Source organism: Schistocerca nitens, chromosome 2 (genome assembly GCF_023898315.1).
Source record: "Schistocerca nitens isolate TAMUIC-IGC-003100 chromosome 2, iqSchNite1.1, whole genome shotgun sequence".
Classification (NCBI taxonomy): Eukaryota; Metazoa; Arthropoda; class Insecta; order Orthoptera; family Acrididae; genus Schistocerca; species Schistocerca nitens.
Window position 1 is genome coordinate 76,804,623 of NC_064615.1, and position 144,179 is coordinate 76,948,801.

General features: G+C 42.4%; 2 protein-coding genes across 3 annotated transcripts; both read left to right on the forward strand.

Moving 5' to 3' along the window:
* The first annotated feature begins 224 nt into the window (after positions 1 to 224).
* On the forward strand, positions 225 to 86,302 carry LOC126235748 (leukocyte elastase inhibitor-like). 2 transcript variants are annotated; one of them, XM_049944540.1, is made up of 8 exons: positions 225 to 362; positions 12,160 to 12,246; positions 15,748 to 15,927; positions 32,158 to 32,365; positions 54,028 to 54,242; positions 74,005 to 74,190; positions 80,181 to 80,322; positions 85,887 to 86,302. In XM_049944540.1, the coding sequence occupies exons 2-8, from the start codon at positions 12,172 to 12,174 to the stop codon at positions 86,036 to 86,038; spliced, it is 1,158 nt and encodes a 385-aa protein (XP_049800497.1). In that variant the 5' UTR covers positions 225 to 362; positions 12,160 to 12,171; the 3' UTR covers positions 86,039 to 86,302. The 2 variants fall into 2 exon arrangements, with proteins under 2 accessions (XP_049800497.1, XP_049800496.1); XM_049944539.1 differs by having other exon boundaries at positions 228 to 362; positions 85,884 to 86,302.
* A 10,992-nt stretch (positions 86,303 to 97,294) lies between these two features.
* Positions 97,295 to 97,907, forward strand: LOC126235749 (uncharacterized). The gene is made up of 2 exons (XM_049944541.1): positions 97,295 to 97,482; positions 97,568 to 97,907. The coding sequence occupies exons 1-2, from the start codon at positions 97,307 to 97,309 to the stop codon at positions 97,854 to 97,856; spliced, it is 465 nt and encodes a 154-aa protein (XP_049800498.1). The 5' UTR covers positions 97,295 to 97,306; the 3' UTR covers positions 97,857 to 97,907.
* Positions 97,908 to 144,179: the final 46,272 nt, after the last annotated feature.

The window sequence follows — 144,179 nt, forward strand, 5'->3', positions numbered from 1 at the left end:
AAATCAAGAAGTGTTTGCATTGTGCTAGCAGTGCCAATGGAGACAGGTTCGCGTGCGTGCATTAGAAGGAGGAGAAGGAAAGGAGAAGTAGCTGGAAAACTGTCATTAGCGTCCTGTGAAGTACGTGCTTTTGGAGGGAGAACATACCAGCTGACGGTTGCAGGGTTCCCCGGCAGCTAACCGACGCCGGCTGTGCGCCGTTGGCGACCTCCAGAGGCCACAGACAACGAGATTACGGACGACGTCATCCCCGCCTTCGGGCGGAAAAGTTTGTGCGCGCTCACTACAGCCCCACAGCTGCGGAGGCGTTCCAGTCCACTGCCGCGGCAGAAGCGAGTCGGTGAACTTACGCTGCAGCCAAGGTGAGCCCCTCTCTGGACAACACAGCACTCTTAGTTTTCTACTATCACTGTCCGCTAACCGCGTCTATGACAGGCACACACTGAAAACGAGTCAATAAGCAGCTGGTGTCATCTGTATACATTTTATTCTGCTTGACGAGTAATTTCTAATCAGACACACACTGAATTCGACAATTTGCTGTTTCCTGGCGAATTTTTAGTAATTTTAATCTCTGTCATTGCTGACGATCGTATCTCGGAGTCACGAGCCGTAATGTAATTTTTACGCGAAATTTCTCGAGTAATTTACGCATTAGACTGCAATTATTGTTTACTACCCACTTCTTTTCACAGTCTGGAACCGCGCAAGCGCTACGGTAGCAGGGTCGAATCGTACCTCGGGCATGGATGTGTGTGATGTCCTTAGGTTAGTTAGGTTTAAGTAGTTCTAAGTTCTAGGGGACTGATGACCTCAGATGTTAAGTCCCACAGTGCTCAGAGCCTTTTGAACCATTTGAACCACTTTTTCTCATTATCCACTAATATGCCGTTGTTATGCGGTAGTTGTAGACTACTCTATCTTGCCACCAGCAGATGAACGAGGGCGGGGGTTGGTGGTAAGTGAGGTAAGTCCACGGCAGGCGAGAAAGTTAAAAAATAGACGTATTAGCAACATATTTTAAATGAATTAGTAATTTCTCAGGTTTAACCTTTTGATTATTCATACAACATACATAGAATACGTGATCAGTTTGTGAATACATACTCCTTCCTCTGATGTATCTGGGAAACCAGTCGCATCTTCAGAGTGATTCTGTGCTGATGTTACAAATTTTATGGAGTGATTGAAAAGTGTAGATGTTTCAGTTTGAGCTAAGGGACACTGGTCAGGAAACGACTGAGTCGAAAGTTATAAGCGAAAATCGCTCTGGTACTCCTGAAACGTGCAGGTGCTGTTATTGGTAAGGTTGTAGGATAGACAACTTTCAGAGGTGGTACTATGGCCCAAAACATGAAAAAAATATCTAGTAAACAAGGGCCCTAAAATGCATGCCTTAAGAGCTACGAGCACGTGTTGATCTTCGCTATTGTGAAACGCATCTCTTGTCCTAACCAAGCGCCCTTACCCCTTGAGAGGGGGTGTTAATGAAAAACACACGCTATTTAAAAGATGCACCAAATCCACAATTTTGAAGATACGGCAATGAAATTTTGTACCACGGTTTACATGGAGTTAAAACATTTACTGTTAAGTTTCTTGGATTGTGTGTATATAACTTTTTTTATTATGGAATTTAAAACTTTCGTTTTCAGAAAATAATATATGTATCTTTTTCTCAGAAACTATTCAAGGGATTTCTATTAAGGGGCTCCGGAAAGGCTCAAAATCATGAAAAGTTAAATTTTTACTTTTTTGCGTTTTCTGAATCTACAGACTATTACCTTTTAATAGATATATAATTTATTCAATTCCGAAGACTACAACTATTTTTAATTTTTTTTTGAAATGTGTTCTACATGGGCGTGACCCACTGTGGCGCTGTTAAACTGCTGTCAAATGGTGTTATTATTAACGTCCGTGTTCATCAAGTACAGTTTAGTGATGTGAGATAAAGTATAAAACCTATTTTCAGAGACTTAGCAGCACCTGAACTGTTGAAAAAGTGTATTCACGGAAAAACTGAAAACCCCAATGAAAGTGTAAATAGTGTTATATGGTCGAGAATCCCCAAGACTGTATTTGTTGGAATAGAAACACTTCACTTTGGTATGTATGATGCTGTTGCGACTTTCAATGATGGCAACATTGTAAGGTGCAAGGTATTTAGAAATATGGGAATGAAGATAGGTTCTAACATGGTACGAGCGATGCTTGCTTTAGACAAGGAACGCCTTCGGGCTGCAGACAGGGCTGTAAAGAGTCTAGAAATACAAGCAAGAGTAAACAGGAGGAGGAACAAGAGGAAGCTGGAGGAGGAGTTTGCAGAGGATGAAGATAATCCATCCTATGGACCTGGAATGCACTAAATAGTTAATCCAATCTTTGTCGCTCGATTCCGAAAACTTTTATTTTCTCATACTAATTACAAGTTTTCTAAGGATCTTCCAAACATATTTGTTTCAAACTTTCAGTAAATGTTACACAGTACCTTCTGCATAATTTAACACAGCCTTTTTCCAAAAAACTGTACATTTTTGAATATATAAATAAAAAATTGCAAAAAAATTTTGTGAATTTTCATTACAATTGAAAAAAATCATCTTTAATAACTGAACTAAAATTTTGTAAAATCCCTGTGTTAAGTTGTAGCCCATATTCCAATAAATAATCTGTAAAAAGTTCAACTTCCTACCTCAAATACTTTGTGAGGAAAGATGTAATTTATAAGCGTTATTTTAACATTGCAAGTATAGGGCGTTCCGGAGCCCCTTAAAACTTTCTTTGTTTAATCTCTTTGCATATAGTGAGTTTCACTCATGAGGCACCGAGCGAGGTGGCGCAGTGGTTAGCACACTGGACTCGCATTCGGGAGGACGACGGTTCAAACACGCGTCCGGCCATCCTGATTTAGGTTTTCCGTAATTTCCCTAAATCGCTTCAGGTAAATGCCGGGATGGTTCCTTCGAAAGGGCACGACCGATTTCCTTCCCTATCCTTCCCTAATCCGAGCTTGTGGTTCAAATGGCTCTGAGCACTATGGAACTTAACATCTGAGGTCATCAGTCCCCTAGAACTTAGAACTACTTAAACCTAACTAACCTAAGGACATCACACACATCTATGCCCGAGGCAGGATTCGAACCTGCGACCGTAGCAGCAGCGCGTTTCCGGACTGAAGCGCCTAGAGCCGCTCGACCACAGCGGCCGGATCGAGCATGTGCTCCGTCTCCAATGACCTCGTTGTCGACGGGACGTTAAAGACTAATCTCCTCCTCCTCCTCCACTCATGAAGCTTTTTGAATAAATCGAGTAGAAGAATTGTAATAATTTTTAAGTATAATTCTGTGAGTGAATATAAAATTCACCCAAAATTCCACACACTTTGCCCATATCTCAGCTTACACTCATAATCTCAATATTTATGGGGCACCATTAATTGGCTTTATAGAAATAAGTGTACAAAATTTCATAATTATAGTCTTCATAGATTCTAAGAGGATGGTACATAAACTTTAAAAAGACATAATTTGCAGGAAATGGAATTTAAAGTTCAACCTAACGTTTCTTTTGTCACCTCTTCAGAAGGCCCCCCCCCCATTTGTACTCAGGGTCCTCTTTCCCTTCAAGGCTTCTCTCCTGGTTTCTTGTTTTCTGCCCTCTTTACTTTACCAGGTCTTCAACTGACTTTTTAATTGCACAGAGGCGCCGAATATCTATTTTTCTCAAGAAATCTTGAGTGAAATTTCCTGTCTTGAGTCCGCCTGCTTAACTTTGTGGTGACGTGCTCGCCTCCGATGCAAGCGGGCCCGGGTTCGATTCCCGGCCGGGTTGGAGATTTTCTCCGCTCGTGGACTGAGTGTTGTGCTGTCCTCATCATCATTTCATCCTCATCCCGGCGCGCAAGTCGCCTAATGTGGCGTCGAATGAAATTAGATTTGCACTTGGCGGCCGGACTTCCCTGACTAGGGTCCTCCTGGCCAACGATGCCATACGCTCATTTGATTTTTTTTTCCTGTGTTGAAGCCCCTTCTCTCTAACACCTGAATCCTCCCAAGGTTCCCATCAATTACAACTCTGACAACTATAGCGGATGAAAATTGGTTTTAGGGCGTCGTTTCTATATGAGTGAATTTAGAGACTCATTTGGATTCTGGTTTTGCCATGAACACGGTTTTTTAGAAGTCCATGATCGGTCAGAAACCTGTAAGTGCGCTATCCCGCGCAAGGCTGCTTGAAAATAATCCACGGAATCGTTGCTCACTGAGCTAATATTAAAAAAATTGCTTAAAAAAGTGGGCGTGGCATAAAGATTGAGTCGTACATTTAATTGCTTTTCAGGCACTTCGGATGCGATTTGGTCATTGAAACTTTGGGAACTATTCGTCCGTGAGTTCTACTAACAAATCAAAAAGTAGTTGATAATTGACATATTCAGTCAGTTCTATGAACTTCCCCACTTAAGATCTGCATTTTAGAGCCCATATTAACTAGACTTTTATTTCTTGGTTTGGTCTGTAGTACCCCCTCCAGAAATATGGAGACCAAACATCTAGGATTAGAAGAAATACTTCCTACTATCGAAGATCAACAAGCACTCGTAGCTAGGTTTGCATTTTCTAACCAACATTTACTACGCATTTTTTCTAGTTTTGATTCACAGAACCACCACACAAAGTTGCCTACCCTACAATTGTAGCAGCAAAAATACCTATTATGCATTCCACTGTCGGAGTACCGATGCTACTAGTTTTTCATGGTATGCAACTACGTTCCGTTGGTGAATACCACTGTTTTATTCCGACCTTTTTCATTATTCTATTTGCTTCCCAAGATTCCGGCTGCTTTAAAACAATCTCGGAAATTTCTGTTAGGATGGTTCTCTTACTTTTACATTTATTAAAGTAAAAGCGCATCTCTTTCCAAGTTTCCAGAAATATTACCCTTCTCCCTGAAAATTATCTCAGTTTGTGAAACTATAAGTAGTGCCGTGGGGCGAGTTGATCTCTCACGATCCTTCAGATAATCAGTCCACGTCCCTGGATAGGTTTCAGACTGTCTGCCATTTCACTCTTGGTTGGCAGATACAGGTTTTGCCGAAAAACATGGGTAGTTAAACTACCAAGCGTTCGGAATTCTTGCATGACTCGTTTGAAGAAATGCCTAGAATTCCCTTTAAGTTGGTTTATGTCTTTAAAACACGTAAAAATGGCTGTAAAGTCCGTATTTAATATACCGACATCAATTATTCATTGTTATTGACTGTGTGTCTCTGTTCACTCGTAGTGACCCGCGACTTCTTGCGAGTTCACACATTCTGTTGTTCATTAGGCTTCTTGTAAGGAAGTGCTCGCCATGATGTAATTTACACGAAACACACCGCGCGGAGCTTATGTCCAACGTTCACACGCGAGTATTTCCTAAAACAAACCACTCACAAAGCTCAAACTTTCACAAAAGACTCACTACTGTAGTCGCCTGTCGTCAACGACACGAGAACCGATCAAACGCGCAAATTCCTTCTTTTTGTACAAATTTTATCAACGCGGTTTAACTTATGTGTTTGCCAGAAAACGGCTCCCGAGCCATTATCTCGACTCATACAGCTGAGGCACAAGGCCCTACAGAAACGCACGGGAAATTCTGAATTCGTATTAGCTAGTATGTTAAGCAGCTAGTCAGATCAACTCGAGCACTTCCACATTTGCGGTATTTCTAATGTCAGTCAATCAAATTACCACGAGTAATTTAGACTAGAAAACTCGTAACTGCGAAACTGAATAAAATTCAATGAAAACAAAATACGATATCTTTCCACAAAATAAATTACTAATAAATTTAAGTCTCAACACCCCTTCTGGCTGCCTTTTACAAAATCAAGCTCATTCGGACATACGTCACAAATTCCCCTAATGCACAATAACTTTTTCACGCATACATTTACATTCTTTTAATAAAATATCACATTCTCACTTTACGTATGTCTTCCATTCACTCTCTCAGTCTCTCCAAAACACTGACACAACGAAAACACGATGAAATAATAAATTTCCAAAGTACTCCTACTTACGTCAGAAATATGTGGTAATGAAACTAAAGAAAATTCCAGAAAATTAGATTGTATGAACTCATCCTCTCCGTTGCAGTTTCGGTTGTTGCTATAGATGAATACATCACAGTCCCTAACTCAGTTTCACAATTACATCACGTTTATTATGTGTTTTAGATAAAAATTTATGTCTCCGAAAGTACTGAAGTTATTGATTTGAAATTTTAACTGTATGGTTGTGTTATCCATCGAATTTGGTATACTAAGTATGAAATAGGTCGATTAATACTTACTAGTACTTCTTCAGATTCGTAGAGAGTATGTGTAACGCACTGCACGCAGCATTAGGCAAGTACACAGGTCGCTCACCCAGTAGCCAGAGTCAGCTGTACCAGCTTGGGAACCAAAATCTGCTCTTCTCCCTCTTCATGGAAAGCTACGATTATAATGCAGGACGACAATTCGTAATAATTTGTTACGCTACAGTAGGTTTATCAGTGTTCGGATTTCCTTCTTCTCCTCATAATTCCAAAAAAAGATTTCGTGAAGGAAGTTCAAATGTCTCTGAGCACTCTGAGACTTAACTTCTGAGGTAATCAGTCCCCTAGAACTTAGAACTATTTAAACCTAACTAACCTATGGACATCACACACATCCATGCCCGAGGCAGGATTCCAACCTGCGATCGTACCGGTCGCGCGGTTCCAGACTGTAGCGCCTACAACCGCTCGGCCACCCCGGCCGGCTTCAAGGAAGTGCTTTATGGAAGTCATCTACGGAAATTGCTTTTCTTGAATACCAATATTTTGTAGTTGTTTTCACTGTGTCCCCAGTTTCTTCATAATTCGTTTTTTCTGACATTCCTACCATTTTTGCCACCTGAAAGGTTTTTTTCTGTAGAGGCATATTTACCTGATTCTGCTTTTTCTCACCCTGATAAAATTGTATCGCTTTGTACATCAGTTCTTTTAACAGGAATGTATCCATTTTCGCGACATTTTCCTTCGTTTTTCACTCTCAGATGTATTCACGATTATGGATAACACTACACTGCGCTACTGGCATTATTTCACTAATGCACGCTGTACCACTTTGATACTATACACACAACTGTCATGAAAACATTGACAACGCGGAGCGTTTTACTTGGTCACCACTGTACTTATTTGCTGCAACGTCTTTGTGTGTTTACAATACGTCACTGTAGGTCAAGTGGAATAATATCATGTTTAAATAGTACATACTCTTTAACGGTGACTAATTTTGAAACAGTACGCTCATTTTCGATCCCTAATCAGCGTCTTTATTATGTTGTTTGTTGTGGTCTTCAGTCCTGAGACTGGTTTGATGCAGCTCTCCATGCTACTCTATCCTGTGTAAGCTTCTTCATCTCCCAGTACCTACTGCAACCTACATCCTTCTGAATCTGCTTAGTGTATTGATCTCTTGGTCTCCCTCTACGATTTTTACCCTCCACGCTGCCCTCCAATGCTAAATTTGTGATCCCTTGATGCCTCAAAACATGTCCTACCAACCGATCCCTTCTTCTAGTCAAGTTGTGCCACAATCTTCTCTTCTCCCCAATCCTATTCAATACCTCCTCATTAGTTACATGATCTACTCACCTTATCTTCAGCATTCTTCTGTAGCACCACATTTCGAAAGCTTCTATTCTCTTCTTGTCCAAACTGGTTATCGTCCATGTTTCACTTCCATACATGGCTACACTCCATACAAATACTTTCAGAAACGACTTCCTGACACTTAAATCTATACTCGATGTTAACAAATTTCTCTTCTTCAGAAACGATTTCCTTGACATTGCCAGTCTACATTTTATATCCTCTCTACTTCTACCATCATCAGTTATTTTACTCCCTAAATAGCAAAACTCCTTTACTACTTTAAGTGTCTCATTTCCTAATCTAATCCCCTCAGCATCACCCGATTTAATTTGACTACATTCCATTATCCTCGTTTTGCTTTTGTTGATGTTCATCTTATATCCTCCTTTCAAGACACTGTCCATTCCGTTCAACTCCTCTTCCAAGTCCTTTGCTGTCTCTGACAGAATTACAATGTCATCGGCGAACCTCAAAGTTTTTACTTCTTCTCCATGAATTTTAATACCTACTCCGAATTTTTCTTTTGTTTCCTTTACTGCTTGCTCAATATACAGATTGAATAACATCGGGGAGAGGCTACAACCCTGTCTCACCCCTTTCCCAACCACTGCTTCCATTTCATGCCCCTCGACTCTTATAACTGCCATCTGGTTTCTGTACAAATTGTAAATAGCCTTTCGCTCCCTGTATTTTACCCCCGCCACCTTCAGAATTTGAAAGAGAGTATTCCAGTTAACGTTGTCAAAAGCTTTCTCTAAGTCTACAAATGCTAGAAATGTAGGTTTGCCTTTTCTTAATCTTTCTTCTAAGATAAGTCGTAAGGTTAGTATTGCCTCACGTGTTCCAACATTTCTACGGAATCCAAACTGATCTTCCCCGAGGTCCACTTCTACCAGTTTTTCCATTCGTCTGTAAAGAATTCGCGTTAGTATTTTGCAGCTGTGACTTATTAAACTGATAGTTCGGTAATTTCCACATCTGTCAACACCTGCTTTCTTTGGTATTGGAATTATTATATTCTTCTTGAAGTCTGTGGGTATTTCGCCTGTCTCATACATCTTGCTCACCAGATGGTAGAGTTTTGTCATGACTGGCTCTCCCAAGGCCATCAGTAGTTCTAATGGAATGTTGTCTACTCCCGGGGCCTTGTTTCGACTCAGGTCTTTCAGTGCTCTGTCAAACTCTTCACGCAGTATCTTATCTCCCATTTCGTCTTCATCTACATCCTCTTCCATTTCCATAATATTGTCCTCAAGTACATCGCCCTTGTATAAACCCTCTATATACTCCTTCCACCTTTCTGCCTTCCCTTCTTTGCTTAGAACTGGGTTGCCATCTGAGCTCTTGATATTCATACAAGTGGTTTTCTTCTCTCCAAAGGTCTCTTTAATTTTCCTGTAGGCAGTATCTATCTTACCCCTAGTGAGACAAGCCTCTACATCCTTACATTTGTCCTCTAGCCATCCCTGCTTAGCCATTTTGCACTTTCTGTCGATCTCATTTTTGAGACGTTTGTATTCCCTTTTGCCTGCTTCATTTACTGCATTTTTATATTTTCTCCTTTCATCAATTAAATTCAATATTTCTTCTTTATTATATGGTTGTTAATATTTTACAATGATATAACTAAGATGCAGACAATGGTTCGAAAATGAACGGACTCGTCACCACTAAGGAATATGTGTACAAATGCGACAGGAGTCTAAATAAATACTGAGTTTCCGTTGCTATGCTGTACAGTGAGTTTGGATTCCGTAAGAAAAAGGTAAAGCTTTATCAACCCGAAGGTTAGTTTCAACACCACACTGCTTTACTGGGCATGGTACTATTGAACTGACATAGCCAGCTACAGAAAGACTTACAATTTAACATACGACTCCGAAGCACGGTACATCTCGACATTTTTCACATTAAAAAAAGTTGCCCGATGTGAAAGAACTGATAAGGATAAAACTCAAAGGGGGTAACCTGTAGTCGAGGATGAGACCCGTGGATCCGTAGTCGTACCCTTTTCCATTTTTTAATTTTATTGAGATACCGATTCGCGATTCGTTTATTTTTGTTTAGGGGGTGGGCGGTGGAGGATTTGTATGTGCTGTAAAATAAAACGTTTTCGCATAATATTCCGTTACTTTTAACCACGTAGTAAAGTGTTGAGGCATGACCCTGGTAGTTAACGGGTATACATGTACAGGTGTATTTCACTCCATCATTGTAGCTTTGTTTGGCTTACCAGATACGTACGATGATGTAATGTGTGTCCCGAAATCAATAGTTACATTGTAAGGATAATAAACAATAACAAAATGCAGCATGAAGAAGTCTGGAATCTTTGACATAATAAAATAATAACTCATTAATTCTCTGATTGGCAGCATCTAAAACATGTTACTGATACATCTACGTTTCAATTCTCTCGTGTGCTGTTTATTTATGTGTAGCTACCGGAAGAATCGACAATCGAGGATGTGTGTTTGCGGATGCTTCATGCAAGAAGCTATTTCGTCTTAAGACTTGTCCTTTCTCACCGGAACGTTTTATATAGAATTGTCGTCTTCAATGGTCACTTCGACCGTGACATGCTCGTTTCAAATAAATGTTGATTAAAACGGGTTCTTTAAAGGGTTGAAACAGTATTTACGGGTATCAATGTTACCTGGTAATAGACTAAATTCTGGTACTTCCACAATGTCTGCCGTACGGCAATCTTGGGTCCAGCGCTTTCTGTGCCTGCATGGTGTTCAAAGTTGTCCCTTTGAGTGGAAAATTCAATTTCATGTTTTTCCATAGTCACTCTGACACAGACGGCCTGAAATAGTTGCCTGAATGATGGTAGTTTTATCTCAATATGATATAGTCAAGCATTCAGAAGAATTTTATTTAAATTTTGTTTTCATCTTCACAAATTATTCACTTAAGAAAGATTGGAACTGGACAGAGATTCTCTACAGTGGCTTCCGGGGTATTTGGGTAGCTGGGGATATAAAAAAGCTAAATATGTTTTGTACGGTTACAGTCTTTCGGCGAGAACGACCTTTCGAGCAACTACTGTCTTCTGTCTAAAGCGCCACTATAGTCCGATGCACGAACGATGGCGTTTCGCGCCTGTCGAGACACGGACGGGATTGCATTGTTGACGATTTCAAGCGATATAGTTAGTGTGTAACTAGACACACGGAAAATCAAACATGAACACCCGGAAACAACGGCCATACTCGAAAGAAATTTTGTATGTTAGTTACACAGCCTGTGCAATGTATACGGTTTTAAACAGAAGGTGGTGATGCATTCATGGGCAGACGGTGTTGGATAACAATTCCAGCATTTTGTATAGCCTTCACTAGGTCGTTGTATAAAGTTCTGCCTTCGTGTGTAGTTGTCGTCTTACAGGTGACACTAGCTCCATATCGAGAAAACAACGCCATTTAAAATCGTTTACCACGAACTGCACGCATGGACGCCCTTCTGGCTTGTTTTTAATGTTAGCTGACACAAGACGAAGCTGGAAACATGTGGTCAAGCTATTCAGGCTCAGTTTGTGGTTCCAGATGCCTGCGCATTCAGTCATTGCATATATTTCCCGTTCCCACCGCCGCAAAAAACAGTGTTTGCCCCCAATATTTTCAAAAGTTTTCTCTTTGCAGTGTCCCTTCGTAAATCGAAGATACTGAACGTATGAAACTTGTACATACATTAGCTATAAGTAAACCAAAATACATTGTATTTCTAGAGTATTTTTCAAGCAGTAATCTTGATCATTCTGTGCTTCAACAAATGAATAATGTAAATGTTAACAATAACCACCATTGCTGGATTTCAAATACGTTTATTACGCTACAACAGCTTATGTTACAAATGAAGATCTTCATATGACCGAAATTCAACTGTCTTCATAACTAACAAAGTGGCGGAAATGTGCCGATGCCATGACTCAAAACTGTCTAATCACCGTACATAATGCTGAAAGGCAATTTAGAAACACGGAGATCACAGCGAAAAATTCTCCATTGTCGGGCCCTAGCACAGCCAGTTGTATTTGCAAGGAGGATAACATGCCGCCCTACATGGTTCTCTACAGCGCAGAATGTTATGTTCCTTGCATATACCGACGGATGTGTTTGTTCCAGGCAACTGAGCAATTTTCATTGTGCTCGTCGTATTCCAGAATTTGCCTTTCATCGTTATGTATAGAGAGTAGACAATCTCGACTCACGGCACTGGCATATTTCTGCCAGTTTGTGAGAATTAGGTGCGGGGACTGTTGGTGAACTTTCGGTTAACTGAAGACGTTCATTGAGAGCGAAACAGGTTGTAGCGTAATACAAGTACGTCAAATACAGCTATACTTGTACTTATTAACATATGTGTGCAAGTTCTCCACGTAACTTAGTTCGCAGCATCTTATGGGTATTTTGATACAAAAATATTTTGAATGTTTATCAACTTACGCTGTTCATTCTGATAATAATTCCTTTATTTTTACAGACTGTCGAAAAAATGGCAGAGGAAGTGAACGTAGCCTTGCAAAACATATCGCAGGCAAATAATCTCTTTACTTTCGACATGTATAAGGTTGGTATTCAATTAGTCCAGTACATGATAGCACGAAGTTACGTGTTGGAGAAAAAGATATTTTTGATATTTCAACTACTGTGTATGTTTCTGTGTTTCTATTCCCATATGATTATTCTTGTTTATATCACTAGTGTTTGGCTGTGACAAATGTTTTTGTTAGCTGTAGTCCACTGAAAATACTCAACGCGAGCATAACCAAAAGACCCGAAGAACTGATAGACGTACAGTTTCCCAACCATGCCATCGTGTATATGGGCTTTCTGTGACGGGTAGACCACCATATAATAATATAACGAGGCATAATTGGAGGATGAGTTAAATTTTTTCATATGCTGCAACAGATAAGTACGACTGAGTGCAGTTTGTGTAAAAGTTTACAACACTGGTTTCATGATAATGGCTTCGCCAAACATGGCGCGGATGGTCAGTTAATTGGATGTTCTGTCATATTTTTTTTATTATAATTTATCTAACATATACAAAAACGAATAGTTGTAGCCGACCACTTACAATTTTCATTAAAAGAACGAAGATTTAGCGTCATTATGTGAATCTCTTTCCTACGAAGTTATTAAAGGCGTAACATCTGTAATAGATACGTACGTAGCACTGCGAGAAAATTATAAATCTGCCACCTAATCACGTGAAGGAAATCGTGGAAGTGACATTTACAGTGCTTCAAAATTACGTTTTCAGCATACTTTCGCTATTAAGAGCGAACATGTTTCTTCTGAAACTGTTATGCAACATTACCTGCAAGAAAATGTAATCTCCCGTGTCTGACATGACGCTACTTGCTTGGTCGTGGACAGCTACAAACCCAGAGAGCAGCCACCCAGGTGCTCATTAACTCCAAGAAAACTTGAGCCTTATTGCATACCGAGTTGAGACATTCTCTTTTTATTCTTTCAAACCCGTCTACACTCTCAGTCCAGGAGATGGAGGCCTCGATGACAAGACCAAAGATCTGAAAAGATTCACTCATTCTCTAAACATTCACTTGATGTGAGTCTAGTAAATTATCAGTCAATAAATAATCTTGATCATTCTTTGTACTCCACAGCTGATTAACGTTAATGACAATAAAAGCACTGCAGCTATATTTAAGGTACGCTTGTTACGTCACAATCGTTTCCGTTCAATGAACATTATCTGATGACCTACAGTTTAACATTCACAATGCTACTCGAGGCGGGTGTAAAAATGAGTGTGCCCAACGGAAAATAATAAACGCTAAAATGATGATTTGGCCCTGTCTGACTATCCCCTGAAACAGATGTTAGGATCTCTTAATGCTCTTTTTTACATATAAATTACAATCTAAACATAAATGAATGATGAAAGCAACTAATACTAGTAAATGATAAACGTTGTTGTTCAGTATATATGTATTATAGATTAAAATCAACCCTTTAAGTACGAGAGTAATCCCAAAACTAAGGTCTCCTATTATTTCTACAACGGTTTACATCAGTTTACAGCTTGAACATTTAGGTATTTTTCGACATAATGTCATACCAGCTCGCCACCACGTTGTTCAGAAAGTTATGAACCTCTTCTTTCACATCGTCGTCGGAGCTGAATCGCTGGGACCACAGTTAACGGTGAAAGGTACTGTGAGACCCTGAAAAAACTCAAACGGACAATTCAGAACAGGAGACGAGGAATGTTGAGCAAGGGCGTACACATTCTGCATGACAACGCTCGCCCACACATCGCTCGGCAAACCGTTGCTCTCCTGCAACAGTTTCAGTGGAACATAATCACCCACCCACCCTATAGTCCTGACTTGGCACCCAGTGACTACTATCACCTGTTCCCTAGGTTAAAAGAACATTTGGCCGAAAAGCGATTCAGCTCCGACGACGAGGTGAAAGAAGAGGTTCATAAGTTTCTGAACAGCATGGCGGCGAGCTGGTATGACATGGGCATACAAAAACTGCCACAGCGTCTACAGAAATGCATCGACAGAAATGGTGATTATGTCGAAAAATAGCTAAATGTTCAAGCTGTAAACTGATATAAACCACTGTAGAAATAAACAGGTCTATGCACTTATAAAAAAATAGGTGACCTTACTTTTGGGATTACCGTGGTACAATTGTCTATATTTCCTAACTGAAATTATTAATCAATTGCCCAACTCTGCCCCTTATTATGACTGCGCGTTCTAATATCACTAACGCGAAATGACTGCCATCATCTACGTTCCGAACACTAAAAGACACTACTTTCAAAGATGGTCTACGGTGGTGTGAGACCTCAGTGGAAATAAACTAACGTTATCACAGCTCTTTAGCTTTTATAGCCATAATAAGCCGAAGCAGTTTGCGATGTCACCGTATGTACTGCGTCCGGTGCGTCGAAGTGATGGTTCTCGTACTCGTCTGCGACAATGGAAGAAATCCTGCCACAAATAAACTCTTTCAAACAGTAGGACAGCAGAAGGGGGTCCCCTGACTAATATACTCTAATACTGTCTCATTCTCTCTGCGTTCTACGGACGAGAAACGCGAACTCCCAGACACAAGGACGGAGTTCAGATAACGTCTCAACGTTAAGTATAGGCAAAAGAAGTGCTGTCAATTACTGAACGCTGCTTACTCAACGACAACTTCCAACCCGGAGGTGAAGTTCAGAATCGTATAGGTTCGCAACAGTACAGTGCCTAACTGTTCAAACTATAAACTCTCCTGAGAGCAAAGACAGCAAGTCCGTCCGTACCAACAAAGCTGATACGGAGCGACCATCACACACGGGGGCTCGCAATGGAAGACTTCGTCTCTCCATGGCTGGCTTCCCAGCAAGGCTTGGCTCCCCACCATCGTAATTCCGAAAACGAATCATATTCCCGAAACCAAGGAATATTCTCCCTCTCTACAGATTCTTCCGAACGCCGACCAACAATATTTTAGTCTTTTGTCGTCCAGCGCGGAAAGTTTGTGAGGAAAAACCTATACTCCTACAATGGTACGCTTCTGAGTAAAAATCCTTGGAAATAACCCAGCCTGCGTGGTTTCCGAGGTGCCGCTCCTTCGTTCCTCTCACCTGCGTCCAAGATTTGCAGAGTTCCCGGTTATCCTTTCGGTCCTGCTACAATAGCGGCCGGCCGTCACCCTATTGTGCTCCGGAGTTCAGGTGCCACGACGTCCGTCTAGCTACTTCCTGTTCTTAAGCAGGACCAACACCTGTGCAGGCCTTCCACGCAGGGATTGAGTTCTGCCTGCCGTTTCATTTCCACTGGCGTTCCAACCTCTACTAATATAGGCCATCATTCTTTGCGCCATTCTGATAATAAAGATACCAGTTTTACCATTGTTATGTAACGAATTCGCGTTAGTATTTTGCAGCCGATAGCGTACCTTATTCCTTATATTCTATCATTAATTCTAGTAATGTCTATGAAGACATTTAGGATTTACAGTCTTAAACTCTCATAGCAAACGGGTCTTAAAATTACATTAATATATAGACTGTGACACATGTGTTCATTTTTAGGTTTTGGCAGCAGAGCCAGGAAACCTGTTCTTCTCTCCTATCAGTATACAGGTAATTCTCGCGCTGACATTTCTTGGAGCCAAAGGCTATACTGCCAAAGAGATTGCCAGAGGACTGCGCCTACCAGAGGATAGAGCTGTCGTTGAGGATGGTGTTGGGGCTGTAATGAACAGATTACAGGTGAGTAATGCTCGTGCAAGGGACGTATGCACGCAGATCACTTATCCGATAATATCATAAGAATGGAAATCATTCTCCTTGATACACGTTTTAAAACTGTTTCTGTAAATGTGACTTCAGTAATACCTAATGAGGCAGCTTGCTTAGTGTGGTAGAGGCAAAATTTGTAAATTTTCGCTTCTAAACAACAGTAAGTGCATGCTTGCTTGTTCTTATTTGCGTTTAACGCATTTTTGAAGAGCATGTACAGATCTGGAGAATCTGACAAAAACAGAAATAACAACACCAAAGAATAATTAATGTAGAGTAAAGAAATTTTGGAAATATATACGTTTAGGTAGCAGTTCATGTGATTAACATTGCACAATCACAGTTGAATGTAAGGGCGAGATAAGCCATTCAAAATGTGAAATGCTGGTACATTAATAACCGGTGTAGCCGCCAGAACGTTGAATGCAAGCATGCATACGTGCTTGCATTGTGTTGCACAGCTCCTGGATGTCCGTTTGTCTGGTGGAGTTCGATCACTGTTGTGCTTGGGACGGATAATGTTGTTTGTGGATGACGCTGGAGTTGCCCAGTAATGTCCCATACTAGCTCGACTGGAAACAGATCTAGTGTTAGAGCGAGCCAAGGCAACATGTCGACATTTTATAGAGCATGTTGGATTACAACATCGGTATTTGGGGGAGCGTCATCCTGCGGCAAACACTTCCCCCGGAATGCTGTTCATGAATGGCAGCACGACATATCGAATCATCAGAATTTGATGTAGCCATATGGAGACAGGTTCCGGGGGATAATAACGAGAGTTGCCGAGAACTCTTCCGGGTTGTATGGCCGTTGTATGGAACTCTTCTATCCCTGACGTTCCGTCCAAAGCTACGTTTGACATCTTTGGAGGTCCTCCTGGTTGTTTTGTCTTGCCGACTGGCGACTCCTTCGTCGAAGAACGGCCTAAATACCGTGGAAAGTGGGCATGGTCTGGATTTCATGTGATAGCAGAGATAAACCTTGTCAAGGATTAAATATAACTATGAATCATAGTACGTCAAAGATAAAAACCTCTCATCGATTCTGTAGCGCCACTGTCCATATATCGCTGAGTTTCATGGCTTTTTTTCTTTTCTGATAAAATTATCCCCATGTTTATATATTTCGATGGCTTCTCTATATAGCCGTGGATAATAGTTCGGCATAGGGCATAAAACTTCAGTTTCCGAAAATTTCACTACGTTATGACCCGACTGAAGAGTATGTTCCAACACGGCTGTCTTGTCTGTTTTCCCTAGTCGGCTGTGGCGTTTGCTGTGTTATTAAGTGGTTTGGTATTTAATATGTAAATGGAAATGATGATCTTATTTCATTACAGTGAATAATCACTAAATAACTTTTTCTCCCGGCTAAAGATTTGGTCAAGTTGCTAAAGAACTCCAAGTTAACGTTGTGTTAAAGTGTTGCCCGTAAGTTGTGTAAGTGTCACTAAATCACAATTCATACAACAGATTCTATACAACTATTGATTATGATGGAAACAGTTATGATCATTAAAACCACCGAATATCAGCCGCGCACAACACTGACGTATATTACCTGAAACAATATTCTTCGCAACTCGTGCGTAATTAATTTCGGCTCCATACATCAGCAAGAAACGTTTGTAATTTGGATCGGTCTATGAGCACTGTTTTTTAAGAACCAATGTGATTCGAATTATTTTCGTTAAAATGAGTTCGGAACCACCGGTGCACATTTATTTTTACACATTTTTATTGCCTTCGGCATTTATGTTTGCAGAGTTGCGTAATTTGAATTTACCGCTGTAGAGACTGTATTGTTAGAGCAAATTTCCTTTTAACAGGATAAGTATTTGAAATGCTTATTAAACTTTACTTTCATATTGTGCACTATTTAGACTAATTTTCATAAAGCAAACCTTTGATACTTTCGTAAGAAACACAGATAAAAACGCGATACAGATCATCAATGGCTGCTGTCCTTGCAGCGGAAAGAAATAATTAACACATATAATGCTTATTGAGAGAGGAATTTAAGTTACAAATAATTATTCACTCATATTTATAATAATAATGAACTCTATTCTCAAGTAATAATAAACAAATAATTACAATTTCTTAACAGACCTCAATTTGATATGCGTCTTGCGTCCGCAATCTACAAAAGCCAACCAACAAAAGGTAAAAACAAAGGAAGACAAACGCAGATCATAAAAGGAATTTACAATTATCATTGTCTTTATATGACACACATCGATATGTCCAATTACACCATAAAATATTATATTAATAATTAATATTTATCATCGTTTTGTTTCACTGTTTTTTCATATGTCGGATAGATAATGTTTATAACTGTTAGAGCCATAATTTCCTCTCGTCGCACTGTAGCTAAAATTTATCTCGTGGATGTTACACGGCAGAGACTTTTATGTTCCTTCAACCGTGTATTCACACTTGTCTTTGTAGTTCCAATGTAGATCCTACCATATGTACACGGAATGTTGTATACACCACTTGCATGTCCATGATCACGTATACCTAATGAATTTGATTTTGGACAAGGCCATCGTCTCCGAAGAAATCTGTGACCGGCTAGTGGTGAGGAGCACACAACACGTTGTTGTTATGAGCAGCCTACTCTACTCCCTCATTCTCTACTTATTTAGATTTAGTTTAATGCTTAAACAGTGCGACTGCTCACGTAAAATATGAAACAAAAGGCGAATCACTTGACTCAAAGAGCCTACAACAAATCGAATTGAAGTAATACAGAAATTAATACGGTCGCCATCCCAATGGGACACTGTCCGTCCAATAACTGATCAATAATTCGGACGGCAATGAAAACGTAAATGTTTGGGTGTACCTGTGGCGACAGAAGACTGACACACGTCTCTGAGAACACAGTAAGTTACGAAATAATATTGAATATAGAAATCAGTTGTCTTAATACTCAGATACGTTAATTTTAAGAGAGTATTTAAACTAGTTATACAGAAGTAAATGATCGACTGGAGGTAGTTGTTTTGTTACGACAGTAATTTACGTAACCTCAGATTAACGTTTAGTTACGCGCTCTAATTTCCTGGATATGGCAAGCTACGAACTTTGAAAATGATGAAACTTGCTGGCAGATCAAAACTATGTGCCCGACCGAGACTCGAACTCGGGACCTTTGCCTATCGCGGGCAAGTGCTTTACCATCTGAGCTACCGAAGCACGACTCACGCCCGGTACTCACAGCTTTACTTCTGCCAGTATATCGTATCCTACCTTCCAAACTTTACAGAAGCTCTCCAGCGAACCTTGCAGAACTAGCACTCCTGAAAGAAAGGATACTGCGGAGACATGGCTTAGCCACAGCCTTGGGGATGTTTCCAGAATGAGATTTTCACTCTGCAGCGGAGCGTGCGCTGATGTGAAACTTCCTGGCAGATCAAAACTGTGTGCCCGACCGAGACTCGAACTCGGGACCTTTGCCTTTCGCGGGCAAGTGCTTTACCATCTGAGCTACCGAAGCACGACTCACGCCCGGTCCTCACAGCTTTACTTCTGCCACTATCTCGTCTCCTACCTTCCAAACTTTACAGATGCTCTCCTGCGAACCTTGCAGAACTAGCTCTCCTGAAAGAAAGGATACTGCGGAGACATGGCTTAGCCACAGCCTTGGGGATGTTTCCAGAATGAGATTTTCACTCTGCAGCGGAGCGTGCGCTGATATGAAACTTCCTGGAAGATCAAAACGGTGTGCCCGACCGAGGCAAAGGTCCCGAGTTCGAGTCTCGGTCGGGCACACAATTTTGATCTGCCAGGAAGTTTCATATCAGAGCACGCTCCGCTGCAGAGTGAAAATCTCATTCTTTGAAAATGATACTTACTATGAAAATTTACTGGGTCAAATAAGCACTTGTTGAATTGCAACAGATTAACAACGCCGAAATACGAACCGACCGAGTACACAATAATATTACTACAATAGATACATATATAAAATACGTGAACGTAATTTACTCCTTTCTTGGAACTGAAATTGCCACAATTACTCCGATTTTAGGTTACTTTTCTTTGTTTTCACACAATTAGCAACAAAGACATTGCCTTTGACTATTATTGAACAACAATAAGGCTTCATTATTACTTTCTTCAATTATCCTTTTAGCAAACAAACAAAACCGACAATGATAGTCTCTTATTACTTTTCTTTTAGCTGTTTAAACAACGACACTCTGGTACTCACTAATTGGAAAGGGGTGAGGCTCTAAGTAGATGACAATCAGTGAGGATAATAACAAGATCAGGTACCCACAGGTTTTACGTACAGCACTTACTATTGAAGTAAAATTCACTGGAAATTTCACTGGGTAGTATCTCACAAAGTTTACTAAGATTATGAAAGTTTTCTGAAAGGCATATTATCATTGATATTGTACTGGAAATATTACAACTGGTCGCATTTATTGGATGTAGCACGTATGTTTAACATCAACATGTTGATAAGTTTGGTAGCTATTTCTGGCCTATGACGCGTAAAATATTCACTGATTACCACTCTCCATGAATATTTCTGAAACGTCTGACCGATAATAGTTATGTTTCACGTTACAGAATATATAAGCGTTGGATACATATCGTTTATAAACAGTATATACAGTATTAGAAACAGTATACACTTCATCCTTTTTTGGCAAATCAAAATTATAAAATAAAAAAAGTTCACCTAGTCTCTTCTAACTGAAGTATTCTAACGCAAAACTGTTCCTATTGCACTAAGTGAATAGCACAGCTACGCCGTATTGAATGAACATGCTTGTCGTACATGCGACTGTAATGTTGCTAAATTGCCTTTCTTTAATTTCTCTTTTGTGCCAAATGCGACGACATACTGTTAGAGACATTTTCGTGCTGTTAGTATGCAAGGTATCACACTGTGGCGTCACACTCCACGAATTTTAGTTACTCCTGTTAATTCGACTCTTCGAATCATCTCCTTAAATTTCTTATGATATATTATTTTTCGTACCTACGACGGCTATTCCTGCTGAAGTTTTACATCTCTGGACTTAATACCGTAACATGGGCCCCCGAACCGAGATTTCTGTTTCACACTGTGATTTTCGTTGTTAAAACTGTCTTGTTTTGATGTAAGTGCGATATTACTGTTGACAGTATTACACGTATTGTGTCTTTATTCTGCAAAACCAGATGAGGTACTAGGACTTAGTAAATATTAATGTTCGTATGAAACAGAATAAGAGACGCAAAAGAACGATGATAAAGAGTTCAACTTCTCTGCGTCAGGAACAGGAGAACAAGGAGGGCAAGTTAGTACTAAAAACGAATGAGGAAGAAGATATGAAATTGAGATAAACCATAATATGTTCAGATCCTCATGGCTGAACGAGCTTTCGAACACTCACAGTTATCAGTAACAGTGTGGACCCCTTGGGACAGAATGGTTCGAATGGCTCTGAGCACTATGGGACTCAACATCTGTGGTCATAAGTCCCCTAGAACTTAGAACTACTTAAACCTAACTAACCTAAGGACATCACACACATCCATGCCCGCGGCAGGATTCGAACCTGCGACCGTAGCAGTCGCGCGGTTCCTGACTGAGCGCCTAGAACCGCGAGACCACCGCGGCCGGCCCTTGGGACAGAATATGATTTATTTTTCAATGTGATCAGATGACTTGGAATTATCGTTACATACATAACGTCCTATATGAAGCCCAAGATGTTTCAGTCAGGTATGCCTGTAAATGAATCAGTAGGTGACCTTTAAGAGGCAGTCAAATGGAAGCCGAACATCCCCCACAACGGAACCATGGAACGGTTCCATTAAAAAGTAATCACACCCGTTAAAACTTTTATTCCATTGGGACATGGGAACACGCGTTAAGACTGAAACCTGGTTGGTAGCTACTCAGAGAACGCACAGGATAAGGTTACGATTGTGGATGGGGCCGTAAACTGTTACTGTGAGTTGCACAATCAAACACACAACTTTATTTTTCGAAGAACCACTTATTTACATACTGCTTTAAAAGATCACAATTAGACATACTGATGAAGGCCCAAAACCACATCAAAAACAAGAACGGCTGAAGGCCTGGCTTAGAAATCAAAACCAATTAAAAATAGAAGGTAAAAATTTTGTTGAAAACAATGAGCGACTGAAGGCATACACTACACGTCTGAAGGACAACTATAATTAAAACACATTAATAAAAATTTTTTTAACCAAGAAATTCTTTTTAAATCTACATTAGAACAGCCGAAAGCCCAATTAATGGAATATTAACTCATTGCACAGCTGAAGGCCACAAACAAATTTGAAACAATGGGTGAAGTCCGGAACACCAAGTCAGACAAACAATTTAAAATAAACCCCTTCCTTCTGATAAAAATATTCTCCTTTAAAGAATACACGGGGCTGAAGGCCATATTGAAAGGGGTTCACATAAATCCTCTGCTGAAGGCCACACATAACAGATCGAGCAACTAACGGCGTAGGGCCTGGATTACAAACAATTTCAGATAGAACAAATTTTAAGAAAACAAATTTTTTAAAATAAAATCAATCTTCAAAATTTTAATTTAACATGGCTGAAGGCCCTTATGAAAAATTAAAAAAAAAAAGAACTGAATTAATACACGGCCAAAGGCCTCGCATAATACTTCAAACTAAAATGAAAATCACAATCTAAAACAAACATAACAAGTGGGGCTCAGAAGTGTTCCAAGGGTCCGCCTGAGAAGGTAGCTCAAACGTAAGGTGAGGTGAGACAGGCAGCCAAGAGTTGAAGTTAAGTAATCGGATGGCAACCCAAACTAGGGATGGCCCAAGGACCGACCAACAGTTTAACCAATTCCCTTCCATCCGACCAATGGCACAACGAAGGAAAATGTTGGCCGAGGACGATGATACGAACAGCACTACGTTTTCAGAAATTGGCGTGTAAAAACAGCCAAGGGAACAATAACCACTCTAAGCAAAATATGAACCAAACAACCTAAAAGGCTGTAGAACTACACGCCGTGCCGGACAGCATCAACATGACGAGGAAACGCGGATTGCTGGAAAAGTACACTAACGACCAGGGCAGGTAATTGGGGTGTTAACGACCACAGGGCAGAAAATACCGCTGGTGCACTTCACTGACAAGTAACAGTCAATTTAATAATTAATCACAATATAGGAAGACGGCTGCAAGATTTCGCCGACTCCAACGCGTCATACGTTGCTGCTAGCCCGAATGGCCCAGGAAGCAACAACCCGCAAATGGACGAAGAGATGTCACAATAGTTGAGGTTTCATAACAGGTTAACTGATCACTCAACTTCAGCGTCCAGGTTCGGTGGGCAACGAACTTTGTCGCTATCACAGCTAGCTCGTCACGATCCAACAGTGCGTGCATGCTGCCAGCAGTCCCGGCCTGGCCTCGCACTGCGGTGACTTCCTCGCTGCAGTGTCCCAACCGACTGACCACCACACACACCACCACCACCCGGAAATACTAGCGGTCACGCCAAAGATAGTACGACAGTACTAGTATCGATAAGCGCTGCTGCTGCCACTCAGGAGGGCAAGCCAGCAATTTCGTTACGGCATTAACTACGGAAAAAACAAGACTCCACTCAGTGTGACAAAATGACAAAGAACAAACGGCGTGAACGCGAGCCGCACACGGCTCATAGACGTTTATCCCACTGGGAAATTAGATGATCAATTCTTGATTTGTAGAACGCGGTCGGCCGCTGGTGCATCCACAACCGCAACTCTTACACTTCCTCGTCCGACTGAAGACGACTTCCACATAAGTCTCTCTACAGGTCAAACATGTGACAATCCCACGACGACGCATACAGGCCGTATGGACAACGCAGCATTGTATCCGAAGCAAATCGCTAAAGCGTAGCCCTCATCCGATTGGCAGTGTGGGGATGGGCGTCATGGGGCAACATGACACTTCCGTCCGTCCTCCAGCATTCCCAAGCATTGTGACGTTATGGCGCGTCGCAGTTTCTGCAGAGTCTCCATGGCGCTATGCATTGTGGTTCCACGCTCGAGGATATTGACGAGCAGAGGGCATCTGCAGTAGAAGAAGTTATCATGAACTTATACGAACTTGCATTAACAACTATGGATTTATTTGGCGGGGGAGATGGAGGATGTTTCCACCGCTGACTTTGCCGTTTCCCCTTAGGCTGTCGTAATGCTGTCGGGCGGAATCATTCTGTTTGCACGATAACGCCAGCCTCTACACTATCAATCCCACCAAGGCTACACTTCAGCGGTGCAACATTGTCCGTAAAGCCCGGATCTTTCACCGTGTGATTTTCACGTCTTTGGCGACCTGAAGAAAGACATGCGTGTACATCGGATTAAGTCGGAGGAGGAAGTGCAAGAGTGAGTGCCGTTGTGGATCCGTCAGTTATTCCCTGAGTGTATTAACACATGCCCTATCATCCTGTCCCATCTTGTCAGTGTTTTCCATAACTCTCTTTCTCTCCTCGCCACTTCTCCTCACTTCTTACCGTATCGATCTACATAATTCCCAACATTCATCTGTAGCACCACATCTCAAATGCTGCAATTCTCTCCTTTCCCGGTTTTCCCATAGTCCATGTTTCACTACCATACAATGCTATGCTCCAGAAGTATATTCTCGGAAATTTGTTCCCCTAATTGAGGCCTATGTTTGATACTAGTACACTGCCCTTGGCCAGTAATGCCCCTTTTGCCAGCATTAGTCTCTATTTATGTCGTCCTTGGTCTGTCAGTCAAGCGTTATTTTGCTGCCTAATTAGCAGAATTCCTTAACTTCATTTACTTCATGATCCCGTGTTCTGATGTCACGTTTCTCGCTGTTCTCACTTTTGCTATTTCTCAGTACTTCCGCCTTTTTTCGATTTACTCTCAATTCATAATCCATACTCATTACACTGTTCAGACCATTCAATACATCCTGTAATTCTTCTTCAGTTTCTACATCTGCATCTACATCTACATGGATACTCTGTAAATCATATTTAAGTGCCTGGCAGAGGGTTCATCGAACCACCTTCACAATTCTCTATTATTCCAATCTCGTATAGCGCGCGGAAATTATGAACACCTATATCTTTCCGTACGAGCTCTGATTTCCCTTATTTTATCGTGGTGATCGTTCCTCCCTATGTAGGTCGGTGTCAACAAAATATTTTCGCATTCGGAGGAGAAAGATGGTGATTGGAATTTCGTGAGAAGATTCCATCGCAACAAAAAACGCCTTTCTTTTAATGATGTCCAGCCCAAATCCTGCATCATTTCTGTGACACTCTCTCCCATATTTCGCGATAATACGTAACGTGCTATCTTTCTTTGAACTTTTTCGATGTACTCCGTCAGTCCTATGTGGAAGGATCCCACACCGCGATGCAGTATTCTAAAAGAGGACAGACAAGTGTAGTGTAGGCAGCCTCCTTAGTAGGTCTGTTACATTTTCTAAGTGTCCTGCCAATAAAACGCAGTCTTTGGTTAGCCTTCCCCACAACATTTTCTATATGTTCCTTCCAATTTAAGTTGTTCGTAATTGTAATACCTAGGCATTTAGTTGAATTTACGGCTTTTAGATTAGGCTGATTTATCGTGTAACCGAAGTTCAACGAGTTCCATTTAGCACTCATGTGGATGACCTCACACTTTTAGTTATTTAGGGTCAACTTCCACTTTTCGCACCATTCAGATATCTTTCCTAAATCGTTTTGCAGTTTGTTTTGATCTTCTGATGACTTTATTAGTCGACAAACGACAGCGTCACCTGCAAACAACCGAAGACGGTTGCTCAGATTGTCTCCCAAATCGTTTATATAGACAAGGAACAGCAAAGGCCCTATAACACTACCTTGGAGAACGCCACAAATCACTTCTGCTTCACTCCATGACTTTCCGTCAATTACTACGAACTGTAATCTCTCTGACAGGAAATCACAAATCCAGTCTCATAACTGAGACGATATTCCATAAGCACACACTTTCACTACGAGCCGCTTGTGTGGTACAGTGTCAAAAACCTTCCGGAAATCCAGAAATACGGAATCGATCTGAAATCACTTGTCAATAGCACACAGCACTTCATGTGAATAAAGAGCTAGCTGTGTTTCACAGGAACGATGTTTTCTAAACCCGTGTTGACTGTGTGTTAATAGACCGCTTTCTTCGAGGTAATTCATAATGTTCGAACACAATATATGTTCCAAAATCCTGCTGCATATCGACATTAACGATATGGGCCTGTAATTTAGTGGATTACTCCTACTACCTTTCTTGAATATTGGTGTGACCTGTGCAACTTTCCAGTCTTTGGGTACGGATCTTTCGTCGAGCGAACGGTTGCATATGATTGTTAAGTATGGGGCTAATGCATCGGCATACTCCGAAAGGAACCTAATCGGTATACAGTTTGGACCAGAAGACTTGCTTTTATTAAGTGGTTTAAGTTGCTTCACTACTCCGATGATATTTACTTCTACGTTACTCATGTGGGCAGCTGTTCTCGATTCGAATTCTGGAATATTTTCTTCGTCTTCTCTTGTGAAGACATTGTTTCCCGTAATTCTGTTTCTTTCCTCGCCGCTTCTCCTCACTTCTTACCATATTGATCTACCTAATTGTCAACATTCATCTGTAGCGCCACATTTCAAATGCTGCAAATCTCTTCTTTCCCTGTTTTCCCACAGTCCATGTTTCACTACCATACAATGCTGTGCTCCAAAAGTACATTCTCCGAAATTTGTTCCTCTAATTATGGCCTATGTTTGATACTAGTAGACTTCTCTTGGCCAGTATTCCCCCTTTTGCCGGCATTAGTCTCTATTTATGTCGTCCTCGATCTGTCAGTCAAGCGTTATTTTGCTGCCTAAGTAACAGAATTCCTTAAAGTCATTTACTTTATGATCCCTTGTTCCGATGTTTCGTTTCTCGCTGTTCTCACTTTTGCTATTTCTCAGTACTTCCGTCTTTTTTCGATTTACTCTCAATCCATAATTCATACTCATTACATTGTTCAGACCATTCAACACATCCTGTAATTCTTCTTCAGTCTCTACATCTAAATCTAAATCTACATGGATACTCTGCAAATCAAATTTAAGTACCTGGCAGAGGGTTCATCGAACCACCTTTACAATTCTCTATTATTCCAATCTCGTATAGCGCGCGGAAAGAATGAACACCTATATCTTTCCGTGCGAGCTCTGATTTCCCCTATTTTTCGATGTACTCCGTCAGTCATACCTGGTAAGGATCCCACACCGCGCAGCAGTATTCTAAAAGTGGACGGGCAAGCGTAGTGTATGCAGTCTCCTTAGTAGATATGTTACATTTTCTAAGTGTCCTGCCAATAAAACGCAGCCTCAGTTTCACTCAGGATAGCTATGTCATCAGCCAATCTTATCATTGATGTCTTCTCATCCTGAATTTTAATCCCACTCTTGAACCTTTCTTTTATTTCCGTCATTGTTTCTTCTATGTATGGATTGAACAGTACGGGCGAAAGACTACATCCATGTCTTCCACCCTTTTCAATCCATGCTCTTCGTTCTTGGTCGTCCAGTTCCATTCTGGTTCTTGTACTTATTGTATATTGCCCGTGTTTTCTCAGAATTTCGAACATCTTGCATCATCTGACACTGTAGAATGCTTTTGCCAGGTCAAAGAACCTATGAACGTATCTTGATTTTTCTTCATTCTTGATTCCATAATCAACTGCAACATTAGAATTTCTTCTCTAGTGCCTTTAATTTTTCTGTAGCCAAACTGATAATCATCTAGCAGATCCTCAGTTTTCTTTTCTATTTTACGAACTAGAAAATGATGTGTGCCGGACCGAGACTCGAACTCGGGATCTTTGCCTTTCGCGGGCAAGTGCTCTACCAACTGAGCTACCCAAGTAAGGCTCACGCCCCGTTCTCACAGCTTTACTTCTGCCAGTACCTCGTCCCCTACCTTCCAAACTTAACAGAAGCTCTCCTGCGAACCTTGCAGAATTAGCACTCCTGAAAGAAAGGATATTGCGGAGACATGGCTTAGCCACAGCCTGGGGGATGTTTCCAGAATGAGATTTTCACCATGCACCGGAGTGTACGCTGATATGAAACTTCCTGGCAGATTAAAACTGTGTGCCGGATCGAGACTCGAACTCGGGACCTTTGCCTTTCGCGGGCAAGTGCTCTACCAACTGAGCTAACCAAGCACGAGTCACGCCCCGTCCTCACAACTTTACTTCTGCCAGTTTTCGTCTCCTGTGAAGGTTCGCAGGAGAGCTTCTGTTAAGTTTGGAATGTAGGAGACGAGGTACTGTCAGAAGTAAAGCTGTGAGGACGGGGCGTGAGTCGTGCTTGTGTAGCTCAGTTGGTAGAGCACTTGCCCGCGAAAGGCAAAGGTCCCGAGTTCGAGTCTCGGTCCGGCACACAGTTTTAATCTGCCAGGAAGTTTTATATCAGCGCACACTCCGCTGCAGAGTGAAAATCTCATTCTAGGAAATGATCATTTCATCTTCCAGTGGGACAAATGTCTTGACGCCTGTGATCATTAAGTTTGAATGCAACCATTCCATGATCCCATTATGGCAGGTGCTCGGTTTTAATTTTACTGTCTCTATAAAATGGAAGGTTGCTGTAATTTCATGGGGGATTCAGCTTTCAGACGTGCAGAGAGCGTGGGAGTTGCTTGCTGGATGTGGCGCCCATTTAGGCGCCTAATGTCGCTTCGTTGACCCAGGTGCTGGAAACGATGACCTGTACCAGCAGTGGTGATGCGGCGTGGGTGGCAACGATAGCACGCACCCCATCAGCTGCCGACGGAGCATGACGCAGAGAAGAAGGAAGTGTCATGCTCTGTAAAAAAGAACTGAAAACTGACTAGGTCACACTGACAACCAAAAACTGACAAGATCACGCTGCATGGCACAGCTCCACTGTCCGGTGGCAAAAAATTTTTTATCAGAAAACCGTAACAAGTTCTGACTTCTTCATATGTATTATTGAGCACTCCGTTGCACGTTGCCATAAAAGTAAACCATAAATGCATTAACGAAAATCTGGTCACTTTAAATATTGAAAATTAAAAAGCAGCACACAGAATGGACGTAAACAAGCATTCACCATCGAAAAGACACATAGATAACGTTTCTGTCCGTGTCCAGTTAGTAATCCAAATTAGTACAGTTATAAACAGCGGCCGTTGTAGTTCACACCCAAGGTTTCTCAAACTAGTGAACTCAGGTTTAGTATCTTTATTAGCGTCGCGCCAGTTGGGACTATGGCAACTCGCCCTTATAACCAACTATAACTGCTCTTTTTGGCACTAGCCGTAACTTAAACCAGGAGTTCGGATCGAGGTGGTGAACGAACCGCTTCAAAAACTAACAAGCACTAGCCATGACAGAAAATCAGACGTGCTGTAATATTAAGGCGCGCTTTAGGCTACTCAGTTATCACCAAGTGAGAACCATTCTTGGTGCAGGACTTTACTAAAGAATTGTAAGTACCGCCACAGAGAGAAGTGGACGACGACGACGACAACAAACACGTCCGTTGTTCCTTCAGTAAAACATACCAAACAACGTGAACAAGCATAAACCATATCCATACAACAAGCCACAAGGCCCTCGACTTTTAAAGGCACTTAAAATGCACAACACCAATTATGAAACAACACATCAATCAATGGACATATCATCACTAAATTAACAACGGGAACACGACGGTGACACCATTAAACCTGCCGATGCTCGAACAGGCAGGAACAACAAGATCATAGCAAACAAGAATATAACCAGACAAATATAATACTGTGTCGGACACAGCTCTCATAGGCAACATGTCCGCACATCACGCCACTAAGTTGACAGCTAACCAACAGTGGTACCTCCAGTCTCAGTTCAGTGACTGGTATTGTGCAAGGCACACACACGCGATACTTTCCAGTCATCGTCTCGGGAACGTGCAAACTATTTCTTCGTCAGTACATACTCCTCGTGTCGTATCTACAAGACACTGACCAACCAGTAGCTACACGGTCTTAACACAAGTCAATGCAACACAACAGACAACCAAATTATACGTCCACTATCTTTCACATGGTTGAACTAGAGAAACAAGCGACACGTGTGTTCCACGTTACCGATCACACGTCATAGTGGAACCACTCGCAGTGGAGCTGTAACTGTTTCCCGAATGCACGATACCAACAACGAGGAAGCGCACAACTGCGGACCGCACAAAGTCCCAATTTTTACACAGTCCAATCTAGCGACTGTCGCGAATGATGATGATGAGGATAAAATGTTGAGGACAACACAAACACTCAGTTCCCGGGTAGAGGAGATCCCCGACCGGCCGGAAATCGAACCCGGGGCTCCGTGATCCAGAAGCAGCAACGCAGGCCACTAGGCCATGAGCTGTGGACATATATGCTATTGATAAGATTGTGGGTGCCGACCGCAGGAAGAATTCTAACCGTTGGACTACCACCGCACACCCGACACACGTGTACCTAATCGACGCTCGCAGGTCACAGAGGAACCACTCGGTGTGGAGCTACGCTCGCGATCCGAACGCACGACACTAAATGGACCAGGAAAACGTAACTCTTTCACTCTCCCTACAAAAGCACACCGACAATTGCGTATGAGGTGCCAGCCACCGGCAACAGCTCTAATCGAGTCCCCTGCCCTTCCCCCCAAGGCTGCGGTCGAGTAGACCTCACATTAATTTTTGCAGTCGTGACGTCACTTGTGACCTTTCTACTATCGACTTTTGAGAACGCGTGTGAGCGACCAATGTGTGAACTGTGCGCATTTTGATTATTCATGTACTTAGTAGAGTGTATGGCGCCGTATGCTTTTTCAAAGCAATGGCGCAATGAAAATGTATCACAAACGCGTCACCCTTAGCATTCAACGTCAGTTAATAACACAGCAACAATACAAGGCTTTAAGAGCTATTATGACAAGTAAGATCTGAGGTAACATTCGCATGATTAAGCCTTTGCGTAATGGATAACGTAGTGGTTTATGGAGTGAAACGATGTGAGTTCGCAAACCACCACATGCTATGCGTTAAGCACAGTCTCGGACTTCGTTATTACTGTAATACACGTATGTTAATGATTTAAAATTTCCGTCTGATTAGAGGACGAAGGATCAAATAATTATCTGGCTTTTTATTTTCGAATATGTAGTGATTTCCAATTGTGTAATTGGTCAACAACCTAACAGAAAAACTCATATTCTACCTTGTCACAAATACTTCGTACGTTGCGCAACCACAAACTCATTCCTGGAAAGAGTTTTGCGAAATGCTCTTCTCACTAGCACACCCGTAAACATCAACTCGGCGCTATAGCGACTGACATATCGATAGCGTCGTTTTTGTTCACCTTCACCACACCGCCCCTAGGTCACGATTACGTCAGTTCCTGCAAAGAATAATGTGAAACATACTCGATCCTCCCACACAGCATCACCCCTCACGGAAAGTGGCGAGATTTTTCAATGGTGCTCCAGGCGGGACCGCACGGCACAAGCTTTATACGACCCTGTTCAATGTATGAAACATTTAATACAAGACTATAACCAACTCAGTAAGGAACCTCTGTTTAACCTAACTCTCCATTTGAGTGATATTCGTCTCTACATAAACATGTACTCCTTGTTGTGAAGTGTTAGGCTCAAGAGCATTCCTTAGTACAAAATCATGCAATATTACTTTCCACATGTAGTGACAAATTTTTCTGGCACTGTGCTAAGTTGCCTTTCATTTTCATACATGATCTGTTGTCATAGCTGTGTACTTCCGCTAGAGGCTAGTTCTTTCAAGAAGTAAATAAATACAAATTAAAATTACCCCAGAAAATGAACACAAGGAATTCGGAACACCTAGTGCATTGTATAAAGCACAAACCATTGTGATCGTAGGTATTTTCTCGCACACTCCCCGTTTCTTCATACGATTAATTTAGCCAAGGTGAGTCATTATATTAGAACTCGGAATTAGTCGTAGAATTCGATAGCAGCTACACACTGAAAGTTTGATGTAACAGCCCTGTATTTCAGATCTGCTGCGTTTATTGCATAATAGTGCCATGTGTGCTGTTGTTCTGTATATAGTGACAACGAAATTCTTTGTGTTATTGTCATAATATCGACTGAATATTGTTTCAGGACAGTAACAACGTGCTGCTTGACATAGCCAACAGGATATTTCTGAAAGAGGGTTATGGCATCAAAGAAGGGTTTAATCAGTCAGCAATTAGGTTCAAGGCTGGAGTAGAAGAAGTCGATTTCCTACAAGAAGCACAAGCAAGAAAAATAATAAATGACTGGGTGGAGTCGAAGACGAATAATAAGATAAAAGACATAATTCCACCAGGTGAGCAAGAATCATTGACATTATACTTAAGTCAGAATTCGTAATCAGTAACTGATCAGATAAATATTTCAGCTAAACTAATTACGCATACATAGGCTGGATATTGGTCACCAACTGACCTCGAATATCTTTTCCTTACGATGGTGTGTGTAACATTGTACGTAGACCAAATACATGACTTTACCGAGCTGCATGATATTGTCGAAGGCTGTCATTTCGAGACACGGAAAGCTACTTTTATATTTGATAGCCCATTTCGTGTGTGCCGGAAACAGACCGACAAATGTCTCGCTGTAGATCGTTCTGCATATTATGAGCAAGATTTGTTGCCGCTTAGGCATTGGCCAAATAGAGACACGACCTCTGGACCTCTGAACAGGACATATACAGCTCTAACAGTCACGAATGCAATCAAAGCTTCATGTTCCCTTTACTTCTTTCTTACGATCAACATTAGCGTATGTAGCGTGTTGGAGTGGATGTTCCTTGAACAAGGGGACTCCAATGGCTGTTCTTATTATACATAGAAGCTACTTACGACCTGCAATTCCTGTTCGTAAATTGGAAAGTAGCAGAGCTATTCTTTACCTTTTTGTGTGCATTACTGTTTTATCATTTGCTTAAGCAGTCTTTCGTGGATGGTGGGATCTTTCTAGAACGTTGTTGTTACGCCATAATATTCTAAATTTAATGTTCAGGACTCAGTGGGACCAATCCCTGAACCCCGCCTCAAGGAATGAAAACAATCACACACAACACTTCATGTTATGTTATACGACATTCAAAGTAAAATTTCGAAGCACAATACGATTTTTAGAAAGTGATGAGTCAAAGTTCTGTCAACGAAGTACGGTAGGATGCTTGCCATTGCAGGATCTGTCGCACTTCCTTGACCCCGAGCACTACCTGTTTGACTGCCCTTAAAAAGGCTCAAGAGTGCGAAAGTGAGGGGCGCTCCATACTGAACGGCACAGAACGTACATCTAGAAGAATGGAAACCGGTCGGTAGCTATGGGAAAGATATTCGCTATATCTTTAGAAGCAAGGTCCGAAAGTTGTTTCCAGTTAAGAGCATCTTTCCTCTAGTGGCACTCTTGTTTCTTCTTCTTCGCTTTTCAGTGATCATGGGTATCGTAACTACCACGATGTAGTACACTACTGGCCATTAAAATTGCTACACCACCAAGATGACGTGCTACAGACGCGAAATTTAACCGACAGCAAGAAGATGCTGTGATATGCAAATGATTAGTTTTTCAGAGCATTCACACAAGGTTGGCGCCGGTGGCGGCACCTACAACGTGCTGACATGAGGAAAGTTTCCAACCGATTTCTCATACACAAGCAGCAGTTGACCGGTGTTGCCTGGTGAAACGTTGTTGTGATGCCCCGTGTAAGGAGGAGAAATGCGTACCATCACGTTTCCGACTTTGATAAAGGTCGGATTGTAGCCTAACGCGATTGCGGTTTATCGTATCGCGACACTACTGCTCGCGTTGGTCGAAATCCAATGACTGTTACCAGAACATGAAATCGGTGGGTTCAGGAGGGTAATACGGAATGCCGTGCTGGATCCCAACGGCCTCGTATCACTAGCAGTCGAGATGACAGGCATCTTATCCGCATGGCTGTAACGGATCGTGCAGCCACGTCTCGATCCCTGAGTCAACAGATGGGGACGTTTGCAAGACAACAACGATCTGCACGAACAGTTCGACGATGTTTGCAGCAGCATGGACTATCAGCTCGGAGACCATGGCTGCGGTTACCCTTGACGCTGCATCACAGACAGGAGCGTCTGTGTGCACGAATGACAAAACGTCATTTTTTAGGATGAATCCAGGTTCTGTTTACAGCATCATGATGGTCGCACCCGTGTTTGGCGACATTGCGGTGAACGCACATTGGAAGCGTGTACTCGTCATCACCATACTGGCGTATCACCTGGCGTGATGGTATGGGGTGCCGTTGGTTACACGCCTCGGTCACCTCTTGTTTGCATTGACGGCACTTTGAACAGTGGACGTTACATTTCAGATGTGTTGAGACCCGTGGCTCTACCTTTCATTCGATCCCTGCAAAACCCTACATTTCAGCAGGATAATGCACGATTGCATGTTGTAGGTCCTGTACGGGCCTTTCTGGATACAGAAAATGTTCGACTTCTGCCCTGGCCAGCACATTCTCCAGATCTCTCAGCAACTGAAAACGTCTGGTCAATGGTGGCCGAGCAACTTGCTCGTCACAATACGCCAGTCACTACTCTTGAAGAACTGTGGTATCGTGTTGAAGCTGCATGGGCAGCTGTGCCTGTACACGCCATTCAAGCTCTGTTTGACTCAATGCCCAGGCGTATCAACGCCGTTATTACGGCCAGAGGTGGTTCTTCTGGGTACTGATTTCTCAGGATCTATGCAACGAAATTGCGTGAAAATGTAATCACATGTCAGTTCTAGTATAATATATTTGTCCAATGAATACCCGTTTATCATCTCCATTTCTTCTTGGTGTAGCAATTTTAATGGCCAGTAGTGTACGTCTCCGAGCACACGAACTCCTTAAACCCCTCTCTCTCTCTATCTATCTATCTCTCCGCTTCCTCCTTCTCCCCCCCCCCCCCCCATTCTCTCTTTCCACCCAACCCTTTCTCTCTTTCATAATTGGCCGTTATGTTTAGTTCATACAACTATATGGCACAGGTACGTTTCTTCTTTAATCATTTGAATTTTTTGTTGCTGTCCCGTCATTACATTGTCCTTTGACTTCTGGTTGCACATGTCCGCCGAAGTCGCTGCGGAACGTACGCTGTGGATGAACTTACCTAGGACGCGGAAGTTGCTGCTCGTTTTCTTTTTGACACTGTCAAATTCTAAGCGGCTGCTGGAATATTAAGTTGGGCAGCAGTACTGGATAGTAACAGAGCTTGCGTATCTGGTCCTACCAGACAACTGTGTGGATTTGGCCGATGAGGCAGTCTGCCGTGTTTTCCCGTACAATCACCGTGTCCTTGGGTAACGTGTTTAAGAGGCGATCATGATCACGAATGAGGAGGCAGCAACGTCTATGTCGTTTAACTGTGGCAAAGGGTTTCTTAAAGTCGACAGTCGTCAGTAGCAGGTACCTGTGTGCAGCACTCCATGCAGACCACTGTCCAGTTTAACTCCAAAATCACGATTCCTCTGTTCTCGGAGGAAGGCTACCTCTGTTGAGGGTGGGCGACTGCACTGCAGGCACCCTCCACCCTCACTTTCAACGGTACTTGATTGTTCGCTCATCGTCTTAGTCTAACGCTTGTCTCGTTTGGCGCTCCAATAGGTGAACGTCACAGCTCTTGAATATCAACGTTGCACAGTGCTAGTTGAATACATGATGCCAATGATAGACCCATCATATAAAAGATTTACAGTATAGAATGAACCCCTTGGAACTGATTAAATTTCTAGGTTACAGGTACTCGAAACGCTCAGAAGAATGCAGCACTTGCCAGAAGCGTTGGCGGCTTCATGCAGAATCGAGCATCTACCGGCGCTTGTGTTCAAAAACAATTTACCTTCCGATTATTAGCACAGTTTTGGTATGATGGGAATTAATGACATTCGGCATTAAGGGGTTCAATATGAAACCCTACGGAACACAACCCTTTTGGCGTCACCGATGCGATGTCTCTTCAATTGCGCGTGCATAAAGCGAGTGGTCTTGCTTGTAGCTAAGCAGGAATCTGTTACGTTACTGAAACGAGTCTTTGAATAAGAAAGATTCACCGGATATCATAAGAGAATATATTCAAGTTTTGTTTTCATATGAAGCATCTGATTTTACGAATGCACTAACATTTTTGGGGTATTTTTTATGGTCACGTATAGGATCAAATTTTCATTTGTCTTGGACTAAAGACAATATGCCTTCCACTGGACGCACGACGAACATCCAGACGAGTCAGACTCGTCCCGTACTTAGCGAACATGCCTGGGGCTAAAGAATTCACTGCTGCTGCTGTGGAACGAGAGATAAGGTGACCTCGGAGGCCAATGGTGCAAAGCTAGATCCGATAAACTTCTCATGGTTGGGGTTCAGTCATGTATAATTTTTTTAAAGGGCATCGTATTTGCCGTTGACTATAGAAGTTATTTATTTCACAATTGAAATTTTCGGACTTTGGGCCATTTTCAAGTGGTACTGCAAATGATATTGTTTCAGCACATGTCATGCTTTAAAGTTCTCCGACTTGTATACATTCCATCGTCCATAGGCCTTTTCTCTTTATATATAGTCTGCTGTTGTTGCATTTCTACAGTGAAAAGGCCTATTTTTGACGATGACATGTGTACATGTCAGACGATTTTAAAATCTGACATGTGCTGAAGTAAAATCTTTTGCGGAGCCACTTGCAAATGACTCTAAGGCCGAAACGACAATAGTGAAATAAGCAATTTCTAAAGTCAACGACGAATGTAACGTCCTTTAAAAATATACTGGATCAATTCGCCCCTTTCTGGCTGAACAGGCAGCTCATTGTTCTAAAATGTTGGTACACGCAGATGGTAGTGCGGTGTTACTAAGCCGAGTTGAAAAAGGAAGGCATGTCGGATTGTGATCTGTCCTGGCGAAAAATAAATCCCACTTGTGTTGATTCTCTTTCCTGTTGCAAAATGAAGCCCAGTGTGTTGATGCTCTGCCCTGTTGATAAATGAAGCCTAATGCTTGGTGCTCTGCCCTGTTGAAAACTGAAGCCCAGTGCAGTGGTGCTCTGTCCTGTTGCAAATTGAAACCCAGTGTGTTGATGCTCTGCCCTGTTCCAAAATGAAGCCCAGTGTGTTAATGGTCTGCCCTGTTGATAAATGAAGCCCAGTGCTTGGTGCGCTGCCGCAGTGAAAATTGAAGCCCAGTGCGGTGGTGCTCTGCCCTGTTGATAAATGAAGCCCAGTGTAGTGATGCTCTGCCCCATTGAAAATTGAAGCCTACTATGGTGGTGCTCTGCCCTGTTGATAAATGAAGCCCAGTGTAGTGATGCTCTGCCCCATTGAAAATTGAAGCCTACTATGGTGGTGCTCTGCCCTGTTGATAAATGAAGCCCAGTGTGGTGATGCTCTGCCCCATTGAAAATTGAAACCTACTATGGTGGTGCTCTGCCCTGTTGATAAATGAAGCCCAGTGTAGTGATGCTCTGCCCCATTGAAAATTGAAGCCTATTATGGTGGTGCTCTGCCCTGTTGATAAATGAAGCCCAGTGTAGTGATGCTCTGCCCCTTTGAAAATTGAAGCCTACTATGGTGGTGCTCTGCCCTGTTAATAAATGAAGCCCAGTGTAGTGATGCTCTGCACAATTGAAAATTGAAGCCTACTATGGTGGTGCTCTGCCCTGTTGATAAATGAAGCCCAGTGTAGTGATGCTCTGCCCCATTGAAAATTGAAGCCTACTATGGTGGTGCTCTGCCCTGTTGATAAATGAAGCTTGGTGTAGTGATGCTCTGCCCCATTGAAAATTGAAGCCTACTATGGTGGTGCTCTGCCCTGTTGATAAATGAAGCCCAGTGTAGTGATGCTCTGCCCCATTGAAAATTGATGCCTACTATGGTGGTGCTCTGCCCTGTTGATAAATGAGGCCCAGTGTAGTGATGCTCTGCCCCATTGAAAATTGAAGCCTACTATGGTGGTGCTCTGCCCTGTTGATAAATGAAGCCCAGTGTAGAGATGCTCTGCCCCATTGAAAATTGAAGCCTATTATGGTGGTGCTCTGCCCTGTTGATAAATGAAGCCCAGTGTAGTGATGCTCTGCCCCTTTGAAAATTGAAGCCTACTATGGTGGTGCTCTGCCCTGTTAATAAATGAAGCTTGGTGTAGTGATGCTCTGCCCCATTGAAAATTGAAGCCTACTATGGTGGTGCTCTGCCCTGTTGATAAATGAAGCCCAGTGTAGTGATGCTCTGCCCCATTAAAAATTGAAGCCTACTATGGTGGTGCTCTGCCCTGTTGATAAATGAAGCCCAGTGTAGTGATGCTCTGCCCCTTTGAAAATTGAAGCCTGCTATGGTGGTGCTCTGCCCTGTTAATAAATGAAGCCCAGTGTAGTGATGCTCTGCCCCTTTGAAAATTGAAGCCTACTATGGTGGTGCTCTGCCCTGTTGATAAATGAAGCCCAGTGTAGTGATGCTCTGCCCCATTGAAAATTGAAGCCTACTATGGTGGTGCTCTGCCCTGTTGATAAATGAAGCTTGGTGTAGTGATGCTCTGCCCCATTGAAAATTGAAGCCTACTATGGTGGTGCTCTGCCCTGTTGATAAATGAAGCCCAGTGTAGTGATGCTCTGCCCCATTGAAAATTGAAGCCTACTATGGTGGTGCTCTGCCCTGTTGATAAATGAGGCCCAGTGTAGTGATGCTCTGCCCCATTGAAAATTGAAGCCTACTATGGTGGTGCTCTGCCCTGTTGATAAATGAAGCCCAGTGTAGAGATGCTCTGCCCCATTGAAAATTGAAGCCTACTATGGTGGTGCTCTGCCCTGTTGATAAATGAAGCCCAGTGTAGTGATGCTCTGCCCCTTTGAAAATTGAAGCCTACTATGGTGGTGCTCTGCCCTGTTGATAAATGAAGCTTGGTGTAGTGATGCTCTGCCCCATCGAAAATTGAAGCCTACTATGGTGGTGCTCTGCCCTGTTGATAAATGAGGCCCAGTGTAGTGATGCTCTGCCCCATTGAAAATTGAAGCCTACTATGGTGGTGCTCTGCCCTGTTGATAAATGAGGCCCAGTGTAGTGATGCTCTGCCCCATTGAAAATTGAAGCCTACTATGGTGCTGCTCTGCCCTGTTGATAAATGAAGCCCAGTGTAGAGATGCTCTGCCCCATTGAAAATTGAAGCCTATTATGGTGGTGCTCTGCCCTGTTGATAAATGAAGCCCAGTGTAGTGATGCTCTGCCCCATTGAAAATTGAAGCCTACTATGGTGGTGCTCTGCCCTGTTGATAAATGAAGCTTGGTGTAGTGATGCTCTGCCCCATTGAAAATTGAAGCCTACTATGGTGGTGCTCTGCCCTGTTGATAAATGAAGCTTGGTGTAGTGATGCTCTGCCCCATTGAAAATTTAAGCCTACTATGGTGGTGCTCTGCCCTGTTGATAAATGAAGCCCAGTGTAGTGATGCTCTGCCCCATTGAAAATTGAAGCCTACTATGGTGGTGCTCTGCCCTGTTGATAAATGAAGCCCAGTGTAGTGATGCCCTGTTTTGTTGAAGAATCAGTGCCACTGTGAGGGTGATCTGGCCTGTGGAAAACTGAATGGGCTTCTTGAAAACTGAATTCCAGTGCATTGGTGCTCTGTATCGTTGAAGAATCAATGTCAGTCTGAGATTGCTCTGTCTTGATGAAAATTAAAGACCAATACAGCGTCGCTCTGCCCTATTGAAAATGAAGTATACGTGTGTTCTCTTAACTGTGAAAAAAGTCAGATTACCAACATAAGCAAGTATGTTTCCAGTAACTGACTTTCGATAAAAAAAGTCGTAAATCTTTTCTCATGGTAAAGGCACAAAACACATGAAGGTTTGGAGGTTACACATCTTACAGTTTGGAGGTTAGCTGCAGCGTAGCCTAATAATTGGATACTAAACGTGAAAAGAAATTATCTAGCATCTCCACACCCAGAATGAACTCACAATGGACGTTATTATTTATCACCATCACGAAGGGTTTGTAGCAACTAACTTCCGTTTGGTTTGAAATAGAAACATCGCCGTGTAACGTAAGGCTTAATTTAGGCTGGAACGATGAATAATCTCCTGTGGGCCACGTGAAATACTCTGTTGAATACCCCCTGTTTGAACAAGCACATGGAGATTAGGTTTACTTGCGGATACCCACTACTGATTAAGGCAACAGGGAAGGTCTTGAAATTGCCAATTCTCGTCTGGTGCTATAGTGGTGGTAAGCGCATTTCTGGGAACATGAAGGTCATGGGTCCGATTCCAGCCCGGAAAACGGAATATTGGAGTCCGGCTTTAATCTAAACTTCATCTCTTAGAGATGTGAATATTCGCCAGGAATTACCGAGGGCTGTAATCTAAAGTGCAGCTACTCCCAAAGGTCCAGTGTGGGCTGCACTTATCGTATAGGAGTGAAACATGGGTGACATTACGTTGGAAAAAAAATTGTTCCAATTTTGGCCACTAGGTGCAAATCTGGCGCTGTACAGCATCTTGTTAATGTCTTTGGTGCTCGTACTGAACAAACTGTTTAACTGGCGGTTATAATGTCGTCTGCATCATGCCTTCCTCCTTTGTTTGAACTTTTCTGCCCACATCCCGTTTCTGACCAATTACTTATGGAAATATTTCATTGTCTTTCCTGCATTAACGACGCCAGACTTGCACCTGGTGGCCACAATCGGAACTAACTTTTTTCCGGCGTGAATCGGTTCCACATTAACGCACCAGAAACCAGAATATCTACCAAGTTTCGCTGCCATACGATAATTACAGCCCACTCTGGGCCCCTGTGAGTAGCTGCACTTTAAAAAAATTATAGCCTCCCGACGCTACATGAAACTGTAGGTTTCCTGTCCCCTGCAGGACTAGTCGAGTAGATTAGGGTCACGTGAGGGCGCCGAAGTGACGTCCAGGTGAAAGAGTCGCACCAGGGCGTTGAAACTGAAGGTTCCACCGCCGCCTGCTTTGAACTGTACGGGGTGCAAACCCTTACTGTCAGTGGAAACCATGTCTCATAGTTACGGAGTTGAAACGGGCAACGTAATACGCATGTTTTTCCTGAGCTATCGCCATCTCGACTTTTAAGGCAATTGTGAAACGAACGCGTGAGCGGACGATCAAACTAACTGCGCTATGGAGGCATCCACCGGCAACCACACGAAACAGCAACTTACAAATGCCACCACGGTAAACATTAGTTTCTATAAGTAAGTAGACGTTAACCTCAGTTCGGAACTGACCGAACTGGGAATCTCCTTCTCTCAGTACGCGTACCAAAATTCTTGCACGGTGATTATTGGCGCACCCTATTCCAAACGTAGCAGTTTGAGTGTAAGATCTTGTTACGACCAAAGATGATAGTACGTCGTTACACAAGAATACGTGCTACTGAAAACTTTATTTCAGACCAGTCACTGTCATAGTATTCTGCAGAAACGTCTTAAGATGGTTATAGCTCTCTTATTGAGTATCCAGAATCTGCGCTTGTGCAATGGCTAGCTAATTTCGGTCGAAAAAATACCATTTGCCAAAAGTAGCCATAGATACTGGAAATACCACATAGTAGAAGACGTAAAACAGCAAAAAATATACAGTTTTAACGAAATGATACGTGTTAAATGGCAGAGTGGCGAGTAACTTGAGGCATATACTGCTACATCACTGCTTTGATATCACATGAGAAAGTGACGTGACAGTGAGGAAGACAATGGACTCACATTAAATTACAATGAAGTCCAGACCATTAGCTGCTTATAGGCGTTAATAAATATCAACGGGGACAGTTGAAAATGTGTGCCCCGACCGGGACGCGAACCTGGAATCTCCTGCTTACATGGGAGACGCTCTATCCGACCTTTTTTTTCATTTTTTCGTTGTTGATCGTTGTGTTTGGTCGTTGCGGACGTCACATGACATCCGTTAAAGTTCGTTTTGTTCATCCTTCCACTCAGTTTTTTATTACACAGGCCGACCAGATCTCTGACCGAACACGCTGACACGCTGAGCTACCGTGCCGGCCTCCGACTGCGCCACTGAGGACACAGCGGGTAGTGCGACTCCAGGGACTTATCTCTGGCACGCTCCCTGTGAGACCCACAATCCCACACTTCCAACTTACTGTCCACACAGTAAATTTGTAGTGTCCCTGTCCACTATACTCATTACTCGTGGCAGTCAGTCTACTGATTCCCGTAAGAGGTTGAGCAATGTGAGTGCATCCGCACTGAAGAAGATCATTGGCCGGTAAGCCTTATCTATATGAAGATGGTGCCATCTTCATTTATTAAATTATAATGGTTTTCTTTGTCGGTTAACTCGAATATCGGGATAATGCTTCCAAAAAGGAAAAGGCCGTTTTGCCTCGTTATCCTGCCGGAGATTCTCCCCCCTGTGGTTAAACTCTAATCATATTTCCCTTGTGGAAAAGTAAAACCGCATTCCTATCTGTGTGGGCTGGAAACGTACACTACTCCATTGGCTGACCTGATCGCGTATAAAGCATCGAATTCATCTACTGCTACTGACATCTTCTTCCTTTCCTTGTGACTTTGTTCCTCATCGACGCAGGGTCTCCATGATTGTAAAGAATTTGGCATGGTTACTTTAAAGGGTAGCCGTACGCCCTTCCTGTTACCATCCCGTTACTCTCCGTGATGGAATACGTGCACTCCAACCATATACGTGCAGTGTTATTCGCGTGAGATCAAGCGAAAGTTTTCTGAATGTCTGCGGATTCTGTAACAGAGGCGGGACTTGGGTACTAGCCCAGCATTCACCTAGTGGGATGTTGGAAACCACCGACAAACAACATCCAGGCTGACTTGCACACCGACCCTCGTCGTTAATCGGCCGGGAAGATTCGATCGGGAGCCGGCGAACCTCCCCGTCCCGGAAGTGGCACTTTAACACGCTCGGCTATCCTGGTAGGTATATTTCTTCTTACTGACATGATTCAACATTTTCTTCTGAAGCACAGTGCAGTAGATCAAGCGAGATGAGGGATTGGTGAAAGAATGGGATGCACAGCTCTCATTGCATAAGAATCAGTAAAATGTATGTTCTGATAAATAACGCAAAAATATACATGGTGAAAAGTATTTAAACCGACAAACTCTGGGAGGTTATAGGGAACATAAAAACAAATGTTTTTCCCTAATGTCAGTTTTTCCTATGAGGAGTATTTAAACCGGTAGAGGAAGATTTCTCTGGAGACAAATTAATTAAACCAACAAACGCTTTTCCATTTTTTTATGAGCAAGAGACAACACATTAACACAACCCAATTTCAATTACAGTAGGTTTTCAAAAATGCCTCCATTGACACGTAAACAAAGGTTACACCGTCGGATCATGTTCTGTCTGACACGGGCAAAAGCCCCAGGAGTATCCTGAATTGTTCCTGCTGCTGCTACTGTCCAGGCAACCAGATCCTCTTCTGAAGCAACAGGAGTTGCGTAAACAAAGTTGCGCATCTCTCCCCACACAAAAATGTCCAGAGGGGGCATATCTGGGGATCGGGCAGGCCATAGTACAGGACCACCTCTGCCAGTCCACGGTTCTGGAAACCGTCGGTCCAGGAATCGACGCACACAACGACTGAAATGTTCCGGCACCCCGTCATGTTGGAACCACATGCGTTGTCTTGTAGGGAGCGGGACGTCTTCCAGAAATTCTGGCAATGCTCTGGCGAGAAAATTGTAATAGTGCCTTCCATTTAATGGCCTAGGTAGCAGATACCACCCAATTATACAGTTCCCAACAACACCGACAAACACATTAACGAAGAACCGCACTTGATGAGCGCTAGTATCTGTGGCATGTGGGCTACCCTCACTCCAAACATACGAATTGTGCTTGTTGAAGACTCCATCACGCCCGAACGTTCCTTCATCGGTAAAAAAACACAGAGGATGGAAATGTTGGATGCATTTCACACTGTTCCAGGTACCACTGCGAAAACTGTGCTCTGGGTGGATAATCAACTGGTTCCAGGTTGTGGACACACTGTAAGTAAAATGGACGTCACAATTGCTCTCGAAGGACTGTTCTTACATTCGTCTGATTTGTCCCCATGTTACGTGCAATTGCGCGAGTGCTGATTGAAGGATCCCGCTCCACATGCTGCAAGACAGCTTCCTCAAATTGCAGCGTTCTTACCGTGTGACGGCGTCACTGTCCCGGTAATCTGCTAAATGACCCGGTCTCATGGCAGACGTTGGTACGCAGCAGCAAAGGTCGTATGATGCGGGATACGGCGATTAGGATGTAGTACGCACCAACCACATCAGTGTACTCACTCCAGGTGTATCGCTCCATTAGTAAACAGAGACAATGCACTACTACACTGGTGGACAGCATTTGCCTACAACTGAGGAGCGTAATAACCCCTTTAACAATTGAATATCGTAATACGGCCTCTAACAACTGAAGAGCGTAATACGGCCTCCACCGGTTTAAATAATCCTCATAGGAAAAAATGACATTAGGGAAAAATACTTGTTTAGATGTCCCCTACAACCTCCTAGAGTTTGTCGGTTTAAATACTTTTCACCCTGTATAAATAATGAAGCTCATGCAACCGAAGAAGATGAAAAATATGTTGAAGTAGGCGCAAAAGTGCGTGGTGCTGAGGCAGTTATTATTAGCCTGAGAGACAACGGTCAGTCAATCAAGAGCCATACACACCCGTAATCGAAGTACACCATGAAGAAATGAAACATGTAATTGAGGGCGAGAGAGGGAGATACCATATAATGACGGCACATGGCAATAGAACATGACAGGTTACCACAGCGACTATGTTCCTTCTTTCCGTGCGTTATAAGAGATTGGAATAATAGAGAATTGTGAAGGTGGTTCTATGAACCCTCTGCCAGGCACTTAAATGTGATTTGCAGAGTATCCATCTAGATGTAGATGTAATTATTACTAATTGCCATTGTAACTTTTGATTATGTGATTATCGCAACTAGCGAGTAACATGATCATTAATTGTCCCTCCAACTACTCGACATTCCTTTACCTATCTTCTGATACCTGTACCACTCCGTTAAACTGTCTGGACATGGTCCTAAACGATATGACCATGTAGTCTGGGGAGTGACTTTACAGCCGCGGAGACACATCTAGGCATTACAACGACTTGGGTCCTAATGAGGCAGAGCAGTTGCTGTCGATGTTATTTAGAACATCTACTTTCGTGGAAAATGGCCAACAACGTAGAGGGCTGTATTCACGGCCAACTTAACACTGATCATCTGCACAGTTGTGGACAAGTTGCTTAGTTCAGTTTCCTGACACTGACTTGGTCTACCGACAAGAACCGCTTCTCTGACACTTCTCTGGTGTATTCAAGCGCGAAAGTATATAGTTCTGGCAATACCGGCCATGACCTTCCTCTTCTGTGTGGATGCACACATATTACCCGAACTCTTACGGGACTTGGTAAGAATTTCTTCCACAAGTAAAGAGTGTGTTGGGTTGTGACACTACGAATGTAGTGTGTGTACATATAAGGTGAGAATGTGGGTCTCGTGGTAGGCGCGCGCGGGATAGTCCTTGCAGTCGCGCTATCCTTTGTACCCTCGGTGCGTCAGATGGATAGAGCGTCTGCCGTGTAAGCAGGAGATCCTGGGTTTCAGTCCCGGTCGGGGCACACATTTTCACCTGTCCCCGTTGATATATATAAACGCCCCTGAGCAGCTGAAAGTATTAATATATAATTCTAACAAACATTCCTAGCTGCAGTTTTATCTCAAACTTCTCTTCTTCAAAATAATAACGTTACTCAAAAGACATGTTTCTTTCACCTTTCAATGTACACATCATACTCATCTTTGCTGACCTTTACCATACACGTTATCTAACATAGTCATACAGTCTTTGTTGTCGTCTACTTTCTCTGTTCTTCTTGCGCGCAGCAGGGATCCAACGTGACTGTTGTAATCAGAATTCAGCAACAGTTCTGGCATGCTGCATACATTATAGTTTTCTGCGTTGAGTGCAGTTGAGGACCCAACAGGTGAACACATGTTCCTTTTCAGGAAATCCCACAATCACTCATTGGGAATGGGATCTGATGAGTCAGGGAATCATTGAAGATGAAGTAAGTCCGGGATGCATTACTTGAATCACCCCTGTGCACTGTGCACAACGTGTCGGATTAATTTACGCCAAGGTCTGGTACGATGACATCACGGTTTTGGGTAAAAAAACTGAGAACCTAGTCTGTAAGGAGATCGAGATAGTGTTTACTATCAAAAACAGTTTCGATCACAAATTATTTATTCCAGTGACTGGTTTAGATCACAACCATAGTCATCTTCAGACCAATGAGCAAGAACCTCCTTCTAGTGGTGATTTACCACCAGAAGGAAGGCCGGCCGCAGTGGCAGAGCGGTTCTAGGCGCATCAGTCTAGAACCGCGCGACCGCTACGGTCGCAGGTTCGAATCGTGCCTCGAGCATGGATGTGTGTGATGTCCTTAGGTTATTTATATTTAAGTAGTTCTACGTTCTAGGACACTGATGAGCTCAGATGTTAAGTCCCATAGTGCTCAGAGCCATTTGAACCATTTTGAACCAGAAGGAGGTTCTTGCCCATTGGTCTGAATATGACCACAGTTGTGGTCAAAACCAGTCACCGGAATAAATAATTTGGGATCAAGACTGTTTTTGAAAGTAAATATTAGTAATAACACTGATCACTGGTTGTTCCCACAATCTATTCGAAAGAGATAGTGTTTGTCTCTGGGAATGAGTCGTCAAAGTTCGTATAGTGTAAACAAACCACATACCAGAACGATCCGGAATGTGTGACCTGAGGTGTGAACAATCACCTAAGGCGAGTGTGCCCCTTCTGAGGGGGGGTCGAAATTGGAAGAGGCGCACCATCGGAGACGCTGGCAATCATGGAGGATTTTCTCGCAATGAGCTAAACATCTTCCTCTCAGTCTATGTCTATTGTAAATGGAATGACGCTAATGATTCAAAGACTCTCCCAACTGCATCACAGTTCCTCGTAGTTTCACGTAGCTGAAGACAGTGAGTCCTTTGCTATGGTAAATCCGTTTATTATTCATAAAGGTACTGCTGCAATTGCTGGCCCTGTGAAATCCTGTTCTCGCTTTAGGAAACAGCACTTTGCTTTTGCAGACTACTTCTGATTCTCAGGTATAACTGCTTGCCGCTTCGCTCCTCCACAGCTATCAATGTTGAGGCCCATAGAATGCTGTAATGGTGTATTCTTCCCTTGGTTTTATTTACACTAGGCTGCTCGATGGTCTGACTGAGGCAGAAATCCAAACGTACCTCTCTGATCAGTGTGTCAAACGGTTCAAATGGCTCTGAGTACTATGGGACTTAACATCTGAGGTTATCAGTCCCCTAGAACTTAGAACTACTTAGACCTAACTAACCTAAGGACATCACACACATCCATGCCCGAGGCAAGATTCGAACCTGCGACTGTAGCGGTCGCGCGGTTCCAGACTGAAGCCCCTAGAACCGCTCGGCCACACCGGCTGGGGATCAGTGTGTCATCGCAGTCCATTGGGTGATATATGCATCCTTAGTGCTCACACGCACTCTATTTTTCACTTTTGATGAAGTAGTTCTAACGTCAAAGATCAAAGCAGGATATGAAGTTACCACAGTACGACCGTACATTCCGTATCTGATGCACTGCTACCAATGTCATCGTTACAGCCCCACTCGCTACTGCTGTCGACTCTTGGCCAAATGTGTAACTTGTGTCAGAGATGCTCATGAGGGTGATTGTCCTCCTCCCGTTGCATTGTCCCATGTATGTCGATGAAAGGGCTGCCCAGGAGATCCGGGTGAAGGAGAAAGTGCCTTACCTAGTCGCCCGCAATTTGTTGGCTAGTCGGAAAGCCTGCATTCTACCATCTGGCAACTAATGTTCTTACTACATCTCGCTCCAAGAAGGACACGGTCATGCAGACATGTGAACTCTTAATTTAACACTGTGGTTGTGAAATCGCCCAGCGTCATGGTAGCGTCCCTGTCCCTTCCTCCAGCTGTGCAACAAGCTACCATACTTTCACCTCACGGGGTGAAGTCACCTGCTACACAGCCGACAGACTGGAAACGAAAGAAGGAATACTCCCGCGAAAACTTCCTATGCCCCTCCAGCCGACAAACATTTGAGTCTTCCTCTGCCAGTCGGAAAGTCTTTAAGAAGTCACACAAAGGGAAACGGTCTTCTCCTTTGCTGACTCGGAGATCCTCTTCGACGGTGCTGCCCTGTGGTACCCTCGCCCAGCCGACCTCCGTGTCGCAGGTGCTCACCACCAAAGGCTTTTTTGCCCTGGACTCCATATACCGACAGAAGGAGAATAGCAATGGCTCTGTAGGCCTCATGGAGCAGGATCCTCCTGCTTCCGTGCTCTGTAGCAGCCTGTCTTCGAAGCCTGCCACTAGACAGCCGCCGAGGCTACACCCCTTCATTTATTCCTCGTCTTGACTCTCCTCCAATGGAACTTTTGCGGCCTTCGATCCAACAAAGAGGACTTACGGCTGCTCTTAGAATCGCAGCATCTGCTTGTACTCTTCCTCCAGGAAACAAAATTGCGTCCTCCCAACCACTTTGAGCTCTCGCATTTCTTCATGGTATTATTCGAACTTCATCCCGAGAATGACATTCTCATGGGGGAGTCATGCTGCTCATCCAGGATGACGTTCATAGTGAACCCATCTCCTGACTACCCAGCTCCAACTTATTTCAGTCCGCATTTTCCTTCCTCATTTCACATTTTCCCTTGCTACCATTTACATACCTCTCTCATTTGGTGCTACCAGTGCAGACTTTCTCTTGCTTGTTTTGTAACTCCTTCTGCTGCTCGGCGACTTTAATGCACATCGTTCCCTTCGAGGCTCGCTCAGAACCTGTCTGAGAAGTGCCCTCTTGGCTGACCTTTTCAATCACCTTAAACACATCTGTCTTAACACGAAAGCACCCACGTTCCTTTCAGACTCCAGTCACACCTATTCCCATTTTTGACCTCTCCTTCTGCACTGCCCAGCTTGCTCATCATCTCGAGTTGTATGTTCTCTCTGACACGTTGCCGAATGACCATTTCCCATTTGCCAGCCAACTGATGACTCCTGCCCCACCTACGTGTACACCAAAATGGCAGCTTTCTAATGCTGATTGGTGGGTTTTCTCCTCCATGGCGACCTTCGACAAACAACATTTGCCTAGTTTCTTCTTCTTAACCGCACTGCTGTCTCCCAGTCCCTTGTTGAACTGAGGGGTGCCGCAATGCCATTCACGCACGGAGACGTGTTCTCCGATTTTTTAACCGTCATCCTACGTTCGCAAACTGCATTGAATTCACTGTAAACGGTTGCATGCGCAGTGTCCTCGCATTCTTCGGGATAGCAAAAAAAAAAAAAAACAAAAAAAAACTAGCTGCATTTCATTAATTAGTTCTTTTAATAGTTCCACTCCCTCTTCCTTTGTGTGTGACCATACTCCGACGGCTCTCTAGGGGCCAAGTCAATTCTCGTTTCCAGCCTGTCAGTAGCAGCCAATGTCATACTGGATCCTTTGCTATCTCCATCACCTCGGTGCCACCATTTTGCAGAGATTTCGAGCTCCTCCCACTATCAACCTTCCTTTCTCCATAGGAAACGAGTGGAGGAGACTTGTGTGATACTCTTCTTTTCTCAGATTAGTGAGTGCTACAATGCCGCCTTTACTATGAGGGAGCTAGATCACGCTCTCACTTCACTCCGATCCTCCACTCCAGGTCCAGACGATGTTCATATTCAGATGCTGCAGCACCTTTCTCTTGCGAGCAAGCACTTTTTCCTTCGTACTTACAACCACATGTGGGTTCTGCCTTTTCCAGGAAAACAGTGTGCCTCAGGGTTTAGCCCTAAAAGTCGTCCTCATTGCTATCGCCATTAAGTCTATAATGGCCTGTCTCCAGCTGCGCATCTCCGGCTCCCTTTTCGTTGATGATTTTGCCATCTATTGTAGCTCTCCATGGACCTGTCTCACTGAGCGGCATCTTCAGCGATCTCTCGATCGTATTTAACCATCTAGCATCGACAATGGTTTTCGCTTTTCCTCTGAGAAAACCGTTTGTATGAATTTCTGGCGGCGCATTTGGTTTTTTCTACCGTCTTTACATCTTGGGCCTTGCGATGCCACTACCCGAATTTACTGTATTATTATTATTAGACCGTGCGGCATCAGACTTCCAGAAAGTGGCTCTCGCGTGTAATAGGTTTGAATAAACACCCTATGGTGATCCAACGACTACACGGAATTTTTGGAATAGATAATGATAACGGCGCGTAAACGACTTATTTTTACGTCTATATTTAATTATTAGTAGCACTGATAATCTCTTTGAAGTGACTGAACAGGGAGCACTTAATTCTGTATGTTTGATATTGCCTAGCAGGAGGAAATTATTCATTTTAAACAGTACCACTACCTGAAATCGTTTCACAATACATAAACACACATGATAAACACTTGAACTTGTTTTATGTTAATGTAAAACTACACAAATTGTAATTACTGAATTTAATGTTATTGAGCTTGCATTGTGCTGAAGGTCCAATGTGTACTGTAGTGGCAGGAATTTCCTTGAAAGCTTAATTAACGAACAATATAGATCTGCTTGTCAATTCAATATAGTTACTGAAAACACTAATTGAGAATTACGTTGCTTGGACGGAACCTAGTAATTTTTGAAAAAAAAAAATGGCTCTGAGCACTATGGGACTCAACTGCTGAGGTCATTAGTCCCCTAGAACTTAGAACTAGTTAAACCTAACTAACCTAAGGACATCACAAACAGCCATGCCCGAGGCAGGATTCGAACCTGCGACCGTAGTGGTCTTGCGGTTCCAGACTGCAGCGCCTTTAACCGCACGGCCACTTCGGCCGGCGCGGTAATTTTTGACTATGGCTGTGTAGTGAAGACCCACCACATCGATCTGGATAGTAATTAAGGTGGCATAGTACCTGGCATCTTCCATCCGTTGCATGAAGCGGCGTCTGCTGGCAATTTCGGCGTTAATTCCGACTATTTTCTCTTGCAATATAGCTACGCCGATATTCACGCACCATAAATTTTCACTGATGTTGCAGCACATAGAAATGACTGGATATCAGGTAATAATGAGCTATTTCCTTTATATAATTGATTGCACTTGGGGAATGCAATTTAAACCACAAAATTATTATTGCCTCCAAACTTTACACACTCTAAAGAACTTGGTTTGACTATTACACAAACTGAATATAAATGTACTGGTAATGGCGTCGGTGTAACAACTAGTGTTCATAATAATACTCTTGTAACATTACTTCTAGTTCGTTGCTACCAAAGTGAGTTCACCAATAGACCTCATCAGTTATTGAGATCACAATACGCCGTTGGATGCGGCTACTGTTCCCTTCACACCTCGCTGTTGGCACAAGCAACTCGCCGCAATTAACACAGCATTGCACCGTGCACTGCCATGTACTCCAGAGCGGGAAACCGTACTATTTTGCCGCTCACAGTCCATCTCCGTCGAAATACTGCGTCTTACAAGCCTTAGTGTCCATTTAGCTTGTAGCCATAGGGTAAACGAAGTGCGTATCTGTTTTCAGCTCACTTCTAAATGGTCCGTTAGCAACGTTACCGTAGCACACACCGGCAGTCACTTTTACCCCACTTAACACTTGTTCTGCCTCAGAGCTACGCCAACTTACTTCTACCGTCAATATTACGCGCCAACCTATACACTGTTCTCATTCTCGGGGATTCACCCCCCCCCCCCCCCCCCCCACACACACACACCTAAACGTTATTTTACATTACGCCAAGTTCTTTATTTACAATTAAACATACCATAGCATTACAATGTTCAACTACAGTCATTTTTATATATTAAAGTAATATTACATTTATATTTTTACTACACGTAACAATATTATTTAGTTTAATTCTTTTGTTATTTTGCTGTCAGAGCGCAGCACAAGCCAGACACTGTGTCCAGCATAGTGTTCTTTAATTTAGCTGCCACCAGGCGGAAGCACTTCCGCTTTGCCATCGATTCTGGCCAACAGATGGCACAAGCGTCCACTTTCTCTACCGTTGCGCCTTGACTATGCTTGGCCTTCACTAAATGGCACGTTGTCACATTACAGCCTGTTGCTCTTCCGTTCGTTGAAACTTCGAAATTCCTGGAACTCATGCTCGATAGGAGACTTTCTTGGTCCTCCCATGTGACTTACCTAGCGACCCGCTATATTCATTCCCTCAGTCCTACGTGTCATCGTTGGTACTTCCTGTGGGAGCAGATCAAACCACCCTCCTCCGTTTGTACTGGTTCCTTGTCTGTTCGAAACTATGCTATGGGTGTTTCGTTTATGCATATGCACACCGTCCCTCTTACGCCATCTCAATACTATCCATCACTGTGGCACTCGTATGGCCACTGGTGCCTTTTACACTATCCCCATTGGGGGTCTCTATGCAGAAGCTGCCAAACTACTACTGTCCTATCGCCGTGACTTTCTCCTCAGCCGATATGCATGCCGTTTGTCTGCCATGCCTGGCCACCCATCCTATAACTCCTTCATCGATGACTCCTTTGATCACCAATGTGTAGCGCATCCCTCTTGTCTGTTACCTCTTGGAGTGTGCTTTCGGCTCTTGGTCTGGCAGCTTAACCTCACTCTACATGCCACTTTCCCGATGGGTGTGAACACTACCTTGGCTTCGTGCGACAGCCTGTGTTTACCCAAGCCTTCATTCGCTCCATAAGGACACTACTCCAGCCTCTCTCTAGCGCCTTAAGTTTCACGACCTTCACACCGTACTTCGCGATAGAACCTTTGTGTACACTGATGGCTCTCGGACTGACTGTGGCGTCGGCTGTGCTTTCGTGATTGGCACCGACATTTTTCGGTATCGGCATCTGGACACTTCTCAGTATTTACAACAGAGTTCTTCGCCCTGTATCAGGCCACGAAGTACATCCGGAGTCATAGGCTTTTCATGTGCGTTACCTGCTCTGACTCTCTCACTGGGATCAAAGCCTCTGTGTCCCGTACACCGTTTATTCCTTAGTGCAAGTAGCCCAGGAAAGCTGTCGCTTGCTCTCTCTTGATGGAGCCACTGTGATATTTATTTGGGTTCCTGGTCATGTCGGTCTAACAGGAAACGAGGCCTCTGGGGCTGCTGCCAAGGCTGCAGTCCTTGTACCTCAGCCCACTGGTTCTTACATTCCCTCCGATGATCTCTGTATTGCCGTCTGTCAGCAGGTGGTGCCACTTTGGCATCACAACTGGTCCTCCTTCATGAGAACAAGCTCCCGCGTTATTAAATCACTCCCAGCGGCTTGGACTACATCATCTTGGCCGTCTCGTCGTGAGCAGATCATTTTACCTAGGCTGCGTATCGGGCACTGTCTTTTTAGCCATCGCCATTTGTTAAGTGGTGCTCCCCCACCGCTTTGTGCTCCTTACCATCAACATTGGATAGTCCGCCATTTCCTGACGGAATGCCCTATTTTTAACCACTTACGTTCTCATTTGTGTTTGCCATCTGAGTTACCAGCCGGTTTAGCGAACGCCTCGCGAGCTGTCGACCGCGATTTACTTTTTATCCGTCGTAGCAATATGGCGAATGACATTTAATCTTTAGTTCAGGACCTCCGTCTCTCTACGGTGTATTTTATAGATCGTTCTCCACGTACCTGTTTTAGCTGTCTTCTCTTTCGTCGATTGGGATTAATGTGTAGTCGTTTAACAACTCTCTTTGTCTTCGCACCCTAAAACAAAAAACAAAAAAAAATATGTCGTTACGCTGTTTAAATTCACACACAAATATAGAAGAGCTCTAAAGAAGATAATTTGCTGCATGAAGAGGCTTGCTGCGTGGATGCATAATGAATAACGATTGCTTACTGATAACTGTCTTTTCTTTTCAGATGTCTTGAACAACGATACTCGGATGGTACTGGTCAACGCTATCTACTTCAAAGGCGAGTGGTTGAAAAAGTTTGATAAACGTGGCACGTATCCTGTACCCTTCCGCTCAGCTGTAGGATCAGCGAAGAACGTAGATATGATGTCCCAAGTGGATGAATTCAAGTACACGGAGATAAGTGATTTAAACTGTCAAGTCCTTCTCCTTCCTTATAAGGTAATGTGTCTGAAAACAATAGTGACTGTTGATAACTAACTATCTGACAAACTAACATCAACACGAAGACAGATGAAAATAATTCAGTAGTAACAATATTGAATGACATTAAACTTTAAGGAAAAAGAAATGCAGAGTGTGAAGTTTATGCAGCCTGATTAGCAGCAGTAAAGTTAACGTGTTTCATGAACTCTTACTGGAGTTTTCGGTTTGTTTGGGGCTGTGTGTCATTGCAGGATGATGATATTGTCAGAGGGCTACTTTATTTTCATTCAGAGCGGTACACGCTAATGAGGAACAGACTAAGAGACAATCTATTAGAAGCGTGTGGCATGTCGTCATGCTAGCAGCAACTCGATGTAGTACTGGTGGCCTTTTGGGGCCCAAGACATTGCGATATCACGGTTTTTTTTTTTTTCGTCAGTCTCCAGAATATTTAATTATATAGCCCGCCACGACTTTTATCTCCCGTGTTAATCTTCATCTCGGAGGAGCACTTATGACCAACGTGCTTAATTGTTTCGGCATTGATGGCACGTTTCAGGAGCTGCGTACTCTTTATAATGAATGAAAGCACCGTCCCGATCACTACATCTTTGTTAGTGGTTACTGGTTTCGATCCGACTAGCAGAGAATCGGACTGCGTTAGCTTTATGGACACTCTTAACGACTACTAACAAATTGCACTTTGCAGCACCAGATGTGCAGATAATGTGCTAGTCACATCGATACCGGTAATTATTAGTAAAACACACAATGATCCAGACGGAATATTTTATTCATTATACTTGATTGTTTGTTGGATGAAGTCCTGTTTCTGTCAGGTCCCTACAGTTTTTGCTCTCTATGGCTCCCTCTAGTGGTATGGAAGCCATTCCCTGAAATGTTAACACAGGTCCTATTGTCCTGTTCCTTCTTCTAGCGAGTTATTTCCACATATATCTTTCCTCTCTGTTTCTGTGCCGGACCTTAATTCTCAGCATGCTCCTGTAACCCCACACCTCGTAAGTTAGATTCTCTTCTTTGCCAGTTTTCCCACAGCCCGACTGACTGACTTCCATTCAGTTAAGTGTTCCAGACGTACATCCTCAGAAAATTCTCACCCAAGTTATCTCGTAACTACGGACATGAATTCATGTTACCTAACTACGACATGTAGTCTGATTCCGTATATTCCCTTTGAGTTTTACTCTTCGCGATCACAACTTTTCTTTATTTCACGTATAATTAGGAGAGCTTAGAAGAATTAGGGAAGGAAATTGCCACATTTAGTAAAACAAAATCATAAAACTTGGATCCATACGGATGAGGATCACTGCGACTGTGATGAATAAAGCTTTCTTGAAGTTACTGCAATCGGTCGCCTTTTGTTTTGTTCCTCAATTTCTATTATCCTGTTAGCGGTGTCGAACCGTCTAGAGATTCATCGGATGGTACATATTTATTGATTGTTTCCCACAGTGTGGGAGGCATTTAGCTGTGGCAAGATGTCTAAACGAAACGTTTAAGCACTGAATATGGCGAGAATTATTCACATCATGAGATCGATTTTGTTGCATTACTTATAGTTATTAGTAACCGTTGGTTGTTTGTTAGTGCACACGATACTTTGGAAAACACAATGAACATTTTCCAGTGACGTTAATCTTAGTGAACTTCACACACTTACCCACAGATAAGAAGCTCCACATGGCCTAAAAGATGCGAATAAACGAAGACGTATAGTTAAACATATGTAAAAAGTAATGCTGTGATGTTTATTGTGTATTTCGTAAGTATTATTGATCAATGTTAATTAAAAGAAAGATAAAGGAAATGTCAAACGAAATTTAAGTGCTAAAATTGTTGATGTAATATCCTCCAAATTCATTTTTTAATAGATTTTATAAATCGCACATGTCAATTTTGCCATATTGTTACGTGTTATTTTTGCAACAGAGAAATAGATACATACTTACTGTCGTCAGTGTGTATTACAAGAGCTGAACAAAGAGATTCTGTGCTCTAAGATAAACTCTTTGACAGAACTTTAGTTATGCTCCTTGGTTTATTTACGTTATATAAAGCATGAGGAACGTGTAACCTGCGGAAAAGTGTGTGAATTGTAGTAAAATTTACGTTACTGGAAAGATTTCATTATATTTTCCAGAATACCGTGTGCACCAACAACCAACCAACGCATATTAGTAACTATAAGTAATGCAACAAAATCGATCCCATAATTTGAATAATTCTCGCCGCACTCAGTGCCTGCATGTTTTGTTCATATGTCTTACCACAGCTACACAACTCCTACACTGCTGCAAACAATCAATAAATGTGTACCATCTGATGACGTACCGCTAGGCGGTACAAAACCGGTAATGGGTTAATAAAAATTTAAGACAGATCAAAAGGTGACTGGTGCAGTAATTTCAAGAAACCTTTAATGAAAATCATATCTAACACTAAAGAACTTATAAAACATAGAAAGTGTTAACTGAGTTATAAAATTATAGGGTTTTCAGGGAGGAATTTAAGATACTGATTTATTCATATCTTAGAACGTAATATACATTCTTATTTACTTTATGAGATATAAATAATTTAAAATAGCGCTCTTCTTTAGATGAAAACGTTAGCCTACGTCAAATACAGCTGTGACTGGCGGTTCACGAACGCTGTCACAGATAGACGATTACAACATTTGCATATTGTGAAAGTTTTCAGTTTTTTGGGACATATAGAGCCTATTTTCTATTTGCCAGCTTATCTTCACCTGGTACTGCACTTTATATTTTAAGCTCATTAGTATGTTCATTGCATTCTACTGTTCCTGTAATTCTTCCTCAGTTTGTATCATTTTAGTTTTTATATTTTCTCGTGACAGTCAGATGAGCCTGACAATGCAGTGTATCGGTTTTGACCAGACAGTATCAGCTAAGACTAAAGGCATGTGCTGCAAGCGTTTTCAGCATTCGCCCGTAGAATGACGATCGCCACTGGCTGATCGAAACCAATACCCAGCACTGCGATATTCTCTTCCGATAGCGACTTAAAAACGGAACGTAATTAGTCAATCATGGATAGTATGGTATTTCTCGCTCACTTTCACTGAGCATAACAAAGTCATCCGATAAAACATTGCTCTTGCTCTTCTATTTTTACAGTTCACTCATTGACATTGTACATGTAACTTAAAGTGCGATCATAACGTAAACCTGAGGAGACTTTTGCCTCCACTGACGAATCGGTCGCTAGAATAACTGGTCACTTGCTGCTCAAAAATTCTCAAGTTACGCTCTCATGCAGACAGATGACACATATAACTCCACGCTTTGTACGAAGGCATTTCTTTCTAATGTTCTAATGATGCACTATGTCCAAACGCGCCAATAAGTGATAATTTTTGGACAGCAAGTGAACAGTTATTCTAGCTGTGGTATCATCCGAAGAACGAAGCATCATGACAAAGTTGGTACCACAAGCAAGCGCAGTCGCTGCCAGACGCAGCGATGAATGACAGACGTCGGCGTAGACACCGCCTCAAGAGGATTGATACGCCGTCTCTGATGAAGACCGTCTTGCGTCAGAACGGATTGGCGCTCAGCTCACTCTGAAATCATTGCCGAAGACAATAGCATCGTCTCACTACAGAGCCAGCAGCGTGAGAGTAGTATTAAACAGAACAATGCAGCGAAGTTTATAGTATATTGTGTATCGAGAGAACCTACTATTATTCTGAGCTGTATCAACTGATACGTCATAGCGTTCAGTGACATTAAAAAATACTCGTGACATTCCTATGGACATGTTTGGTTGGCTGGTTGATGTGGGGGAGGGTCCAACAGCGATGTCATTGGTCCCATCGGACTAGGGAAGGACGGGGAAGGGGGTCTGCCGTGCTCTTTCAAGGAACCATTCCGGCATTTGCCCGAAGCAATTTAGGGAAATCACGGAGAATGTAAATTAGGATGACGGGACGCGGCTTTGAACCGTCGTCCTCCCGAATGCCAGTCCCCTCGCCGCTACAGAGTGTCAGATTTATAGTCGCCAGCGCCTGTTAATGTATGTATACACAAAGTGACTCGATGAAGACGCTACAGACTTTCTAGGATGATGGAGAAAGATAAATATATGATTTTGAGGTAAGGGTCCCTGTACCGGAAACGAACGAGTCGAAGGTTATAAGCGAAAACGGTTCTGCTGCATCTGACAATGGAGTACATGTACTGTTGTCGCTAAGATTGTAGGGTAGACAACTTGTAGACTGGTAGTTTATAAAAAAGTAAGAAAAAATTTCTAGTAAACGTGGGTTCCAAAATGTATACCTTAAGAGCTATGAGCACTTTTTCTACATTTACATCTACTCCGCTAGTCACTAAGCGGTGTGTGGCGGAGGGCACTATTCACGCCAAAGTCATATTCCCTCCCCCCCCCCTCCCCCCCCTCCCCCCACCCCCCACGTTCCACTCGCGCGGATCGCGCGAGGGAAAAACGACTGTCTGAACGCCTCAGCACGAGCACTAATTTCCCTTATCTTTGGATGGTGACCATTGCACGATTTGAAAGTTGGTGGTAATAATATATGCTCTACATCCTCGGCGGAAATCGGATTTTGGAATTTAGTGAGCAGCCCCTTCCGTTTAGCGCGTCGTCGATCTACAAGTGTGTCCCACTTCAAACTTTGTATGAGGTCTGTAACGCTCACGCGATGACTAAATGTACCAGTCACGAATCTTGTCGCTCTTCTTTGGACCTTCTCAGTCTCTTGAATCAGACCCAACTGGTAAGTGTCCCATACAGACGAACAATACTCCAAGACTGGACGAACTAAAGTATTGTAAGCAGTTTACTTTGTTGAAGGACTGCATCGTTTCAGGATTCTACCAATAAACCGCAGTCTAGAGTTCACCTTACCGTTACTTGTGTAATCTGATCGTTCCATTTGAAATCATTTCGAGTAGTCACACCCAGATACTTGACAGATGTTACCGCTTCCAAACACTGGGCTTTTGTTTTGTACTCGTACATTAATGGGGATTTTCGCTTTCTTATACGCCGTAGGTTACATTCACTAATATTGAGAGATGACTGCCAGTCATTACACCACACATTTATATTTTGCAAGTCCTCATTGATTTATTCACAACTTACGTGTTTCACAGTATCGCAGACGAGCAAGTGCTCATAGCTCCTCACGTATGCGTTTTAGAGCGCACGTTTACTGGACATTTTTTCCTTGTTTACGTCCATTCTACCACCTCTACAAGTTTTCTACCCTACAGTCTAAGCAAAAATAATACCAGCACATATATTCCACCGTCAAAGGCATCAGAACGGTTTTCGCTTGCAACTTTCGACTCGTTTGTTTCCGGTGCAGGGACCCTTATCTCAGACTGATACATTTATCTTTCTCCGTCGTCCTCGACAGTCTATAGCATCATCACAAAATCACACTGTACATACGTACGTTTACAGGCGCTGGCGCCTTTAACTTTGACGCTCTATAGCTTTGCTGGATGACGTTTCCGGACATGGGCTCCTGTCTAAAACTTGATTTACTGAGTCCCCTCTACAATCTTTAGAAGAGTGTAACAGGAACTGTGAAACACCCAGTAAATGTATTATGTTACCCGTATTTGCCTTCAGCTAGAACCTATTTTTGTTGGTGAAGATTTCAAACACGTTGTTTTGTCTAAAGCTTTATCTTGGTCGATCATTGTTACGAAGGTATCTTGATTTTTCTTCAGTTTCGTCTCTATTATAAACTTCAGAACTACCTTCTAGAGCCTTTAGCATTATTAAAAACAAATTAATCACCGTCTAACAGATCCCCAGTTTTCGATTATTTCATATATTACTTCTGTGAGCAACTTGGATGTTGAGCTACTATACGATTGTTCTCTCATTTATCAGCCTTTAATAATTTCACGATGGTGCGGTTGTTATTCCTCCAAAAAACCTATGATATGACACTATTCTCATACGTTCCACACACTCTTAACTCGAATAGTCGTTCGGTTGTTTCTTCCTACAATGCAAAGATATTAGTCACTTCTGCCTCGATTGTTCTCAACACTTCCAAAGCTGTATCAAACTCTGACACTGATACTAGATAACTTAGGTCTGAAAAACATTCGTTTCCTCTTCTATCATTTAGGCAAATTTCGTCGTAGAGACCGTCAAATGAACGCCTCACACCTCACTGCTCTCCTCTGTACTTAACAGTGGAATTCATGACGGCTTTTACTTTCACTGAATGCATCTTTGACGTTCCTGTATACTGAACATGTCCTTCAGATGACCAGTTTCTTTTCGATTTCTTCACTCTTATCCTGCAGCCATTTCGCTTTATCGTCTCTACGGTTGCTTTTGGTTTGATTCCTTAGTGATTTGTATTGCTGTATTCCTTACTTTCCCTGAACTTTTTTATATTCTTTTTTCCATTATCGACTAAAGTTTATTTCCTGTTACACTTAGCAGTTACCTTTCTTGTACTTGACTGTTCAACTTCTGTGAGGTCCTTTTCTAGGGATACTCCCTTTAGAACTGAATTGCCTACTGAGACATTAATTCTTGCGTTACTTCCAGGCTCAGAACTTAAAGCACACGTGATCGTTCCTCAGAACTTTCATATTTCACTTCTGTGCATATTCTTTCTAACGACTCTCTTTAAAGGTCACCTCACTCTGAGTTCGTCTTTCAGTGATTTCGCAATCTCTCTCTCACCATGATGTAACTCAGCTGCTACCTTCCTGTCTCTTCTATGATTAATGTGACTCATAAAGCATGTGTTCGTTACTACTAAATGAAATTTAATGCAGAATGCAAGGAATCTCTCTCCCCTCTCATTTCTGCTACCAAATCCGTAGTCTCCCGAAAGCCTCTACTCTGTTTCTTCCCCTACTATAACTTTCCAGTCCCCCATGATTATCAATTTTCATCATCCTTTACATCCTGGGCTACTCTTTCAGTGTCTTCATATACTCTCTCAATTTTGATCACGATATTTACAAACGATTTGAAAGTCGTCAGAAATCTCCCGAAACTGTTCAAATTAGAAAAATCCTAAATCCATAAAATTGCAGTGAAGGCAGGAGGACCTGCAGAAAATCAATTCTTTGTGCAGGAGTTTGTAGTTGACTAACTAAATAAATTTAAAAGTAAGGGAGACATAAAAAATCCAAAGGAGAAATTTCTTCCTCTCCATCTCCCGCCCTAAAAATTTCTCATTTCCCAGAAAATGTTTCGGTAGCACGTGATAACGTTACCTTGCAGTTTTTTCTTCTATGTAATGGAACTCTATCGTCCCAGAAACCTGATGGTTGTTTCATTTCGTGGGAAACTGTTGCCCTGAAGTCTTATTCTGACCATTTTAGGCTAAAACTTAGGCCTACACATTTCATGCTTTTCTGATGAGATTGTGGTGCACATTTTTTTTTTTTTTAAAGGTGTTATGAAGAGCCCTAAAGCCGTCATAACATTCAGTTACACATCTGATTTCCACACTATTTTTTATATTTTTGATTTTGTGCGTTAAAAAGGTTTTATTTTGTTGTGCTTGAAAAGTAAATGCAATAATATCAAAACGGAGAATTGAGGACCTTAGGGAAAAGGATAGCGAGAAAAGTTTAAAAATGATAACAAATAATGTTCCAATGGATTTTATTAATTACATTACACAATTATAAATGTACATATACATAAGACGACGTAAAGTTTGGAGGCTCATGTAATAGTTTCGATAAGATGGTTTCGATAAAGTTTTGCTCTTCATCTTGCGTCAAACAGGAAATGAAAGTCTTTAGTTAATTTTTTCCCTAATTCAACTATATCATTAACAAGTCTTAAACAGGTCAATTTTATTTTCTTCTTAATTATGATAGTTTTCACACCATACGTTGAGATCAGTATTCAAAAATTCCATATCGTCTTCAAATCTCCTAATAAATACGCAGTTCGAAGACGAACTAAATACCAATGTTTTGGCCCAATAAATCAAGAACCTTTTTTAGGAGGTAGTTGTTACATGCCTACCGTCAGATTCATCTTTATTCCTTCCTACTACGAAATCTCATTTTTCTGCCATCATTAGTTGAAATTTCAACTTGTTTGGTTTCGAAAACCCTATATGGAAGTTTTATATAATACTTGTCTGATGATAGTCGGTGGTTTCTCCCATTTTTCAGTTAAAACTGTGTTTAGAATATCTTGTAAAATACTGGGGTGGCGCGCTAAGTACAGAAGTTTTTCTCTCAGAATTGCCTGAGCAAAGCCCAGATTCCTCTGACACGTCCAGTATTTACTGTTGTTGTCTCAGGATACATTGTCAGGAGTTTTTAGTGCCTCCAGTGTTAAATTGCTGGTAATAACACACTTACTTGAGTAAGCCACACACTACTTTCATGCCAAGTAAGACCTATCAACAAGTATTCATCCACATAAATAATTAATACTACTATCCTCTCTAACGTTTCTTATTTAACATGTTGTTGTTGTGGTCTTCAGTCCTGAGACTGGTTTGATGCAGCTCTCCATGCTACTCTATCCTGTGCAAGCTTCTTCATCTCCCAGTACCTACTGCTACCTACATCCTTCTGAATCTGCTTAGTGTATGCATCTCTTGGTCTCCCCCTACGATTTTTACCCTCCACGCTGCCCTCCAATACTAAATTGGTGATCCCTTGATGCCTCAGAACATGTCCTACCAACCGATCCCTTCTTCTGGTCAAGTTGTGCCACAAACTCCTCTTCTCCCCAATCCTGTTCAGTACCTCCTCATTAGTTATGTGATCTACCCATCTAATCTTCAGCATTCTTCTGTAGCACCACATTTCGAAAGCTTCTATTCTCTTCTTGTCCAAACTATTTATCGTCCATGTTTCACTTCCATACATGGCTACACTCCATACAAATACTTTCAGAAACGACTTCCTGACACTTAAATCTATACTCGATGTTAACAAATTTCTCTTCTTCAGAAACGCTTTCCTTGCCATTGCCAGTCTACATTTTATATCCTCTCTACTTCGACCATCATCAGTTATTTTGCTCCCCAAATAGCAAAACTCCTTTACTACTTTAAGTGTCTCATTTCCTAATCTAATACCCTCAACATCACCCGACTTAATTCGACTACATTCCATTATCCTCGTTTTGCTTTTGTTGATGTTCATCTTATATCCTCCCTTCAAGACACCATCCATTCCATTCAACTGCTCTTCCAAGTCCTTTGCTGTCTCTGACAGAATTACAATGTCATCGGCGAACCTCAAAGTTTTTATTTCTTCTCCATGGATTTTAATACCTACTCCGAATTTTTCTTTTGTTTCCTTTACTGCTTGCTCAATATACAGACTGAATAACATCGGGGAGAGGCTACAACCCTGTCTTACTCCCTTCCCAACCACTGCTTCCCTTTCATGTCCCTCGACTCTTATAACTGCCATCTGGTTTCTGTACAAATTGTAAATAGCCTTTCGCTCCCTGTATTTTACCCCCGCCACCTTTAGAATTTGAAAGAGAGTATTCCAGTCATCATTGTCAAAAGCTTTCTCTAAGTCTACAAATGCTAGAAACGTAGGTTTGCCTTTCCTTAATCTTTCTTCTAAGATAAGTCGTAAGGTCAGTATTGCCTCACGTGTCCCAGTATTTCTACGGAATCCAAACTGATCTTCCCCGAGGTCGGCTTCTACTAGTTTTTCCATTCGTCTGTAAAGAATTCGTGTTAGTATTTTGCAGCTGTGGCTTATTAAACTGATTGTTCGGTAATTCTCACATCTGTCAACACCTGCTTTCTTTGGGATTGGAATTATTATGTTCTTCTTGAAGTCTGAGGGTATTTCGCCTGTTTCATACATCTTGCTCACCAGATGGTAGAGTTTTGTCAGGACTGGCTCTCCCAAGGCCGTCAGTAGTTCCGATGGAATGTTGTCTACTCCGGGGGCCTTGTTTCGACTCAGGTCTTTCAGTGCTCTGTCAAACTCTTCACGCAGTATCGTATCTCCCATTTCATCTTCATCTACATCCTCTTCCATTTCCATAATATTGTCCTCAAGTACATCGCCCTTGTATAGACCCTCTATATACTCCTTCCACCTTTCTGCCTTCCCTTCTTTGCTTAGAACTGGGTTGCCATCTGAGCTCTTGATATTCATACAAGTGGTTCTCTTCTCTCCAAAGGTCTCTTTAATTTTCCTGTAGGCAGTATCTATCTTACCCCTAGTAAGATAAGCTTCTACATCCTTACATTTGTCTTCTAGCCATCCCTGCTTAGCCATTTTGCACTTCCTGTCGATCTCATTTTTGAGACGTTTGTATTCCTTTTTGCCTGCTTCATTTACTGCATTTTTATATTTTCTCCTTTCATCAATTAAATTCAATATTTCTTCTGTTACCCAAGGATTTCTACTAGCCCTCGTCTTTTTACCTACTTGATCCTCTGCTGCCTTCACTACTTCATCCCTCAAAGCTACCCATTCTTCTTCTACTGTATTTCTTTCCCCCATTCCTGTCAATTGTTCCCTTATGCTCTCCCTGAAACTCTGTACAACCTCTGGTTCTTTCAGTTTATCCAGGTCCCATCTCCTTAAATTCCCACCTTTTTGCAGTTTCTTCAGTTTTAATCTACAGGTCATAACCAATAGATTGTGGTCAGAGTCCACATCTGCCCCTGGAAATGTCTTACAATTTAAGACCTGGTTCCTAAATCTCTGTCTTACCATTATATAATCAATCTGATACCTTTTAGTATCTCCAGGGTTCTTCCATGTATACAACCTTCTATCATGATTCTTAAACCAAGTGTTAGCTATGATTAAATTGTGCTCTGTGCAAAATTCTACCAGGCGGCTTCCTCTTTCATTTCTTAGCCCCAATCCATATTCACCTACTACGTTTCCTTCTCTCCCTTTTCCTACACTCGAATTCCAGTCACCCATAACTATTAAATTTTCGTCTCCCTTCACAATCTGAATAATTTCTTTTATTTCATCATACATTTCTTCAATTTCTTCGTCGTCTGCAGAGCTAGTTGGCATATAAACTTGTACTACTGTAGTAGGTGTGGGCTTCGTATCTATTTTGGCCACAATAATGCGTTCACTAAGCTGTTTGTAGTAGCTTACCCGCGTTCCTATTTTCCTATTCATTATTAAACCTACTCCTGCATTACCCCTATTTGACTTTGTGTTTATAACCCTGTAGTCACCTGACCAGAAGTCTTGTTCCTCCTGCCACCGAACTTCACTAATTCCCACTATATCTAACTTTAACCTATCCATTTCCCTTTTCAAATTTTCTAACCTACCTGCCCGATTAAGGGACCTGACATTCCACGCTCCGATCCGTAGAACGCCAGTTTTCTTTCTCCTGATAACGACATCCTCTTGAGTAGTCCCCGCCCGGAGATCCGAATGGGGGACTATTTTACCTCCGGAATATTTTACCCAAGAGGACGCCATCATCATTTAATCATACAGTAAAGCTGCATGCCCTCGGGAAAAATTACGGCCGTAGTTTCCCCTTGCTTTCAGCCGTTCGCAGTACCAGCACAGCAAGGCCGTTTTGGTTATTGTTACAAGGCCAGATCAGTCAATCATCCAGACTGTTGCCCTTGCAACTACTGAAAAGGCTGCTGCCCCTCTTCAGGAACCACACGTTTGTCTGGCCTCTCAACAGATACCCCTCCGTTGTGGTTGTACCTACGGTACGGCTATCTGTATCGATGAGGCACGCAAGCCTCCCCACCAACGGCAAGGTCCATGGTTCATGGGTGTAATTTCCTGCACCAGAGAAAAAAATCGGATTTCTTGAATCAGTTTTTGAGAAGCTCAGTTCTTTTCGGTCGCAACATCTGTTTGTATAATGTCACCTCACTTACACATACGGTTAGATTCTGTGAGTCAAGTTCCCACCATGTTTGTTTCACAAATGGTTCACCTATATAGCAGTAAAGGTATATATTTGATTTGAGAGTTCCTGTGTATTATCAGCAAATGCTGAAACTTACGTTAACGTGAAGTCAGACAGTTCTAACCGAGACCCACTCATCGGAAACATTCATGATTGTTCTGAAAAATCTCGCAAAAACAGTGATACGTTAATGAAAGACATATTACACGCAACACTTAAAATTCATATTTTGGAGAATAAGTGGGGCACATTTATTAGAATCGTGTTATGGTAAACGTTCAACAACTGATTAAAAGTTTTACATATAAGTTCAGTGGTCAGCTTGGTCTAGGGATAGTGCCTTTAACTAACAGACAAAATGTCCTGGGTGCCGGGTTACATCCCAGCAATGGCGGTCGGTACCAATCAGCCGCGTTGTGTCACCGCCCTTATCAAAGAAGACGGAGTAGCGGACACATGTGGGGGCATCACCTTGCCCTTGGAGTGGGAAATTACCGCTAAGAGGCGGAGAAATCGGCAGCCATTAACGGCATTAGGACGCATAAAGCAGTAGAAAAGGCTGCATTAAGGAAACATGATGTGTATGCACGTTATACGTGGCCTGTAATTGCAAAAAGAGTCACGATGGTATCCCAATCGGCAGAACATCCCGGGTTAGTCCCCCTTTCGGATCTCCGGGCTGGGAAGTGGAAAAAAAAGTCAATTTAATTACAGTTTACTAACCGGGTCGTGGAATATCAGATTCCTGAATGTGGTAAGGCAGCTATAAAATTTGAAAAGGAAATGCAAAGAATCACTCCAGATATGGTAGGAGACGGTGATTTGTAAAAACAAGTAGTTTAGGGCATCTGATCAGTGAATACAGAATAATATCAAAAACAGCATGAAATGTAATGAGAGTAAGTAAGATTTGTCTTAAATAGGAGGATAGGGCAACATCAGCCCAGTCAGAAGACTGGTTACCTCCCCTCTCTCAATTAAAAAAAAAAATGGATTCCAGCCATTTGAAGATGAAGAAAATCTTCGAAGTTGGTAATAGTATTATACCCTCAAATTTTTTAAATGTGTCATTTATTTATTTGTTTAGTAGATATTATAAAACATGTAGACACAGAACCCGCAAAATGTAATACACTGACAACATGTGTCAGCCCGATATAGGAAAAGATAGAATACGACGTCAAACTGTAAGTAGACTGTTTAGGTTTTTATGTTGGTAAAGCCACGTAGCGCTCTGTATGAAAATCACTGACTGTGCTGTGTGCAGTCTGTGCCTGATTTGAATTGTTGGAGTATTTGCTACTGTAGTGTTGGGCAGTTGGATGTTAACAGCGCGTAGCGTTGCGCAGTTGGAGGTGAGCCGCCAGCAGTGGTGGATGTGGGGAGAGAGATGACAGTTTAGAGAGCGGACGATCTGGACGTGTGTCCGTCAGAAAAACGAAATTTTTAAGACTGGATGTCATGAACTGAGATTATATATATATATATATATATATATATAATGACTTTTGAACACTATTAAGGTAAATACATTGTTTGTTCTCTATCAAAATCTTTCATTTGCTAACTATGCCTATTCAGTAGTTAGTGCCTTCAGTAATTAGAATCCTTTATTTAGCGGGCGGTATTGGCGCTCGCTGTATTGTAGTAGTTCGAGTAGCGAAGATTTTGGTGGGGTAAGTGATTCATGAAAGGTATAGGTTATTGTTAGTCACGGCCATTCTTCTGTAGGGATTATTGAAAGTCAGATTGCGTTGCGCTAAAAATTTTGTGTGTCAGTTTAGTGATGATCAGAATAAGTAAAGAGAGAAATGTCCGAGTACGTTCAGTTTTGCTCAGCTGTTTGAAAATCAAATAACTTAAGAAGCTTACCAGCACAGTAATACTTAAATTTTTTTAAGGGGATGTATCAAAAACAATTGAAAATATTTATTACCTTAAAAGAAGGAATCTTCCAGCCAGCCGTTTTTTCACACACACGTCATTCACGAATTGAAAAGGGAAGTGTCATCTGAAGAATCCACCACCATGAAGCATAACGTAGCTTCCGGGGTATAGATGTAAATAAGTGTCTTTAGTGCGGTAATGCCATCAGCCGTCAATTCTGGAATGGTTGTTTTACTCTGATTGAAAATCCTCTTGTATGGCGACAGGAAAATACAGGGAGAAATTTAAATCGTGATATACTTCAAAGAATATCAAATCTGAAATGTAAAAGGTGGAATGAAAGTTACGTGAATGTGAAGTTAAATGTTAAAGTATTTCACCAAGAATTTTTTTCCTCTTAATTCAGAGTGCCTCTGAAAGTATCTAAGCTTTCAAGCTGTCCAGCTATGCCTATGTTTAAAAACTTTACTTGTACGTTGTAGGTAGGTAGGGCAACTTGTACGACGTAGGTTCGTACAGTCGGCGTAACGATCAAGTGGTAGCGATACGTAGCTTGTAGCCTTGGAACTCCGCACCGCTGCCGTTGCACGCCCCTCTCCTGAAAAACTTACTTATTTCTCATTGCAGACTTGCGTGGCCATGTGCACTCTAGGATGTATGAATATAGTCGTCTCAGTTTTGGGGGGATGAAATTATTAGTAAATTACAGTTTCAGTGCAGAGAGCCGCACAGGCGAATGTCTAACCGTGCGTGCATGAAACTTGAAGCGTAAGTTTCCAGAGTTGTTAAAATGATGAAATTACTCACCTTTGAATAGGTATATGTTTATACGATAGTTCTCTTTGACAAAAAAAAAAACAACTTGCATATTTTCCATCACACGATATTACGTCTCAGTGTTCAAGTAAACTTAATTCTCTAATTCCGTAGTGGCTGCCGCGCAACACTAAAATTAGATCCGCTCCGACATCACGTCCTTCTGTTCCAGTATCTCAAGCCATAGTAAAAAGTATTATTGATCCAGTGTTAAGGACGCGATATCAGCAAAGAATAGCATCGCCTACACCATTGGTTCCCAACCTGTTGATTATTTACAATAAAATGAAATTTTCTGAGAGGAAAAAACTAAACGATTCGATTCTGTTTCAGTCACGAACTCAATTATATTAAAAAGATCGTTACTGTTATCACAATTTTGTAAGAATCTAATGTGGATTATATAAGTTATCAATAATTACTTTTTCTCAAATAGTAGCATTAATGCAGTGACGTTACAGGTTCCTCACACAGTCCATCCACTACACACCTATGTTGTGCTTTGTACTGTACATCGCTGATGATAAAAGCGAGACATATATATAACAAATGCTAAATATCTCAAGAAAATGTCTTCTCCAAGTTGTAGGTATTACTTACAGTAGCCGTGAGGTTGCTTCATCACTCGCTTTGAAAGAGAGAAATGAATTGTCAGCACGATGCAGCAGTAACTGAATAAGGACTGCAATAGTTCTGTAGACGGTATTATTATTATTATCATTATTATTACTATTAGTAATTGTCGTCAGGCACAAAGCATTGACAGCCTGAAGTCCAGTTTCTGCCAGTTCAGTAGTAAGGAGCGCAGCAGTCGAGTGATTTACAAACAATAAGTACAGTGCACACATTTTAACTTGAATGATTTTAAATGGGGCTGCAGTTGCAGTGTGCAGGTCAAGCAAGTGCCGCAATGGAGAGGAATAATGCAGGGGAAGAATGTTTTGTAACTAGTGTATACCCTCATTGTGGATAGCTATATTTCTCATCTGAGAAGGAGTTGTGGGTAGCACAAATTTCTTCGTCATTCATTCTAAAACACACACACACACAAACTAAGTATCATTCATCTTTGGCCATAAAAATAAGTGCTCCAAGAAAAGTATTTCATTCCATAGATTAGTCACGTGATAAAGGGGGCAGGGGGCACTACCTAATGTCTGATTGCAATCAGGGGTTGGTTGGTTGGTTGGTTGGTTGGTTGGTTTGGGGAAGGAGACCAGACAGCGTGGTCATCGGTCTCATCGGATTAGGGAAGGATTGGGAAGGAAGTCGGCCGTGCCCTTTCAGAGGAACCATCCCGGCATTTGCCTGGAGTGATTTAGGGAAATCACGGAAAACCTAAATCAGGATGGCCGGACGCGGGATTGAACCGTCGTCTTCCCGAATGCGAGTCCAGTATCTAACCACTGCGCCACCCCGCTCGGTTAATCAGGGGTAATGATCTAAGAAAAGCTGGGAAGCACTGGCCTACACAGTGTTTATTCTCGCAGTCACTTCCTTACACTGCAGCAAATACTTTAATTCTAAAGCGCTCATAGCCCGGGTTTCGTTAACTACAGTCTGTGCCGTAAAACACTGCCAACACAGCTGACCTACACAATGTATCTCAAAATTAGCACATTTTTCACATCTTGTGTCAATTTGTTTCATTACAAACCTTAACGGCTCATGAAAGGCCAGTTCGTTGATAACACCAGAAAGAAACTGCCCCGCTCGTTCTGCCCTGTAGCTTCGCCTTGACCCATTGCGTGTCAATTTGTTTCATTACAAACCTTAACGGCTCATGAAAGGCCAGTTCGTTGATAACACCAGAAAGAAACTGCCCCGCTCGTTCTGCCCTGTAGCTTCGCCTTGACCCATTGCGTTAAAATATACTGATACCCCGGGTCTGATCTCAGCTTTCTTTTAGCCAGCGGTTCGAAAAATTAACATGAAGGTCACGTTCCGTCTGCGATTTCGCTGTCGCATGTGCTAGTGGGCGAACTGGTTTAATACGCCAGGCATATTCGTACTCACAAGGGAAGGCCGCCAATTGTGAAATTCAGATTCGATTCATACTGCGCATAATAAAAGCTCATGGCAAGAGGTGTAATGTGGCAAAGCACCAAGATGCACTTCTCAGCCGTTGTCGAGAAAATCGACAGTTAAAAGAAACCGTTGCCGTAAAAAACTCTCTACGATTAATAATGTTCTACAGCGTCGTGGTGCAGCGGTAAGAGCTCGGGTTCGTAATCCTAAGGTCGCCGGATCGAATCTCGCGCCATGCAACCTTATTTTTTTTAGTATTTGTTTTCTGTAACTCAAATATATATATATATATATATATATATATATATATATAATTCCTGGCAATCAGTTGCAACAATTCTGCATATAATAAGTTGTTGAAAGTCGTTTGTCGTGGAAAAACTGGCGACTTCGAACGTCATTATGTTTTCCGTAAACAAAGTTGTATTTCACAAATGTTATTAATTGTCTTCATAATGTGAATAGAGACCCCACGAACACAAATTTGCTGTGGCAGGTATGAAATATAAACTCCGTTACTCGCTCGTTACACTTGAAGAACAGACGTTGAATGGGCCGAAACGAGCCGCCGCATAACCAGCGTAGTTGCCTGCTAACTTCGAAAGAAGGTAGATGCGGTCCCTAGCGCAACTTATAATATCGTCGAAAATCGGTGCGGACGGGAGAGCTTTGGTACACCCTGTTAAACGGAAAAATGGAGGCGGTACAATTGGAGAGCCACCCGCCTTCACCAACATGCATAAGCAATTCATTAATAGTATATATATATATATATATATATATATATATATATATATATATATATATTGTGAAATTCAGATTCGATTCATACTGCGCATAATAAAAGCTCATGTATGAATTACAAAAAACTAATTATAAATTATAAAAAAAAATTGCATGGCGCGAGATTCGATCCGGCGACTTTAGGATTACGAACCCGAGCGCTTACCGCTGCACCACGACGCTGTAGAAAGTTATTACTCGTAGAGAGTATTTCACCGCAACGGTTTCATTTAACTGTCGATTTTCTCGACAACGGCTGAGAAGTGCATCTTGGTGTTTTGCCACATTACACCTCTGGCCATGAGCTTTTATTATGCGCAGTATGAATCGAATCTGAATTTCACAATTGGCGGCCTCCCCTTGTCAATTAGTTGCCATGAAGATGATGTTTTAGCTTCCACACTCACGTATCAGGCGTGATCCTTTTGCAGTTGTAGGCCCATGCGTTCTCCTAAGTCGTGATATATAGAGTGACAATTATTGAACTATGTAGAAAAAAACGTAAATTAGTTACAAACCACCGCGTGCACACACTTTATTCAACACGTAAAAGTCACTACAGATATTCGGATGCCTCCCATCATTGGCGATGATGTGGCACTGACGAATAGCGAAATTCTGCATGCCCCGCTGAAACGTCGGACCATCGATGTTGTCGATGACCTCCTGAATGGCTGTTTTCACCTCACCAATGGTTTTAGAGTTATCGCTGTACACCTTGTCTTTAGTATAGCCCAACAAAAAGGAGTCGTATGTGTTCAGATCCGGAGAATATGGCGGCCAATCGAGGACCATACCAGTGGCCTCTGAGTACCCCAGAGCCAGAATGTGGTCCCCAAAGTGCTTCTCCTAGTCATCAAACACTCTTCTGCTTCGATGGGACCGAGCTTCGTCTTGCACGAACCACATCTTGTCGAAATCAGGGTCACTTTGGATAATGGGGATGAAATCATCTCCCAAAACCTTCACCTACCATTCGGAAGCCACCGTGCCGACAAGGAATTTCGCACCAATTATTCCGTGACTGGATATTGCACACCACAAAGTCATCCGTTGAGGGTGAAGAGACTTGTCGATCGCAAAATGCGGATTCTCAGTCCCCCAAATGCCCCAATTTTGCTTATTGACGATCCCATCCAAACGGAAGCGGGCTTCGTCGCTAAACCAAATCATAATGCCCATCATGCCCCGCGACCAACCGTGCAGTTTGAACGTCGAACCGCAAACCGTTCAGAAGTTATGACGACTTTATTTCATATAGTTCAATAACTGTACCCTGTAAATCATACCAGCAAATAATCTTGGAAGCTAGTATTTTACTTCATCTGCGAACAATGGAACAAGCTGGAATTTTTCGATTATGAAAATCTTTGCTACAGGTCAGAGAAACATTACCTGATGGAAACCCGCACCCCAGAATTCATCCGTTTAGCTTCGCACATATTTCCTAATATAAGGCCCTTCCAAGGGACGCTAATGAGCACGAGTGCGGTTTTATGTTTACATGTGTTCAGTCGCATTTACACTACAGTGTACAGTGCTACTGTACTCCGACGCAGCTTTCCTTCTTATTTTCGATGCAAGTATTTAGTTTTTCACTGTATACCATCAGGGATTACAAGTCGTACTTTCTATCAGACTTCATGATTTCCATTTTACAAGGAAGACGTAGAGGTACATTTACTTGGTAGCTAAAATTAGTAGATGAGTGTATTTACATTATAATATATAATATTGCAATAATTATTATATATATATATATATATATATATATATAAGATAAAGCAGAAATAAAATGGAAGTAGCATTGACGTTCTGGGTAACGTACTGAAACCGGAGATGTGTACAGGTCTTCAATGAGAAATAAACGAAAATTTTCCTTGTCTCGAAAGACGGCTAGTAGTCAATTTTTAGAACTTGAAATGAGTAACTTGTGGCACAAATTATTCCATAGTCTAGTGCTTGCTGTATTTAAGGACTTGAGGAAGACAATTGCGAGATGAGAGTAGACGAAATGATTTAGAGAGTGGGGGTCCAATGTTCCGTGAGTGTTGCTCGTGGAGAAATAAAATTTGTGATTACAGATATCTAAAACATACTGTTGGATTAACATAATTTGTGCATTTTCAGAATTTGGTTTCAACTTTTCTCTGTGATTGTTTTGGTCTCTACCCAGTTTCACTGATGTGTGTTTGAGTCATGTCACAATTACTACTACATGTCTTGACTGCTAATAATTTCAACAACATTTGAGAGAACTTAAGAACGGCTAATAACATTGATTGATAAACCTATCTTGGAAATGTGCCGAATAAATTGTGCCTCACGTTTCTTTCCATGTTTGTTACGACAGGGAGAGAGACTCAGCATGATGATTTTTCTACCTAGAGAAGTAGATGGCTTGGCAAGCCTTGAAGAGAAACTTGCCAGCTTCAGTCTCCAAGACACTGTCAACAACTTGCATGAGAGTAATGTGCACGTGTATTTACCTAAATTCAAAATGGAGTACTCAAAACAACTTAACGACGCGCTAACGACAGTAAGTATATCCGAGTGACGTGTGTCAATTGTATGTCTATTTTCAGTTTTAAAAGTTTCTAAGTACCGTATCTTTAAACAAATGCATCGCGATACCCACCGTAACATTGACCGTAAATGAAATTGTAACAATATAGTGAGAGGCAAGCTATTTGAATGTTTAGTGACGTGTCACAACTGTTTACTATAGACTGCATGCGCTTGAAACCAGTTTCAAGTCTAGATCCAACTCATTGATTACACTTGTTCTATTTGGAGTCATATGTTTTATATACTGCACACTACCATACGACAGACTTAATACCAACTCACAATTCTATAATACCCGAGCTGCTATTTTTTAACATTTTGATCGTGATTGTGTTATTAACTGTTTGTTTACTGAACAAGACTCATTTATTCATCTCTGAAATACGTCCCAGGAAGCATACAAAACAAAAAAATGCGAACTGTGAAACGTTTCTGTTAGGCTGCACAAAGCTTTTGTCACAAGTCGTAGCAAGGTAAAATTAGGATCGCCAATCCAAAACGAAAACGTAGAAAACAAGGAAATTGTAATATTTAAACCCAACATTAAAGTAAGTAATTAATTTCTTCAGTAACTGATCCTTGACAAATCTCTTTCAAGGAAACGTGTCTCCACCAAAGCGCTGAATTTTCATTTCATTATAGGATACTAATTGATAAGGAAACCACTCCCTGTCTTTAACGATTACAGAAATACACAGGATGCATCTGAATAAAGCAACAACGAAATATATCATGCAAGTTACCCTGACGACCTACTTACGCTACATAGACGTTCCATTTTCACAACTAAATATAAATGAAAATACATTTGTTACACTTACGAAACAATATTTTCTGAACAGAATTAAACACTTACTTGAAATGTCAGTTGAATAGTGGTACCAAACTAAAATTATTTTCAAACTGACATTTATCTTATGAATTTGAAGTCCTATTCCGATATTGTGCAGTAGCTTAATATGAAATATTTTGCTTTATTCATTCGATAAACTTTTTCCCTGGCAAATATCTGACGCTCTTGGCTAAAGAAATTTATAATTATGACATTAAGGTATATTTTAGGTAACGGATGAGAATCCTATCACATATAACACGATTTGGGTCAATAACTATCTGGCTACTCACGTAAATTAAACTTGGTCCATATGTTTAAAAATGAACACAGAATAAAGACAGACTCCTACAGTTTTACAATAGTAAACAAGAAAAAAAATGGAGAGAGAGAGAGAGAAGAGTAGCGACGATGCGAAGCCATGCTTCGACGTTGAATAGTAATACGTAAACATAGCCTCAGCGTTTACGTAGCTCACACGCGGCACTTCTTCCCATTTCCATTTGCCTTGGACTATACAGGGTGGGTCAACGGCCCCTACCATTGCCGTTTTATGCAACCCGTGCGAGATTTTCATATTCTCTCGCTCCCTACGAGCAGATTATTACTCCCACAAACAAAATTAACAACACGTTCTTGTAGGAAATGTAATGTAGTTCAGTTTTGTCCTGGTATGTGTTTTCGCTAGACACCGTAGTTTTCGAGTTATTGGGGAATAACGTACAAACATGACCTTTAAACCCACCCTCGCTCCCCACTTAGCTCCCATCGGTCAAGATTTCTAGTATCTTGTTCATGACACTTCCCCCTACCACCATACGAAAACTTGCGACAGCACGATACTTCTCACTTCTCCACTGATAAGTATTATTACGCCACCGGCATAGCAGAGCGTTTACAAACAAATTGACGTTTGTGTAAATTTTATCTAACAATTTTTGTGAATTTGAACAGCATAAAATAAACAATTTCAACATTTTATGCTTCAGGCCTTCTGTCAACGAAACTACTGTTCTTGTAAGAGTCAAGTTTGGATAGGATTGATCTACGTAATTAGTTGAGGCGTAACGTTTACAAAAGTCGGTTATCTTTCATTACCCACAGGGGCATTTGTGATTAATAATTTCACGAAATAGCCGCCTACCCTAAAGATGCAACAGCCCAATGAATAGAGACCAAAAAAGGTTGGATATTGGGAACGGTTCGCGTTCCCGGTAATTTTTGTTCAGTGGTAGGAAGGAGTGCCACTAGACATCCTGGTTAGTAAGGGATGTGTGTGGGGGTGGAGGTGCGTCACTTTTGTACGTTTGCCTTGAATAACTGGAAAACCATGGGCTCCAGCGAAAACTACACTACATTTCCAACAAAAATGGTTCATTTTTTCTGTAGACATAATGATCTGTGCGTAGCGAGTGAGACCATAAGAAAATCTCGCACGTGGTTTCTGAAAGCCAGAAGTAACATTACAGGTTGCACGAAATGAGAGTAGTAGCTGCAGCTGAATCAGTCTTTGTAATTGTGGTGTGCGTACTGTAAGACCTTCGGTACACACACCATCAGATTATCTGACTTGTCGCTCTAACGAAGTAGGTAAGTGTCAGCAATATGTCTCGTGGTCTTATCGTGGCGTGTTTATGTTCTGCCGTTAGGTCAGACGATAGAAATGCCACTTGCACGCTTAGAGTAGCAGATTGACGGCGACCAACTTTAAACAGAACTTGATTAATTTTCACACACATTCATTAAAAAAATAAAAATCATAAACCTTACTTAACTTGATTCTGGATGCTATTTACAATTGATAATCTGAAGTTCCTTTGGTCTTGGCACGTTAATCTTATTCTCACATATCTCTGATACTTGACAAACTGTGTATTCATTTATCTTCATGGCTATGTACAGGAATATGATAATCTTATTAGGCGCAGACTGAAAGTTGACTACAGACTGATGCAGAGTGACTGATCGGAGGTCTGTACACTCGTTTAATACCTCGTGCGTTCATGTATCACTGTGCGAGTGTGATCCGCGAGGAGAAAAGGTTCTACGTTAGCAGCAATCTCATTGGCTGCGTTACATATTAATACGTGGATCGGCGGAAGCAGAATTTGTTGACCGGTTCACCGCTTGGTGCAACCAGTGGCTGCTCAAGGTCAATCCCTCCAAAACCCAGGCGATCATTGTAGGCAACACCACCCCTTCCTTCCGCCTCCTTGATTTCTACATCACCATCTATGGCCGTCCTATCGCCCTCACTCCCACCCTTAAGTACCTTGGCGTCACCCTCGACCGTCGCCTCTCCTGGACTCCCCACCTCCGGACAATCCAAGCCAAGGCACGCTCCCGACTCAGTCTCCTCAAGCTCCTCTCTGGCCGTACGTGGGGTCTGGACCCCTCCACCATCCTCCACACCTATAAATCTCTCATCCGCCCTATCCTTTGTTATGCCCATCCGGTTTGGATCTCCGCCCCCCCTCCCTTTTATAAATCCCTCCAAATCCTTGAACGCCATGCTCTCCGCCTCGCCTATCGCATCCGTCTCCCCTCCCCCACGCGCGTCCTGTATGATCTCATCCCCTTCCCCCACCTCCTCCTTTTCCTTGAAAGGATACGTATCCTGTACACCTCCCGTAAACTCGACCCTCCTCACCCGCTCGTCTCCCCGATCCTCTCCCACCCCCGCCCGCTGCCGCGCCTGTATTCCCACGTCCCGCCCGGTCTCCATCTGTCCACCCTCCTTACCCTCTCCCAAGGTGGCTTCCTCCAGCTCCCCCTCCCTGATGATGTCCTCCTCCCTTGCATCTACCCCTCCTATCAACTTTGACCCTGCCTCACCCCCCACTTCCGGTGTCCTCTCCCTTAGGCACCCTCCCTCACTTCTCTTCCCTTCCCTTCTCTTTCCTTCCCTTCTCTTTCCTTTTCCCACGTCCCCTCCCCCCACCGCTCTTCCCCCGGGCTTCCCCTCCCCCTTCCTCCCTCCCCCCTTTCTCCCCTGCCCGTGGCATCTCTGCTCTCCCCTCTCGCTCACCCACTCCCCTTCCTCCTCCTCCTCTCTTGGCAGGTCCCCGGACTCGCACACGCATAGTGAACATTCGCGCGCCGGAGGTCATCGCCATTAGTGTCTCGTGTGTGTGTCTTCGTTTGTGTTTAGTGTTTGTTCGCCGGAACGCCGCCACTGTTCACGTGTCCCATCGCCATCGTCCCTGTTTTGTGCGCCGTGTCCACTAGTGTCAGTGATGTTTTCTCATCAGGCGTGAACGGCTCCGTGTTTTTTGTTTTTTGGTGTCTACATTGTTTTGCCCGCCATTTTTGATTGTATTCTCTGTGTCCCCTCTATTTCTTACTTATTGTAAATCTCAAGGCTGAAGAGCGGCGTACTCAGCTGCTGACAGCCCGCCTTGTGTAAGGTGATAAAAATTACAATAAAGAAAAAAAAAAAAAAAAAAGAAGCAGAATTTGGTCCGTCTTTATGGCAGCGCCATCTCGTAGAGCGGAGACGGACGAGCGCTGCGCCTGCGCTGTTGTGCTTAGTGGGGCGCGCTGTAGTGGGAAAGTTGTGTACGCGCTGACTACGCGGAACTATGTACACAACAGTAATTTTCCCCACATCTTTATACACGGGGCCATCATCTATCAGAGACGCTAATTACTTGTAACTGTAGACATTTTAGCCTCGCATACGTGCTGGAACATGCGCAGTCCGACAGCAAACGATCGGCCGGTACTTCATTGTCAGTTGGCAAGCCGTCCTCGTGTTCTGCACATTTTCTATTGACGCGTTTTTGTCTCCATCACACTGACACACTTCCCTTCAGCTTTTCCTATCCTGTGGCCACAATCCGAACTACCAACCCTATACGTGGATCAAGAAACAATACAGTATTACACGTACATGCATGTGTAGGAATTGTCCATATTCAGTACTGTAGGTGTCCAGATCCTGACCGCTACGGTTGTCAGGTTTGAACCGCGCAGGGTGCGGTGAAAAGGAACTGTTCACGCTCGAGGGCGTCAAGAAATCGTTATTCACAACAAAACGTTTATTAATCAGAAATACGTGATTGTCTACCCCAGACGCAGGCAGCTCCGTCGGGTCAGCAAAGTGCGGACGCAGTCAGCAGAAGCGAGAGCGCCACGGGCAATTCTGCTGCGCTGCGGAATGATCGTGAGGCGGCCGTTACGACACGGTTCAAGCAACGACCTCCAGGCTCGGCCCTCCTGGACAGCGGTGGACAGTGCCCTCTGCGGGCCAATATCCGAATCACTCTCGTTGAGGTCTTGACTCGGCCTCCAGCTGATCCTGAAGTACCAGGTGCTTATACGAGGGTTGGAACTTTAATAGTGGCCACTATTTATTTACAGCTAGTATAAAATATGTACGAGTTTCAAAGTTTTACTGGCCTTCAAAGTAGTCACCAGCATTGTGTATAACCCGTTGCCAGCGATGTGGAAGTCGTAGGGTACTCTTAGCAGTGCCAGTTGTGTTAACAGTTGGTGCGGCGCGGTCTACTGCCCGACGAATTTGCAGAGCGAATGCCGTGAGGGGTTCCCTTCAGTTTAGAAATCGAGTTGAACTCACGAGGGCTTAAGTCAGGGGAGTGCAGTAGGTGGTACAGCACTTAGCAGCCCCATCAGTCAAACAAATCAGTAACAGCTTGCACTGTACGTGCTTGAGCATTGTCCTGCAAAATGATGGTCAGGTCCTGCAGAAAGTGTCATCACTTCTGTCTCTAAGCTGGTCGTAGGTTGTGTTCCAGAACTGAACAGCATGGTGCGTGAAAACGGAGGTGTCTTTCTGGACAGCTCCCGTATCGTACTACGCTGAAAAAGTATCCCCACGTATTGGATAACTTCTTTAATAACTCTGGAAAAAGTACGCAGGATGCACTGAGACATAGTTCGCAAGACCATTTTGCTCCGGCTATGGAAAATTCAGCCCTTTTCTAACTCTATGCAGACAGGGTTGCCTACAATACGATGCTCGAAATAATAACACTCACTGGCACTACGATCGACTTCGAGTATCCCAAAGAAATATGACTTGACATCTGTAGAGGCGTTCATTGTTTTGCTTAATTTTTAATGACACTCAAATGTTTCCATAACTTTAGTCTGTATCCATTTTTCAGCTTGGAATGACTGATATGTTTGATGACTACGCCGCAAATTTCACTGGAATTACTGACGAAGAGCGACTTAAGGTGGACAAGGTCCTGCACAAAGCTTTCGTTGAAGTCAACGAGAAGGGAACGGAAGCTGCTGCTTCTACTGGTAAGAGACGCTTAACTCTAAATTGTCTACTGTGTTCTCAATAAAAGATTCACAGGATTCACATGTCTTGAATTTAGTATTACATACTTCACCAAAACGTCTTTCGTCAGAGCTTTTGCTTATTCTTCGTTATCTAGACAAAACCGAGAGGCCATTCAGATGCATATCTGCTTATGTAAACAGTCTGGTAGAAGAAAGAACGGGTAAAATAATTAGGTGAATGGGAACGGTGTAGTTGAAGTATCGAATGTCTATATAGCTGACCAATTTTTACTTCTGAAAATGAGTTGCGAGAAATCAATTCTCACTCAACTTTATTTAGTCGTCAGCTTCCATAAAAACGACTTGGACTGTTATTGGTAATAAGACTAATATCATGCCATTGCTTCCAGAACTCCATGTAGAAGCAAATAAAACCTCATATTGGCCCGAGTCGTTAGTTTTATTTCAGAAGATAAATTTATCATCGAAACCGGTCGTGTACCTGAGACAGACAAAACGAATAGTTACAAAATTTCCTCAGTTACTGTTAAAGTTCTTTGCGACTCTAACTGCAAATAAAGACGTTATGAACAACTGAAAATCGCTGACGCTCTGCTATCTTATGGCATACGTAGATATTTTCAAGTGAGTTAGATTTCTACGGTAATAAGACTTCACTATTGTATCTACTATTATTGTATTTTCTCGTCGTTGATAACACATACAGAACTCAAGATTTTTTTTCCACACTAAAGTATATTGCTCACTTTGCGGAACATACCTCAGTATTCACAGTGGAGAATAAAGTTTGAAGAACAGATGAAAAGTTGGTGTCTACTCTTTCTATAGATCATGCAAATAACTAATTTCAAAAACTGCAAGCATGTGTTAGATGTATGGCAAAGTTGCAACCTCTCCTGTACACGGCCTCTAATCTCACAGCTTGTAGACCTCACCATTCTTTGACAGTTATAAGTTTAATCATGTAAATATGAAGAAGTCAGGAATAGGTGAAGAGGGTCAGTTAAATTAAATGTATCAGCCGGTTTTATTTCAAAGTTGCCAATTTTCTACCTAAATCCCAACGAAATTTTTCGTTTCTAACCAGTCCTAAGCAAAGGAGAGAAACCAAAAAGGTGAAAGGAGTGTATAGAGGATCTATACAAGGACGATGTACTTGAGGGCAATATTGTGGAAATGGAAGAGGACGTAGTGGAAGATTTAATGGGAGATATGATAATGCGTGAAGAATTTGACAGAGCATTTACGCCGAAAGAAGGCCCCAGTAGTAGACAACCTTCCATTAGAACTACTGATAGCCTTGGGAGAGCCAGCCATGACTAAACCCTTCCATCTGGTGAGCAAGAAGTATGAAACAGGCGAAGTATCTTCAGACTTCAAGAAGAATATAATAATTCCAACCCCAAAGAAAGCAGGTGGTGACAGGTGTAATTTTCGGTTTAATAAGTCACGGTTGCAAAGTACTAACACGAAGTCTTTATAGAAGAATGTAAAAACTGGTAGAAGCCAACCTCGGGGAAGATCAGTTTGGATTCCGTGGAAATGTTGGAAAATGCGAGGCAATACTGACCCTACAACTTATTTTAGAAGACAGATTAAGGAAAGGCAAGCCTACATTTCTAGCATTTGTAAGCATAGAGAAAACTTTTGACAGTGTTGACTGGAATACTCTCTTTTAAATTCTGAAGGTGGCAGGGGTAAAATACAGGGAGTGAAAGGCTACTTACAATTCGTACAGAAACCAGATGGCAGTTATAAAAGTCAACGGGCACGAAAGGGGAGCAGTGATTGAGAAGGTAGTGAGAAAGGGTTGTAACCTATCCCCTATGTTATTCAATTTGTATATTGAGCAAGCAGTAAAGGAAACAAAAGAAAAATTGGGAGTAGGAATTAAAATCCATGAAGAAGGAATAAAAACTTTGAGATTTGCCGACGACATTGTATTTCTGTCGGAGACAGCAAAGGACCTGGAAGAGCAGCTGAACGGAATGGACAGAGTCTTGAAAAGAGGATACAAGATGAACATCAACAAAAGCAAAACGAGGATAGTGGAATGTAGTCGAATTAAATCAGGTGTTGATGAAGGAATTATATTAGTGAATGAGACAATGTAGTAAATGAGTTTTGCTATTTGGGAAGCAAAATAACTGATGATGGTCGAACTACAGAGGATATAAAATGTAGACTGGCTATGGTAAGGAAAGCGTTTTCGAAGGAGAGAAATTTGTTAACATCGACAATAGATTTAAGTGTCAGGAAGTCTTTCCTGAAATAATTTTTATGGATTGTAGCCATGTATGGAGGTGAAACATGGACGATAACTAGTTCAGACAAGAGGAAAATAGAAGCCATCGAAATGTGGTGCTGGAGAAGAACGCTGAAGATTAGATGGGAAGATCACGTCACTAATGACGAGGTACTGAGTAGAATTGGGCAAAGAGGAATTTGTGGCACGACTTGACTAGGAGAGGGGATCGGATGGTAGGGCACGTTCTGAGGCATCAAAGGCTCACCAATTTAATAGTGGAGGAAAACGTGGAGGGCAAAACTCGTAGATGGAGACCAAAAGATGAATACATTAAGCAGATTCAGAATGATGTAGGTTGCAGTAGTTATTTGGAGACGAAGAAGCTTGCTCAGGATAGAGTAGCATGAAGAACTGCATCAAACCAGTCTTTGGACTAAAGACTACAACAACAACAGCGAGATATATGGGACACTGCATATCGAGTCTACATCAGGTACAATTTGTATTCAAATAATTTAATATTTAACACTCGATTTGTAATGACAGTCCCACATAATACAGATATTGATATCTAAAATTTGTTACAGGCCATCAAAATCTAGTGTCGATGAATGTTAAGGTAGGATGGAAATCTGGAAATATTTCTAACGACGATGCTGACGGACTTAACATAATGAGTTTGCCTTTTTGATATATTGCAGAGCCTTTGTTGAGCAGGGTAGAAATAAACAACCACATTCGCTAAGAAAACTGCAGTACGTAATGTGTAGCTCCGTGCTGCACATAAAAATATACATCTAGGAGCATTTCCCCGCTCGGAATTTGTCTAAAATGTACAGCATTTCTAATTTTCTCATTGGCCATCACCAGGGATGCTTTAGGTGTGGTAAGTGACAAATAATAATACAGACTCTGCTGGGCTACTGCCGGCTGCTATCCACTTTATGCGGGTCATCTTTGGCCTATTTTTCTATAGAAGCAGAGGAAATATGTGCATAGACTCATGTCAGATTCATGGAAAACTGGATATCTTTTTAAGCAATTCCTTCACTTTTCGTAATGAATGATATCGAGCATTCCAGAGTATTTAATTCTAGATCCACTCCAGTCTCTGCTACATGGTATAAATGACCTTCCTTTATCACTGAGTGGAAGTAGATTGTACATCTTGGATAGGTACGTCCGGAAATATACCACTGCCCTGACAGCTAAAATTTTGAGTAAAATTTTTGATTCGCTTTCTGTGAGGATACTGCCTTTCAACTTGAAAAAAAAAAAAAACACTAGAAATTAGGAGTAAGTTAGTATGTAAGTAATTCTCAAAATCTTCTATGTATTAATATTGATTTTTATTGGAAAACACACCTTACATTTTATTTAAACTCCCAAGTTCACGATGTGGATACCTGAATGTGCTGGTGCATATTACTGTTTACCTGTGTCATGTGGAATATTATTCTGGTACAATACTACATATCACTCCTCTTGTACATAGTTATTTAGCCAAATAAACGACAGCAAAATACATCTGTGAAATTGAACAGTTGCCCACAAACCCGAAATCGGATGTACGAAACAAACAGCTGTAATAATGTAGACCTCAACTGTTTACAACGCAGGTTTGCTTTGACGCAGGAAATGGTAATTTATTTATGCGTGAGATACTTTGGCATCTCAAAAGTGAACTAAATGTGCTGACTGACAGTAATGAAGAGCAATAAAATTTCAAATAATTTTTCCTTGTCGGATTGGCGTATCAAAAGCCATTACATTTTTAAAAAATAGTCCACATCTTTCTGGGATATCGGGATAGTTGGCATGCTAAATTTAAGTGATTAACTTACTTCAACATGCATTAGATGCCTCACTGAAATTGGAGCCAATGCGCAGACAAAAGGCTAAATCAATTAATTTTCAAAACTTCTTTGTTTATTTCATTCTACTCAGTGTCATCTTATTACCTTGCAGTTGATTTGCGTAAGACATACATGACAAAAGGAGCTGTATTTTTCTTCTTGGTTATTTCTAATGAATTAGTTTCTCCTATATTCTACTTTATGTTTTGACTGCCTATATTTTCTGCTTAACTGAACTGTGAATTTGTCTCGAACAGTGAATATAACACAATGCTGCAGTTTTAAAACTTTTGTCCAATAATTTTCAAAAATAACGTCTAGAATACGTAGTTCTTCTTCTGAAAATTAATTTCATTTGGTTGTATCATGACAACATTTTTCGCAAAACATTATCTCATATTTTAAAGACTAAAGTAATTGAAGCAAGCACATTTCAAAAAAATTTCAATCAAGGATATATTTTTAATATTATTGTTTTATTTTTAGACACACATTAAACATATTACAAACAGATGTCTAAGCAAAATTACTAGTACTCTGTTACATATAATTTTCAAACATTCCCTCTTTTGTTTTCGTCACGGAACCTTCAACTTTAATGTCCATCTTTAACATCAAACAATAGTAGGCCATCGCAATTTCACTTCATCTCCCCTATTACCTCTTTTCCATTTCCTTAATGTCCTGGTCGAAGCATTTTCGTTGCTGTGCTCAGCAATGTCCCAGTTTTTCAGGGAAGTAGTTAACACGCGATTGTAGGAAGTGCACTTTTACACTCATGTTATAACACAACTGCTTGGAATGTTCCAACTTGGTTCTGACTGTATTTTTGTAATTTGAATATCTTTTATCACCTAGAAAGTTTTCCGTAGCAGGCCCGATGGCAGGCCATGCATCTTTTTCTCTAACATCCATTGCATTCTTAGATCCATGATCCTCCATAAATCTGTGAATTTGGGGACCAACAAAAATTCCAACTTTCAATATTCATTTACTGATGAAACAAAGGCACTTACAACAGGATCCATCTTATGAAGCAGCCATTACAAACTGATTCATGAAACCCAAACTGGAATGTAGTGGTTTAAGCAATATTTTGGTGGCCTACGAGCGGTTCATGCAAAATGTTGTTTGTCCTTGGTTCTAAAACTTTCGATCTGGGCAAACACTTGCACTCCAATTCTTTTGTTGTGCAAAGTTCCCACACTCACACACAAAAAATGACAGGACATATTCGTGTACGCAACTTGCTGTCCAAATAAAATTCTTGTAATCAAAAATAAAATAAACATTTATGTATTGTGAATAAACTGTACACTATAAAGTTAAATTAAGAACAGTTTTGGAAACAATGTAAAAATATTATTTAAGAACACTCATTTACTTTTAAGTCATCTGATATCACGCAGACTGGTGTTATTAAAGCAAACGTTACATGACACATTATTTTGCAGCAGTGTCCGTTGCCGTTCCAACCTCCCTTCAAATTGGGGGACCACAACCCATCATCTTTAAAGCAGATCACCCCTTCGTGTTCCTCATACTGGACAAGCAGACGAAAACTGTGCTGTTCGCGGGACGTTACGTGGACCCTCCATCCACATCCTGATGTGAACATGTTGTCTACCCTAAGGTCTGCAGCACTTCGGACATGCATACCGCACAGTGCCCAAATAACTTAAAATTCCGCATAGTACTGTAAAAATTTATTTTCTGCATTTGGAATAAATACTGAGACAGACCATGTTTCTAAGTTTTCATTGTTGTTTGTAGTTTTATAATTATTTTAAACGTTGCCTCTTGACTACACAGATCTACACTGAATGACAGATGTACCCTCAAAATAAAAATAAATTGCAAACGCTTTTTCTGCGATTTTTTCCTCATTAATTTTACTTTAATTTGAAGCCATGATATACTTTTAATCCTTGTAGCTTCTGACACCTAACTCGTTTTTACATTTGTCAGACATCAGCAAAAACACCCTGTGAGTGCGTTAGCGTCTATAGAATCAAGGACTGGGGTTGGGAGTGGACCCTTATTCTACGACAGAGCACATCGGTGTTTAGTTGTACACAACTTGTTTAATTTCAGAATTATTGTCAAAGAAATACACGAATTTACGTAGTGACATGACACTTACAGGATAGTTGTCAATATAACGCATTATGTCCTGTTTAGCAGAAATTACCCTGAACACAACAACATCAAATTTAAATAGAAGGTTCTCTACAAGATTATTCTTACTACTACACCGTGAAGTTGACCAATATTACGACAAATCATACGATTCTAGTTCTAAGTTTGGTACTATTTAGGATGCTAATCAAGTCTATGGAGGATGGTTAGTTTTTGTGACAGGATGAGAAAAATATTACTCAAGGTTGCTCGAGTTCACAGCGGATGCAAGCTGGTGAACCAACAAGTTTGCGCCTCTGCCAGCGGCAATTACCTTTTAGCTCTGATGTGCTATTGGCTGCATGGTTGCTGTCACCCTCTGAAAGTCCTATACAAAGCTAATCAAAATCTTTACTGATTTTATCGGCTCAATCTGTCTTCTGTCTCTCGTTAGGCGAGAAAACATGCAGTCATTCCTAGTCTGGAAAATATGGCGATATACACGTGCATAGCAGGTGCAGCATGTATACTTCAATGCCCTCACAGTTGTCGCAAGAACAATTAACGACATAGCTGTTTCGTTTTTCTGCTATCGGAGCTCAATGACTCTTCAGCTAATTCCTAGCTGATTGTCAGCCAAAGTGAACGCAGTGTTCACACAAATGTCCTCTTTTGGGGTCGTACAGAGCGTGATGCGCCCTGTTCTACACTTGACGTTGGTTTAGAGTAGAGTCCTCGAAGTTTTCGGTCCTGTGTCTTTCGTAGCAAACTGTCCCCCACCGGTGTACTTTCGTGCTTCACGTCAAGGCTTTTTCAGACCAGTGGAAGCGTTCATCTTGTGAAAACTACCTCTGCCAATCGCAAAAGACCTACCTTTAGCTGCTGCTACGGTCACAGGTTCGAATCCTGCCTTGGGCATGGAGGTGTGTGATGTACTTAGGTTAGTTAGGTTTAAGTAGTTCTAAGTCTAGTGGACTGAAAGACCTCAGATGCTAAGTCCCCTAGTGCTTAGAGCCATTTGAACCATTTTGAACTTACCTTTAAACTGCTTCGAAATATTGCCCCTTTCTACTCTTTCCGAGTTTATTTCAGCCAATCGGACATTTTGCGCCTGCTCCTGACTCCTAAAAGTTACACACACACAGACATCACGAGCGTACCACGAGCATTTCACGTTATCAGCTGCGTCGCTGGTCTGTTTGTATCCATCTGGAAATTTCCCAACACAGTTTCCTGAAGAATTTATCCACCACAAGCAGCGCTGGCCCACTAGCTGCTCTCCTTGATGTGTCGCCCGGCGTGTTCATTGTCCCTCTCGCCACAGGTCACCAACCCCTTTTTAGAAGTGTTCCGTTGTACTCGGGGCGTGACGACACAACTCACATCTGCCCCCAAACAAAACATTTCCCCCAGCAGCTTTTTTCACCTTTTGCTTCTTGGCATGCAGGATTTGGGTTCAGTGTGTCAATACCATCGAATTGAGTGTCATCCCTTTGCATTCCATACTGTACATTTTGCTAGACAAATCTGTTCATTATCGCCGAAGTATGCCAGGTGACATATTCATCTACTTGTTACAACGTATAAAATCTGAGGTGTCACCGCCTGACACCACACTTGCTAGGTGGTAGCCTTTAAATCGGCTGCGGTCCGTTAGTATACGTCGGACCCGCGTGTCGCCACTATCAGTGATTGCAGACCGAGCGCCGTCACACGGCAGGTCTAGAGAGACTTCCTAGCAGTCGCCCAGTTGTACAGCCGACTTTGCTAGCGATGGTTCACTGACAAAATACGCTCTCATTTGCCGAGACGATAGTTTAGCATAGCCTTCAGCTACGTCATTTGCTACGACCTAGCAAGGCGCCATATTCAGTTAGCATTGATATTGTGAATCATGTACCGTCAAGAGCGACGTTAATCATTAATGGATTAAAGTTAAGTATTCCACTAGCTACGTCCGTTTTTTCTAAATTCTAATTTCCTTGTCCTGTTCCAGACCTGTGTGAGCTAAAACGCGTGCATTTCGGCCTCCTCTAGTAACACGGTGTTGGCTCTCCTGCCAACCACAACGCAATCTCTCATGTAAGGTGCGAAATTGACATTCATTCAATCTGCCACCTTACAAGCTTATGGTGGGGATGCTGTTTCATCATTTGATGTTTATTATCAGTATGCATGCAACAGCATGCGTACCTAATATTTTCCAAAACACCACGCATAAAAACAAGATTTTCTGGTACTCAAACCTTGGGTTCTGTAGTGATAAAAAGCTAGGGTCAAGTCTTTTGGATAGCCCTCGGGCTAGGAACCATTTGCATACACAACAGAACAATTTCTTAATGTCGATATGCTAAAATACAGTGTCAGAGTATGAATATTAGATACTGCCTCCTAATTAGGGATATGGAGCAAATCGTTTTTTCACATTTTTTTTTCGCATTTGATGTCGTCTACCTTGGGCTTGATGGGACTTGGTGAACCACCATTAGTTCATGGGCAGCTTCTCAGAAGACCCCACAAAAATGATTTTTTACTGTACCATCACCGTCAGCAGCGCACCAAACCGCAGCTGAGGATTTCAAGATGCTTATTCATAGCAAATGGCTGAAATATTTGCACTGCATTTCTGACATCACAGACTAGAGAGTCTTTCTCCCACGTAAAATAATTAACTATCCTGAATTTTGTGATATTATTGATGTTTTACATTTTATGTTATTTGAGAAGTTCAATACCAGGATCTCCTTGTCTAAACAGGCGACAACTGAGATTTTTCTTGTGGATTGTAATGACTCAATATGTGCAAAAGTGATTCCCATAAATACAATTACAGGGAATAGTTGTTATCGGTTCTAAGATAGAGGTCCTCTTCCAACCTCATTAGAATATTTTAGGAACATTGATGACAACTATTCTTATGAAGTCTAAACCCTTTATGAGTAATAGCACAATTCCTTACAGGTCGGGTTCAAACTGTGTTATGCGTTCTAGGTGGAATCGTGCACACAATGCAAACATACATGCCCTGCTGCAGCCCAGGAAAAAAGGAAATCAAAAGTGCTCCTATCAGAGCACAAAAATCCCGAATATGTAATTTTTTACTTAAGATTCTGACTGAAAATGGGGTGCCAGCTACCTCTTTCTACCTTCCACAGCACTTTTAACCATTTTCCTAAAAATTTTGGCATGCGAACGTTTTAATGCTGTTTTAGGCTGAGAGGGAAGAAGACAGTTGGAATGGCAATGAGGCGGAAAAGTGATAAATGCTGGAAGATACTGGACAGTGGTTGTGTTATGGAAAGAGCGAATGAGGGAATGCTAATGTGAAAGAAAGAGATGGACAGTGGGGCCATGAAACATAGGTGACAATGACAGAGCAGTGCTAGCAAAAGAGTGAAGTTCACAGTGCAAGCTGGAGGTGGGGGGGGGGGGGGGGGGAGGGAAGAGGAAAAGGAAGTTGAAGTGGGTGAGAGCCAGTGATAATGAGAGAGTATATGACAATGACAACTACAAAGAGAGAGATAGTGATAGTGGAAAGATACAGCAGTAGTAGGAAGGAGGGAATCAAATGTTAGCGGTTAGAGAGAGAGAGAGAGTGACATTGAGAAGAGACTGTAGTAGTAGGACAGAACGAAGCAGACATTGACTGTGATACAGAAGACAGTGAGAGACTCAAGATGATGACAACGAGTTGGACTGAAAGAATGAGTGAGAAAGTCCAGCTGGCAGTGGATGGGTCTGAGCGACCTACAGCGATAGACTAGTGGGTAAGAGGCAGTTACAGTTAGGGAAGCTTGTGGGTGTTTGGGCTTAGGTGCATGTAAGAAAAATGGAGAATATGTTTGCATACCCAAATCTTTCGGAAAATTTTTAATGATACGGAGGATGGCAGAATGAGGCAGCTGATACCCCACTTCAGTCTTAATAAAAAACAGGAACAGATTCACATTTCTTGTGCTCCTATAGAAGCATTTTTCTGCTGGTATACAATACGATCAAAAGCATCCGAAAACCTGCTACTGAACATTAATATAGTGTGTGTCCAACCTTCGCCTTTATGACGGATTGAACTTTGCTTTGGGAACTTTCATTGATGTGTCTGTGAAAGAATGGAGCCAGAAACAGTGAAGGCAGAGATGTTGGATACTGGAGTCTGCAGCGAAGTCGACGTTCTAAATAATCCCAAAAGTGTTCCACTGGATTCATATCGGGACTCTAGGCGGGCAGACTAGTCCATTTTAGGGGTGTTATTGTCCACAAACCATTGTCTGAGAAATGGAGAACAATGGCAGTCAATTGCAAATTCCGTCGTTTATTGCAGCATATCTATATTTCAGTTACATCTACATCTACATGGCTACTCTGCAAATCATAATTAAGAGCCTGGCGGAAGATTCGTCAAACCACCATTACATTAATTCTCTATTATTCCACTCTCCAATAGTGCACGGAAAGAACGAATGCCTGTATCTTTCCGTGTGATGTCTGATTTCCATTTTTTTATTATGATGATCGTTTCTATTTATGTAGGTCGGCATCAACAAAATATTTTCACATTCAGAGGAGAAAGTTGGTGATTGATATTTCGTGAGAAGGCCCCACCACAATGAGAAATGCCTTTGTTTTAATGATTTCCACCCAAAATCCCGAATCATGTCTGCGACACTCTCTCCTCTGTATCTCGGTAATGCGAACCATGCTCCCTTTCTGTGAACTTTCTCAATGTACTCTGTTAATTCTATCTTGTAAGCTCTCTCACCGCGCAGCAGTACCCCAAAAGATGACGGACAAGCGTTTGTGGTCTCTTTCGTAGATCTTTCGCATCTTCTAACTGTTCCGTCAATAAAGCGCCGTCTTTGGTTTGCCTTCCCCACAACATTTTCTATATGTTCTTTCCAATTTAAGATGTTCGTAAATATAATTCCTATGTATTTCGTTGATTTTAAGGCCTTTAGATTTGACTGATTCATCATGTAACCGAAGTTTAATCGATTCCTTTTAGCACTCATGTGGATGATCTCACTCTTTTCATTATTTAGAGTCAATTGCCGATTTCCCCACAATACAGATATCTTACCTAAATCGTTTTGCAATTGGTTTTAATCTTCTGATGACTTTATTAGACGGCAAACGATAGCATCATCTGCAAACAATTTAAGATGGCTGCTCAGATTGTATCCTGACCCGTTTATATAGATAGGGAATAGCAGAGGGCCTATAATACTACCTTGGGGAACGCCATAAATCACTTCTGTTTTACCTCGATGACTTTCTATCAATTACTACGAACTGTGATCTCTCTGACAGGAAATCACAAAACCAGTTGCATAGCTGGAACGATATCCCACAAGCACACGATTTAAGCTGTTTGTGAGGTACAGTGCCAAAAGTGTTCTGGAAATGCAGAAATATGGAATCAGTCTGAAATCCCTGTCATTAGCACTCAACACTTCGTATGAGTAAAGAGCTACTTACTTCACAAGAACGATGTTTTCTGAATCTGTGTTGACTCTGTGTCAATAGACCGTTCTCTTCGGCTGGACCCGCATTTGACAGGACGACGGTTCAAACTCGCATCCGGCCATCGTGATTTAGGTTTTCCGTGATTTTCATAAATCGCTTCAGGTAAATGCCGGGATGATTCCTTCGAAAGTGCACTGACACCTTCCTACCCCATCCTTCCTTAATCCTATGGGACTGATGACCTCGCAGTTTGGTCCCATCCTCCGAATCAACCAACCGTTCTCTTCGAGATAATTCATAATTTTCGAACATATTTGTTCTAAAATCCTGCTGCATATCGACATTAACGAACTAGGCCTGTGATTTAGTTGATTATTCCTATTGCCTTGCTTTAATTTTCCAGTCTTTGGGTACGGGTCTTCCTACGAGCAAGCGTTTGTATATGATTGTTAAGTATGGAGCTATTGCATCAGCATTCTCTGAAAGGAATTTAATTGGTATGTTATCTGAACCGGAAGATTTGCTTTTGGAGAAGTGATTTGTTTCTCTACTTCTAAGATGTCTACTTCCAAATTACTCATGTTGGCAGCTGTTCTGATTCGAATTCTGGAACATTTACTTCTTTTTCTTTGGTGAAGGAATTTCAGAATGCTGTGTTTAGTAACTCTACTTTGGCAACACCGTCATCGATAGTACTTCCTGTGTTATCACGCAGAGAAGGCATAGATTGTGTCTTGCCGCTAGCATACTTTACATACGACCAGAATCTGTTTTCAAACAATCTTGGGGATTTTACATTCGTTTAAATTTGGCATGCTTTTTCCGTTGTTTCTGGAACAGTGTGCCGATGTCTTTTGTGTATCATGGGGATAAGTTCCGCCGTTTGTTAATTTATTTGGTGTAAATATCACAAATACTGCCGATGTTATTTGTTTTGAATTCAAGCCACATCTGGTTTACATTCGCATTGCTAATTTGGAAGGAGTGTAGAATTTTTATCTCGTTTTTTGAATAGATGCATTTTTCGTTTATTTTTGGTGTATTTGGCAGTTGGGGTATTCAGTCTCACTACGGCAACCCTGTGTTCAATAATCCCTGTACCCGTTTCGATGCTCGTTATTAGCTCAAGTGGTTCAAATGGCTATAAGCACCATGGTATTTAACATCTAAAGTCATCAGTCCCCTAGATTTTGAACTACTTAAACCTAAATAACCACCGACGTCTGTGGACGAGCGGTTCTAGACTCTTCAGTCTGGCACCGCGCTGCTGCTACGGTCGCAGGTTCGAATCCTGCCTCTGGCATGGATGTGTGTGATGACCTTAGGTTAGCTGGGTTTGAGTAGTCTGGGGGACTGATGACCTCAGATGTTAAGTCCCATAGTGCTTAGAGCCAACCACCTAACTAACCTAAGGACATCACACACATCCATGCCCGAGTCAGGATTCGAACCTGCGACCGTAGCAGCAGCGCGGTGCCAGACTGAAGAGTCTAGAACCGCTCGGCCACTCGTTATTAGCCTAGGATTATTTGTTTCTTAGAGGTCAAATGTGTTTTCACAACCGTCAACTATTCGAGTAGGCTCATTCACTAATCAGCATTATTGTATGGTGTAGAGCGTACAGGAGTCTCTGCACTCTACACCAACCAATATTAAACTCCAGTGGAAGACTTTGCAGGAGAGACGCTCAGTAGCTCGGTACGGGCTTTCGTTAAAGTTTCGAGAACATACCTGCACCGAGGAGTCAAGCAGTATATTGCTCCCTCCTACGTATATCTCGCGAAGAGACCATGATGATAAAATCAGAAGAATTAGAGCCCACACAGAAGCATACCGACAATCCTTCTTTCCATGAACAATACGAGACTGGAATAGAAGGGAGAACCGATAGAGGTACTCAGGGTACCCTTCGCCACACACCGTCAGGTGGCTTGCGGAGTATGCATGTAGATGTAGATATTGTTTCAAAAATGGTTCAAATGGCTCTGAGCACTATGGGACTCAACATCTTAGGTCATAAGTCCCCTAGAACTTAGAACTACTTAAACCTAACTAACCTAAGGACATCACACACACCCATGCCCGAGGCAGGATTCGAACCTGCGACCGTAGCAGTCCCGCGGTTCCGGACTGCAGCGCCAGAACCGCTAGATATTGTTTACTACGTGATAATTTGTACTAATGTCACCTATCGTTATATGCACTGAAGATGACTATGTAATTGTTGAAGTCTTGACCTGATTTAATAAAACGACGGATTTCGTGATCGATTGCTGTTCTTTTCTCCTTTTCGATAATCAACGATCGTTGTGCACAACTGGATCATACACTACTGGCCATTAAAATTGCTACACCAAAAAGAAATGCAGATGATAAACGGGTATTCATTGGACAAATATACTGTAGTAGAACTGACATGTGAATACATTTTCACGCAATTTGGCTGCAAAGATCCTGAGAAATCAGTACCCAGAACAACCACCTTCGGCCGCAATAACGGCCTTGATACGCCTGGGCATTGAGTCAAACAGAGCTTGGACGGCGTGTACAGGTACAGCTGCCCATGCAACTACAACACGATACCACTGTTCATCAAGAGTAGTGACTGGCGTACTGTGACGAGCCAGTTGCTCGGCCACCATTGACCAGACGTTTCCAACTAGTGAGAGATCTGGAGAATGTGCTGGCCAGAAAGGCGGTTATGGTCCTGTAGGACCTGCAACATGCGGTCGTGCATTATCCTGCTGAAATGTAGGGTTTCGCAGGGATCGAATGAAGGGTAGACCCACGGGTCGTAACACATCTGAAATGTAACGTCCACTGCTCAAAGTGCCGTCAATGCGAACAAGAAGTGACCGAGACGTGTAACCAACGGCACCCCGTACCATAACGCCGGGTGACACGCCAGTATGGCGATGACGAATACACGCTTCCAATGTGCGTTCACCGCGATGTCGCCAAACACGGATGCGACCATCATGATGCTGTAAACAGAACCTGGATTCATCCGAAAAAATTTCGTTTTGCCATTCGTACACCCAGGTTCGTCGTTGAGTAAACCACCGCAAGCGCTCCTGTCTGTGATACAGCGTCAAGGGTAACCGCAGCCATGGTCTCCGAGCTGATAGTCCATGCTGCTGCAAACGTCGTCGAACTGTTCGTGCAGATGGTTGTTGTCTTGGAAACGTCCCCATCTGTTGACTCAAGGATCGACACGTGGCCAAAAAAATGGTCCAAATGGCTCTGAGCACTATGGGACTCAACTGCTGAGGTCATAAGTCCCCTAGAACTTAGAACTACTTAAACCTAACTAACCTAAGGACAACACACACATCCATGCCCGAGGCAGGATTCGAACCTGCGACCGTAGCGGTCGCGCGGTTCCAGACTGAAGCGCCAGAACCGCTCGGCCACCAGCGGCCGGCGACACGTGGCCGCACGATGCGTTATAGCCATGCGGATAAGATGCCTATCATCTCGACTTCTAGTGATACGAGGCCGTTGAGATCCAGCACGGCGTTCCGTATTACCCTCCTGAACCCAACGATTCCATATCCTGCTAATAGTCATTGGATCTCGACCAACGCGAGCAGCAATGTCGCGACACGATAAAACGCAATCGTGATAGGCTACAATCCGACCTTTATCAAAGTCGGAAACATGATGCTACGCATTTCTCCTCCTTACACAAGGCATCACAACAACGTTTCACCAGGGAACGCCGGCCAACTGCTGTTTGTGTATGAGAAATCGGTTGGAAACTTTCCTCATGTCAGCACATTGTAGGCGTCGCCACCGGCGCCAACCTTGTGTGAATGCTCTGAACAGCTAATCATTTGCATATCACAGCATCTTCTTCCTGTCGGTTAAATTTCGCGTATGTAGCACGTCATCTTAGTGGTTCAAATGGCTCTGAGCACTATGGGACTCAACATCTTAGGTCATAAGTCCCCTAGAACTTAGAACTACTTAAACCTAACTAACCTAAGGACATCACACACACCCATGCCCGAGGCAGGATTCGAACCTGCGACCGTAGCAGTCCCGCGGTTCCGGACTGCAGCGCCAGAACCGCTAGACCACCGCGGCCGGCATCTTAGTGGTGTAGCAATTTTAATGGCCAGTAGTGTATGAATTACAGTCTGAGAACTGCTGCGTTAACAGGTTGCATCGAAATGCTGCTACAGTTATCGTCTCCGAAATGTTTCTGTACTTAAGGCTGTACACGATGCCGTAAAATGTGTTCGTATCCTTCCGCTTTTAGCGTTTACTTACGCATAACAACTGAACAACTTCCTAACCACGACGAACAACCGCCTACCGTAACAAAACGGCCTCAGTAACTAAGTGTTGGCACTGCACATCACTGCAGGTAATCTTCATCCGTCAAACCCAAATCCTTCCATCGGATTGCCATACGGTATAGCGTGATTCTTCACCCCAAATCACTCGTTTCCAGTCATCCACTGTGCATTGGCGTCCCCCAGCGCTGACCACAGAAACTTGTGGCTCATGAGGAGCTGTTCAACAATTGTACCTCACTCTTTCTAACCACGTAAATACAGTCACTGCGCTAGCTGAACTAGTAGCACTTTGGAACTCAGGAGTGATTCCTTCCGCTGATTTCATGCGATTTTTTGCAAGCACTCTCTGCAATAGTACATTACAAGGCGCAGTGCGTCTCCCTTTATAAAGAAACTGTAAATGATATAATTCAATTACGACCATTTTTGAAACAGAATAAAAATATTAGTTAAGAACTCATATATACTAGGTCTACAACTTTGTTTCCGCCGTTCTTTCTCGAAGTTCGGGGCTTTATTGCGAAAAACATACAAACAAATTATCATTCATAGTATTGCCCATCGCTGGCCACTACATACTCCCATCTTTCGGATGGCATACGAATCCCGTGGCGGAAGAACTGGGCGTCTTTTGTGGGGATCCATGAATCGATTCAATTTTGCACTTGTTCATATGATCGGAAGTGCTGGTCAGGCAGATTGTAAGCCACAGATCGCAAAAGGTGGTAGTCAGAGAGAGAGCAACGAATGGAGGAAACGGCGGGAAGGATAGTACTTCTCATTTCAACGTGTCCATGTGTATTTTGACGGGTTTTGCGACATGGGGTCGAACACTGACCTGCTACAAAATTACCTTTACGAGTCTATCGCTGTATAGTGGCCATTTGTGTTTCAATGCTGGGCTCGAACGCATCAGTTGCTTTCGATAATGGTGTCCTGTGACTGTCTTCGTCTGTTTCAGTAGCTACGAAAAAGTTCTGTCTTCCACCGCCATGACGGTCTTCGACATCAAAATCACCGTTCTTAAGGCGTCGAAAACATTCTCTGCACGTTCCTGCACTAACAGTTCCCTCGCCATTGGTCTTACCCAGCATTTTAAGAGCCACAGCCGCAGATTTCTTCATGTTAAAGCAGAAAATTCAAACTTCCCGCAAATAACGAGAAATGGGTACGTAAATTGACGTACTTAATCGAGATTAATCTTATTATTCAATCAGAAATCGACTAATATTTTTATGGCATTTTGTTTACAGATACCTAAGCTTACTGTATTATACCTATGACCAACCACCTGAACCCCACTTGCAGCTACTGCCGTCTATTGCGAAACGGCGGATGCAAAGTTGTAGACCTAATATTTTCAGTCGTATAATACCATGCAGATCAGCCTCAGGTCATTGGCAGCCACATCCCATCTTCTTCAAAGCAGACCATCCCTTCGTGTTCCCCATACTGGACCAGCGGATCAAAACTGTGCTCTTCGCTGGACGTCACTCCGATCCTCGGACAACGTCTTTACGTGAACAGGATTGCCTATACTAAATCTTAAAGCGCATCGAGAGATGTGCACCGCATAATACCGATTTGAAGAAGACTGCTGACTACATAGATTACTACTGAAGAACAGATCTATCCTCGAAATAAAAATAAATGAAAAATATCTTCTTTGTAACTTTTTTCTCACATTAAGATTATTGTAATTCGAAGCCATGGTACACAGTTTTTCCTCAGAGCGCTTGCCCCGCGTAGCCGCGCGGGATTAGCCGAGCGGTCTCAGGCGCTGCAGTCATGGTCTGTGCGGCTGGTTCCAGCGGAGGTTCGAATGCTCCTTCGGACATAGGTGTGTGTGTTTGTCCTTAGGATAATTTAGGTTAATTAGTGTGTAAGCTTAGCGACTGGTGACCTGTAAGGTGTCAGGCAAATCCAACACCTTCCATGAAAACCCTGACATGATAAGCAAATCCAGTAGTATGTCACATAGCTCCGAATAAATCGTGACATTAAATTAACCAAAGTAATACGAGTAACGAGTGAGCAATTGGAATACCACAGACTAAAACAAGAATGCCTAAATGCATGTCATACCTTCCCACCGTGGGACAGACGCAGTTCCGAGGGGACAAACGAGAACAGAAGCCGAGAGCAGAACCGTGTCAAGCTGGAAGGCCCTACGATAAGGGACGGACGGACACCCACGTCGCCAGCCAACTGCTAGGACCACACCACCTGCAAGTTTTTAGCGTGAGACTTTTTCGCGTCTCTGTTACGTCAAGACCATCCCCCAGCCAATGTTAAAAGCTAGAGCCCTCCAGAAGAACAGTATAGATCTTACGATAACACAAAAGGGGCTACACCACCCGCAAGTTTTAGCGTGAGACTTTTTCGCGTCTCTGTTACGTTAGGACCATCTCCCAGCCCATGTTAAAAGATAGAGCCCTCCAAAAGAACAGTATAGATGTTACGATAACACTATAGGACCACACCAGCTGCAAGTTTTAGCGTGAGACTTTTTCGTGTCTCTGTTACGTTGCAAACTTTAAAAACATTGCCCCACCACGAGAAGTATAACGTTTCTCATTGGATAGACAGAATTTTTGTAGGTGGAACTTAAGGTTAACATTGAGACCCTGATTGGTCAGATGAAAACACAGCCAGATAGTTTTTTTAAACCAACTTCGGTAAATTGTAGTAAGGAGGAGTTAGGACAAGAGTGGCTTCCGAGACGGCGAGGTGAGCGGAGCTGTGCTGTCCGCCGCCCCCTGACGAACACCGACAAGGTAATGAACGCACGCGATGCCGCATAACAGCGCATAAGACTTCACTCAGAACTGCAGAAGTCTCATCTGTTACATCCCCGTTTTGCGTAATACTAGTGTCGATCGTCAATTAAGCTCATGGTGTTCACATTTGCCACTTGAAGTAAAAATCTGAAACGCGATGATTTTTCTGTTATATAGTTATTGAGAAGCCACATCAGCCACTGTAATTTACGACAAGTTAGATAAGTAATTAAAGACAATTGAGGATCACTGTAGACCGTTTTGATAGTTTTCTCTCTTGTGAAACTTAATTTAAACCTAGATTATAAATGTGATATGGCATAGGTCATCCTTCGATCCATTGTAGAACTTGGAAAGCCACTCAGGGAATATTCGTTCACATTTTTGTTGAACGCAGTTGGTTTTTACCATCCTGTATTAAAACATTTCCTTTTATCATTAGTGCAATTTATAAACGATGTTTTGTGAGTAGAATAAAATTTCCAATGGTAAACTTAACTGCTCTTTCGACGTTATTTTACCAGCTAACTAAAAATAGGAAACCCTTGAACCCCTTCCACTAAATTTAGTTAGTATTAAGATTCTTTTACAGGGAGTGCAGTGGAGCTGACGCTGAAATCATTAAGTATTTGGTTATATCATCGCTAGTCTCACTGAACTCTTCTGAATTCTACATGTCATGTGTGGTCTGGCGTCTCCTTACCAGCAACAGGTCCCAGGTTCAAACTATTCAATTCCCTAAAAAACACACTCAGAGCGTCGTTGCGCGAAAGTGGTAGGGAGACACGATATAGAACAGACACCACGCAGAATGTTTAGAACCTTAGCAGTTAAGTCCCATAGGATTTCACACACATTTGAACATTTGAACCCTTGCCCCGCTTATGGCGGGGTCGGCTGTTTCGTGACTTGGCGTTTATTAGATATGGGAGGGTGGGGGGCAGGATCAAACAGTTCTCCACTTCAGAATCGGAATGCCAATTAGGCAAAATAGCTGTGAGCATTGAGGCAAACGTCCCACCGACGCAGTAGGGTGAAGATATCCACTTGGTGAAACAGCCGTTTCCTACTGTGCGAAGAAGTCAGCAACTGCATGCTGCACAGCCTCGTCCAATAGAATCGTCGACCCTTCCAGGTAGTTTTTAAGGGACCGACGACGTTATAATTGCATGAGGAGAGATCAAGGCTACTGCACACGTACTCAAATATCTCTCAGTTGAGCCAGAGTAACATACGCATCAAGACATTTGTGACATGAGGACATGCGTTATCATTAACTTGGCAAACCATTCCACAATGGTGGTTTTCGACAGATGTGCTGCTCCATACACATTCTTTAAATTCCGATGGATGTCTACTGCTGTTTGTTCTACGGTAGCCAAGAAGCCAAGAAAAGAATAACAGCAATTTGTTCCTATTTGGACGCGTTTGGTAATAACGTCGCCACAAAACACGTTTCCGCATGTATCACATACACATCAGAAAGGCACACATGTCACATCAATCTCTTGCCTACACGTCGGTGCTTATATACCCTCAATCAGAGTCATGCTAAGCTGCATATACGCCGCAGCAACACCCTGAAAAGGATTTGTTTGCCCCTTATAGGGTTGTGGCTAGATGATTTTTGGTCTCCATAATCGCCGGATACACTAAATCAGAGGTTCCCAACAAAATGTTCTCAAGGACCCCCTCATCGAGCATGATTGGTACCTTGTCATATCACAGTATCAAGTACATAAAAAAGCCAAATTAAGAGTCTTTTTATACGTCTTATATTTTTGTACTTAGAAAAAAACATTGACATAGTCATTTTTGAAAAAAAATATTGAGCTTAAAACGTTTTTAATTTAGCCATCATTGTTATTGTTAAATTTTTGATTATTGCTCAAACTCTGGGTGTTTAGTATAACAAATGCATTATCTTCCTCTTCATCTGTAGGCCTTTCTCGTCTTAACGAGCCACTTTTTAACCAACGGTCCATTTTTAACCACCTGAACTGTAGCTTCCCCAAAAACAACGCTTTACAAACACTACTGTTTTAATACAGACTATTGAATATGTAAGCACTGGAAATAAATTAACAATGGCCGGTTGTCGCTTAAAAATGTGAGTTTCTGTGTAAAGTGACTGTCAGTTGTCAGCTGCAAAGAGGCAGCGCGCGCAGTCTAACGGCATGCAGCAGAACTATTTGCCTCTATCTAATTCTAGTTTTGCGCTAGAGTGTGCCAGTGTCAGTTGGCTCTAGGAAGACACTAGACGCAGAAGTTAGCGTTCGCTAAAGCTCTACTCCTGCAGGAAGCGGCCAAAACTCAAAATCTGTTATCATACGAAATATATTTAATATATTTTTTATTCTAATAGCATCTTGCGGACCCCTCTGGCATAGCTCGCGGACCCCTGAGGGTCCGCGGACCACCTGTTGGGAACCAGTGCACTAAATGGTTCAAATGGCTCTGAGCACTATGGGACTTCACATCTGTGGTCATCAGTCCCCTAGAACTTAGAACTACCTAAACCTAACTAACCTAAGGACATCACACACATCCATGCCCGAGGCAGGATTCGAACCTGCGACCGTAGCAGTCGCACGGTTCCAGACTGAAGCGTCTAGAACCGCACGGCCACACCGGCCGGCACTAAGCTAGGATAAAGTCTTTGGCAAAACAAGCAAGGTATCATTGTGAAAGATGCAGTACTTACCCCAGTTCAGTGCTACTAACGCCACGTCATCTGTGCATCTGCGCGTAGCGTAAAATGTATTGTGTCATAGTCTAAGAACGAAATCAAAAACTGAAATAGCTTTTCCAAACTTTGTCAGTGTATGCTTCAATATATTAATGTTAACATTGTGAAGTCTCAAAATGATGAGATGAATAAGTTTTGCTAAATGTATTATTTTAAGAAAAAAATAAGTGGCGCTAAATAATGAAGCTAGAAATCCAAAAACTATTCAGAATGTCCCAGTGTATGTCACAATCAAAGGTTACGAGTCTTATCTTTGGCCAAAATCGGCGTTTTTCTGAAAAATTGAAGGCCTAAAATATTAGGCTCAGAAAGAAGAAAATTCGTAGGTAGCCTCAGTTTGATATTAAAACATTAACTATGTGACTCCATTAAGCTGTCTGTATTACTTTGTAAGTTATTTTCTAAAAATCCAAATGTGCAACAGAACTGCCCTTATTCATAACAGATTAAGTAGCATTTGTATTTACGAGAGCAACTTCTAAATACACCGCTTCATTACATTCATTAAATAATACAGCTGTACCAAATTCCAAGACTTAAGTGCAAGTAACAATCAATACAAAGACTATTAAAGAAGTATTTCAGAGGTCACGTTGGTTTCGTTGTAAAAATTCTAGCCAGCAAAGTATAAACGCGGTCGAGTTAAGTCTTTTTTTTAACTAAACCAAATTAACTCAATTCATGAGGAAATTATGAAGATTGTTAATTATTACACAACAGAGATATTCCTTAATTCGTGTCCAAGGTAAGGGCCATTTAGATGGTGCTACCTGTGTCTTACAGCTGTTGATATAGCAGATGTTCCGTTCGGTGGTTTGTTGCGCCCCTGTATAAATAAGGCCAGAGAGGCAGTAAGAGAGACACTTCGCACGGTGGTATCAAGTCCGCAGCTCGTGGTCGTGCGGTAGCGTTCTCGCTTCCCACGCCCGGGTTCGATTCCCAGCGGGGTCAGGGATTTTCTCTGCCTCGTGATGACTGGGTGTTGTGTGATGTCCTTAGGTTAGTTAGGTTTAAGTAGTTCTAAGTTCTAGGGGACTGATGACCATAGATGTTAAGTCCCACAGTGCTCAGAGCCATTTGAACGATGGTATCAATCTGTCAGCTTCAGTCAAATGCCGACATGGCTATACCTCGGATGACGTCAGAGCTAGGCATCTGCCAAACGGGTTTCCTGTAAAAGTAGGAAATGAACTCGCGACACCTATACTCAATCCTTTATCGCTTAGATTTCAGGGAAGTAATGATTTATGTGCCACCCGTAATGTTGACAAAACCGCGTGGCAAGATGTGAGATTATTTTCCCCTCCTGAGGCGAGGATTTAACTTGGATGACTACAAGTCAGAGTAATAGACCATTTTAGTTGGAACTTACCGTAGAGGTCGCCTCTAAACTGCTGTTTGTGATAGAGACATTATTATCATTATCTGGAATATTATTATGTTTATGTGTGAACATTTACTGAATATCGAAAAAGTATTGCATCAGCCAGTTCCCAGAATTCCTGAAGATAGACGCTGACTGTGGATATTGTGTCACAGACACAGTCCCTTTGACTGTTCATAGATCTCACTAAACCAACCCAAAGATGTAAACAACCATACATGAGCAGCGCCTATTACACAGAGGGGGTCCGACAGTCGATCAGTTCCAGTCATTCCACCAGCAAGGAGGTACATGGCTCGTATTTCAGTAGTTCAACCATGCCTGGACTGTCAATGCCGCGGTTCGATAGCATCTGCATTGTTACTTTGTGCCAGGAAGGGCTCTAAACAAGGGAAGTGTCCAGGCATCTCGGAGTGAACCAAAGCGATGTTGTTCGGACATGGACGAGATACAGGGAGACAGGAACTGTCGATGACATGCCTCGCTCAGGCCGCCCAAGGGCTACCACTACAGTGGATAACAGCTATCTATGGATTATGGCTCGGAGGAACGCTGACAGCAACGCTACCGTATTGAATAATGGTTTTCATGCAGCCACAGGACGTCGTGTTACGACTCAATGTGTGTGCAGCAGGCTGCATAATGCAACTTCACTCCCGACGTCCGTGGCGAGGTACATCTTTGCAACCACGAGGCCATGCAGCGCGATACAGATGAACCCAACAACATGCCGAATGGACCGATCAGGATTGGCATCACATTCTCTTCACCGATGAGTGTCGCATATGGCTTCAACCAGACAATCGCTGGAGACGTGGTTGGAGGCAACCCAGTAAGGCAGAATGCCTTAGACACCAGAGAGTGCAGCAGGTTGGAGGTTCACTGCTGTTTTTGCGTGGCATTATGTGGGGCCGACGTACGCCGCTGGTGGTCATGGAAGACCCCGTAACGGCTGGCTGTACGATTCGTGAATGCCATCCTCCGACCGATAGTGCAACCATATCGGCAGCATATTGGCGAGGCACTCGTCTTCATGGACGACAATCCGAGCCCCCATCGTGCACATCTTGTGAATGACTTCCTCTCCACTAGAGTGACCTGCACGTTCTCCAGACATGAACCCTATCGAACATGCCTGGGATAGATTGAAAAGGGCTGTTTATGGACGACGTGACCCACCAACCACTCTGAGGGATCTATGCCGAATCTGGACCAACAGTGCCTTGATGAACTTGTGGATAATATGCCACGAAGAATACAGACATCAATGAAAGAGGACTTGCTGCTGGGTATAGACGTACCGGTGTGTACAGCAATCTGGATAAAAGGTCTCGCTGTATACGGTTTTCATGAGCAATAAAAAAGGCGGAAATGATGGTTATGTTGATCTCTATTTCAATTTTCTGTGCAGGTTTCGGGACTCTCGGAACCGAGGTGATGCAAAACTTTTTTGATGTATGTATTACGTCCACGTACGCAAAAAAGGCTAGTGAGACTTATGCTAAGAACTACACACTCACCCATGCCCGAGGGATGGCTAGAACCTCCGGCGGGAGGGGCCGCGCAGTCCGTGACATGACGCCTTACACCACGTGGCCACTCCGCGTGGCTCACACTTATTCAGAGCTCCTTATATCCAAATACGAATATAATGAAGGCTCAGCTCATTACTGAACTTCAGATTTCAGAAAGCAACTCTAGAGCCCACAAGATACACGCGAACGTACTGTCCTCGGATTGGCTGGTACACATCATAGCCTATCCGATATTAGTACTAAACCGCGCAATTCTGCGCTTTTACATTTGACCATTCATAACATTTATGAACAGTTTACTAAATGAAAATATTTAGAAAGTCCACAAATATCAAAATAACTTCGGGTGTTTTCAAAAAAAAAAATGTTCAAATGTGTTTGAAATCTTATGGGACTTAACTGCTAAGGTCATCAGTCCCTAAGCTTACACACTACAAAACCTAAAGTATCCTAAGGACAAACACACACACCCATGCCCGAGGGAGGACTCGAACCTCCGCTGGGACCAGCCACACAGTCCATGACTGCAGCGCCTCAGACCGCTCGGCTAATCCCGCGCGGCTTCTTGTTTTCCCAGTCCCATAAAATTGCTAGTTGACATTACAAAGTACCCGTGAGAATATAATGCACTATCTCTGTACAATCACAATTCTCACGAAAACGTGTACTCAGTAAATAGAAATACACTATTGGCCATTAAAATTGCTACACCACGAAGATGACGTGCTACAGACGCGAAATTTAACCGACATGAAGAAGATGCTGTAATATGAAAACGATTAGCTTTTCAGAGCATTCACACAAGATTGGCGCCGGTGGCGACACCTACAACGTGCTGACATGAGGAAAGTTTCCAACCAATTTCTCATATACAAACAGCAGTTGACCGGCGTAGCCTGGTGAAAAGTTGTTGTGATGCCTCGTGTAAGGAGGAGAAATGCGTACCATCACGTTTCCGACTTTGATAAAGGTCGGACTGTAGCCTATCGCGATTGCGGTTTATGGTATGGCGACATTGAGGCTTGCGTTGGTCGAGATCCAATGACTGTTAGCAGAATATGGAATCGGTGGGTTCAAGAGGGTAATACGGAACGCCGTGCTGGATCCCAGTGGCCTTGTGTCACTAGCAGTCGAGATGACAGGCATCTTATCCGCATGGCTGTAACGGATCGTGCAGCCACGTCTCGATCCCCGAGTCAACAGATGGTGACGTTTGCAAGAAAACAACCATCTGCACGAACAGTTCGACGACGTTTGCAGCAGCATGGACTATCAGCTCGGAGACCATGGCACCGGTTACCCCTGAAGCTGCATCACAGACAGCAGCGCCTGCGATGGTGTACTCAACGACGAACCTGCGTGCACGAATGGCAAAACGTCATTTTTTCAGATGAATCCAGGTTCTGTTTACAGCATCATGATGGTCGCATCCGTGTTTGGCGACATCGCGGTGAACGCACATTGGAAGCGTGTATTCGTCATCGCCATACTGGCGTATCACCCAGCTTCATTGTATGGGGTGCCATTGGTTACACGTCTCGGTCACCTCTTGTTCGCACTGACGACACTTTGAACAGTGGACGTTACATTTCAGATGTGATAGGACCCGTGGCTCTACCTTTCATTCGATCCCTGCGAAACCCTACATTTCAGCAGGGTAATGTACGACCGCATGTTGCAGGTCCTGTACGGGCCTTTCTGGATACAGAAAATGTTCGACTGCTGGCCTGGCCAGCTCATTCTCCAGATCTCTCACCAACTGAAAACGTCTGGTCAGTGGTGGCCGAGCAACTGGCTCGTCACAATACGCGTCACTACTGTTGATGAACTGTAGTATCGTGTTGAAGGTGAATGGGCAGCTGTACCTGTACACGCCATCCAAGCTCTGATTGACTCAATGCCGAAGCGTATCAAGGTCGTTATTACGGCCAGAGGTGGTTGTTCTGGCTACTGATTTCTCAGGATCTATGCACCCAAATTGCGTGAAAATGTAATCACTTGTCAGTTCTAGTATAATATATTTGTCCAATGAATACCAGTTTATCATCTGTATTTCTTCTTGGTGTAGCAATTTTAATGGCCGTAGTGTATTTCTCAACCTGTAGTTTGGTGTTTTGTTTGTTACAGCTTGAAACGTCATGACGAAAATTCTTGTGCCACACCAAATCGGTGTTCGAAATCAGAGATGCGACTTTCCTGGAGACCTAAGTAGTTTACGTTGCGGAATCAACCACAGAACAGTGCCTTACCAAACTGGTCAAATCATGCCAAAAGGGGAGAACTGAGTTCGAATCTCAGTCCAACACCAGTATCTTCAGCAGCTCAAGTTTTGGAAGCGCGAGCTTCCCAAGTGCTAGCCAGCTCAAGAAACGCATCATCTGAGCAATCTTGTTCTTCCTGTTACTAGTCTAATGGTGAACTGGCTACGTTTTAGAATATGTTTGACAACTATGTGATCATCTTCTTAGTTCCTGGTGTGGTTCAGAATTTAAGAAACTGAACTATACTAAACTCCACCCGAACAGGTCATGAAGGCCCAATGGTGCCGACCGGTCGCCGTGTCATCGTCAGCTCACAGGCGTCACGGATGCAGTATGGAGGGACACGTGGCCAGCACACCGTTCTCCCGGCCGTATGTCTGTTTACAAGACTGGAGTCACTGTTTCTCAATCTAGTAGCTCCTCAGCTTGCCTCACAAGGGCTGAGTGCACCCTGCTTGCCAACAGCGCTCGGCAGACCCAATGGCCACCCATCCAAGTGCTAGCCCAGCCCGACAGCGCTTAACATCTTTGATATGACGGGAACCAGTGTTACCACTGCGACACGTCCGTTGTATAGTTCAGAATTTTCCTGCTAAATTCATTTCATGTTTTCTTGTCATTTCTAACATATTAGCGTAATGGTTCATATTGAATGTGTCAAATTGGCTTATCAAAATTATGCCCTGATTCCAGGAAGGTTTTTTCACAATGAATTTACATCTAACGTTCCACATTGCGAATTATCTATGTTTTCAATTAATATGACAATGAGAGCCTACAGCACAGAGTCCTTTCTCTTCAGAGACGTGGTAGCGTGGCCACTTTCAGAAGGGAAAAATGCATTAACACAAGAAGTACCATGTGGGTGATTTTTGACGCACGAGGAATTTCCGAGGGCCCTACCACCTCTGTAACCCTGGCATGACTAAATGTTCCCATGAATTTTCGTCATTTGTTGGGCTGTACAACTCACCAAAATTTCATCCCCCTATCCCACCTAGAAGTATGAAAAATTTACCTGTTATACCAGTAGTACCAAGTGGGTCATTTTTGAACCATCCGCTTTTTAACGCAATTTGATATCAGTAACACCAGTTTTCAGATACTAATTATTTCCTAGGCGTACCTCGACGATATTCGTTTATTTGAGGAGAGATGATTTGAATTGGCCAAGTTTTGCACTGTTCTTGCAACTATGCGACTCTTGTGCTAGCGTCTATGGTTCCTGTGAATATTGGCAGGAGGATGGGGGTGAATATTCCGGATGAGAGATCATACTGATTTCCATTTTCTCACATCTAGTTTTATGTGGAACAGAATTTACTTTACGATTCATTTAAAGGCACAGCTTCTGTGTGTGTCCTGACTTTTGGCAGCGTTGGTATTCCACTAGGCAGAAACAGCAGTGTCTGCAGTCCTCTGTTACATAACACTTGACACAAAGTGACCAGATTTCCAGAATCAAAATATGGGACTCAAATCAGAAGCTGAAATGAATGACATATAGTGGAAATTATGGTTAATATTGTATACGTATAGTAGCTTTGTGTTAAGATACTTGGGTTTTTCCTACAACTACATAGATCATCGTGTCTTTTTATTAAAACACGTTTCCCTTTTGTTCCCCATTTGAAAAGGGCGTGAGCACATCTTCCATGGCCAGAACGTTTGTGGGCAACTCTAAACCGCATGCGTACAGGCCATAGAAGATGTACTGACGCCCTCTACAAATGGGAAACGATACCAAGACCAAATTTCGGCTGCGGCGCTGAAAAACAAACAGTCCGACACATAATGGATGAATGCCCGGTTCGAGCCTACAAGGAAACCTTCAACGATTTCTTCACTCCAACAGAGGAGGCAATTGATTATATTAAATGTCTTGAGGTCAATCTGTAATTAAACTATTATAAAATGTATAAGGGTTGTGATGTATACCATACGATATATAATAATAAATAAATTAATTAAAACACGCGCTAGAAACATCAAAACGCGTTACATTACTAATCGAATAAGTATTTTATTGTGTTATTGTTATCAAATGTCGAAAAATGTGCAAAATAATGTCTCACTTTGCTGTTCTAATTTCAGAAATGGAAACTCAGCTTCAACTACGTCAGTTAACGTATCTCTCTTTTTTGGCATTTCTGTGAAAAAATTGTAATGTATAAACTGAATTAATGTAACGTGTGGTCATAATAGTCTCAAGTACACCTGTAAACGCGGCGACCTGAAGCAGTAGGCAATGCGCAAAGAAAGAGGAACTGACAGACTGCTCGCCATGTGAAAGTATTACACACTACCAAGAAAAGAATTTAAAAAACCGTGCCTCGTTCAGTCAGGTTTAATCAGAGAATGTATTTTCTTTATTCTCGAAGTATGACCAAACTTGTTCTACATTTGGTTACGCTACACGCTACTTTAAGACACTCTATCAGTATGTATTACTTCTCAAGTCAACATCCCTTTGTCTCAACACGGAATAATCGTGGATGGATGAATGAGGTACCGTTAGAAAGGTTTCTTAATCGGCTTCTGACGTTGCATACCGATTTTGCGCTCTAACTTACTGTTTGTGGAAAATTTTAACATACGAGAGACTTTTAACTATCAAAAAGCAAAAGGGCATCATGGCCCTAGCTTAATGTCTAAAGAACGAACATCAGTGAAACCGACAAACTGCAGCGATGGATTCCTGAGTGGAAATGGAGTAATAAAGGTCATGAGAACAATTATCCGGAAACGCATCGTTGGGACGATATATGGCGCTGACTAATGACAATTCCTCTGACCATGGCCGTGCGTTGCAGGCTGCGTGATTCACGCAGCGTACTGTAAGCCACAGAATGGTCCGTTATTCATTTCGGGAACAAGCCGAGATGGCGTTTATGTACTGCCAAGCTGATGGAAACGGTAGAGAGAAACGGTCGAGAGGCAGTACGGCTACACCAAAACAAGGTCCTTCCTAGGCACTGTAGTGTCCCTTTTGCGATATTCACTATGATCGAGGTGAAACATAAATAAAAATGACTGTATGTAACTCAAAATGAGCTGCAAACATCGATTTATCTGCGAAAGGTAATAACACTAACTGTAAAAATATACAATATAGATCGATAGATGCAGAAAAGACATTTTTATTGTACGAGATTATAATGTGTAAGTAAATAAAAGAAGTATTATTATCTTTGTAAGAGTATAAAACACAATGCAATGCTCATTCTTCTGTCTAGTCTATTTGGTTCTCTTCGTTCTGGTGTTAGCTGGAATAAGGTACGCGAGCTATTGTGCTGCGCTAGCATTTGTTTCTGTCGTAACGTATTTGCAAATATTTAATGGTGTAAACTGTGTCCTAGTAAGAATATATTAGTATAAAGTGATCTCCGTGTGTTATTTCAAGAACCTACGCCACATTTATCTTATGAAAAGAATATTTAATGAAAATTATTTTGCAAGTTTCCAGCTGCTGCGGAGCGAGTAACAGTGATCTCTGACTGTTAACATTTAGCCGCCATCACGCGGTACATTTAAAATATTTTTTCACAGCACAATGTCTGATAGCCGGAGCGTAAGAAATTATGTAAAATTATTCAGTGAGATTAATTGAAGGAATCCAGTGAAATAATTTTATTAAAACTTGTCTATTTTCTGTGATAGTAATAATTTGAGACCAGTGAACTGGAGCTGAGTAATACTACGCTATTGCATTTACAATAATTTGTAGGGAGCCTGCCGCTCGATAAAACCAGATATAATACGTAATTGGCAACCTATGAAATTCATTACTTTGCTTATTATATCTCTTTTGTATTTTTTTGAAAGCTAAACGTAAAAACTAACTTCACTAAAAATCAGTAACAGATCACGATAAATCAAAGGACAAACAAATTTACTAGGAGAGTGTTTCCTCTAAATAAATGGTTACATTATTTTTTAAGAGATATAATAGCACCAACAACATCACACAAAATTTCAAGCCCTTTTTGGCGTTTATGTAATCATGGGTTCTTTCAAACAGACGAATGTGCGGCTAGGTAGCGGACTGTGCATGCGCCAGATTTATAGAGCCAGGTTCTACAGAATATTGAGACGAAGCTCCAAGAAAGTGGCCCGCCAACATGGTGTACGCCAAAGTACGATTATATGTGTCCTGCATGGGAACCGCTACTGCCACTATCACCTGCAATCCCATCGAGGCCACTTTGAAAATCTGTTATGATGTGGACGCGATGCAGCTGTATACTGTGTTCCGGGACGATCTGTTGGCGTTACACTGTCCATTTCTGGACACATTTTCATAGGAGCTTTTTTTCCTCCATTTTCAGTCGGGAATCCGTCCCTGCAGTTTGTCGGTTTTATTAATGTTCACCCCGTATATTTTGTGAAGCTAACTTATTAATCACAAATAAGAGACTCTCTTTTCATATTGTCTTATTACAAATACCATTTCATTTGTTTTATTTATTATCTGCACAATTTGAGAACAGCATTGTTTTAGATACGGCCATTACGACTGCAGTAGTCCATTATCCCTACCCCTATCCTTAAAGATGGTATTGCCCTCGTAAATAATTTTGTTCAAAAAAAAAATGGTTCAAATGGCTCTGAGCACTATGGGACTTAACATCCATGGTCATCAGTCCCCTAGAACTTAGAACTACTTAAACCTAACTAACCGAAGGACAGCACACAACACCCAGCCATCACGAGGCAGAGAAAATCCCTGACCCCGCCGGGAATCGAACCCGGGAACCCGGGCGTGGGAAGCGAGAACGCTACCGCACGACCACGAGATGCGGGATAATAATTTTGTTCAATATTATGTGCGTGGAAGTTTATATGTAAGTAAGTATCATAATTTCATGATTGTTGTTTCACGTAGTTCGGTTCATTTATAAGGATGTTTGCTCTTCATTCGAACAACTATCCTAACCCTAACGACTAATTCCAAATAGTGCCATCATTTAAGATTCCAAAGTTTCGTACGGCACCCCTGGTTTCAGAATATACGCGAAGTTATTGAAAACGGCACTATATGCTTCCCTCATGTACTTTGATGGACACCGAGACACCTGATCTAAAGAAGAGATGATCTAATAAAATATGGGACGTCTGGTCACCCTTACTTAACACAGCACTTCGGAGTGTGTGCGTGTGTGTGAGTGTGTGTGTGTGTGTGTGTGTGTGTGTGTGTGTGTGTGTGTGTGTGTGTGTGTGTGTGAAGTTGCAGGAACACTCGATGCGTGTCTTGTGCCCTGCCTACACTGCTGTTTGCAGTTGTTAACATGTTCCCACTGGGACCACTTAAGAACTATCCGTGTACAGCGTTGCAACAACATACACGTTAAAGTCTAGTTCCACAGATTAATATTTCTTGAGATTCGTTCGTTTTATGTGCGTCGGTAGGAGAAGAATGACGATGCTTTAAAATCTCAGCTCATATTTCGTTCAAAAATGGTTCAAATGGCTCTGAGCACTATGGGACTTAACATCTGTGGTCATCAGTCCCCTAGAACTTAGAACTACTTAAACCTAACTATCCTAAGGACATCACACACATCCATGCCCGATGCAGGATTCGAACCTGCGACCGTAGCAGTCCCGCGGTTCCGGACTGAGCGCCTGAACCGCTAGACCACCGCGGCCGGCCTCATATTTTGTCAGAAAGTTTCAGAGTAATTGCATTGCGAAGCATTGCTTTTTGAAATGACGCTCCAAAAGCGCGGTTAAATTTACAATTCCTAGCCACGCCCTTCATTTCAGTGATCCATTCCTTGTAAGATTAACTGCTGTGGCGGCACGCAGAAAAGAATCCGAAATGAGCAGAAACTACTTGAAAGCATGACTCGAAAAATTCGCCAAGCTTCCTAAAGACAATGTCGTGGGATAGGCTTTGGGATTCTACTATAGGCAACACTTTTCGACACAGTCGAACAATTCGAGCACCTACCGAAGAAAAAGAGAATGTCTTGAGGCACTTGAGAATGTGCTCGTCCATTCCTCTTGTTTGCATAGAAGGAACGGAATGAAGGAGGTGACGCTTCGCCGCTGTAATTCAGTGCTTCAGCAGTATTTGGTTGCTATGTTTGTTGTGCATCCAGCAATGTGGTAATGAATGACAGTAACACTTGAATTTGGTGGCTCTGAAACTCAATAAAAACAGACAATGGTTGCTGTCCCGTGCTTGCCACGTTATACAAAAATTACGAGTTTAATACAAAATATAAACGCAAGGAAAAAATTTCCCGACACTGCCTAAAATAAAAGTTTTGATTTATTTGATGACAGATGATCGTTAATCATATCCCATGGTTCCATCCAATCACAGCACTCTTGTCCTCTTCACCAGAAATGATGGTACGAGATAGCTGTGCCAGCTATGAACACTGGAATGCGATGAGGTGAGATATCAACTCAACTTGAACAGTATGGTTCTCCATGCATCAAAGGAAAACGTTGTTGATCTCTCAACTTAGTTTTGCATTGAGCCGAACACCAACTGCCCTTGTGCGGTATTGACGAGAATGAGTTGAATGCCACCGGTATTTCAGCGCTATTGCATTGTCTTCATTATCTGAAAAGAGTATTTGCCATTTCAGTTGCTACAAAAGTATGAAGGCAGCAAAATTCCTGCAGCATGCAAACAACCCTTTCGAGTGTGTGGTAATTTGTTCACGGATGTGCATTTCTGCGTCTGTTTGCATTTGTGTGTTCGTAAGTGCGTGTGTGCTTGCGCACGCGCTTCTGTGTGTGTGTTTGTGTGTGTGTGTGTGTGTTTGTGTTTGTATACGAAACAAGATTTGAGATAATTCTCAGTTATTGTTCCGTCTTGGTTGCACTTTTTAATTTGATTACATGTTTCGGTCAGTCATAATCATCTTCAGATGTAAGTAGTTGCGTCAACACCCTGTCGTATCTACACGGAACCACACATCAGAGTTCCGCGACAGCAGGCTACATGCCAGCACCAGGATTCATTCTCTCCCTTCTCTCATCATCATCATCATCAACATAGAACACAAACATTACACTACAGTATTCACACACACACACACACACACACACACACAGAGAGAGAGAGAGAGAGAGAGAGAGAGAGAGAGAGAATACATAAATGCAATATCAAAAATATTGTAATGGAGCATGCCGTACACAAGCACGCTTACATCTGTTTCTCAGTAGATTAGATCTGAAGATGATCCTGGATGATCGAAACATGTATTCTAATTAAAAATATAAAAACTGAGACGGAATAATAAGTGAGAATTATCTTAAATATCAATACAATTACTGATTCTCATAAGGCCAATATGTCGGATATAATCGAAACAAGATTTGGATTGTGCTTTGTAGTTCCTTGGCAGGACTGTTTGGCAGTATCTGAAAGAAGGTAAGTCATAATCTGGAAACATGTAGAATCAAGTAAGTTGTACTCATTTATTTAGAATATGCTCCATTACGATATCTGCATTCCTAAATGCATCTATTGTTTGTGTATGTGTGTATGTGTGTGTGTGTGTGTGTGTGTGTGTGTGTTTGTGGATTGCAATGTAATGTTTGTGTCAGATGATGATGAGAGAAAGGAAAGGGTGAAACCCAGAGCTGGCACATAGCTTACCCCTCGCGAGTAGCGCCATGGGGACCACCAAGCTAAACGTCCCTGTCCGACGAATGGATCCCATCAACAGCGTCATATGCCCTCACGTCATGAGTCACTGCGAAAAGGTTTGATATTTAAACCAGGACACTGGCAAGAAGTCTGATGATCTGGCACTTTAGGCCTCCACCTCTTCTCCCCTTGTCGACGAAATACTGGCCAGAAAATTTTTCCACCACCGGGATTCGAACCAGTTTACCCTTAGTCAAGCACCACCGCATAAGCGTGCGTTAGCCACGAGGAAAGTATGTACACTGCTGGTCATTAAAATTTTAGCTCTAAGAGGGCGCCACGCAACAAGCGTCAGATAGACATACTTGCTTGGATATGCATTACTGGGCCTGTATAACTACTCCCGTCTCCATATAAAATACAGTACCTTTAATCTTGGCTTTCTGCTCAAGAAGAAATATTCCTGTCTTTGCTGTGATCGTGGAGTGTGGCCAGTTTAAACTGGGTACTTTTATCATTCTGACTAGAGGTTATAGGTTGCTGCTTCCAAGTTGATTACGAGAAGAATGTGGCAATATTTTTAGAATACCGAGCAGTAACTGGACTACAGTTCATAAGTCCACTGGATATTATGTAGGAGCCGCCAGCTAATGTTTCATTGCGACTATCGCCACATTTATCTCATACTGTATTATATGCTCTCCTTATAGATCTTTGTTCTTATCTGAATTTTGAAGTTTAATCGATGCAATTAGTATTTCATGAGGTTTCAGAATTGTAATCGGATGGCTCTCTGCTGAAATATCTTCTCAACAAGATATTTCAGCTGACGACCAGGTAGCGATGTGCAGAAGAGTTTGAAATATCGAATTCAATTACTATCTGTGTATCAAGAGGAATGGAACCAATGGGGTGGGCAATAAATCTCTCATCATCTGTCTCAAGAATGTGGGGTTTGTAAAATCTCCTTCTGTGTTACTTGCTCTTACTGACGGGGATAGAAAAATTGTTGACTGCCAAAAAATTGTTGACTGCCAAAGTGCGATTTGCTAAGATTAACTGTGAGTCCTTGTGCACGAAAAGTTTGCAACAGTTGTTCCAGAATCAAACTGTGTTCAGACCAGTTGGCTTCTGCGATAAGGAGATCGTCTACATACGTCGTGATTCTGTCTTTAATTTCTGTCGAAAGTATAGTATTCAAACCGCGAATAAATGTTGGTGAAGAAATTGTTAAACCGAACGGTATTTTGCAAAATTGATAACAGTCACCAAAACAGAGAAATGCTGTGTACCTTCTGCAGTTCGGATGGAGCTGAATATGCCAAAATCCCGATTTTAAATCTAATGTGGAATAAATAGCAGTACCATGAAATTTCTGTAGAAGTTCTTCTAGTGTCTGTGGGCGATCTGTTTCATTTATAATAATGTCGTTGACATGAAGCGAATCAAGTGCGAGGCGAAGTGAGCCATCATTTTTCTTCACAATATGGAGCGGGTTTATGTACGGACTAACTGCCGGTTCAATAATGCCTTGGTCTAGCATAGCTTGTAATTCTTTCTTAACTTGTTCTCTGTGAATATATGGAATGGAATAATATTTGGCTTTAAATGTGTCGTGCTGTTTAATTTGAAATTCATACATAAAACCGGACATAGTACCATGGATGTTGTCAAAACTGGAGTTTGCTGCAAAAGAATTTTGCGTAGCTGAGTACGTTCGTCCTCTGTATTTGCGTTGCTCTGCTTTACTTTATCAGAAATCATTTGCATAACGTCATAGTTGGCTTCGTCTGGTGTATTGTAGTTGTGTACATACGTATCTGTGAACAATGTGGAATGACAGTCTGTGTTACGTGATGCAGAAATGACCTCCGTCTGATTAATTGCTTGTTCAGCTGCAGATAAAGCGTGCTGAAATTCTAATGCCAGTTGTACCTTTTCATCCTTTAACATTAAATAGTAATTTTGAAAGTCAATAATTGCGTCATGTTGTACCAAAAAATTCGTACCTAAAATAACGTCTGTTGTCAATAAGGGAACAATCCAAAAATTTAAGTGGAACATATGACCTGCAATACAAAATGATAAGTGTGTCTGTAATTTTACATCTACTACTTTACCAGATCCTGCTCCTTTTACTTTAGTTTTGCCTAATGGTAACGTAGGATAAGTATTCGCTTTGTTACATTCGTTGAAAGTTTCTTCATTTATAACTGACATAGGTGATCTAGAATCGATAACTGCTGAAAATGTGGATGATCCAATCTTTACTTCAATAACAGGGCGGGAAATGGTTTTTTTTGTATAACTGGTTTTTCGTGCAAGAGTTTGTCTCTGATGTCGTCAAAAGTAATAACATTTTCGTGAACAAGATTCTGTGAATCAAAAGTATTCCTTACGTTGCTAGAAGATGCAACCTGTACTGTATCTAGTCAAATTCTTTCTGACGCGCTGTTATTTGCAGGAGGATGCTGTGGCATTTCAACTATCTGTACTGTTCTGTTATTTCGTCCTGAGGTATTTGGCTGAGGATGATACCGACTTTCATTCATGATAATCTGTGGTTGCGGCTGATTCTGCTGCTGATAAAACCTACTGTTATTAAATGCACTCTGAAGACTGTGCTCATTACTTTTACGTCTGTCATGATAGTCATTACTATACGGCGCGTTAAGACAGGAGTTGAAATGATGTGTCTTCTGTACGTAGTGATTTCCTTGTTGCTGTGCGTTACTATTTGTGGGAGCAGACGCTATACGTGTAGGCGGCGAAACATTAAAGATTGGTTGACCTTGCACATTACATTGTTGGTTAGGTATGCTAACCGGCTGGTTTTGTTGTTGTTGTGAGGCTAAGCTTCCATTATTACCAAAATGTGTTTGCTGTTGCTGATAATTTTGATGATACTGATAATAAAAATTTTGTCCGTTATTAAAGTTCTGGTGGTTGTCATTCCTGGAGCGTCTATCACTTTTGCTATTAAAATAGCGTGGCTGATCGTAATTACTGTATGCTTGTTGGCCTTGGTTATGATGTGAAAATTTATGTTTATGAAGGAACAGTCTGATTGCTGAACTTCCAAAAGCTGTAACAGATCTCTAAATGCCGAAATATTTTCTTTCTGCTGTCCTGTTAAAAGTGATACTCTTAACGGTCGTGGTAATTTTGAAATACATAACTGGATAAATGCTGATACACTGTATGGCTCACATAAATATTGGTTTTGTTGTACCACGTGTTCAAAAAATTGCGTGACACTGGGAAAATTTGAGTTCTCATAATTCGATAAGCTAATTAACTGATCCTTGATTCTGCGCTGTGTCGTCTTCGACCAATACGCTGACAGAAAAGCATTCTGAAATTCTTCTATCGAATAACATTGTCTCGCGATCGGTCTCATACGAGTTGCCGGTTTGCCTTCCAAAAAACTGCAAATAAATTCAAGTTTGTGTGTTACGGGCCGAGTTGGTGGAAAAGCAAAGCTAAATTGTTATATCCAATCCAAAGGGTGAATCTGGGTTCTGTCATTTTTAAATACCTTAAATCTCCTAACTGATAGAAAGTGCTTGTAATCAAAACACCGTCTCTGAATGTCTGAGCAGATTCATGATTGCATGAGAATCTATTTGTCTGTGTCTGTTCTGAATCTAAGCCACGTACTCTCTGTAAATTAGCTAAATTATAGTGGCTGTGTGAGTGTGACAAATGTTCAGGATACGGCATATGCTGTGACGTGTTAGAGGCTGAAACATTTTTCATTTCTGTCACTTCTTGCTGTAAAGATGACAATTTTCTACGTAATGTATTACTGGACGAACCTATCTCACTGATTGTCTGCTGTATGTTTTCGAATTCGGGTGTTTGATTGAACGAAACTGGTGACGTATCGCCTGATTTGGTGTCATTGTTATTTTCGATAACGTCAGTAAGACTGGCCAATTCATCAAATGTTTCAGTCAGTGCTTTTACCTGGTCGTCATTTTTAGTGTCACAAGCATTAATTTGTTTTTGCATTTTACGTATGGTTTTGTTTAATTTCTTAACGTCTGCTTTAATGGCATCGGGATCATGTATTAATTCTAATTGTTCAAGTCTGATGGTCACTGTCTGAAAGTCTACTGTGTATTTATTTTCCAAAGTGTGAATATCAGTGTCTGTTTTTGTTTTTAGATCGGAGATTTCACCATGAAATTCAATGTTCAACTGTTTGATAGTATTGATTTCGTCTGATACTGTAGCAATGTTGTTGTCTACGTATGTCTTTGCTTTCGGAAACAACTTACGCTTGTCTTCCTGTCTCTGTGTAGTAATTGTTTCCATGACTTGTTTCTTTACTTTGTTCTGTCCCTGTATGAATTTGCGGTAACGCGTCTCACTGTTTTGTAGGTAGTGATTAAAACGTTCGTCAATTTGGCTGTTCTGTTGTTCAAATTTCTTGTCTACTTTCGCACCTAATGTGCGTGAAATTTCTGCTGACATTAATTTAAACTCGTCGCGTAACTGTGTTGCGTTTTCTGAACGTTGTTTAGCAACTGCACTGATTTCATCTCCAAGTAATTTTGTTGTGGCTGCATGTGAATTACGTATTTCTTGTGCACTGGATCTAAGTTCTTCATTACTATTCCTAGCACAAGCCTTAATTTCCTCACGTAATTGTTCTTGTTTTTCATTCAACTGTTTGAGATTTTCATTAAGTTGTTTATAATTGTTGTCTTGTATTTCATTCGACTGTTTGAGATTTTCATTAAGTTGTAGCAATACTGCCATAACTCGATCCATGCCAAAATTAGCGACTCTATTTTCTGTGCTGTGCGATGGTGTATCTGCATGTGTCACGTTTTGTGTAACCATTTGGTCATTGTCTGATTCACGAAAAGGTTTGCCAATGGGATGTGCACTGTTGGTCACCACATCTCAATCAAATAAATCTGACTTATTTTGAATACATTGTTCACCTTCGTTAGAAACATTTATCTGTTCACTGTGTAAATTTTGTCGGTCGCCAGTCCTATGGACAATTACTATAGTAACTGAAAAAGAAAGGTTATTACACATATAATTAGCACTAGAAGCGTGGCAACTGAAGGTTGACACGTGTAGTGTGAAAACTGAAAGTTTGTCAGAAGTAATAAATTTCGCTACACTCTAACTTAATTTAGCAAAAGAATGAATAAAACCGGAAAATAGAAAGTGAATTTAGTGACTGAAATTAATAGTGAGCTCTGTTTCTGAAGCACATCGAAATTCAGTAAAATACGGTTAGTCTTGAGCTACCTCAACAATCTTGAATCTACGCAATTTAGAAATAAGAGATTTAACTTTGAACTTGAATTAAATGATTCTGGACAATTAACAATAGTAACATTTAGTACGTACCAAGCTTAGCTGCAGTCACAGGTAAGCTAAAATATGATAACAAAACTCGCACTCTTAGTTTGTGCTTGTGTAATCTAAATATTGTAGCCAGCTATGAATACCTTAACTGAACTTTGAAATTAAAGCAGTGAAGTGGAATGATGTTACTTTAATGCTGGCGTCTGAATTTCAACGACACTCGGGTTCATTTCGGAAAAGGAAGACCCTGCTTGGTAATGCAATTGGGACAATGAGCAACAAAGGTTCATGCTAAGTTGCTGTAATTTTGTGATGCAACAATTTTAAAAGCTGAGGCCTGCCATACAGTACTAAAACTTTACGTGCTTCCAGTCTTCCTTGTTGGTTGATTGAAAGTTTGAAGCCGTCGCTGTTGCAGAAGCTGGATGTTGGCGCGCCTTCTTCTCGACACGGTCGCCAGGCGAAACGGGCTCTTGATGTGCGCAGCTAATGCTTCCCGTCCGCGACACCATGTCAGAAACTATCATAGCAAGTCCACCGCAATTACATGCTGCCAAACCCCGAAAGCGCGGCAACTCGCGGGAGCGTCACGCAACACACCTGCTCCACTGCACTACTGCCGCCAGACTCCCCTCTGCCCGCGCTCCATGCGACAGAGTTAACACTACCAAAGATCCTAAACACTTGGGTTCTCCACACGACCTATCGATGTATTCGTTCGATAGCATAGTTTTCCCTAGGCAAGACCCAGCGTAAAAATACAAATAGTATTTACAAAAAATTTACAAAACATCGACATAAATGCACAAATATATAAATATAGAAATAGTAAAACAATTACAATATATAAAGACACAGAAACGTCATATCTTCAGGTAACAAAATAAGGAAAAAAATTATAGTACAATAGATGGAAATAGGAGGATATGCATTTCCGGCGTTACAGGTGTATATATCTGCTCCTATAAGAAATTTTTCTGGCACAGCCCAGTGCAATGCTTGCCGCTAGATTTGTCATGTATAAAAAGAAACAACTGATTTTTCTTTAGTATAATTGGGATTACCATGGATTGCAGAAATTAGTAAATTCTTTAAATTCAGATGAATGATTGTCAAAAAGTTAATTTTATAAAAAAGATTATTATTAAAAGATTTTTTGAAACATTTACATGGGACTTGATATAACAATAGTACAAATTTAGTTGTAACAAACTACATATGCGCGTGGCTGCTTTTACCTTATACTACATCGCTCAGGTACCGCCATCGTTCCCCACGACTACTGGTCCCGCCAACTCCACACACCAGACTGCTAGCTGCTACTTACTCCTACTGACACTGCTCTTACTTCAGCCAACACTGCTCTCTGGTCTGAGATTCTCTTATAGCTTACATATCGCAGGCCGCGCGTGAGCAATCCATCGAAATTACATCTGCTCGAGTGCGCTAGCAATAAATTCCTTAGTCATGGACCTCTTACAACCTACTTGCACTCCGTTGCTTGTTCACGAATTTTTGGCCCAAAAGACTTGGTGATGCATCAGCCTCCACATTTGGCGGACCTGACCATGTGCGATTTTTTTCTGTTCCCAAAAAGACAGAAAATATAGAGGGCCACCCTTTTACAGCCATACACGAGGTTAAAAACGCATCTCTGACGGAGTTAAAAGCTATCCCATAGATCTAGTTCCAGAAATGTCTCGGGAATTGGAAAAAGCGTTGACATACGTGTGTGGTACGTAATGGGGACCGTTATGAAGGTGATAACTTTTATGCTAACAAAATTATTTCTAAAAAATTAAAATTACCGTTATGTTTTCAACACACTTCGCACACGATCACAGGAGTTGTCGGGATCGAGCGACATAAAAGTTTTGGACTTCCAGTTGTTAAGAGGGTGGGAGAGAAGGTGGATGTGGAGTAGCGGCTGGCCATCAAAGGAGAATTTGGATTAGAAATAAAACTGCCAACAAAAAGCGATAGGCGCTAGATCAGGAATTGTTTATTTCGTTTGTAGAGAATGGATTCATTTACTGGTTGCATGCTGAGGTGGAGTGAATGGGGTTAATGATGAAGTCAGAAGAACTACAGTGTTTCTTTTGTTTGAGGAGGAACCTTACCTTGTTACAAGATTGTCTTAAGATTACTGTTGGAACTGCAATTTTGAACACGGATGAGAAAGCGGACAGGTGGAAAAAGGCCGCTACGAGCCGGAGTAACTGTCTAATGCCATGACAGAAGAAGAAATGTGACTCGATGTAGAAGAGGTAGGCGATCCAGTATTAGAGTCAGAATTTAACAGAACTTTGAAAGACTGAAGATCAAAGAAGACACAAGGGATAGATAACATTCCTTCTTCGGAATTAACAATAATAAATGGAAGTGGGAACCAAACGTCTATTCAAGTCAGTGTGTAGTATGTACAGGACAGCAGATACACCATCTGACTTTCGTAAAAATGTCATCCGTACAATTCAAAGGTAATACATACAAGTTGCTGACAAGAACAATGTACAGAAATCAGAAAACAAATTTAGGATCTGTTAAATGAATATCTCATTGTTGTTGTTGTTGTGGTCTTCAGTCCTGAGACTGGTTTGATGCAGCTCTCCATGTTACTCTATCCTGTGCAAGCTTCTTCATCTCCCAGTACTTACTGCAACCTACATCCTTCTGAATCTGCTTAGTGTATTCATCTCTTGGTCTCCCCCTATGATTTTTACCCTCCGCGCTGCCCTCCAATACTAAATTGGTGATCCCTTGATGCCTCAGAACATGTCCTACCAACCGATCCCTTCTTCTGGTCAAGTTGTGCCACAAACTCCTCTTCTCCCCAATCCTATTCAGTACCTCCTCATTAGTTATGTGATCTACCCATCTAATCTTCAGCATTCTTCTGTAGCACCACATTTCGAAAGCTTCTATTCTCTTCTTGTCCAAACTATTTACCGTCCATGTTTCACTTCCATACATGGCTACACTCCATACAAATACTTTCAGAAATGACTTCCTGACACTTAAATCTATACTCGATGTTAACAAATTTCTCTTCTTCAGAAACGCTTTCCTTGCCATTGCCAGTCTACATTTTATATCCTCTCTACTTCGACCATCATCAGTTATTTTGCTCCCCAAATAGCAAAACTCCTTTACTACATTAAGTGTCTCATTTCCTAATCTAATTCCCTCAACATCACCCGACTTAATTCGACTACATTCCATTATCCTCGTTTTGCTTTTGTTGATGTTCATCTTATATCCTCCCTTCAAGACACCATCCATTCCGTTCAACTGCTCTTCCAAGTCCTCTGCTGTCTCTGACAGAATTACAATGTCATCGGCAAACCTCAAAGATTTTATTTTTTCTCCATGGATTTTAATACCTACTCCGAATTTTTCTTTTGTTTCCTTTATTGCTTGCTCAATATACAGATTGAATAACATCGGGGAGAGGCTACAACCCTGTCTCACTCCTTTCCCAACCACTGCTTCCCTTTCATGCCCCTCGACTCTTATAACTGCCATCTGGTTTCTGTACAAATTGTAAATAGCCTTTCGCTCCCTGTATTTTACCCCTGCCACCTTTAGAATTTGAAAGAGAGTATTCCAGTCAACATTGTCAAAAGCTTTCTCTAAGTCTACAAATGCTAGAAATGTAGGTTTGCCTTTCCTTAATCTTTCTTCTAAGATAAGTCGTAAGGTCAGTATTGCCTCACGTGTTCCAGTATTTCTACGGAATCCAAACTGATCTTCCCCGAGGTCAGCTTCTACTAGTTTTTCCATTCGTCTGTAAAGAATTCGTGTTAGTATTTTGCAGCTGTGGCTTATTAAACTGATTGTTCGGTAATTCTCACATCTGTCAACACCTGCTTTCTTTGGGATTGGAATTATTATATTCTTCTTGAAGTCTGAGGGTATTTCACCTGTTTCATACATCTTGCTCACCAGATGGTAGAGTTTTGTCATGACTGGCTCTCCCAAGGCCGTCAGTAGTTCCAAAGGAATGTTGTCTACTCCGGGGGCCTTGTTTCGACTCAGGTCTTTCAGTGCTCTGTCAAACTCTTCACGCAGTATCGTATCTCCCATTTCATCTTCATCTACATCCTCTTCCATTTCCATAATATTGTCCTCAAGTACACCGCCCTTGTATAAACCCTCTATATACTCCTTCCACCTTTCTGCTTTCTCTTCTTTGCTTAGAACTGGGTTTCCATCTGAGCTCTTGATGTTCATACAAGTAGTTCTCTTATCTCCAAAGGTCTCTTTAATTTTCCTGTAGGCAGTATCTATCCTACCGCCAGTGAGATAAGCCTCTACATCCTTACATTTGTCCTCTAGCCATCCCTGCTTAGCCATTTTGCACTTCCTGTCGGTCTCATTTTTGAGACGTTTGTATTCCTTTTTGCCTGCTTCATTTACTGCATTTTTATATTTTCTCCTTTCATCAATTAAATTCAATATTTCTTCTGTTACCCAAGGATTTCTATTAGCCCTCGTCTTTTTACCTACTTGATCCTCTGCTGCCTTCACTACTTCATCCCTCAGAGCTACCCATTCTTCTTCTACTGTATTTCTTTCCCCCATTCCTGTCAGTTGTTCCCTTATGCTCTCCCTGAAACTCTGTACAACCTCTGGTTCTTTCAGTTTATCCAGGTCCCATCTCCTTAAATTCCCACCTTTTTGCAGTTTCTTCAGTTTTAATCTACAGGTCATAACCAATAGATTGTGGTCAGAGTCCACATCTGCCCCTGGAAATGTCTTACAATTTAAAACCTGGTTCCTAAATCTCTGTCTTACCATTATATAATCTATCTGAAACCTTCTGGTATCTCCAGGGTTCTTCCATGTATACAACCTTCTATCATGGTTCTTAAACCAAGTGTTAGCTATGATTAAGTTGTGCTCTGTGCAAAATTCTACCAGGCGGCTTCCTCTTTCATTTCTTAGCCCCAATCCATATTCACCTACAACGTTTCCTTCTCTCCCTTTTCCTACACTCGAATTCCAGTCACCCATGACTATTAAATTTTCGTCTCCCTTCACTATCTGAATAATTTCTTTTATTTCATCATACATTTCTTCAATTTCTTCGTCATCTGCAGAGCTAGTTGGCATATAGACTTGTACTACTGTAGTAGTTGTGGGCTTCGTATCTATCTTGGCCACAATAATGCGTTCACTAAGCTGTTTGTAGTAGCTTACCCGCGTTCCTATTTTCCTATTCATTATTAAACCTACTCCTGCATTACCCTTATTTGACTTTGTGTTTATAACCCTGTAGTCACCTGACCAGAAGTCTTGTTCCTCCTGCCACCGAACTTCACTAATTCCCACTATATCTAACTTTAACCTATCCATTTCCCTTTTCAAATTTTCTAACCTACCTGCCCGATTAAGAGACCTGACATTCCACGCTCCGATCCGTAGAACGCCAGTTTTCTTTCTCCTGATAACGACATATCTCATTAGCCTTCGAAAAGACAGAGGCACCAGAGAAGCGATTATTACATTGTGATTGATAATGGAAGCGACATAAGATACATCAAGCTGTGTTCACAAAAATTTATCGACCGAGGCAAAGGTTTCGATAAAGAAAAATGAAGTAAATGTTCGCAACGAGGAGTAAGTTATGGGGGAAGATAAGTAATTTACTATGTGGAAGATCCGAGATGCAACAATTAAGAACGGAAGACCAAGAACGAGGTACCCGGATTAAAAATGGTGTACGATTAGGATGCCGCCTTTCACCCCTACTGTGCAATTTATACTTCGAAGATGCAATGCTTGAAATAAAAGAAAGTTCCAGGAGTAGAATTGTGATTCAGGGGGAAGAGACATAAATGATAAGTTTCTCTGATGCATTGCTACCCCCACTGAATGTGAAAAAGAATTACAGGACCTGTTAAATGGAATGAAATGTCTAATGAACACACAGTACGCGTTGAGAGTAAATCGAAGAAATATGAAAATAATGAGGAGTAAAATGAGATTAGAGGTAATTTTAACATCAAATTTGAGGGAACGAAGTACATGAAGTGAAGCAATTCTGCTACCATGGGAGCAACAGAACACATAACGGACGAAGCAAGGAAGATAGAAAACGCTGACTCCCAAAGGACCAAGAGAACATTCGTAACCTAAAGAAGTCTGCTACTACCAAACACAAGTCTTAATTTGCGGAAGAAATTGCTGAGCCTGTACGTTTGGAGCACAGGATCATATGGTAGTGAATCATGAAGAGTGGGAAAATCGGATAAGAAGAGAATCGAACTGTTTTAGAAGCCATGCTATACAAACGCTGAAAATTTTGTGATCTGATAAAACACGGAATGAGGAAGTTCTACGCAGACTCTGCAGAGAAAGGAGCATGTGGAAAACAAAAATAAGAAGGGATGGGATGACAGGATGTTATCAGGGTATATCTTCAGTAGCACAAGAGGGAGCTTCAGAGGGTAAAAACTGTAGCGCAAGACGGAGATTGAAATAACTGAAGAGGTAGGTTGCAAATACCGCTCTGAGATGAAGACGTTGGCAGAAGAGAGGAATTATAGGTAGATAGCATCAAACCAGTTGGAAGATTGATGACTAACAAACTGCTCGTAGCAATGTTCACTTCAGTTCCTTTCAGTCTTTTCAACTTCATGCATTGATTAAATCAAAGAAGTGTGTAGTAAAAATTTATACAGTTAGATAATAAAATCATTTAATGCTCTATTACAGGCTTTAAATTCGAATGTTTCGATGAATGATATTTTTCAGGTTTGGTGTCACAAAATTTCCCCTGCCGCGGTACAAACTACAGGCTCAGTTTAGTAACTACTGGCCTCAAATGCGGCCCTCGTTAGACCTCGCCAGGACAGAGGGAAATACAGAACTGAAAGAGGTGTCTGACAAGGAGTTCCGACACAGTTTTAGAGGACGTTTCCAGATCTCTGGACCAGGAGAAAGAAGGAATCGGTGTTAATGAAATTTACCAGTACTGTGGTACCATATATCGATACCACCCTACGGGAATTGCAGTTTGAAACGTCCCCTTAGAAAAATTAATGAATTACTGTGCTGATAAACCTCTTACATTATTTGATTTTCAAACAGTTGAGCAGAACTGAACGTATTCAGACATTTCGCTCTTTACCTATTCTGATCATCACTAAATTGACACACAATATTTTTAGCGCAACACGATCTGACTTTCAAAAATCCCTACAAAAGAATGGTCCTGACTAACATTAACCTATACCTTTCACAAATCACTTACCTCACAAAAATCTTCGTTACTAGAACTACTGCAATACAGCGAGCGCCACTACTGCCAGCTAAATAAAAGATTCTAACTACTGAAGGCACTAACTACTTATAGGCATGGAAAGATTTTGGCAAGTGAAAGATTTTGATAGAGAACAAACAATGTATTTACCTTACTAGTGTTCAAAGGTCATAATATATATAGCAGTTCATGACATCCAGTCTTACAAATTTACTGTCTCTGTCCAGATCATCCGCTCTCAAAAATCCGCCATCTCACTTCCCCACATCCACCACTGCTGGCGGCTCACCTGCAACTGCGCAACGCTACGCGCTGTTAACATCCAGCTGCCCAACACTACAATGGCAGACAACAATGCAAACTAGGCACAGACTGCACACAGCACAGCCAGTGATTTTCATACAGAGCGCTGCGTGGCGTTACCAATAAGAAAACCTAAACAGCCTACGTGTCGATACCACCCTATGGGAATTGCAGTTGGCAACAAAAGTGTTAAGTGCCATCTGATTCCGGTAGTGGAAACTCGGTATCTGGCCCACCTTACTATCACTTAGCGCCTCTTTCCTATGATACCTTCCATCTTGCTCGCTTTAAGGAGTCTCATACCTGCTGATCTTGTGATACCTGAACTGTGTTTCTTGCAGCAGTATTTGCAATGAGTCTTTGTTCCCCTGGAGGAATATAATGTATCTTCTGTTTACTTTGTTTTCTTGTTATCTAATCTTTCCCGATCCTTTCCAGCTTTCCAACGACGACAGTTGCTGCATCAGTCTATAGCCCACCTCTCCTTACCATTGTGTACAAAGTCATACACAACAAATACCATGCACATTTTCCAGATGACCTTGCATCGCTAGCTTACTTCAACCACGAAGTGTGGTTTTCTGACCTGCATCCAAACTTCCATCAAATAAGACTGATTTATTGCATAATGAACATTTCGAAAAGAAAACTTCACAAACTGACGGTTTAATTCATAGAATCATTTGACAAGCGTCTCCTTATTTATGGAGTTGAAAACAAGTTGATGGTGTTTTACGACCATGCGCCAAAACTGCCATGCACCATAATTAAACACGAATGAATTAATAAACCTAGCCAAAATAAATAAACACCAAGATAGAACGAGGGTACAAGTAAGATTGAAGTTATTCATTGTTATTATTTATCGTACGGAAACACTCATGTGATTTACAGCTATATTTAGACAATGCAAAAGAAATATTTATACATAACAAAAGCAATGTACAAGAGTTATGGTCACTAATTATATCACAAACTGCAGAGTGTCTATCCAGTCCAGTGCTGTTGGAAAGACGTTGATTATGTCGTTCCAGGCTCCACTAAAACATCTATTGGAACATTCCTCTACAATGTGTTCAACAGACTGTTCTGCTGCTCCACAGTCGGACATGAGGGAGTCTGAGGGTCTCAATTTGTACGTGAAGGACTTAGCTCTTCCAAGTCAAAATCGGATTCTGTTGAGCACACACCAGGTTCTTCTAGGGAGTTGGAAGCCTGATATGCATGCAGGGTCTTCAAGCCACGGCGAAGTGCGCTGGTGCCGACTTCGAATTTTCAGCCACCAAGCCCGCACTCGCATCTACCAGTAACGCAAAGTATGGTGAGCAATTCCACCATTCGCAGAACAATTGACAGGATCCACGTGGAGTTTATAGTTTGATTTTAGGGGCTTTTATGTCGTAATTCAAGTACCTTTATTGGCAACTTCAGAGTCAACATGTGATCAAACAAGGTAGTGGATAATTCTTTCTGTAGGTCTTCGTTTCTTCTCTGGTTAACATTCGCCGATCACTATGCGACATCAGCGAACTTAATGCCCTCCCCCCCCCCCCCCCCACCACCTTTGCCAAGGTGCTGTTATTTTAATTCCGTTGTAACTTGTCTAAAAACACTGATGGAAAAAAAATGGCTCTGAGCACTATGGGACTCAACTGCTGTGGTCATAAGTCCCCTAGAACTTAGAACTACTTAAACCTAACTAACCTAAGGACAGCACACAACACCCGGCCATCACGAGGCAGAGAAAATCCCTGACCCCGCCGGGAATCGAACCCGGGAACCCGGGCGTGGGAAGCGAGAACGCTACCGCACGACCACGAGATGCGGGCTGATGGAAAAAAAAGTCGCAACACCAGAAAGGAGTTGTGCGACGTAGACGGAAGTTGACAGGCGTTCAAATGGTTCAAATGGCTCTGAGCACCATGGGACTTAACTTCTGAGGTCATCAGTCCCCTAGAACTTAGAACTATTTAAACCTAACTTTCCTAAGGACATCACACACATCCATGCCCGAGGCAGGATTCGAAACTGCGACCGCAGCGGCCGCGCGGTTCCAGACTGTAGCGCCTAGAACCGCTCGACCACTCCGGCCGGCTTGGCAGGCGTGTTTCTACATCTGAAAGATGACGCCTTTCCAAATTTCGCACCACTCGCTTAAGAGTGGCGCTAGTACCGCCACTATGAGAATGCAAATCAGGTTAGCTTTAAATACACGCCGTAACGGTCGTCAGCGTTAGTTACCTTGCATGGGGGCTTAATTAAAATGCAATAATTTTAGTAGCTGTGTATCCGGTTACGAAGTCTCGTAACCGGTTGGCCCTGAGTAGTATTAGTACGCAATCTGACTGCATAAAATAACAATAAAGAATGAAGGGAAATTTCCGTTAACACAATTGATTAATTAAGTCCCCTGCAACTATAAAAGCTACGAAACAACAAAGCACAAGTGTAACTGTTCTGTGTGTGGTAGTGTGATTCAACGTACATGTATCTGGCACGGTTCTTCCTCAATACGACAAGAAATTTTAAACACCATTTACAATGAACTAATTGAAAAACCAGAAATACTATAATTGCACATAGAAACCAGAATTACAAGTCTAATAGATGAACACGAGCCAGATGCTTTGTTGACTGAACCTGTGACCAAGAGGCATTGTCATTAAGGAAATGTGAAATAATTTTTTTTTACCTCCATATATATTGACGAAAAATACAAAAATACACTGTGATCATTGCAACATCTTCCATCCATACATTACATCAACCGAACAGCATCTACTCTCTCGCCCAACAGAACAACAACTGCATACGACATCCTCCGAACTAGTACTGCTCTCGACATCCTCTCAACAAGTACTGCCCACGGCAACCTCTGAACTACTACTGCTCTCGACATCCTCTCAACTGAACTACGACTGCCCCAGTGGAGGCGGCGGAATAATAAATAATCTTTGGCGCAATCTCTGGCGCTGTGACTCAGGGTAGCCACCTTTCAACCTTTCAGACTGGTCGCAATGAGTTGATGTTAGTCAAGAAAGCCCCTAAGGTGACACAGAGGCCATTATCAACAGCTCACTGAGTTTGAACGAGGTCGTGTGACAGGGTTACGAGAAGCTGTAGGTTCCTTCTGTTATACTGCAGAAAGACTTGGCAGAAATGTAGCCACTGTACAAGATTGCTGGCAGTTGTGGTCAAGAAAATGTACTGTCGCGAGAAGATCGTGTTTCGTACAGCCACTTGGTACTACCTAGAGGAGTATGGCTTGCCGCGCATCGTGATGCATCTGCAGCAGCAATTCTAGCAGCAGTTGGAACCACAGTGGCACAAAAAACTCTTACAAACAGGTTTCTCCAAGGCTCTCTCCGAGCCACATTCCCTACAGCGTGCTTTCCACTGACCCCAATCCACCGCCATTTGCGAATTCAGTGGTGTCACTTGAGAGCCCATAGAACGACAGGGTGGAGGTCTGTTGTGTTTTCTGATGAAAGCTGGTTCTGCCTCGGTGCCAGTGATGGCCTTTTATTGATTGCAAAGAGACCAGCTTAAGGTCTGAATCGGAGAGCCATTTCGCATGACATTAGCGCTCTAGTGGTTATCCATGCACCTTGACTGCAAACCTGTACGTCAGTGCGATGATTCGAGCTGTTGTGCAGCCTTTCATCAACAGCATTCTAGGAGGTGTTTTCCGGCAGGATAACGCTTGCCCTCATACTGCTGTGATAACCCAACTTGCTCTACAGAGAGTCGACAGCTCACGCTTCATTTCAAACGTGGTTGATTTTCAGTCGTGAGTTTGCCTCGTCTGTGGCAGTGTCAGATGGCAACTAGTGCCATTAAAGGTCGTGTGATCAAGTTGCAAGACAATGAAACTTTAGCATTTCTGGAACTTTACGCTACTGAGCAGGTCTTGTATGATGTAAGCAGAGAAGAGATGCAAGAATAATGCAGAGACCGAGATGCAAGAATGGTTGCTGCCAAAAGAATTAGTGATGCGCTCCAAATTCCAGTATTCGGACCGAAAGAAGTAATTGCGAAATTTAAAAACTTGAGGAGTTCGTATTGTCAGGAACTGAAGAAAATAATCGAAAGCGAACGGTCTGGAGCTGGCACTGACGAGGTTTATAAACCAAAAATCTTCTGCTTTGACAAGATGAATTCTTTCATTCGGCCATTCATTCAGCAACGACCCTACTATCAAATCTGGTACGTGAAATAAAAGTTTGTTTCCATATTTGAAATTTTATACATTTTCAAAATTGTTCTTTACAGCTCCTTGAGCTCGTTCATGGCCGGCTTCGCGCGATCAACTGAATCACGCTTTCGTTGACACTTCACTCCGTGTGAACTGTCCACGCCTCACGACTGATGGTTTCACTCCTGTCATGGCACGAAATCAAGCACGAAATCGTGGCACACATTCGTGCTCAAGCCCCGTGGGAACCCAGCTTGACGTCTGCCCCCTGTATAACGCAATGCATGCACGTCTGCATGCTTGCGTTCAATATTCTCTCGGTTACACCGGTTATTGATGTACCAGCATTTCACATTTCAATGGCGTATCTCGCACTACCATTAGTCTGTGATCTTGCAATGGTAATCGCTTAAATATGTTACTTAGACAAATGTATTCCCCAAATTTCATTACTCTCAATTAATAACTTTTTGTGTTACGATTTTTTTCCGTCAGTACACTTAATTAACAAAACGGTTTCATGTCTTTGTGCACTAGTGTTTAACTTGAAGTCCACAGCAATCTATAAGACATAAGATTTCACAATGACTTTCATTTCATTTAGAAGATTCACGAAACTCCCTGTTTTATCAACTTGAGAGTTAGAACATCCATGTTGCATGTATGCCAAGGCCACCCCTGTTTAATAAATCATATTGTGCGACATGTGTAACTGAAAGTCATGTGATTCTGTTGGAAGCGAGCTGATTATCGGTTAGGTCACACGGTACAATTCCCTCTGACGTCCGCAGGGGTACGTCGAATGCTTAACAATTGATACACAAAAAATAGAGGAACAAAAACGTCGTGGAATGCTTTTTGCTAAAATAAAGCACTATGAAGTACGAACTTCCAACGTGTTTGAAAGGGCGAAAGTGTAGTCGGGTAGATGGCACTAGGACACTAGGAAACACGCAGGAGAAACATCAATGTGAATAGTTTCAGATCATAATATAGGGAATAGTCCACAAGAGGCCATTATCCAGCAGTGATATCAAGCGGAGAATTTTGACGGCGACGACGACGACGAATAACAATCTTCTTCATCTGGCTCTCCGGTCTCATCATCTCATCATCTCGTCCTTCGTCTTCCTACACTTCTCTAGCCTCATTGTTTATGCTCTATTGCTAGTTTAGGAAGTCTTTCTGGTGACATACGAAGTACACGAGCTCTCCATGTTCCTTTGTATTTGAATGTCTTCTGGGTTATTGGTCGCACCCATAACTCTTCCCTTACTACTCATTTCTAATTTTGCCGTTCGTAGTGTAGCCTTTCACAGAGCTTGGAAATTTCATTTCTGATGCTTCAATTGGCTGTAAGCCTTTATTTCACAGTCAATAATAATAATAATAATTAAACCTTATGCCCTTATTAACTTCTTACCGCCTTAGCCAGCTCACTTAAGGGAGGAAAGTCTTTGAATCATGTGAAATGTTTTGAATATACATATTTTGCCGCGCGGGATTAGCCGAGCGGTCTAGGGCGCTGCAGTCATGGACCGTGCTGCTGATCCCGGTGGAGGTTGGAGTCCCCCCTCGGGCATGGGTGTGTTTGTCCTTAGGATAATTTAGGTTAACTAAAACTTCCTGGCAGATTAAAACTGTGTGCCCGACCGAGACTCGAACTCGGGACCTTTGCCTTTCGCGGGCAAGTGCTCTACCATCTGAGCTACCGAAGCACGACTCATGCCTGGTCCTCACAGCTTTACTTCTGCCAGTATCTCGTCTCCTACCTTCCAAACTTTACAGAAGCTCTCCTGCGAACCTTGCAGAACTAGCACTCCTGAAAGAAAGGATACTGCAGAGACATGGCTTAGCCACAGCCTGAATTCTGGAAACATCCACCGGATTCGGTCCAAGTCCGTGTCATCCAGTTTCGTCACCTCGCACTCTGTGTGTTGAGTTATAGGAGTAGGTCTCAACATTTCTTATAACTGCGATACCACCACTCCTGGAGCAGACATAACGCAATCAGCCTAGTTTTGTGGCAGTAACATCTTAGTACATTTGTAGGGTTCCTACCTCAATCAATAAAAAGGGAATCGCTATAGGATCACTTTGTTGTCTTTCTCTCTCTCTGTCCGTCTGATGAAATGAAATGTCGTGTGGGTAGGGTCTCCCGTCGGGTAGACCGTTCGCCTGGTGCAAGTCTTTCGATTTGACGCCACTTCGGCGACTTGCGTGTCGAGGGGAATGAATTGATGATGATCAGGACAACACAACACCCAGTCCCTGAGCGGAGAAAATCTCCGACCCAGCCGGGAATCGAACCCGGGCCCTTAGGATTGACATTCTGTCGCGCTGACCACTCAGCTACCGGGGGCGGACTGTCCGTCTGATAAGACAACCTTTTCTCAGGAATGGGTAGAGCTATTTTAAAATTTATGTGAAATACTAAGCCCTATTGTGTCTTGGTGGTGTAAAATGTTTAACCTTCTAAGTCAGTGCAGTCAAAAGGTACAGCAATTTATATCACACATTTTGATACTCGCAAACTCATTCACCAGACCTATAACCGAATTACCTATATACGTAATGACGTTTGGACGAAACCCTCAGATTGCGAGGCATACTCGCAGCTGTCCGTTTTCTTGCAGTGTCATTCGATCAGGCAGCTCTGTTGAGATTTGTGTGTGTAGCCGACTCATGTTGGCGTTCACAAATCGTTTTCAATTTTAAGTCATTAGAGAAACAAGAATTTTCTTTTGTTGAGTTTCCATTACTGCAAGGACGCAAAATGAAACCACACAATGTCTTTGCTTGGAGGAATAAAACCATTTTGTTGAGTTAAATAATGTAGCTAATTTTATTCAGACAGGTTTTATACATACACCATTAGTATTTAATAAATTGCAATTTTAATTGTATAAATAATAATAATACACTGAAGAGCTAAAGAAACTGATACACCTACCTATATCATGTAGGGCCCCCGCGAGAACGCTGAAGTGCCGCAACACGACTCGATTAATGTCTGAAATACATCTACATCTACACTCCTGGAAATGGAAAAAAGAGCACATTGACACCGGTGTGTCAGACCCACCATACTTGCTCCGGACACTGCGAGAGGGCTGTACAAGCAATGATCACACGCACGGCACAGCGGACACACCAGGAACCGCGGTGTTGGCCGTCGAATGGCGCTAGCTGCGCAGCATTTGTGCACCGCCGCCGTCAGTGTCAGCCAGTTTGCCGTGGCATACGGAGCTCCATCGCAGTCTTTAACACTGGTAGCATGCCGCGACAGCGTGGACGTGAACCGTATGTGCAGTTGACGGACTTTGAGCGAGGGCGTATAGTGGGCATGCGGGAGGCCGGGTGGACGTACCGCCGAATTGCTCAACACGTGGGGCGTGAGGTCTCCACAGTACATCGATGTTGTCGCCAGTGGTCGGCGGAAGGTGCACGTTCCCGTCGACCTGGGACCGGACCGCAGCGACGCACGGATGCACGCCAAGACCGTAGGATCCTACGCAGTGCCGTAGGGGACCGCACCGCCACTTCCCAGCAAATTAGGGACACTGTTGCGCCTGGGGTATCGGCGAGGACCATTCGCAACCGTCTCCATGAAGCTGGGCTACGGTCCCGCACACCGTTAGGCCGTCTTCCGCTCACGCCCCAACATCGTGCAGCCCGCCTCCAGTGGTGTCGCGACAGGCGTGAATGGAGGGACGAATGGAGACGTGTCGTCTTCAGCGATGAGAGTCTCTTCTGCCTTGGTGCCAATGATGGTCGTATGCGTGTTTGGCGCCGTGCAGGTGAGCGCCACAATCAGGACTGCATACGACCGAGGCACACAGGGCCAACACCCGGCATCATGGTGTGGGGAGCGATCTCCTACACTGGCCGTACACCACTGGTGATCGTCGAGGGGACACTGAATAGTGCACGGTACATCCAAACCGTCATCGAACCCATCGTTCTACCATTCCTAGACCGGCAAGGGAACTTGCTGTTCCAACAGGACAATGCACGTCCGCATGTATCCCGTGCCACCCAACGTGCTCTAAAAGGTGTAAGTCAACTACCCTGGCCAGCAAGATCTCCGGATCTGTCCCCCATTGAGCATGTTTGGGACTGGATGAAGCGTCGTCTCACGCGGTCTGCACGTCCAGCACGAACGCTGGTCCAACTGAGGCGCCAGGAGGAAATGGCATGGCAAGCCGTTTCCACAGGACTACATCCAGCATCTCTACGATCGTCTCCATGGGAGAATAGCAGCCTGCATTGCTGCGAAAGGTGGATATACACTGTACTAGTGCCGAGATTGTGTATGCTCTGTTGCCTGTGTCTATGTGCCTGTGGTTCTGTCAGTGTGATCATGTGATGTATCTGACCCCAGAAATGTGTCAATAAAGTTTCCCCTTCCTGGGACAATGAATTCACGGTGTTCTTATTTCAATTTCCAGGAGTGTACATTTATACTCCGCAAGCCACCCAACGGTGTGTGGCGGAGGGCACTTTACGTGCCACTGTCATTACCTTCCTTTTCTGTTCCAGTCGCGTATGGTTCGCGGGAAGAACGACTGTCTGAAAGCCTCCGTGCTCGCTCGGATCTCTCTAATTTTACATTCGTGATCTCCTCGGGAGGTATAAGTAGGGGGGAAGCAATATATTCTATACCTCATGCAGAAACGCGCCCTCTCGAAACCTGGACAAAAAAAATGGTTCAAATGGCTCTGAGCACTATGGGACTCAAGATCTTAGGTCATAAGTCCCCTAGAACTTAGAACTACTTAAACCTAACTAACCTAAGGACATCACACACACCCATGCCCGAGGCAGGATTCGAACCTGCGACCGTAGCAGCCTCGCGGTTCCGGACTGCAGCGCCAGAACCGCACGGCCACCGCGGCCGGCAAAACCTGGGCAGCAAGCTACACCGCGATGCAGAGCGACTCTCTTGCAGAGTCTGCACTTGAGTCTCCGTAACGCTATCACGCTTACCAAATAACCCTGTGACGAAACGCGCCGCTCTTCTTTGGATCTTCTCTATCTCCTCCGTCAACCCGACCTGGTACGGATCCCACACTGATGAGCAATACTCAAGTTTAGGTCGAACGAGTGTTTAGTAAGCCACCTCCTTTGTTGATGGACTACATTTTCTAAGGACTCTCCCAATTAATCTCAACCTGGTACCCGCCTTACCAATAATTAATTTTATATGATCATTCCACTTCAAATCGTTCCGCACGCATACTCCCAGATATTTTACAGAAGTAACTGCTACCAGTGTTTGTTCCGCTATCATGCAATCATACAATAAAGGCTCCTTCTTTCTATGTATTCGCAATACATAGTGCTGTAGGGAGCTGACACGATGAATCCTGCAGGGCTCTCCATAAACCCATAAGGGTACGAAGGGTGGAGATCTCTTCTCTTGCGAAGCATCCCAGATATGCGCAATAATGCTCATGTCTGGGGAGTTTCGTGTCCAGCGGAGGTGTTTAAACTCAGAGGAGTGTTCCTAGAACCACTCTATTGCAATTCTGGACGTGTGGGGTGTCACGTTGTCCTGCTAAAATTGCCCAAGTCCGTCGGAATGCACAATGGACATGAATGAATGCATGTGATCAGACAGGACGCTTACGTACATATCACCTGTCCGTCATATCTAGGCAAATCAGGGGCCCCATGGATTCATGATGTTGTCCCCACACGGGACACGTCCATCCGCTCGATACAATTTGAAACGAGACTCGTCCGACCAGGCTACATGTTTCCAGTCATCAACAGTGCTATGGCAGTGTTGACAAACACGGGCGAGGCGCACAGCTTTGTGTCTTGCAGTTATCAAGGGTACGCGAATGGGCCTTCAGCTCTGAAAGTCCATATCGATGATGTGTCATTGAATGGTTCGCACGCTGACACATGCTGATGACCCAGCACTGAAATCTGCAGCAATCTGCGGAAAGTTTGTGCGTCTGTCACACTGAACGATTATCTTCAGTCGTCGTTGGTCGTGTTCTTCTGGAATCTTTTTCCAGCCGCAGCGATGTCGGAGATTTGATGTTTTATCAGATTCCTGACATTCATTGCCGGCCGGAGTGGCCGATCTGTTCTAGGCGCTACAGTCCGGAGCCGCGCGACCGCTACGGTCGCAGGTTCGAATCCTGTCTCGGGCATGGATGTGTGTGATGTCCTTAGGTTAGTTAGGTTTTAGTAGTTCTAAGTTCTAGGGGACTGATGACCTCAGCAGTTAAGTCCCTTAGTGCTCAGAGCCATTTTTTTGACATTCATTGTACACTTTTGAAATGGTCGTACGCTACCTCGGAGATGCTGTGTCCCATCGCTCGTGCGCCGACAATAACAGCATTGAAACTTACGTAAATTTAGATAACCTGTCATTGTAGCAGCGGTAACCGACCTAACACCTACGCCAGACACTTGTCTTATATGGGCGTTGCCGACCGCGTCGCCGTATTCTACCTGTTTAGATATCTCTATTTGAATACGCGTACCTAAACCATTTTCTTTGACGCTTCAGTGCAAAATGTTATTAAGAGGATCAAAATTGTTCGGAATGTATCTAATGGCAGTGTGTATAACACTTCTAAGAACAAATTACATTAGTGTTAATGGTGTTGATTCTGCTGGTGCTAATATAATAGTAGTAGTAGTGCTAACAGTAGTATAGTAATAATAACTTAGATGGACTGCACCAGCTAAGTGGTTTCAGAAATGTGGATGATGTGGTAGAAGAAGATGTTAGTAATGTTGTAACGAGGACGACAAATTTTTGCTTTAGTAGACTTTGTGGTTAACTATCCTTTCAAGATGGAGCCGTTACGAAGCTGTCAAATATAATGAGCGAGGGCATCCCGGAGTCGTGTTCCTGCTGCTGGAAAGCACTTCCACAGAGAATTCAAGGCAATTTTTCAGTGGCCGCCATTTTTTGGAGAAGTTTTCACGTCCTGCCGGTATGAATGAAAGGGATACTAGCATGTAGACATATTGTACAGTGAGTTTAATACACGATGTTAAACTGCCAGCTGTTCCTGACGCTCCGAGGTCGCATTATGACATACTTCGCACATTTTGTAATATGCCTATACAGGAATGTTGAACAACTTTCTTATTGCCATTTTTCGCAGTAGCTGTATCTAAACTGCAGTAGGTTACAAGAAAAACGCCTTTTGCGTGGTGCACATTCTCTTCCTATTTCGTTCATACACCGCGACGACGAAAAAACCACGTAATATTTCGGAATGCCTTGTTAAAACGTGAAACGTGTCCGAGTGTGTGAAACAAAAAAAAAAAAAAAAAAAAAAAAAAAAATTACTGTGCAGCATTCAACGGCACTTTTTCTTGAGAACTGCTGCAATATACCAACTTTGAAGTTAACTGTTTTATACTTTTAGTGAAATATACAGAAATACTGAACACATATTACGAGAAAGACACGGTGCCGTTAGCGAGACGTCATCGGGAGCAGGAGTTTTCCCACGGGTAAGCTGGATTGCTGTGCTGCCCAGCAGCAACCCGCAACGAGTCAGTACCAGGGATTCCCCAAGGTCTGGGTTCCGACACAAACCTACAGACTGCTGTGGCCATGAATGAGGCCGTCTGTCACCTCCAGCAAAATACATGAAATACCTACTGCGCAACTAGAACGTTACTGCGCTACTGGCGCAACACAAAAAGACGACACGGCGGCTAATAATTAATGCACGCTACATACTTTACGTGTACTGCTCCACAGTTCTGGCCAAGACTGGAAGAACAGCGCTACGCGTTTGGCCTACAACCACATCTGAAAGTCCAGCATTTCCAGTTACGGTGATCGTCAGGTTCCTCCAGAAAAACAAGAGGATCTGTTGCCGGTGGTTTAAAATCCCGCACCGCTGCACTAGAGTTTTGCGGCAGTCGGTGACAGCACTCCGTCGGGTACTCGAGCATTTTTCAAGGTAAGTGCAGCAACAGTCTACCAAATGAACAGAGCACATCATTCGATACGTAGGAAACAGTTGTACGGTGTGAGAACGTCACAAGTGGAGTGTTTGCAATTAGGTCGCGCGGAGTGGCCGAATGGTTTGAGGCGCCATGTCGCGGATTGCGCGGCCCCTCCCGTTCGAGCCTTCCCTCGGGCATCGGTGTGTGTGTGTTGTTCTTAGCATAAGTCAGTTTAAGTTAGTTTAAATAGTGTGTAACTATAGGGAGCGATGACCTCAGTAGTATGGTCCCTTAGGAATTCACAAACATTTGAACAATTTTTGCAGTTACCTTAGCTAGTTAGGCTGACGATGAACTGAGAACATAAAATCACATGAAATATTATATGTTTCGGGATAAAGTGTTTGGTTTCTCATTTTTGGGACTGTGTCAGCTTCCGGTATCTTATGTGCTCCAGTATTGTTCGCACTAGCAAATCGAATTTCATAAACTAAACAGCAAGCAGGTCCCGAATAATGACTACAATTTGTAGGCACCTCAGTGAGATGTCCGTAATGGCAGCCAAGCAGACATCGTCCTAGTCGAATATCACCTTTCATGCAGTAAGACTCAGCATATTTCGTTACAAAACCAGTTAATAAGACACAATAAAGTATTGTGCAACGTGCGAAAAATTTTGTATATACAGTGTGGTCTATTGATCGTGACTGGGCCAAATATCTCACGAAATAAGCGTCAAACGAAAAAACTACAAAGAACGAAACTAGTCTAGCTTGAAGAGAGAAACCAAATGGCGCTATGGTTGACCCGCTAGATGGCGCTGCCATAGGCCAAACGGATATCAACTACGTTTTTTTAAATACGAACCCCCATTTTTTCTTACATGTTCGAGCTGTACGTAAAGAAATATGAATGTTTTAGTTGGACCACTTTCTTCGCTTTGTGATAGATGGCGCTGTAATAGTCACAAACGTATGGCTCACAATTTCAGACGAACAGTTGGTAACAGGTAGGTTTTCTAAATTAAAATACAGAACGTAGGTACGTTTGAACATTTCATTTCGGTTGTTCCAATGTGATACATGTACCTTTGTGAACTTATCAGTTCTGAGAACGCATGCTTTTACAGCGTGATTACCTGTAAATACCACATTAATGCAATACATGCTCAAAATGATGTCCGTCAGCGTCAATGCGTTTGGCAATAGGTGTGACGACATTCCTCTCAACAGCGATTAGTTCGCCTTCCGTAATGTTCGCACATGCATTGACAATGCGCTGACTCACGTTGTCAGGCGTTGTCTGTGGATAACGATAGCAAATATCCTTCAACTTTCTCCACAGAAAGAAATGCGGGGACGTCAGATCTGGTGAACGACCAATCCACCTCCCATGAAATATGCTTTTCAATACCGCTTCAACCGAGCGCGAGATATGTGCCGGACATCCATCATGTTGGAAGTACATCGCCATATTATGCCGGTTTACGTTACCGCTGTTGGTGAATGATGCTTCGTCGCTAAATAGAATGCGTGCAAAAAATCTGTCACCGTCCCGTAATTTCTCTTGTGCCCAGTGGCAGAACTGTACACGACGTTCAAAGACGTCGCCATGCAATTCCTGGTGCATAGAAATACGGTACGGGTGCAATCGATGTTGATGTAGCATTCTCAACACCGACGATTTTGAGATTCCCGATTCTCGTGCAATTTGTCTGCTACTGATGTGCGGATTAGCCGCGACAGCAGCTAAAACACTTACTTGGGCATCATCATTTGTTGCAGATCGTGGTTGACGTTTCACATGTGGCTGAACACTTCCTGCTTCCTTAAATAACGTAACTATCCGGCGAACGGTCCGGACACTTGGATGATGTCGTCCAGGATACCGAGCAGCATACGTAGCCCATGCCCGTTGGGCATTTTGATCACAATAGCCATACATCAACGCGATATCGACCTTTTCCGCAATTGGTAAACGGTCCATTTTAACACGTGTAATGTATCACGAAGCAAATACCGTCCGCACTGGCGGAATGTTACGTGATACCACGTACTTATACGTTTGTGACTACTACAGCGCCATCTATCACAAAGCGAAAAAAGTGGTCCAACTAAAACATTCATATTTCTGTACGTACTACACGAATATGTAATGGGGGTTCCTATTTAAAAAATGGCAGTTGATATCAGTTTCACCTATGGCAGCGCCATCTAGCGGGCCAACCATAGCGCCATCTGGTTTCCCCCTTCAAGCTAGACGAGTTTTGTCCTTTGTAGTTTTTTCGTTTGATGCTTATTTCGTGAAATATTTGGCCCGGTCACTATCAATGGACCACCCTATATATATATATATATATATATATATATATATATATATATATATATATATATATATATATATATATATATATACAGTCGCTAGTTCCCCAGCCTTCCTTCTCCTTTCCTTCCCTCTCTATTTTATCAAGGAAACTGAAAGTTTGTGCCGGACTGGGACTCGAAAACGGATTTACCGCTTTTCCTGAGTGGCTGCCTTAAGGGGCTCCGGAAAGGCTCAAAATCATGAAAAGTTCAATTTTTACTTTTTTGCGTTTTCTGAATCTGCAGACTATTACCTTTTAATAGATATATAATTTATTCAATTCCGAGGACTACAACTATTTTTAAATTTTTTTTGAAATGTGTTCTACATGGGCGTGACCCACTGTGGCGCAGTTAAACTGCTGTCAAATGGTGTTATTATGCAATAATGGAGGTGATAAAACCTATTTTCAGAGACTTAGCAGCACCTGAACTGTTGAAAAAGTATATTCACTGAAAAACTCAAAACCCCAATGAAAGTGTAAATAGTGTTATATGGTCGAGAATCCCCAAGACTGTATTTGTTGGAATAGAAACACTTCACTTTGGTGTGTATGATGCTGTTGCGACTTTCAATGATGGCAACATTGTAAGGTGCAAGGTATTTAGAAATATGGGAATGAAGATAGGTTCTAACATGGTACGAGCGATGCTTGCTTTAGACAAGGAACGCCTTCGGGCTGCAGACAGGGCTGTAAAGAGTCTAGAAATACAAGCAAGAGTAAACAGGAGGAGGAACAAGAGGAAGCTGGAGGAGGAGTTTGCAGAGGATGAAGATAATCCATCCTATGGACCTGGAATGCACTAAAAAGTTAATCCAATCTTTGTCGCTCTTCCCAAAACTTTTATTTTCTCATACTAATTACATGTTTTCTAAGGATCTTCCAAACATATTTGTTTCAAACTTTCAGTAAATGTTACACAGTACCTTCCGCATAATTTAACACAGCCTTTTTCCAAAAAACTGTATATTTTTGAATATATAAATAAAAAATTGCAAAAAAATGTTGTGAATTTTCATTACAATTGAAAAAAATCATCTTTAATAACTGAACTAAAATTTTGTAAAATCCCTGTGTTAAGTTGTAGCCCATATTCCAATAAATAATCTGTAAAAAGTTCAACTTCCTACCTCAAAAAATTTGTGAGGAAAGATGTAATTTATAAGCGTTATTTTAACATTGCAAGTATAGGGCGTTCCGGAGCCCCTTAAGCGCTTCGGCCATCCGGACACGGTCCCTGACCGACCCAAGTTTCCCACTTATCGCACGCTGCAATGCAGCGCCCCTCGGGCATTAATCCCCTATTGACATTACTGATTTCCGTAGGAGTTAGGACGATATTAGCGCATCCGCAGTGAGGCAAATGTCATGGAGTCGTCACGCTATCACAGAAATGTACTTATTGTGTACGAGTAGTGTCTGTTCTGTCGGACATGTCCGACCACAAGACACTTTTTTTCGCAGGATCCTTTGGTAGTCATTCGCAGCATCCTCACAGCATGTGGTTCGTCGACGATTTTCTATGTCCCGTTTTGGTGCCTTCATAGCAGGGCATTCTGGGCTTACATTTCAGCAAGATAATGCCCGCCGGCACATTGCGAGAACTTCTACTGCTTGCCTTAGTGCTTGCAGACCCTCACTAGATCAGCAAACTCGCCGGATCTCTCCCCAGCTGAGAACGTTAGGGGGCTTTACAGGCAGGACCCTCCAACGATCTCGAGATTTTGACGATCTAATGTGCCATTTGGACAGGATTTGGTACGATAACCCTGGAAAGGATATCCAAAAACTCTATCAACTAATGCCAAGCCGAATAACTTTTGGGATAAAGTCAGACCAAGGCGTAACTGACTGTCAATTTATGAAGCTCTTTCTATTTATAAATAATCCAATTTTTATCAAACTAATTATTTGCTTAGCTGTACATGTACATTTATCGACTTCCGTCCCATTCGGATAATTTATTAGTGGTGAGTCATTTTTTCTGTCTTAGAGCTCATTTTTCTACACATCCCATGTCATGATTTACCAAATTTGGTTGACATTGCTCCCGGCGTTCCCGAATTACACTGTTATGATAACAATTTTCACCTCCACCCAAAGACATAGAGTTTCTGGGGGCAACTTACTGTCACAGCAATAGTT

What these genes read in the sequence shown, in the direction of transcription:
- LOC126235748 (XM_049944539.1), top strand. Translation starts at nt 12,172, where the DNA reads ATGGCAGAGGAAGTGAACGTAGCCTTGCAAAACATATCGCAGGCAAAT. An exon ending in TTACTTTCGACATGTATAAG is followed by an intron (nt 12,247 to 15,747) that starts GTTGGTATTCAA and finishes GTTCATTTTTAG; the next exon opens with GTTTTGGCAGCAGAGCCAGG. An exon ending in TTAACGACGCGCTAACGACA is followed by an intron (nt 74,191 to 80,180) that starts GTAAGTATATCC and finishes TCCATTTTTCAG; the next exon opens with CTTGGAATGACTGATATGTT.
- LOC126235749 (XM_049944541.1), top strand. Translation starts at nt 97,307, where the DNA reads ATGACGGTCTTCGACATCAAAATCACCGTTCTTAAGGCGTCGAAAACA. An exon ending in CCGCAAATAACGAGAAATGG is followed by an intron (nt 97,483 to 97,567) that starts GTACGTAAATTG and finishes TTTTGTTTACAG; the next exon opens with ATACCTAAGCTTACTGTATT.